General features: G+C 39.6%; 11 protein-coding genes across 22 annotated transcripts in view; 3 read left to right on the forward strand and 8 right to left on the reverse strand.

The window, feature by feature from the left end:
- Nucleotides 1-1,816, reverse strand: part of cttnbp2 (cortactin binding protein 2) — a 92,356-nt gene extending 90,540 nt beyond the window's left edge. Inside the window, exon 1 of the mRNA XM_085462675.1 lies at nt 1,513-1,816. Coding sequence (XP_085318801.1) covers nt 1,513-1,641 — 129 coding nt within the window. The 5' untranslated portion in view covers nt 1,642-1,816. The remainder of the gene's footprint in view (nt 1-1,512) is intronic.
- Nucleotides 1,817-14,813: 12,997 nt separating this feature from the next.
- LOC146705101 (high choriolytic enzyme 1-like) lies at nt 14,814-18,331 on the reverse strand. Of its 2 annotated transcripts, none has more exons than XM_085462678.1 (9): nt 18,252-18,331; nt 18,060-18,141; nt 17,435-17,480; nt 17,094-17,246; nt 16,830-16,947; nt 16,043-16,221; nt 15,491-15,572; nt 15,034-15,170; nt 14,814-14,934 (listed from the first exon to the last, which is right to left on the reverse strand). In XM_085462678.1, the coding sequence occupies exons 2-8, from the start codon at nt 18,126-18,128 to the stop codon at nt 15,044-15,046; spliced, it is 774 nt and encodes a 257-aa protein (XP_085318804.1). In that variant the 5' UTR covers nt 18,129-18,141; nt 18,252-18,331; the 3' UTR covers nt 14,814-14,934; nt 15,034-15,043. The 2 variants fall into 2 exon arrangements, with proteins under 2 accessions (XP_085318804.1, XP_085318803.1); XM_085462677.1 differs by having other exon boundaries at nt 14,814-14,938; nt 18,252-18,330.
- A 2,886-nt stretch (nt 18,332-21,217) lies between these two features.
- LOC146705102 (high choriolytic enzyme 1-like) lies at nt 21,218-27,812 on the reverse strand. The gene is made up of 8 exons (XM_085462676.1): nt 27,715-27,812; nt 25,796-25,841; nt 25,118-25,270; nt 23,497-23,614; nt 22,812-22,990; nt 22,372-22,453; nt 21,889-22,018; nt 21,218-21,337 (listed from the first exon to the last, which is right to left on the reverse strand). The coding sequence occupies exons 1-7, from the start codon at nt 27,787-27,789 to the stop codon at nt 21,892-21,894; spliced, it is 780 nt and encodes a 259-aa protein (XP_085318802.1). The 5' UTR covers nt 27,790-27,812; the 3' UTR covers nt 21,218-21,337; nt 21,889-21,891.
- Nucleotides 27,813-30,608: 2,796 nt separating this feature from the next.
- Nucleotides 30,609-36,852, reverse strand: LOC146705103 (uncharacterized). Of its 2 annotated transcripts, none has more exons than XM_085462680.1 (4): nt 36,647-36,852; nt 32,732-32,972; nt 31,731-31,868; nt 30,609-31,032 (listed from the first exon to the last, which is right to left on the reverse strand). In XM_085462680.1, the coding sequence occupies exons 1-4, from the start codon at nt 36,829-36,831 to the stop codon at nt 30,763-30,765; spliced, it is 834 nt and encodes a 277-aa protein (XP_085318806.1). In that variant the 5' UTR covers nt 36,832-36,852; the 3' UTR covers nt 30,609-30,762. The 2 variants fall into 2 exon arrangements, with proteins under 2 accessions (XP_085318806.1, XP_085318805.1); XM_085462679.1 differs by lacking the exon at nt 36,647-36,852 and adding an exon at nt 33,514-33,741.
- Nucleotides 36,853-37,572: 720 nt separating this feature from the next.
- On the reverse strand, nt 37,573-48,738 carry gtse1 (G-2 and S-phase expressed 1). Of its 8 annotated transcripts, none has more exons than XM_085462687.1 (12): nt 48,642-48,738; nt 48,331-48,370; nt 48,159-48,186; nt 46,560-47,208; nt 45,440-45,607; nt 42,127-42,253; nt 40,872-41,237; nt 40,298-40,352; nt 39,963-40,160; nt 39,622-39,847; nt 38,627-38,743; nt 37,573-37,915 (listed from the first exon to the last, which is right to left on the reverse strand). In XM_085462687.1, exons 2-12 carry the CDS (start codon nt 48,350-48,352, stop codon nt 37,829-37,831), a joined length of 2,043 nt encoding a protein of 680 aa, XP_085318813.1. In that variant the 5' UTR covers nt 48,353-48,370; nt 48,642-48,738; the 3' UTR covers nt 37,573-37,828. The 8 variants fall into 8 exon arrangements, with proteins under 8 accessions (XP_085318813.1, XP_085318814.1, XP_085318812.1 ...); XM_085462688.1 differs by lacking the exon at nt 48,159-48,186 and adding an exon at nt 48,187-48,244 and having other exon boundaries at nt 42,127-42,250; nt 45,446-45,607; XM_085462686.1 differs by lacking the exon at nt 48,159-48,186 and adding an exon at nt 48,187-48,244 and having other exon boundaries at nt 45,446-45,607.
- Nucleotides 48,739-50,866: 2,128 nt separating this feature from the next.
- LOC146705105 (GRAM domain-containing protein 4-like) lies at nt 50,867-71,420 on the reverse strand. 2 transcript variants are annotated; one of them, XM_085462689.1, is made up of 19 exons: nt 71,192-71,420; nt 62,916-63,157; nt 62,732-62,831; nt 62,069-62,189; nt 61,512-61,573; nt 61,248-61,380; nt 60,836-60,861; nt 60,048-60,139; nt 59,758-59,849; nt 59,078-59,126; nt 58,856-58,927; nt 58,728-58,771; nt 58,474-58,583; nt 57,305-57,459; nt 55,312-55,459; nt 54,876-54,969; nt 54,073-54,163; nt 53,578-53,646; nt 50,867-53,329 (listed from the first exon to the last, which is right to left on the reverse strand). In XM_085462689.1, the coding sequence occupies exons 2-19, from the start codon at nt 63,096-63,098 to the stop codon at nt 53,222-53,224; spliced, it is 1,749 nt and encodes a 582-aa protein (XP_085318815.1). In that variant the 5' UTR covers nt 63,099-63,157; nt 71,192-71,420; the 3' UTR covers nt 50,867-53,221. The 2 variants fall into 2 exon arrangements, with proteins under 2 accessions (XP_085318815.1, XP_085318816.1); XM_085462690.1 differs by lacking the exon at nt 71,192-71,420 and adding an exon at nt 65,883-65,917.
- Nucleotides 71,421-71,513: 93 nt separating this feature from the next.
- On the forward strand, nt 71,514-77,081 carry LOC146705106 (cytosolic 5'-nucleotidase 1B). The gene is made up of 6 exons (XM_085462691.1): nt 71,514-71,655; nt 74,729-74,845; nt 75,613-75,748; nt 75,837-75,959; nt 76,331-76,461; nt 76,555-77,081. The coding sequence occupies exons 1-6, from the start codon at nt 71,620-71,622 to the stop codon at nt 76,792-76,794; spliced, it is 783 nt and encodes a 260-aa protein (XP_085318817.1). The 5' UTR covers nt 71,514-71,619; the 3' UTR covers nt 76,795-77,081.
- Nucleotides 77,082-87,007: 9,926 nt separating this feature from the next.
- Nucleotides 87,008-96,929, forward strand: LOC146705107 (D(4) dopamine receptor-like). Its single transcript, XM_085462692.1, has 4 exons — nt 87,008-87,307; nt 88,727-88,839; nt 92,188-92,777; nt 96,456-96,929. The coding sequence occupies exons 1-4, from the start codon at nt 87,008-87,010 to the stop codon at nt 96,659-96,661; spliced, it is 1,209 nt and encodes a 402-aa protein (XP_085318818.1). The 3' UTR covers nt 96,662-96,929.
- A 3,453-nt stretch (nt 96,930-100,382) lies between these two features.
- deaf1 (DEAF1 transcription factor) lies at nt 100,383-116,532 on the reverse strand. Of its 2 annotated transcripts, none has more exons than XM_085462694.1 (13): nt 116,264-116,532; nt 113,654-113,751; nt 113,197-113,323; nt 112,863-113,012; nt 108,390-108,529; nt 107,805-107,870; nt 107,620-107,664; nt 106,421-106,544; nt 106,034-106,165; nt 103,833-104,125; nt 103,557-103,655; nt 102,685-102,771; nt 100,383-101,603 (listed from the first exon to the last, which is right to left on the reverse strand). In XM_085462694.1, the coding sequence occupies exons 1-13, from the start codon at nt 116,460-116,462 to the stop codon at nt 101,502-101,504; spliced, it is 1,662 nt and encodes a 553-aa protein (XP_085318820.1). In that variant the 5' UTR covers nt 116,463-116,532; the 3' UTR covers nt 100,383-101,501. The 2 variants fall into 2 exon arrangements, with proteins under 2 accessions (XP_085318820.1, XP_085318819.1); XM_085462693.1 differs by having other exon boundaries at nt 102,685-102,774.
- A 732-nt stretch (nt 116,533-117,264) lies between these two features.
- Nucleotides 117,265-121,522, reverse strand: bet1l (Bet1 golgi vesicular membrane trafficking protein-like). The gene is made up of 4 exons (XM_085462696.1): nt 121,439-121,522; nt 120,687-120,772; nt 119,054-119,110; nt 117,265-118,651 (listed from the first exon to the last, which is right to left on the reverse strand). Exons 1-4 carry the CDS (start codon nt 121,455-121,457, stop codon nt 118,484-118,486), a joined length of 330 nt encoding a protein of 109 aa, XP_085318822.1. The 5' UTR covers nt 121,458-121,522; the 3' UTR covers nt 117,265-118,483.
- Nucleotides 121,523-127,942: 6,420 nt separating this feature from the next.
- Nucleotides 127,943-141,906, forward strand: part of LOC146705110 (plasma membrane calcium-transporting ATPase 1-like) — a 37,877-nt gene continuing 23,913 nt past the window's right edge. The window contains exons 1-5 of the mRNA XM_085462697.1: nt 127,943-128,138; nt 130,435-130,632; nt 139,790-140,047; nt 140,363-140,488; nt 141,050-141,220. Coding sequence (XP_085318823.1) covers nt 127,943-128,138; nt 130,435-130,632; nt 139,790-140,047; nt 140,363-140,488; nt 141,050-141,220 — 949 coding nt within the window. The remainder of the gene's footprint in view (nt 128,139-130,434; nt 130,633-139,789; nt 140,048-140,362; nt 140,489-141,049; nt 141,221-141,906) is intronic.

The raw sequence follows: 141,906 nt of genomic DNA on the forward strand, positions 1-141,906 counted from the left end.
TATTTAACCACTGCAGGCATGGTGTTGGTGTTGGTGGTGAGAAGGGGGGAGTGGGAGGCCATCAAGGCGGAAGCCCCCTGGAACCTGGAAAAGGGAGAGTGCACTGGTACTGAAGAGGTGAGGTGGCTGCCTGACTCCCATGTCTCCGCCGCACCTGTTCGCCTCAACGCTAAATGTAAAGCAGCTTCCAGGCAGTACTGAGCACGCTCAAGAGGGGGTGGGGGCTGGCTGACACAGTACTCCCAGCTATGCCAGCTGAGTCACTGAAATTAAGACCAATTTAGAAAGGTGTATGGTGAACGGGGCCAGCACCCCCTCCTCTTCCTTTTCACTGGCTCTGCCCTCCACTCACCCCCACAGCTCTTCTCCCACCATCTCCTCAACACCCACACTACCACCCACCCACCTCAGGGACTGTGGCTGCTGTTCTATTATTGCAACACCACACATTTCCACTAGCCTACCTCTTCAAACTCTCATCCAAAGAGGTATTTTTTTTTTCTTCTAAACTTGCTGTATGTGTAACAAAGTTGAAACAAGGACAAACTAAAAAGAGTGTCACTGCTCATCCTGCCTCAGGGTTCCAGTCAATAACAGCAGTCAGACAGGTTATATCATGGAACAAGCAAAAGGACGGGAAGGTTTCATGGCCTACTGCCGGATGGGGCAACAGACCGATCCATTTGCACATAGGGGGTGCTGAGCTGCTGTGACCTGAGAAAGGGCACAGAGAAATCACAACTAGGTGCTTGTACACATGTGAAACCCAAAACCAGCTGGTGATAACAAAGGACTGCTTGAAGAAAAAAAAGAAAAAGAAAAAAAGCTTAAGCCTTGAGTCCTCAGGTCTGACAGTCTGAATCTATGGAAGCCTGTGAGGTCTCTAAGGACTGCCAATTTAAATAAACCACTTTCACACCACACTTAGCTCCACATGCCAAGTGTTCATCGTTTGCGGAAAAATTTAGACAAAATCAAGATGGAATGAAAAAGATTTCACCTCTAGCGGCGGAGCTTTGGGGGAGCAAACGACAGCTTTAATAAATCTATACTCAGTTTTAAGTCTCCTGCAGCCAGGCGAACAGCTCGCTCCAAGTCTCTACGCATTAACTCATTTACTGCAATGTAATACTGTATATCAACCTGTACAGCCACCGACGCTTTCTCTTCCATCAAGCACACGATTACATTACAACTGAGGGATGCCTGCCTTTAAAGCAGCCGCTAGAGGAGAACAAAAGAATTCACTGCTGGGGGGAAAACCAACACTGTTCTGGCTTTTACGGAGGCTACTGAGAGTAATTATGGGTTATTCATCAGCCCAAGCAGAGACGAAGCCCTTGTTTTTCCCCAGACATTGTCGCGAGGCTCGCGCTGGCCACCGCTGTTGCTTCACGAGCCCGTGCGAAAATAGATGCGCGCGACATTTCGCCCTCTTTCCTGGGTGACTGATAAAGGAACACGCCGATAAAAACACACGTGTGGCTTTCGCTTTTTCCCAAAGCTTCCTACCGTGTCAACGCTGCCCAGCACGGTGGTTGCCAGTGTTTGTACCGGGGGAGGCTGCTCTCCGCTGGCTCCCTCCGACGCCATCTTCGTACTGTAGCGGTCTGCTGGAGTGAGGGCGCATCCGGCACTCATTAACTATTGCACTGCTGAACGCAAATCTCAGCACGCGCGGCCATGGAAGAGGAAAGACAAACGAGATTTGACAATCTGAAGTGAGGGGAAAAGATGACAAGTGTCCGTCGTTAAAAGCCTACAACTGAATGCGTGCGGGGTGCTGCAGCTGGGAGGGGGTGGGCAATGTGGGCGTGGACCGAGCTACGCGTAAAATCCAGATGAGAAGACCCGGTGCGCTCCCAACTGGAAAGGAGGTGCTTTCTGACAGGCTGATTGACAACAGCATTTGTTGACCACTGTAGCTATAAAATCAACAAATGAGTGCTTTTCAAACTTTGATCAGAAGCCTTTTGTAACTATAATAAACATTAAGATGTTAAAAATGTCTTTATTTAAAAATTGCCTTATTTCCAAGACATGCATTACAATGATATCACCTGACAGTCATAAAGAGCTGGGTGTTCATGTAACACCACAAACTAATGCAGTGAGTCAACAATCATTAAAGTACAGTAGTTTTTTTTTTTATTAGATTCTTTAATACAAAAATAGAATGTTGTATTAATAAATATAGTTTCATTAGTATGTAAATACATCTTTCATCAGCTAATGCATTCTCATTAACTTATAATTAATCCATTAAAAATACATAGAAGCGGTGCTAGTTTGTGGAAGCCCCCATGTTACCCTACGATCTTGAATATAGCGCTGGACACTGGCTAAATACTGGCCAGATACGAGGCACACAGAGGCCACCATAGATGGAATTATGTACTTGAATTGGGAGGGGTAAGAAAACATATTCCAGCTGACTGAAAAATGTAATCTACTGAATCTATCTAGCAGTAAGGTTTTACACTCGGTACATTTAACTTAGAGTGCAAGTCCAAGTTAAAGGTTTTTCCATATTTTTGCAAATAAATAAAGTTTGACTGAAATATATCCAAAATTTAAAGGTTTAAAGTCAAGGTCACTGAAATCACAAAACGTACATTAAAAATTCTTATAGTTAGTCTACTTATGGTGTGCAGTCTTTATAAATAATCAACTTCACTTTGACATCATAATTTTCACTTAATGAAAAGCCTTCTCAATCTCATAACGTCCAAACAGAATTTCAGGTTATTATATGCTGAAAGGCTACTGCTTAAGAGATTCACAGATCAGTGAAAGTCTCATTCTAATTTGTAATAACTCTACAGTGTTACACTATAGAAAAGCTTCATAAAGAAAAAACATGAATAAAACATAAACAGCTTTCAGTGAAATTATCATTATTAACAATTTGTATATGTATTTCAATAATGTAATTCATTCATTTCTTTACTTAAACCTAGCAATGATGTTGCCTTGATGCTTGCTCAATCATCCAGGTAAGGAAATCCCCAAAAAGTTGATTCTCTTCATCTGGTTGTAGCGTAACAGCAGTTTGAAACACAAAAATACAAATGTGGAAGCAGAGCAACTGAGGATCAAAGGTTTATCCTTTCTCAGCAATGTAAAGCCCCTATCATCCAACATCAGCATGGAGGAGAGGAAGACTCTCACATCACTTTGTAATGACAATAACATTAACATTAATGTCCTTCTGGCAGACAAGGGTGGGTGCACAGTTTAGCAAAACCAGAAAGACTATCATGAGAAAAATATTTCACTGCTCAGTGACAAAAATACTTATAAACCCCTGAAATGAGACCCATGTCCATCAGTTATTGGGACATTTAAAAGCTGATGTGTACCGTAAACCAGCGCATACAACTCAGTATCTAAGGTTTGACTCATCATCTACTAGAGCACAAACTGGATGTCATCAGGACACTACAACACAGAGCGAACACCATCCCCACAGTCTGAGCGGCCAAGAAGGCAGAAGAACGCCATATCAAGAAGGCCCTGAGTAAATCTGGTCATTCCAGGTGGACATTTGTCAAAGCTGGGAAGACACCTAAAGAAAGCTCCAGGCGATCATAGAGAGAAGAAGGACAACTGCTGCCTAAGTGAAAACCCTCAGCGATCAATTATGTGTCAGGAGTATCGGAACAGTTAGGACACATTTTTTCTAAACACTGAGTCTCTGTGGCTTTGAAACCCCAAAACCCACTCTGCCAAAAAATTGGTCCTCCCCAAGGATCAGGTCCCCTGACACAAAACAAAGTAATATAGTGTACGCTGTTAAGTGCCAGGAGGATTCCCTTGATTTATACATCGGGGAAACCAAACAACCTCTGTGACGTGGATGGCACAACACAGAGGAGTTAACCCTCTGTGTTGGCCAGTGGACACTCTTTCAATGATGAGGATGTACACATCCTGGACAGGGAGGAACGCTGGTTTGAGCGCGGCGTCAAGGAGGCCATTTATGTGAAAAAGGAAAGACCATCTCTGAATCAAGGAGGGGGCCTAAGGCCACAATGCTGTTATTGCAGCCATTCCCCAACTCTCTGTGAATGGTACTCATGGCAGTGACCATAGATTAATGGTTTTTGATCAGTGGTTGTTGATCAGTGGTCATGGCAATTTGCATATTAATGATCAAGAAACTGACCTCACAGTCCATTGTTCATCAGTGGTGCTAGTTTCAGTCAATGTGCAAAGGTAGTGTTTATAAGAGTGGGGAAACCTACAGTCAGCTGAGACTGAAGAAGTCACTTGGATGAGTGACGAAACATTTGTCCTCCTAAAAACGCTACGTTATACCAGTTGACAACTTTTACTGTCAGTGTAAATGGAGAACTAATGGAAAGAACTCTAGTACAACTACTTAAAAATTGTACTTTAGCACAGTGCACTCCTTCATTAAATTAGTACAGTGACTCTTCATCCGTCCTCTTCTGCCCTTTACAAACCATCAAAACCTCACATGCTCATTCGTTCCTGCGAATACTTGCATGACAAGTGGTTTGCAGCACTGAACAAGCTTTTAGTTGTTTTTTCTTAAGTAAACTGCACTTTTAATGACTTCTTGCTCAAAACTTAAAAAGCACCCATATTTAGCACACTACACACAAATAAGTGCCAATGTACATTTGACAAATGTTTCAATAGCTGAATGTAGCTGCAAACTTGAGCAAAAAAAACCTACAAAAATGAGCCTTAAACAGACAATCAGGCTTGTATTCAATAGCCACGAGAATACACACCAACAACAGCCAAAAAGCAAAGAATTTCAAATTATAAGCCCCACTGTTAATCTTACACAAGTTGATGCTCGGAGTTCAAATCTCTCAGTTCTGATTCTGTTTATCCCAGAAAAACAGAGGATAGAGGATGGGGCTCTCCCAGCTCCCAGATGTGGCGTTTAGGATTAACTGATGCTGATCCAGCCTGGACTTCTGGAATGATGTTATTAAATCTCCATTTAGGTCACATGTTGCATGATTGACGTTTCCTGGTTTCATTGAGGGCTTGACTGTGTGTTGATTAATGAGGTATATTTTGGTTTCACCAGAAGTGTGATAATGTGCTTAATTTGCAAGTAGTTTTAAGGAAAATCTGGGAATTGTTAAATGTTGAAAAATAATTCAATTCAGTTGCAAAACTATGGAAAGAGAGCCAAATTTCAATAACTACAGATGATTAAATAAAGCAGTGACATATAAACACACAGAGTGGAAGGAGATGAGAGAAGAAGAAATACTTACATCGAACCCTGTGGTAAGCTGTGACTAACTTTTGTGTGTGAAGGAGACTCCCCATTTACACAATGGATGGGATCATTTCTATCAGATAGATATGATTCAAACAACTGCAGTGCAGTTTCTTTATTACCAATGTTTTTTTCTAATCTCTGCCGCAAAATATTGTGGTGAGTGACATTGAGTGCTGCACATAACATGTCGGTCTAGCAGGATCTGTCCACTGTAGGGGACATAAGATCATTTGGAACTTTTACTGGTGCTGTTTCTGGGCTGTTGCACTCTAAACCGTTTCCTCTATTCCTTCGCAAAGGAATAGAGGAAACAATAAAGGAATTAAAGAAACAATAAAGGAATTAAAGAAACAATAAAGGAATTCGAGAATTCCTGAAATAAAATGAAAGTTAAGAATTGGTTTATAAGACAAATCGATCAATTATTGACTTTTTTTAAGTAGTGATTTGATTACTGCTACCTTAAAAGCCTTTGTGTAGGCTGTTAATAAACATAGATTCCTGATATTTAAAGTCGAAGCATAAAACTTCTTTAAGCAATCTTTTAGAAATGGGAGAAATGTCAACAGTTCACCTCAGAACTTTAAAAATCAGATTCATTCAACTATGATTTAATTTTTTTCTTTGATCTGACACGCCTACAATTTACACCACACGTTTCCCACTTTTCTGTTATCCTCAGGGAAATTTACACATAAAATTCTCCCTTTCCTGCTGAGATTTTTTTCCTCTTTTTCTTACTCTATCTTGATATGTCAAATGCCAAACTCGTGTTTCACTCTGATGTAGAGCAGCACACATGGAGCTCTCATGACTACTCTGGAGATGTTATTGAAAGTTAATTGTGACCATTTAAAGAAATGGTTACATTTAAACCATGGTTCCATGTGCTGTGGATTCAAAGTATGCTCTTCTCCATACCTTGGATTTAATATGTGGTTATTTGAATTACTGATGCTTTCCCATCAACTCAAAGCAGTCTGACAATTCTCCTTAGGCTATGATCACTGGCATTAGATATCAGGGGAGAATGGCTGAGTCCCAGTGAGTGTAGACAACTGACAGAACTTGAAAAACATTAAAGGAATGTGAAGATTTTGCTTGTTTCCATAGATTACATATCTGTTGCAACATCACCTGTTACTTTGTGGACTCCGGATTGTGAAGCCTTGATTTTAGATTTATGGCTGGTGCCATGTTGGCTTTTTTGGAGCCAGAAGCAAGTGCATTTGGAAATGTGTAGGGTCCAATTTGCTAATCATATAAAAGAGAAGAGAAACAAAACCTAGTTGACCAGTGTATTATACTGAAAAAACCAATGTATAGCTACTTTTTTGGTCATTTTTAACATCGAGCAACAGTACCTTAATGTGAAGTACTGCATGTTATCTGTTAAGTTACATGTTAATAAAATAAAGATAATACATTTAACATTTAGTAACATTTAGTATTTCTGGCACTGACTATCTAAGCCAGCAAAATTTAAATGTCTGGTTTACTAGTTGCCAGCATAACAGTCTATAGATCCATTTTGAACACTGATTTCCATGATAGCATTATGGTTGCATTAATGTAGTGTAAGCTCAGAGCCAAAAGATCATGGGCATCCAGTACTGATTTTTAGCCTTGTCCCCGAAGACATTTTTCCACATTCTCAGAAACTTATAATGACATTATGTACTGCAGATGATGAGATATTCAAGGCCAAATTTATCCTTGAATTGTTCCACAAATATGCAGAAACTTTGTCTCCATAAGATTTTTCTTTTGTATTGAATAATGTTTCTGACCTGCTGCCAATTAACCAAATTAGTTACAAAATATCCCTCCAGCTGTAAGTACCATTTATTTATCGAAATTTTATCCTAACTTTTTTGAGACGTGTTGCCATCAAATTCAGCATGATATATTTTTCGTGAAAATATTAAAATGGCTTTGTTAATCATTTTATGTTTTCTATGTTCTATTGCGAATAAAATATATGTTTATACGATTTGGAAAACATTGCATTCTGTTTTTTATTTATATTTTACACAACGTCCTGACCTTTTTGGAATTGGGGTTGTAGAATTCGAAGAAATAGAAGACGTAGAAATAGCAGTGGAGGAATCTTATTATATTTTGGAGTATCAAGCAATTGGCAGCTCACTCAAAGAAAACCTGCAAAGAACATGGAGAAAAAAGCTCAGCAGAAGACTTCAACCCCAAAACTTTTTGTTGTGAGGGAATAGCATTAACCATTGTACTACTTTGCCTCCACTGAAACAGAATGAAACTTTAATTACAGACTGTAAAACCTTGAAATGGGAGCATAAAATAATACTTATTTTATAACATCAGTTCCCGGTATCATAGTATGAATGTATACCTTTTTGTATCTCAGAAAGGTAACACAGTTATCTTTAGGTCCAGTAACTGGCTCTAGGCACCACAGTTGTGTGGACTGTACCTATAGGGACAGAAATTGACCCATATTCCTAAAAATAAGTAATATGTGTGTGTTTTTCTCCTGGTAATAATTAATTCCTACCTTTTTTATTTATCTATTTAGTTTAAATTTCACTCACATAGTTCCAAGTACTTTAAGTGCTGCTATTCAGGACCCTGCATGTGCAAGGTCATGTGCAGACTTTATCATCTACAAGCAGCTGAAGGCAGCTCAGTTAGTTTGCTCACTATATCTAACAGAACACTGACTCAGTGCCAGCTTGGTCTAATTATATTTTCTGTAATTGGCCTGACTGGAGCGTAGAAGGGAGGCCTGCACCATCACGGGGGAAGTCACTGATATGAGGTATGAAGTATATGGATAACATTGCCTCCAGTTCAGCCTCTGTAATGATGTTAGGACCTGAATAACATCAGTAGCATATGAAAACATGTGAATACTAATGCATGAAAGTCTCTTCAATGTGAGGAGCATGCAAGTCAACAAAGTACAAATTTTTACATGTGAGTAGAAAGAGGGTGGAGTAACATTTAGTCCTATTTTAGGGGCTATTTTTATTTCAAATAGTTGCCTTGGCTGCCTGATTATAATTCACATTTAATGTGAGTACAGTGTCATATTATAGGTTAACTGAGTACATTTTTTAGCCTCAGCCATACATGATCATTTGTAAATGTATTGTGTATTTACTGGAAAACTACCTAGTAATGGGGAAGAGGCTGTGTTTCAATGCTTCTTCTGTGCTGGATGTGGCAGCAGCCTCATTACTTACGTGTCAATTTGACCCATAAACAAGGTCCAAGGGTTCTATTACAGGAAGGGAGATCATGGATGAGAAGACAGTGCAGCAGCCTTGAGCGTAAATGATGATCATCAGAATCCCTGCGGGAATACATGGCTCATATTAACTTGCTTATTGTTGGGGCACACAGTAAGTACAATGACTCCCTTTTTGTTGATGATAGAGTAATGGACTTACAGGCCAGGCCATCACCGGAGCCTGTGTGCTCTGAGGCATTGGTCGGCCAGCAGGGAGACAGGAAAGAAAACAAGAAGACGGGATACAACGAGCCCTGGATCCCATATCCTGGCCATCGCTTCAAACAGGAGGACATGGAAGGTTTAGATAGTGACTCTACAGTCTGCGAGAGGAAATGGAAGGAGGAGGAGGTGGGCATGAAGCTCTGGGATCTAGGCCACATCTCTGTCTGATTGTCCCTGAGGGGCTGCCAGTAGCTGAACCAGACCTCTGTTCAGTCACCATTCTGGCTGAACTGTTTTTCTTCTCTCTCTGAGCTCCAGTCTCTCCATTCACCTTGCATCTTCCCTTCATTTTCTCCCTCACACTGTCTCCCTCTGTTTAATCTCTAGCCCATGGCTCATGAGTGGATGGAGCAGGTGCTTGTACTAAATAGTGAAAGGCTCTATTCTCTGTGGGTTTTTTCCCCCAATTTTATTTTAAAGACTCACTCAGCAAAACTAGCCAGAGAGGAAAGGTATAAATGAATTTAAATCTGAAGGAGAAGAGTGTCCTTGTAAGGGTAATATCCTTAAAGGCCTCTTTCACTAAAAATGGATGAACTTGTGCTCTGATGTTTGTTCGTCATTGTCTACAATGAGCTATTTCGTACAATAAAACTGACGAGGACTGTAACTAAAAGGGTAAAATGATGATAAAACATGGGAGCGGGTGCAGGAGCATCAGTAGCTACAGAAGTTTAAAACAGTTGCAACACTGGTTATGAGGTACCTGAAGCTCTATGGCCAATAATGACAGATAAAGATGATAAGATGAAATTTAAACGTCTTTTTGGGCATTAGCTTTACCCATATAGAATATATATATACAAATCTTATAACGTTTGTATCTGTCTTGTGTGAAACTTGTACGAAAAGCATACAAGAGTGAAAACAGATATAAGATTGCTTGAAGAATCATATAAATGAAACTTGTATGTTCATGAGAAAATCATATAAGCCTTATATGATTCACTATATGAAGGAGGGCACATCAGATGCAAGTTTTTTCTATTTCTTTTCCATATGGGTAGAATGACCACAGTACGTGCACAGGGGTAAGAAGGCTGATAGGAGTGTGGATTTAGCATTGGTTCAATGATGTGTACCCTCCCCAAATACTATAGATAAACAGGAGAAGACTTTTCACGCTGTAACAGTTGCACTAGAAATAGATGGATTTTCATTCAGCAAAGCAACTTTGGATGATTTTAATAAAATCATTCCAGCAAAGACAAACTGCAAAGAAGGTCTGTGATGAATGGCCGAGAATATCTTCACATATATGTAACAGATTGGTTTGAGTACTCTCCTTAATATGATGACCGCTGAAACCGAATCCAACTTAAAAAACAATGATTATAAGACGATTTAAAATTTTGAAAAATGTAACATTATATTTGTATCACATCTGTGTACTCTGTGTTCAATGGAGACTTATGTCAGATTTATCTGATAAATAAGTTACCATGTCTTCATTAAAAGGTTTGAGTTTAACACTAGAAACATATGAATGTGTTTTGTGATAGCTTCTTTGGTGCTATCATGTAAATGTGTAAAACCACAAATATACTGGATCACATTTTGTCTTTAATAATTAACACCACAAGATCAGATTATGATAAATAAAACTTAAAAAAAGTAAAACCTCAAAATCTAAGAGTAAAAACAATAATTTGTGTAATTCGTTTTTTCTATTTGGTGAAATTCAGGCCGTTTCCTGCACCTAATGCACATTGGAAACATTGGAATTAATATTGCATATATTACGCTATATGAGGTTTTCAATCCTTATAAAGGTGCAGTTACTCTGAGGACCAAAAAATAGACCTAAGGAGTACCTTTGTGGAGATCTAGATGTACTGACACACTTTCCCTGAATCCCTCTGAGAATGCGCTGCAGCTACATACATATGTGAAAGACTCACATAACGATATTTGCATGCATAGCTTATAATATTCAAACACAGACATTTCGTCTTACTCACTTTATATCTTTTCAGTGTTCAATATTTGGGCTGAAATCTATGACTGATCTATATTTTTATTTTATCGTTACAGTTGTCGGCAGTAAAGAATTTAAATCCAAGTTTTCCAACTTGAGTGTGATAAAGAGTTATAGCTAATGTTAAGATGTCCTGTTATTAGACATCGTAAGTACTATGGTTAAATGTAAAAAAAATAAATAAAAGGGCAACACTGGTAAATGCGCAATTTTTGCAGTACAGACATGTAAATAAATATCATGCAGAACTGCCAACAGGACCATCTTACTTAATATATTTTTCTTTGTATTTTTTGCATTGAGATCATGGCAGAAACATTTTTTGCCTTCGCAGCAAGTATATTTATTGTTTACATTGTTTACATATTCAGATGCAAAAAAGAGATTAAACTGAGACTCTAACAAATTCCTCAATGTGAGAATGTGTCGCCCTCTGCTGGAGTATAAATAGGTTTCAGTGTATTTTCAGCCATACATATCACACAAGCGCCTCTAAACTCTAATAAATTATGATATCATAATTAGAAAGTGTCGCCCCCTTTCTGATTCCACTCAAAGTATCAAGAAATTGTTTTTTCTTCTTCCTTTTAATTTTTAAAATTCTTTGTGCAACAGCTTACAATCATTCAGCCACACACCCTGCTCAGTGGCCTTTCCCACTGTTTGGGGAACAGGGTCATAAAAGAAAGCAGCATAGCTGCCTCAGAGAAGGAAGTTGACAGATTTTTATTTATTTATTTATTTTAGCTTTTAAGTCTTTGAGCTTTCTGTGAGGTGTTTTGAACTCCAGTTTCTCCCATAGTCCGAAGACATATACCTCAATTGGAAATACAAAACAGGTACCTTAGAAAAGCATAAAATGATCTTTAGAGTTGTTTCACTGAATTTGTGATTTCTAATTAAATGTGATAATCAATACACCCATCCATCCACCCATTAGCTTCCGCTTATCCTTTTCAGGGTCGTGGGGGGGCACTGGACCCTATCCCAGCTGGCATAGGGCGAGAGGCGGGGTACACCCTGGACAGGTCGCCAGTCTGTCGCAGGGCCAACACACAGAGACAGACAACCATTCGCACTCACATTCACTCCCGCATTCACACCTATGGGCAATTTGGATTAATCAATTAACCTATACCCACAAACTGCGTGTCAATACCTTACTGGAAAATTGACACAAATTTGGGTTCTAAGATGATGAAGATTTTAAGGGGAGTGACAAAAAAAGGAAATGCAATGTACAGGAGACAGACTATCAAAATAAGACAGGTAGAAACCTAACTCAGAAATACCTACGACAGTCACAAAGATTTGATAGCAAACATGCTAAGAAGGCCAGACTAATTAAAACCAGAACACGAGTGAACTCCAAACAGAATAATGAATCTAACAGAACTCAGAATGTGAGAGTCATTATTGAAACAATAACCAAAGTCGACTATAGTCATTGAGACTTGGACCTAGGTAGTGTATGCTTTGAGGACACACACACTGGGTTGAAGTTGAGGGTAACCCTGAACATGTTATGGGACATTATTCAGACCCTTGTTCTAAAGTAATTGGGGTTATTTTTGTGTCCACTAATATCCCAAAGATGCTTTTTGTCATTATTTTGGGTTTAAGGAGTCACCTTTTAGATAGATTTGATTTTAATTTCTTACTTGCTATACAATTAGGGTGCAATGTCATGATGCCAGCTTTGATTGGCAGCTGCTGCTACTGAGAAACTTGTGCATCTCTGTTCATGAACTGCAGATAGAGTCATGCATAATTTTTCCACTGAAGGATTTTTCAGCACTGGCTTATTATACATATTTTTTTAATTTATTTTTTATTGAGCGTTTGTTACAAATATTCAGATTAAAAAGCTATTTGAATTATTCTTAGTGACATATTGTTCACAAAGAAACATCAACAACTTCAAGGTAAAATATTATAATGGACAATCGGTTAGGATGTAAAGCTTTGTGTTTTTCTAAAAAACAAAAAAACAACAACAAATGAACAAACAAAACGCCACACTCGTCTTAAATCAGTATTTTCCAGGTTTTGAAATGTCTTTGAAATGCAGTTTTAGTGCTGTCCTTTGTCCCACACCGCTCTGCCACCTCGCTGTAAATCCTAAGCTGCCTTGTTAAGGCATAGAAAAAGCCAGTTTTATTTCAAAATTGTCCCAAATGTCTCCGTCACTGAAAATTATGGGTTTAACTTTAAAACTGAACATCAAATGTCATTTTAAACCAACGAAAGTCTTTAGAGAAGAACTAGAGTTAATCTCAGGCAAAAAACAAACGCTATCAGCTCACACTTACACCACATGTGCTGAATAAGTTAGGTCAGTGATTCTCTGCAGCTCCGTAAACAGTTCCTGTGAATGATATGAGGTATAAACACACCTGCAACAAGCGATAAGATTGCTTTACCTTGAACCAACGTGCTTGTTCCCAAAGGAAGCAGCAGATGGGTTTAGCTTTCTCTGAGGTTAGTGCCACCATTTAAAAAGTAAAATTGTCCATAAACCAGTTTACCTATGAATGGTCAAATTAACCAGTGGCTGCTTTTTGCATTTACCTGTTATCCCTGTAATATTCATTTATGTCCTGTTTGTCATTCAGATGAATTATTTGCTAACAGACCAGGCAGCTTAAATGCTGCTTAATGTTTCTTTAAGTCAAAGGGGGAAAAGGTGTTATTGTCAGATATAGATTTTACTATATTTGTCTGTGTCGGAAAACATTTCATTTCATTTTTCTGGGGTTTTTTTTTGTACCTTTCATAGTTTTATTTTGATAGTTTTTAGTGCCATTATGTTATACTGATCAGGAAACATGTGAAGTTTCACAGGAGAGAAAACCTATATGCAGAAAATGGTCTAAAGAAAAAAAGCTGAACCTTTAATGGTTTATAAAAATAACAGAGATACAAATGGTCTAAAGTACTAGAAAAAAAAAAAGAACCGGAATCCAGGCAAGATACAAAAGTCATGACAGAGCCAACAGTGACATGAAGTGCAACAAGTACAAGTACCTCGGGCTGTGGGTGGACAATAAACTGGACTGGTCATGCAACACAGAGCACCTGTATAAAAAAGCCCAAAGCCGACTGTACTTCCTCAGGAGGCTGAGGTCTTTTAACATCTGCAGGAAGCTCCTGAGGATGTTTTACCAGTCAGTGGTTGCTGGAGTACTTTTCTATGCTGTGGTGTGCTGGGGGAGCAGCACAGCAAAGAAGGACTCATCCAGGCTGGAGAAACTGATCAGGAAGGCTGGCTCTGTGGTCGGCATGAAGCTGGACACTCTGGTGACAGTGGCAGAGAAAAGGACACTAAAGAAACTGATGGACATTATGAACAATGCTGGGCATCCTCTGCACACGGCCATAAACAATCAGAAGAGTCTGTTCAGTGACAGGTTGCTTCTCCCCAAGACAAGAACTAAAAGACTTCAAAACTCCTTTGTCCCACGCGCCATCAGACTGTTTAACTCCTCTCTGGAGGGGAGAGGGAGGGGAAACAGGAGGACAAAGGAGGGGGAACAACTAAGCTGTAGTGCCTCTTCACCTCACTGTACAATACCTTGTGCAATACTTTTTGTAAATAGTCAACAGTGCAATAGACTCAATACTTGAAATGTGCAATTCACTTGTATTTTTATTTTTTATTCCTATTTATTCTATTTATCCCCTTTGTATATTTTATTTATATTGTCTCTGTATTTATATATATGTGTGTGTGTGTGTGTGTGTGTGTGTATATATACTATTCTGTAACTCTGTAACTTCTGTCGGTGCTGTGCTTTTTTGGAAATCGAATTTCCCAGAGGAACCCACCCGAGGGATTAATAAAGTTCTATCTAATCTAATCTAAGTGACAGCTGAAAAGGGGAGAAGTGAGGCCATATCCACACAGACTGATCAGACCAGTAAAAACCAATGAAACAAGTGAAACAAATATGAACGGGCTAGACGGTCACAAAGGAAGGAAAGTAACTAGAGTCACAAAGAACGCAATGACAAAATAAAATGTCATGATTTAAACAATCACTCTTAAAGATAAAACACACACACAGAGGTGCTTTATTGGAGGTTTATTGAATTATTTTAAAATGTTTATTTTGTTGATCAAGTGACTGTTCAATGATGATGATGATATTTTTCAAAGAAGAGTTGGATTGTTTGCATCATGCTGCTCATCTGTCTGATAGAAAAACATTAAGATTTATTATGAGAAATTCACTCCATTTTCAACAATGCAGTGTGGGGAATAGTATACGATGAACTTAGGATAATAACCTGAGATTGTTCAGCATCCATACAGCCTGTTGAGCCTGAGGATGTCCATCTGACTCATCTCAGTGGCATATCCAAACTCCACATTGGAATTAGGGATAGCCACCAAAGTGGGCTGGTTGTTCTTGGAGAAGGCGTACCTGAAAACACAGGGTGTGTTTTTTTCCCAAGGGAAGTTACTGAAAGCTATTACGCCTACTGTACAATAAGTATTTGCCAAATTGACTATGAAATTTTACCAAGCCAGAATAAACCACAAAATATCAAATAGAGAGTACAAAAATATTTAAGAAATACACAATTTCGAAGAAAAAAACAAGAGAGAACAATACGAAAAATTCTGATTCACATTCACTCAGTTTTCATTGCACTTTAACACCTGTTTGAACATCTTTCATAATTTCCAACATGATGACGGCAGCCACAGCTGTAACACGGAGCTGCTGGTATTGATACCTACTTGTGGTAATGCATAACAGAGCCATAGTCATAGGGGGTTCCCTGGTTCAAAGTGTTGATTTTGTCAAAGTTGTGCTCCATTCCTAGAGACAGAAATACCATGAGCTCCATTATTCATTCTTTTTCTTGTTTCTGTGGCTTTAGTCCACTCTACATTTCTATGAGTGTTCAGATAGTTCGGCATTTTATGATGTATTGCATTTTGCTTTCTTATAACGCACTATGAAGGTTTGTGTGCTCGTCGATTCCAATACTGGTTTTTGCTCACGTGAAATAAGTGGGTTATAATGGGTTATAATGATGATCGACAGACATATTGGTATTATGAATTTGCTTCTTGTCCGTCGACATTGTTTGTGCAAAGCTAAGCAAAGCCTGAAGTACAGAATAGCTGTGACAGCTGTAGCTGTCTTTGGATTCAACCTTTGGTTAAACAAAAAGCCAATCAGCACATTTTTCAAAATGCCCAAGTAATCCTATATTTTGTGCCAGTAATTATTTTCTTTCTGTATTCTATTTATATTGCTGTCATGGATAGTGAAAACAGACAAACCCGGAGTGATGTTCTCCCACAAAACGCGGATGTGTTCGTCGCGGTCAGAACGTGTCTGCTCGTGATTGAAACCCAGAGCGTGGAGCACCTCGTGCTGGACAGTGTCGTAGTAAACACAGCCTGATTGCTGCAGGGACAGTTCCTGCGCATAGTAAAGACGGCCGATGTAGGAGTAGCACCTACAAAGGTACAAAATAAATCTTGTTACAAAAGCTGCAAAAATGTCTTCTTTTTTTTCAAATCTGTAACTGCACAAACTTTTTTGAAATATGTTTCATGTTAACACAACAGGGAATAGTTAACCAATCCTGCAAGTATTAAATATGTTGCTAAAACCTGTTCTATGTGAGATTTCTTTGCTTTGTTTTTTCACCATCCAGTGCAACTACCATTTCTGGAGTTCTACCAACTCCAGAAATGTGGTGCTTCATTAATTCATACACAGAAAAGTGTGGTTGCACAGCCATTTTTAAACAATAGGAAACATTTTGTATGGATGGAAATGGAATTTTGGGGGACTGCAGTAAACTTTGCCATTATGAATATTTTCTTTTTTACTCGTTCTGATTGGTTGAGAAAGTGAAAAACTTTGGCCTGGATTAATCGAACAAAAGTCTCCGCTGCATGATTTAGTAGTTACATTTAGTGTTTATACACCTACAGTCTGAAATCCTTAACTAATCCTTAAACGAACAAAAAATAGTGACGTTAGTGAACATATTAAAATTAAATACAGGTTTTCTTGGACAGATTGGGCAAAGAAAGAACGTGCTTTGCTCATGTTTACCCATTAAGACTCTGGATATTCAAGTAGTCTCTCTCGTTTGTGCGTCTGATTAAACGGATACAAGAAAAAGAACCGAAGGACTGCAGAGCACGCTCGATGACTGCCACCTCACGAGAGGCTGGAAAAATGGAAAACACATTTTAATCCACCACTAGACCAACAGGATCCTGTGATATTTTGCAGGAAAAATGTCTGCAGTGCAACACACCATGTTCCTGGTGATAAGTGCAGAGAATAGCATTCATAGATGAGTTTACTCCTTACTGTACACGCTGGAAAGGGTGTAGGGCACGTAGACATGTCCATCAGCGGACTTGGGCCACATGCAGCCAGAAGCGGTGCAGGGGTCAGCGTTTCTCTCCGCCTCTGAGCCGTATGCAATATCATCCACTATGTAGGGTTCATCAGGAGAACGGACTGCAGCAAACACATTGATCAGTTCAATTGTCTGATTCACTCTTACATCATTCTCCCTTTTTACTGAGATCTAAAATATTTGTGATAGTCCAAAGGATCCGAGTACCACAAAAGACACTGAGATTCTCAGAAAAGGCCAGGGAGGAGAAAAGAGGGTTAAACTTTTTTATGGCTTTAAAAATTCTCACCAATATCTCTGTTGGCTCTCTCAATTCGCTCTGAAGTTGACAGAACCTTAGCATCCTGCACAAAAAGGAATGAAGAAGTGCTGTTGGCATACTGATGATCTACCAGCAAGGATCATAGAAGTAAATAATTATTTGATAAACGTTTTTATACTTTATTTTTAAAAAGAATATTTTACAATTAAAGGATGGATTCACTGTCAGTAAATTTGTCAGATGCAAGCAATTATTCCTCCTTTTCATACTGGCCAAACGATGTGATCTTAATGAGCTCTTAATGGAAGTGACTGAAAACCACAGTTGTCAGTTGTGATACATTGTATTGTGATACATGTGACTCTAATATATTGCATCACCAGTCTTAAAAATATAGCAAACATGTTCCAAAATTAGCTTTTTGTGCAAAACAAAGTCAGGAAAGCACTTCAGAGGAGAAGCACATCAAGTGGGAATCTGCAATATTGTCTGAAAGTAGAAAACTAAAGAACAATGGTAAACTTACAGATTCCAGAATTTTCCAGGAGTTATTGACAGACAAAAGGGAGAGAGAAAGAGAGAAAAATGACATTTGTTCCACATTTATTCCACCAAATCAGTCAAGATGTGCTAGAAAAGGAGAATTCCTTACCTCACTTTCAGCCCAGACAGAGATTGCCAAAAGGGCCACAAGGCCTAGAACACACCTAACCCCAACCATGTCAACAAAATATCTGCAATAATGATACAAAACATATTTACCCAGTTATTCCAGTTCTTCAAAATTCAGCTTAGACGAGGATTCTTAAAGCAGAACAAAGGAGAATTTATTGGTGATACTTACAGCGATCCCTGAAGTGACAGAAACGCATCATAATGCAATGTGGTTGAACATCACTTTATAAAGCCAACTGCACCGGAACAAAAAAGTCCTTTTATGGACATTTTGGAGGAGAAGAGGGGAGTGAAAAGCCCAAGATAAATACATGTCACCTTGATGCCATGTTGCATATCCCCACGATCCCTTGATAAGAGCAGTTCATCGTAAACTTGTACAAAGGTTGTTTCTTAACCAGTCTTGTGTCGCCTTTCTTCTTTTCAGTCAACACAGCTGAAATGAAATCATTGTAGATATGTGGGATTTATTGGGAATAGCCACAAAATTTTGAACATGAGCAGAAATCTTGCACATCGGAACTATGAAAGTCCAGGGATGCACACTTAGGTAGCCAACGTCCCCAAACACAAGTTGGAAAATTATTCTGATATCAGACAAATTCATCATCATCATCATCATCATCACTTTACATTCTGACTCTCACATCTGTATCCATGCAAACTCAAAAGAGGAAAGAAGAGTAATGTCATGATTTGCTGGCGAGAGAACCCAAATGCACGAGACAAACCACAGCAGCTTTATTGGGGTGATAGAAAACCTAAAGCAGCATGATACAGAATCTCTGAGAATTTCTTTGCATTGTACTCCAGACACTTTCTCAAAGAGAGTGTGAACAAATTGTTTCTGAAAATCTTCAGGAGGATGCCCAAATCTGCGACTTTACATGCCCCTCACAGTGCTCAAATAAAATAAAATAAACAAAATACCTGGAAATGCAACAGATCATTTCACCAAAACTTGCATAGTCTGTATTATAAAATCAAGGTTACTGCAAGACTGCAATAGCAACATAAGTAATAGATTGTGATGCACCATTTTCATTTAAACTGGATGGTTTTTAGAGAAAAACACCTTTTTTTCTTTTTTTTTCTTTCTTTTTTATAAATTTCTTCTGGAACCTGCGAGTACAGACAACAACTTAAAAAATAATTCTGAATTTTTAAAATGTACAAGACATTTATATGACCCGAGATGTCAGTTTCATCTTTAATTTATTTTTCCTGGAGTGGAAAAGGTGTCTAAAATTTAACAAATGAAGCAGATTTGTAATGGAAAAAAATTGTAATTGTTATAAAAACTTTTCACCCATTTTTTAAAAGCATTTTTCTTTATACATTTTTGGAGCGGTATTTGTGTATAGACTGGAACACATTTGTGAGTAGTCAAAATTTGTGAAGTCTTTAATATACATTTTTCAACCTCTTGAGACAAACTCCTCTCCATAGTGAACCATCTGGAATGGCGTTTCCAGATGTTACAGACATTTCCACAAATTACATGCTTTAAGCGGCAGCTAATTTTAACATGTGTCTAACAGCTCAACAAATATCTGCAAGCAAACAGTTTTTGTTCAGTGTGTCACAAAATGTGTGTGCTACCTAGAGTTTCAGCTGCTTGATTTCCCAGGGAGGGTACAAAAACACTCATCGGTGACAGAACTCATCAGTGATATTTTAAGGGGAAATGTAAAAATGAAATATATAGTTAGGTGCATGTATATATTTGAATACTGACACAAGTTGTTTTTTTAACCCATTTACTTAAACATATTCCAATTATAGTTACATAGTGGACATGGGCATAATGTGTAGACTATCAGCTTTCATTTGAGGGTGGCACATTCAAATTGGATGAATGTGCCACCCCCTTTTTAAAGAAACCTAAAGTAATTGGACTATTAACTCAAAGGCTATTTCATGGGCAGGTGTTGGTAATTCCTTCATTGTGTGATTATCAGTTAAGTAGATAAAAGGCTTGGAGTTGGCCTGAGGTGTGGTGCTTGCATCTGAGTGATTGTGCTGTGAAGACAACATGCAGTTAATTGATCTCTAAATGCAAGTGAAACAAGCCATCCTTAAGCTGTGAAAACAGAAAAAAAAAACATCAGAGAAATTGCTACAATATCAGGAGTGGCAAAATGTACAGTTTGGTACATCACGAGAAAGAAAGAAAGCATTGGAGAACCCAGCAACACACAAACGAAACCCTGGACCTACACAGAAGATGGCAGTGGTGGATGATTGCAAAAGAAGAGTATTGTGTAAGTGGAGATTGGACTAGATTGGACTTTGGTGAAAATCAAAGAATGGAAAAACATTCTTTGTAGAGATGAAAGCAAGATCAACCTCTACCAGAATGACAGCAAGAGTATGGAGAAGGTGCAGAACAGCTCATGATCCAAAGCAAACCACATCATCTGTAAAACACGGCACTGTGATGGCTTGAGCGTCCACAGCTGCCAGTGGCACTGGGATGCTTGTTATTATTGATGATGTGACACAAGACAGAAGCAGCTGAAGGAATTCTGAGGTATTCAGAGACCTATTATCTGCTCAAACTGAGCTGAATGAAGTTAAATAATTGTGCCGTGTTTCATAACAGAGATGGACAATGACCCAAAACATACAGGCAAAACAACCCAGGAGTTTATTAAAGCAAAGACAGTGTCACTGTTGCCTCACAGCAAGAAGGTTCTGGGTTCATATCTCACCTGTGGCTGCTCTGTGTTGAGTTTGCATGTTTGCCGTGCAAGTAGCCCTTAAATCAATTCAATAAGCAGATTTGGGGTTTAAAAAGTCAAACTTGCTTCTACAAGATTAATTTTTCCTTTTTTTTTAAAGTTTCTTCAGATGATTGTATATTTTGTGCTTGTTGGGTCAAAAAAAGTTAACTGCTTCTGGGAGAGGATGATGATTTATGTAAATTTGCTCAAAAGCTCTCTTCCATTTCACCCAGCTCATGTTTGAAAATTCACTGCAGGACGCTCTTTACACTGTAAGTTGTCATTTAATGTCATTTATACAACTTCTGCCATTTAACAACTTTATTTTTTATCAGCAGATTTCAGAAAGAAATTCTTAGTTCATGAACCGCTGGCATAGTACATAAAAAGTAAAGATTCTGTGAACGGGTCAATGAAGATTTATTTTTAATTCAATGTGTTAAATTGTACGAAAGAGTGACAAAACAGTCTTGGAAACAACTGCTCTGATGTCTGAACGGCACCACATTTCCAGGACTGCTATTAGCACCTGTGAAAACAAAAGAAAGAAAGTGTGAAACTAAGGTTTAATATGTGTTGCCCAACACACAAGTTATATTTAGCAGCATTAGCTGCTAAAAAACACCTTTTTATGACACCTTTGTGATGCTTTATAATGTGAATGTGTGTGAATAAATTGCAAGTTATTTAAATGTCACCATCTTGCAACAGTGATAAAAAGCTTACGATGGTTTCCTTCCTTCATATTCAAAGCACACTGCCTTCTGGTGCTAGTCAGGTAGCATAGTTAAAGAGTTAAAAAGTCGGTAGTTGAAATATAAATGGCTGTTGCAACTTTTTCCCCCCATTATTTTTATTCATCACCTAAATGCAGTTTATATTACTGTAACCATAGTGATGAAGCTCCTCTACCTCAAAGTACAGATTTATACAGAAACCCAGATCTTTCATCAAGATTTGTGCATAAATGTAACCAAATCATTGCCTTAGCATTGTATTACAATGAAAATCTCAGTTATTCATTTACTTAAATTTAATTATAACATGTTGCACATTCAAAACTCATGTTGCATTTCTTACTGTTTAACACTTGTACAGCCTGTTCAGTCTGGTGATGTCATTCTGGCTCATCTGAGTTCCTGTGCCAAATTCAACATTGGGATTGGGAATGGGCTCCATGGTGGGCTTGTTGTTGCCAGAGAAGGCATACCTGGAATAATGTACAGCGGGTTTGTTTGTATTCAAGAAAAAATGAGAAACTATTGCTTTATAATTGAAATGGTCTCTGTGGCTCTCATTGGAAAAACAAAAAGAAAAGAGCAAGTAAAAGTTTGTCAGTTGGCTCTCATTAAGAGGATGATGTCTTCATATTTTCTATATTCAGAATCACTACGTGCTGGTAAGAGGTGCTTACATTTTTTTCAGCGTGCAGAAAAACCCTTGATTAATTTTGCATAAACAGCAAAAAAGAAAGTTATCAAAAAACAATAATAATAATAAAAAAAAACCCTGAACTAAAACTTAAAACTGAATGAACAGATGTCTGATGAAAGTGATCCAGACCTGTGGTACTGCATGACTGAGTTGTAGTCATAGGGGGTGTTCTGGTTCAATGTGTTGATCTTGTCAAAGGCATACGCCCAACCTGAGAGAGAGAAAGTGTCATATGCATCAGAAAAGGCTGATGAGAGTTAATGTTTGCATTTAGAGCCTCAAACTCTGTTTGCTCTATAGTTAAAAGGTTAGTTTTATAATTTTACACATTTGAGTTTATAATATATTTAATGACTTTATTGTCACTTACCTCACTTTATAATTTAAAGTATGACATTTAAGTTATTTCTTATCGAATTTTGTAAAATCACTTCGATCCCTAGTTGAGTGCATCCTGTCCTGCTGTGTTGCTGTTCATTATGGAAGATCATTTTAAAGCTAAACTGTAACCCGAAACACACCAACAGCCCAAAGAGACCAGAGAGTGCCACCAAAAACAGAAATCAGACCGGATGCGATGTTCTCCCACAGGATTCGGATGTGCTGGTCCCTGTCAGAGCGACACTGCTCATGGTTGAAACCGAGGGCGTGGAGCAGCTCGTGCTGGACGGTGTTATGGTAGAGACAACCCTGACGGTCCAGAGACACTGCCTGGCCATAACCAAGGCGACCGACATAGGAGTAACACCTGCATTCACACAATAAGAAAAAAGAAAGGAAAAAAAGAAAAATGTATTGTTATCATCCCTTACAAAGCAAAGCAAATTATCTAAACGAAACTATAATAAGGTTCTACAAACAAAATGTTTTCTTTTAACTAATAAAAGACTATCACAGTCATTTAAAATGATAAAATATAATGGCTATGTCTGTCAAGTAAATTATTATTTATTAATTAATGTAATTAATTAATAAATAATTGTGATTAAAAGTCATACCAAAGAAGATTTTAAATTCTTGCTGAAATTGGAAACTGAAATTAACTCTGATATTTAACTCTGTAGAATAAAACAAATGACTAGGAAGCACAGAGTGTGGGCCATCACAGTATGATTTTAAAAATGCATAAACAGTTTAAGAACCTCCAAGGACTGCACAGTTTCCACACACACACACACACACACACACACACACACACACACACACACACACACACACACACACAGAGAGAACAGCAAGAACACAGATTATCACCCATTGATGGACTGGATGTTCAGGTAGTCTCTCTGGTTGGCTCTTGGGACGAAGCGAATGCAGGAGACGTCTTGGAATGACAGCAAACCTCGCTCAATGATGGAGCGCTCACGAGAAGCTGAGAAGCAGAGGGAAGAATATATTTCCACCTACTGTCATCTGCTCAGTATCTGTAATTACAGAAATACTTTGAAATCTACACTGATTACAGTTTTTTACAGACGCTAGGACACATTTCTCAATACTTAGGTCACGTTTGCAAAACTCCTCACACAGTGAGCACAACAGAAGTCTATGTGGGCTAAACTGAGGACCAGTTATCATTGTTTTGGCACAAAATGCATTCAATGACTACATCTCTCAAATTTCATGAATTATCTTCTCACTCAGACACAATAACTGCCAAAAATCTTTGTACGTACAGGACATTTTGCATGTGCTTACATACTGTTTTCAAAACTGTTAAACTTATGGCCAAAACAATAACACAATGCAAACTGAATAAGACAGCAAAATCCAACGGCAATATTTTATTGAAACATATTTCCAATCTAAAAATGCAGTTTAACCAGCCACAGCTGATTCTCATTGTAGATGAACATCTACACAGATGTTACTCCTTCAATTTCATTACAAAAGGAGACAACTGCTGAATAGGTTTTTTTGTGATGTAAAATGGCCAGCCAGAAATGGAGTAGATTAGCATTACTATTGTATGTGTATCAGTGGATGGTGTGTATACAAATTCTTGTATTTTGGGATTACTTAGTGCAAAAAAATAAAAATACATAAACAAATTAACGAATTCTGCATGATGTCTGATTCATTCCAGTAACATATATTGAAATTATAAACAGAGATGTGTCCTTGTTTTACACAAGAAAACACTGTGTAATGCTACATGTTGTTAGTGTTTTTTAGGTCATTGTTTTGTGGGTGACAAAGTGTGTTTGTCGGCTGTCAACCTTTGCTAGTGTTCTGGAAGAATGAGGTTATTTGAGACCTGAATGAAGTGTTTTGGTAGTTGTAGTGCATTTTGAATGTGAAATGAACTGCTTTGCCAAGCTGATGGTCAGTTAGGAGGATTGTGTGAAGTGTTTTGCAAAAGTGACCTAAGTATTGGGAAATGTGTCCTAGCGTCTGTAAAAAACTGTAACATGGAAAATGCAATAAGGATTCATCAAAATCAAATGTTTTTTAGCATTTTTGTCGTTTAAACTTTGAGCTCCATTGTCAGTTTGTAGTTATTGCAAAATAAAGTCTTTAGTTTTTATGTAGAATTTAAAGTAGTTGTTGCTGTTTTTTTTAAGTGTTAAGCCAAAAATTGTGGCAAAGCATTAAATAAAGATGTACAAATCGCAGGTTTATTCCTTTTTCATTCTCCAACGGAGTATAACTACAACACAAAGTTTAACTTGTGAAACAAGACCGGACACAGAAAAATCACAGTTGATTTATTAAGCTATTCACTTCATTTCATTCAGATTTGTTTTCTGTGCTGTTTTGGGATTTTTTTTGTTTTATGAGCTTGTTTCACTTTGATTTTACAGTCCATTAGTTCATTTGATCAGCTGCTTTATTCCAATTTTAAAACTGCCTTAATAATTCTTGAGTTACTTACAGTAATGAGAGGCGATGACGTAGGGGACATAGACGTTTCCATCGCTGGATTTTCCCCACATGCAGCCAGAGGAGGTGCAAGGATCAGCATTCCTTTGATTCTCATTTTCATAAGCAATGTCATCAATGATAAAGGGCTCCTCTGCTGTGTGCACTGTGAAATGAGAGCACTGAGTGATTTGATGATATATCAGTGTATGGTAAAGTATATCAAAGTACTGTTGTGCAAATGAGCAAAATACCTTCTTGCTCTGAGGCGACAGTACTAACCACTGCACCGCCATATGGAAAATAATCAATGTATCTAATGATAATTTTGCTTCATTTTAATCTCAGTGAATGGACTACAACAGGATCTTATTTCTTTTACAAAATGTATGCTCCAAATTTATGTAACATTGAAGGTCAGCAGTTTTGTCATCTTAAGCTCAGTGGTTTCATAAAATATTATTATTGATATATCATTAATCTCAAAAAATCTGGAAGAACCTTGAGTCTGGATTTTAACAACAAATCTGTAATATTTTCCTGAGATATTTCACAATAGAAATACAGGATTCACACAAGCAATGTTCAATCTCAGAACGAAGAGTGGAGCAAAAATAAATCTGGAACCATAAAGGCCGGAAGTAATATGTATATGTATAAGTAATATGTAAATGAAGTATAAATATCTTACCTACATCCTTGTTGGCCCTCCACAGGAGCTCAGCGACAGACAGATCCTAGCTCAATCAGATGGCATCATTCATTAGTGAGGATTTACATGGAAAATCTTCGGTTTTCAATTGAAATTTGTTTCCAGAAAGATGAAATAAAGTCTTTACATGTTTTACAAACTCATGTGTGAATGTGGTTATCTGAGGAATGATTCTTGGCAGATGTCAGTTCAGCAAATTCATTGCATTCATTGCTTGTCAGTATTTTTCTTGGATCATTCACTCAGTCACGGCCAGAGATAGGCAGTAACTGTAATCCGATTACTTTTATCAAGTAACGAGTAAAGTAAGGGATTACTATTGCAAAAACGGTAATTAGATTACCGTTACTTTCCCGTAGGAACGCTGCGTTACTGCGTTACTAAAGCCGTGATTTTTCTTGCAGAATGTCTCATGATGGTGACGTAAACGAGTGCGACGTTTGTGGCAACCGCTGTGTGCAGATCAACAATGGATAATATATCGAGTGCGGGAAAGAGTATGAGCGTGCAGCGTTTAAAGCGTGGAAGTACTGACCTTACTTTGAGTTTGATTCCATAAAAAGTGACAAAAACATCAGCGTCCGTTGTGCGTGGGAAGAAAACTTCTTTTTACAGCGAAAAAAACCCCTAAACTTCCAAACAAGCACCGAGTGCGCAACGACGTAATGGAAAACTCACAGAGAAACTCGCGGATTCTTCCACTGACCGCGGCACACCTGCACCAGGGTAAACCTCCGCCTACCCTACTCCTGCTTTACAGATGAAAATAGAGCAACAGGACCGCTGAGTCTTTGACTTAATTTATTTTCTGCTGTTTTACTTGCATCTATTTGAAAGACTGAGTGTAAACACAAAAAATATTTTATTTTATGTGCTGGAATGTGCAGAAAATAGGTTTAAATATTAAACAAATTTCTTCCAGTCAGAGAATGTTGCATATAATTAAAATTTTGCTTGATGCATAAAGTTAAAAGATTAAAACTAATAAAACAAGTTTTAAAAAGGGACCTTTCCATTTGATTACATTTTGTATGATGGATTATGTAGAAAAAGTAGAATTGGGCTGAAAGATCTATCACTTTATCACCTATTCAGGTTGTAAATCGTGTTTTTAAAAAGTAACTAAGTAACTAAGTAATTAATTAATTTTGCAAATAAGTAATCAGTAAGGTAACGGGATTACTTTTTTGGGGAAGTAATCAGTAATTAGTTACTGATTACTTTTTTCAAGTAACTTGACCAACACTGGTCACGGCTACCCAACATGAGGTTTTCCTGCTTTGGTGAGTGACTTTTGAGTATTTTGTAGGTCTGTTATTTAGTATCAATTAGCAGGTATTTGTGTCTGTATAGTCTATGACTGCAGCTTGAAAACCAGCAATCTAGAAGGCCTGACAATCCACCACCTCTTCTGGCTCCGAGACTTAAGAAGGTCTTAAGAGCTTGGAAACAAAAGTGACTGGACTTTTTTAAGTTTCTTGAAGATGTTTCATCTCTCATCTGAGAAGCTTCTTCAGCTCTACAACCAATCGATGGAGATTCCCGGATAATTAAACCCTAGTTGGGGTTATTCTCATTGACCCACTATTAATCACGTGACTCATCACATGAGTCAAAGCGCAAAAAAATGAATGGTTCGTTATCACCAGAGGTTTCAAGTGATATCAAATTCGCCTCTTAAGGTACCATTGGATCAATTCTTTTCTTCTCTTGTATGCACAGTGTAATGTTGCATAATTTAACCTAACACAATCATGTCTTGGAAAAATTTGAATCTGGAATTTAAACAAAGCTGTCAGATAAATGTAGTGAATTAAGAGAGCAATATTCTCTTAATGAAATGGAGTAAATGTAGCATTAAGTGGGATTTGTAAGTTCGATATTTAGGATATCCTCACCTTCTCATCAGCCCAGCAGAGGACAGAGGCTCCGAGGAGAATCAATAAACTGAGTGTGCATTTCATGAAAGCCATGTCACACAGTGTTAACACCTGGATCCTGCTGCAGCTCCTGTTTATACCCTTCAGTATATCTGCTGACTCGCAAAAAAACTCATTGACATTGCTTTACTTGGAGATAAGGAGGAAGTTGCCTTGAAAACATCCTGTCCTTTCCCACCAGCATCAAAACTATACCCATAATGCTGTGTGAGAATGCTGCCCCAGAACACCTGATCAATGTTTTTGGGGAGTTTGAATATTTTAGCAGCTGTAAGTGGTTTGGTTTGTCTGTTTGTTTATGAGAGCAGGCATGATTGTTTATGTATGTCATACATACATAAAGAAATTATGGGCAGATTTGGATGAAAACTTTACTACAGTTGGAGCTTGGCCTGCCTGACAGATTATGTCTTGGAGACAATTCAAAGCCAAATCGGGCAAATTTGCACCTTTTTCAACAAATTGTTTTGAATACATAACAGACAAAATGAATACAGGAGAGTGACATCCTCTGTGTTAATTCAGCATGTGGCTTAAATGTAAATGTATCTTAAGTTCTACCTCTGGGTGATTTTCTGATAGATGGACATTACAGCATCAAGTATTTTGCACAGATTACAAATGGACATTTTGTCAAGGTTTTACATTTCGTGTGACCTTACATGCTCTTCTTGACCTCTTTCAACAGATGCCATGAGGACAAATTGCCTGCAGTGTCCTGTGGTGTTTCACTCTTTTAATCTTAAAACAGTAAATCTGTCCTCTCTAGGGAAACTGGTTGGGATATTCAACAGCCATTGAAAGATAGGGCCTGGATTACAATTATACATTTTTATATATATACACGTGTGTGTGTGTGTGTGTGTGTGTAACTAAGCAGTATATATATATATATATGTGTGCAGTAAGCAGTTTTTAAAGCTTTTACATATTTTTGAGCTTGACTTGAAAGGCAGACTCTGTTTCACTATCTGGCTTTCTGACTTTCTCTTTTGATAAGTAGTGCTGAATGTTATGACTGACTGCATCTGGTAGTTTCTCAGGATAAAATTGATTTGTTTGACAGCACTCAGTGGACTGACCAATACTTGGAACAGAGGGAAAATCCAAGGAACTGAGTGAAGATCTAAAAAGGAGCATTACAGAATCACACAGGTTGACCAGGTCCCTTAGAGCAAATTGTAAACAACTGCAGATTTCAAGATTAGTTCAAACAGTTGTATGAAATTATGAGTTATTCAGCTGTATCACCACTTTGCTATGACATTAATAAAAAGAAAAAAGAAAAAAAAAAGAAAAAAAAATGATGGTTAGGATTTTCAGTTAATGCCCAAGACCCACCAAGGTTAGAGCCTGCCATGAACTGGAAAATGCCAGAACACTAGTGTCAATGTCCACAAAGACACAAGTTTTACATCACCATGGATTGAGAGAGTGCTGACAAAGTAAGAAAACCCCTGCTCCAGATTCCACACCATCATGCTCAACTGAAACTTGAAATTACTGACATGAACAAGCCAAATTTCTTCAGGAGACACAATGACAAATGAAAAGAGGCATGTTCGGAGAAGTAAAGGTGACGTTTTAAGCAAGGTGGTGGGACTGTCATACTCTGGCTTGTTTTGCTGCTAGTGGTACCAGTATATTGCACAAAGTGGGTGGAATAATGAAGAAAGGACTACCTCCAAATTCTTCAACTCTGTATCAAAGAAAGTGGCAAGTGAAACTTGAGCACAGTTGGGCTTTCCAACTCGACAAAGATCCAAAAATAACACATTAAAACTGGTTTTTGGAATGGATAAAAATGCTAACATTAGCCTCCTGGAATAGTTTTCCCAAAGCCCTGACCTCAAACCTACGGAGCTCCGCAGGGGACATGGGAGAAAAAAAAATTAAGACGGACTAACTCGGGATCTCGCAAAAGTTTCATCTCCAAAAACGTTGCAGCACTTTTGCAAATATGTGATGTCTTGTAAACTGAGCAGATATCTGACGTTTACACAACTACATTCACGCCTCAAAATATCTTAAAAGTGTATTTTGTGACCCAGAAAGAGTAATATTACAACTAAGTAGCTGCTGACGTTGTTGGAATTCAACTTTTGCACAACTTTTGCGAGATCCCGAGTTTTTTTCCCCCATGTCCCTTCGTACAAACCTATCCCTATTGCCCTATTGAATATTGTGGGCCATGCTGGAAAGCTGGGTCCCCTCCAGGAACTTATCCGATGTAAATGAACCTAACAGCAATAGAATATCTAACCAGAATCATTTCAAAAGCTTGTTGATGTCAAAGGTCACCTCAATGCCCTTTTTCTTGTAAGGTTTTTGTTGTATTGTAAACAGGGGGGTCCAGCTCCAGGCCTCGAGTGCCGGTGTCCTGAGGGTTTTTGATCTCACCCTGGTTCAACACACCTGAATCAAATGATGAGTTCATTACCAGGCTTCTGGAGAACTTCAAGACATGTTGAGGAGGTCATTTAGCAATTTGAATCAGCTGTGTCGGATCAAGAACACATCTAAAACCTGCAGGACACCGACACTCAAAGCCTGGAGCTGCCTACCCCTGCCCTATAAGCAGGCACCTGGCGAAGAAAGAAAAATTCCCCTTTAACGGGAAGAAACCTCTAAAGAAAATCTATTAAGTGGAAACCTTTTCAGCAGAGGAAAAGAAATAACCCATCACCCTTCAATATGCATTCTGAAAGGTCTGAATGCTTTTTTCAACTATAGTCTAAAAAGTAATGAAAATATAGCAGGTTTAGTCATAACTGAATGCAACATTGAACACTGAAAAATGAACAAGAAAAATAGTTTTCAGTTCAAGCAATTCACAGACGCAGATGTTTGAAGCAGTTTGTTTAATCTTTTCATACACATGCAAACAGCAGTGATATCATTTTCCCACATTCATCTTCACATTTAATCTGACATCAACAGGTTGTGCTTCTAGTTGATGTGCTTCAGGTCAAGTTTGCAGGTTTTTGGGGGACCTTTCTTGCTCTTTTAGACCTCCTTCAACAGAAGACCATAAGGGCGGATGGCCTGTTCTACTATCGCCTGCTCTTCTTGAGCTGAGAACACAGACGGGATGGGAACCAGCCAGTACTTATCGTTGTTGTGTTTCTGCCTGTACTCTGGGTTGATCCGATTTTGCAGAATCACTTTGTATTGCTTGCCATTCTTTTGACAAGTGAAGGTTTTGGCATAAGAGACAGCTTCATTGACGTAAGGGGTAGAGTAAATCCCTCTGCCATAGACCTGACCTGGACCTGGCTGTTAAATAAAAGTAAGATATATATATGTTATATTATTAAATACTGATACATTAAATACAGGCCTAATATGGAAATAGGACAAAAAGAGCACTGAAGTGGCTTAAAGGGTGAGCAGCTCTTGTGTGGCATAAATACGTTTATGTGCCATAACAATGGACATGCTATGGAAAAATATTCTGACAGAGATAAATAACAATAAATAAATAAATATACAAAAACCTGCAGCTTACAGGTTTTTGACATTATTCATAGGAAAAAGCCTTCTCAACACTTTTGCTCAACAATGCTCAACAAGTACAAGTACAGCTACAGTTTGCTCCTGAGGTCCTAGACATGCAGGCGTCCTCTCACAGTCACATAACTGCTATTTACTGCATTTCCTTTTCTTTGTGTTGTGCTGAGATTTTCATAGCTTGTGACTTGACATGTGACAAAACCATTCAACTCTCTTTTTGACTCTTTTCTCAACCCTGGGATAAAATCCAGACTTTAGAAAACTGAAGTGCTGCATGGGACACAGTCTCAGCATCTCAGCATGTGGAATAAGAGACCAGGAATATACATAAAGTGGGACAGTTGGTGGCATTCCATGCAATTTCAAAATATTAAATATCACAATTATACATCATATAAAATGTTACTGTAAAGCAATTGTACTGGGTAAAATAATGGGTTGTGATGATAACATAATCAAACCTTGTAGAATCCTTCGATGATGCCCGCAGCTCCTTCCTTAGATGTCCCATGGTAGGACACAGGCCACTCCCCTGGCACTGACGCAGTGCTTCGGTACCGAGTTCCCAGCCATGTATTTCCATCATACTTATTCAGGACCTGTGACAAAATATGAGGTGATGCAGGTGTATCTGGACCTGTATTTGTTTCAGACAGTCCATAGTTCATCTCTGCAAACTGTATCTTCAATTAAAGTCTGAGCTTCTGCATGTTGTACATATAGCATTTAAAAGTGCTTTACCTTTGGGACAAACTATTCTATTGATCTTACTTTGAATGGGGAGAGTCAGATATTTGGCTGTCTTTTATTTTCTACAACTTAAGAGCATCATGATGTACCAGTTATGCTTATAACACACATATGATATGTAATATGCTAAATAACTGTTTAACTATTCTTTTTCAAACCCAGTTCTAGTTCCATTGACACTGTTCACCTCTCTACATTTTTATTTTGAGGTCAATTCATTTCCAGTGCACTACCTGGAAAGCACTCTGGAAGTAACAGACTGCATACAGTTAATTCAATCAGGTCAAATTAGTTTTTTAAGGTGTGAGTTGAGACCAAATCTTTGCAGAAAATTCTTTACAGATGATTTGTTATATTGTTTTCTTATAATTCTATTTCTGTAGTTTAAAAAAAAAAGGCCTAGTATTTGACATAAAAGAGAGGACTAAATGCAGTTATTGATTTCCAAGAAACTGATGAAGAAGAATATTGTTGAGAACACTAATAAACTTCTAGTTTAGTTTCAAAAATGAGCTGGAAGGAAATTCAGGGAACCAGAAGTTTCAACTTTCTAATGATTGCAAATATCTGAAGCCCAAAAAGTATTTTACTGGGATGTCATTGAATTTGTGCTCTACAGCCCGGCTTAAAGATCAATTAAAGCAGCTTAGACTCTAAGTAATGAGCATGAATAAAATGGTTGATGCTGATCTCAATTCAAAGACAAATTTACCTTGAGGGCAAAACGGTACCAACCACTTGGTCGTTCATACACCTCTCCGCCTCTGTAATAGGTCTCTGTGTCTTGGAGACCAGAGAAATCGTAGTCAAATGTTGGATCAAAGAATTCGCTCTCATCGATGATGAAACACCTTTCTTGTGGTGCAGTTCGAAAACAGGTGTCAGAGCCTGAACATTGCCCTCCATCTTGCAGAACACGTTGAATTCTGGCAAAGTTGTTTCTTGACACTGGGCTGCAAGTTGAGAAAGACAGCTGAGATTAGGGTCTGAATAAACCTGACCATCAACAAAAGAAAAGAAATGCTGCTCTTTCACTGGATGTTTTCTCACTCTCTGCAAACCAAACTGCAACATTGTTGTCAAAATTCTTTGAGCTTTAGAAACTACATCCTGACTGTGAATCTCAATATAATATCCCATCCATCCTCTTATCCTTTTCAGTGTTTTGTGGAGGGGGGTGCTGGAGCCTATCCCAGCTGCCTTAGGGCAATTTAGAGTTTCCAGTTAACCTATGCCCACTAACTGCAGGTCTTTGGATAGTGGGAGGAAGCCAAAGTAGAACATGGGGAGAACATGCACACAGAAGGACCCCAAATGGTGGAATTGACCTTCTTGCTGTGAGGCAACAGTGCTAACCACTGTGCCACCATGTTGCACCATTACTCCAATATAATATACTGCTACAAAAAAAATTTGAGAACTCTTCCCGTTCCCTTTTTGAGGAATGACATCAGCGCAAGTCTTAAGAATAGTTTATAATATTACAATATTTACCAGGTTTGATCTCCATCTGCGATTGCACAAATGAGACCGTTTATAGACAGCGTTGGTGCTGCTGAGCCAGGAAAGCTTGCTCTTTGGAAAACTCCAGCGTGACCTCCTGCTCTTTGGTTTTGAACAGAAATGATCTGGGCATTGCAAACTGCACCCAAAGCTTCAAGTGCAATTTCTCTGTCCATCTTGATGTTGTCTTGATGTTGTAGTCCTTTGCTCTGCTCACTTCTACCTGCAAGTGTTGTGGCTCGTGCAGAATTGGGCTTATATGTTACACTGTTTATGACGTAAACCCAGTTTGCATAATTTCTTAGATAAATCAACTTTTGACTTTTTGACCTTCCAATAGGTGTGTTTTCATTGGAACTTTCTGTTCTTCTCTTTTTTCCAGTTGCAAAATTATTCATCATCTCTTAGACTTTCACAACTGCATCCACACCCTGAATCTTAGTACAGTCACAGTTTACCATTTTAAAAACAAAATACCATTATTACAATTATTCAGTAACCTCGGTTTCATTTGCAGAAGTTGGATTCAGCAAGCCTGCAAGAATTAGCTCTTGTTTATTTATTTTTTTAAAAAGGAGGAAACTTGTTTTTTTGGAGTGGATGATAAATGATAAGAGGGCAGGGGGATAAAATAAAGGTCCAAGCGTCCCTTGGCTTTTGCCTACTTCTCGTGCTCTGACTTTTCTTGACTTTTTGACCTTCACAAAAAGAAAAGGACAGTTGAACTTCTTCTGGAATTTTTTGCTCTGTACAAACTGAATTAAAGTGAAAAAGGATGTACATATTTTTCTCACCCTGTGGCCAAACTTCCCCCTTCCTGTGGTCTGTTGACACTACTTCTTGCAATTGCAGATTTATGTTCAACAAAAATTCAGTGGCATCAATTACAGCCTGCAACTTCTGGAGTACTTTCCATGGTATTTTACTTAAATTACAGTGCTTTGAGTTCCCCAAATATAGTTACCAATGGAAACAGTAGAAGAAAGATGTCACATTTGTAAGTGTGCGCCCAGAACAGGTAGAATCCTTTGTTCATGTGTGTCTCACTTCCCTATGTCAACATCTGTGGCCCCACATCACTAGATGAATTACATGGTAGGGTGTCCTCTCATGTACACACTCTCATTTAATGTTTTTTCTTTATTTTTACTACTTTCTACATTGTAGATACAAACTGAAGACATTAAATGTACAAAACTAGATATATGGAATTATGGAGCAAAGAAAAAAAAAGGATAAATAACTCTAAATATGTTTTATGTTTTTTTGTCTCAGATTCCTGAAAGTAGTCACCCTTAGCTTTGTTGACAGCGCTGCAAACCCTTGGCCATCTCTCAATAAGCTTCATGATGTATGACAACTGTTAGAATTCATATAATGGCAAGAACCAATCAGCTAAGTAAAGACAAACAACAGTGCATCAATATTTTAAGAACTGAAGGTCATCTGTCCCCAAGTTCAGCTGCAAAAACCATCATGCGCTATGATGAAACTGGCTCACATGAGGACCACCCCAGGAAAGGACGACCTCTGTGCTGAGGATAAATTCATGTGAGTCACCAGCCTCAGAAATCACAAGTTAGCAGCACCTCAGATTAGAGCCCAGATAAATGTCACAGAGTTCCAGTAGCAGACTCATCTCTACATCAACTGTTCAGAGAAGACTGTGTGAATCAGGCATTTATGGACAAATAGATCCTGCAGCGACATGCCATTTTTTAAACTGTATTTTAAATATAAGATCTTGGATGGCAGAAAACTTTTTACAGCTTAACCAGGACAAAACTGAAGTTTTAATCGTCGGTCCCGAGGCTCAGAGAGAGAAACTCTTGTCTAAATTAGAGGCATTTTCACTATGTCCTTTGCTACAAGTGAAAAACCTGGGTGTTATTTTTGACTCTGAGCTTGGTTTTATCCCACATATTAAACATGTAACCAAAATTGGATTTTATCATCTAAAAAATATAGCCAGAGTCCGCCCTATTCTCTCTCGGGCCAACACAGAGATGCTGATGCATGCTTTTATTACCAGTCGCATTGATTACTGTAACGCCCTGCTCTCTGGTCTTCCTAAGAAGAATATTTCAACTTTACAACTTTTGCAAAACTCGGCAGCTCGTGTGCTGACGAAGACCAGAGGGCGGGCCCACATTACACCGGTTTTAGAATCGCTGCATTGGCTCCCCGTGTGTTTCAGGATCGATTTTAAGGTTCTTTTATTGGTTTTTAAATGTCTTAATGGTCTTGGGCCTTGTTTACAACATCATTAACAAGATTTATTCCAACAATAAGCAGCAAAATCAAGAGAAATAAAAGTACAATTAGTTGTAGAGACACCTGAGCAATTTCAGAATATTTCATGTAAAACATTTATGTTTGTGTACTCCACTGTAGGAAAGACTCCACTGATTAAAAACTCAGAATCAGTTGGATTATTAGAGTTTCTGAAGACGGAGAGGTGGTGGTTCAGTAATGTGCACAGATCCAGTACTTAAGGAGGATGACGATCAGAAGGACAGGTTGATGAGGGGAGCATTGTTCTCAGTCTTGTCCTCAGGACTCCACTTGATAAGCGGAGAGCTCAAATCAATCAGCTGAAAACAACAAATGCACAGTTACAGAGCTGCTTTGGGTACAAGGTTACTGAAATCTGAAGCACCAAACGAACAAACTGCATCACAGTGAAACAAATCTGTTAAAATACTACATATTCAAAAAACCCTCATCTAAAATATTTTTGAGGGTCTTGAAAGGAAGATGTAGCCGTTACGTTTCTGTTTGACTTCATCTTGCACAACATGTTGAATTCTGGCAAAGTTGTTTCTTGACATCGGGCTGCAAGTTGAGAAAGACAGCTGAGATTAGGGTCAGAATAAACCTTCTGACCATCAACAAAAGAAGAAAAGAAATGCTGCTCTTTCACTGGATGTTTTCTCGCTCTCTGCAAACCAAACTGCAACATTGTTGTCAAAATTGTTTGAGCTTTGGAATCTACATCCTGACTGTGAGTCTGTAGTCTTATACTCAAATATACTGCTACAAAAAAACTGAAAAACTCACGTTACCTTTTTGGAGGAATGACATCAGCACAAGTCTTAAGAATAGTTTATATTACAATATTTACCAGGTTTGATTTCCATCTGCAACTGTATGAATGAGAGTTTTGACAGACAGCGTTGGTGCAGCGGAGCAGGAAAAGCTTGCTCTTTGGAAAGCTCCATCGTGAGCATCTGCTCTTTGTTTTTGAACAGAAGTGATTTGGGCATTGCAAATTGCACCCAAAGCTTCAAGTGCAATTTCTCTGTCCATCTTGACGTTGTAGTCCTTTGCTCTGCTCACTTCTACCTGCAAGTGTTGTGATTCATGTAGAATTCGGCTTATAGGTTAAACTGCATCGTGACACCTCCTGAGACACGCTGCAGTTTACATCATTTCTTAGATAAATCAACTTTTGACTTTCCAATAGATGTTTTCATTGGAACTTCCTGTTCTTTTTTCTTGTGAAATTATTCATCACATCTTAGATTTTCACAACTACCCTGAATCTTGATACAGTCGCAGTTCTCCATAAACTACAATTACTGCCTTGCAATTGTTGCAAAAACTCTTCAGAAGCCTGCATTTCATCACTGCAAAGATGAGTGAGATTCATTCGTTTCTCATACACAAACACATTTTAGCCTAAATCAAACATTGTCTGATTTTTACATAAAACACCAGGTAACTCCAGTGACTTTTGATAGTGTATGAATATTGAAGCGACTTATTCCCTGCATTGCAGATATGTTATGTTTATATACCTCCCTTTCATAGGTCTCCAGGTCTCAGTCGAGTGACACCTTTGTCACTTCAAGGAATTCCTCCTCATTGATAATGAAACTGTCCTGTTTTTATATCTAAAACCATGTTCTGCCAGTCAGCTGACAAGTCCTTTTTCTGCAGTGCAACTCTGACTTTGAACACATAGTAAAGTTGATCTATATTATTATCTATGCATATTATATAAATATTTCTTCTTCAAGTGAACTTCAGGAAGCCAGGATCACTGGAGTGTTTACAACATCATTAACAAGATTTATTCCAACAATAAGCAGCAAAATCAAGAGAAATAAAAGTACAATTAGTTGTAGAGACACCTGAGCAATTTCAGAATATTTTATGTAAAACATTTATGTTTGTGTACTCCACTGTAGGAAAGACTCCACTGATTAAAAACTCAGAATCAGTTGGATTATTAGAGTTTCTGAAGACGGAGAGGTGGTGGTTCAGTAATGTGCACAGATCCAGTACTTAAGGAGGATGACGATCAGAAGGACAGGTTGATGAGGGGAGCATTGTTCTCAGTCTTGTCCTCAGGACTCCACTTGATAAGCGGAGAGCTCAAATCAATCAGCTGAAAACAACAAATGCACAGTTACAGAGCTGCTTTGGGTACAAGGTTACTGAAATCTGAAGCACCAAATGAACAAACTGCATCACAGTGAAACAAATCTGTTGAAATACTACATATTCAAAAACTAAAAATCTAGTGGAGTTTGTCTTTCCTGGATATTGGACTGAAGGCATGGCTGCTTTGATCGATAAATAGTCTTAAAAGGCAGCTGTAGCCATTACATTTCTTCACCTTCGCCAGCTGTAGTCACTCAACTGGGCCTCTCTTAATTTATCTTTGTGTTTTGGAGCATTATTGCTGAGACATCCAGTGGTGTAGTTAACCGTGGTTAACAGTGTCACTTGACAGGTGAAGTTAAGGGCAGGTGAAAGTAGCCATTACAGGAATTCTCTCAAAAATTATTGAGTCTACTATGTGGTACAGGTCATAAATGTGTTCTTCAGTTAAGGTGAGAAAATTTGGTGACAAACAAATGATTCTGTATTTCACTTTACAGGTGTGTGGCATATCACTGATCACAGGTTAAAAAATTAATAATAGTCGGTGGGAAAAGTGAGCATTCAAACAATAACTGAAAGCACCATTAACTACTCTCTTAAAATTCCAATTAAAATATCCCAATAATTCTTAATGGGTATATGAACAAATTTAAATAGACTGATAGATTCTAAAAAGGACTTGGGTGTTATCCCCAGATGAGGTGAAAGTTACCTGAGCTGCACTGCAAGTCTTATTATTGGTCCGGATGAAGTCAGGGGTGTTGGTCAAGTCAATGAGCAGCTTCTCTTGAGGAGGCAGGGTGGGTGGTGGAAGATCCAAAAGGAGAACCTGAGCAAAAAAACTGAGTGTGAGATGATCATCTCTGAAGTTGCTCTGCAGCTCCAGCAGATCAGACTGAACAAGTGAAGATGCAAGAGATGCAATGAACTTTGAGTGTGTGGCAACAATTCATTATAATTTTTGTTGTTTTCTAAACCATTATGAAGCAACTTATACAGCTACAGAGCATCTGAATCATCTGGTCATCTGTCAGGCTCCAAATCATTTTAACCTCAAAGGAGTCGATAATAGAAGAACCTGGTATTAAAGCAAAAAAGGAGACTTGTGTAGTTTAACCCTTTGATCTCATATGGTGATATAACCAGAGTACCAGTGCTTGTTCCTGTTATGCGCTGGAACCTGAACATGTGGAGGAAACTTTGGCTAAAGAAGAAGCGTGTTAAGGTCTTGGAGTGGCCTAGTCAGTCCCCAGGTCTTACTCCCACAGAAAATCTATGGAGGGAGCTGAAGGTTCCAGTTGCCAAACATCAGCCACGAAACATTAATGACTTTGAGAGGATCTGCAGAGAGGAGTGGGACAAAATCCCCCCTGAGATGTGTGCAAAACTTGTGGCCAACTACAAAACAGGTCTGACCCATGTGCTTTACAACAAAGGTTCTGCCATCAAGTACTAAAGTGTGTTTTGCAAAAATCAAATACTTATGTCCTTCATGAAAATGCTAATTCTTTTTTTGGAAATGCACTTTTCTGGATTTTTGTTGTTATTGTTCTTTCTCTCACTGTTCAAATAAACCTACCATTGAAATTATAGAAGGATCATTTCTTTGCTAGTGGGGAAAATCACAAAAACAGCTGGGGTTCAAATAATTTTTTTCCCTGATTATAACTGTTGTATTATGATGGTGTATACTGTGTGACCTCTGACCTCCTGTGTCTTGCTGTTGCTGTCCTCTTTAAACTCCAGTTCAATCAGGTTTTCATTGGGCACTGATTCATCCAGAATCAGTGCTCCAGGATCCATGGGCTCTGATTGGTCAGTCTGTTGGTTGTTTGAGGGTGTGGTGGTAGGGGGATCATCCTCTAGACAGAAGGGCTGAATTTCAGGTGCATCAATAAGCTCCTCCTCCTCCTGTGCATTGGTGAGGGTGGGGCTGTGCACACACAAATATAGACACAAATAAAGAATGACACACCTGCATGTGAAGTCAAAGGAGCAACCAGGTGATCTGCAAAGGACCAGTTAGAAGGCAGCCTCTAGCATCTTACCTACAGCTGTGCTGCTTGGTATATGAGGTGGGGACAGAGTCAGAGAGGGCTGGAGGTTTGGGCGTTGGAGAGGGAATGAGTGAAGCCTTGCGTCTAACTGGAGTGGGGAGGGCAGAGGGGCGTCGTGGCTTCATCTGCAGTGACTTGCATGTGATACCAGAAGGTGTTAGCGGACCAGCAGATGGCTTTTGAGGAAGACTAAAAGAGAAGGAGTTTACAGTATCACTGATCTGTCAGGTAACATTCAGCTCCAACATCTCGATCAAACACTGAAGGAACATAGAACCCAGCAGAGATTTAACAGTGTCAGGAATTATATGTGTACTGCCATCTACCTGTCCATGCCGTTAAGTGACATCAGCCTCTTTGGCTTCAACACCTTTGAGACATCTAAAGACAAAACAAAGACAGTGAGACAGACATGTCAGAGTGTGAAAAACTGAAGCTGAAAATCTTGCTTTGAACTCAAATCAAATTAACAGTTTTCTCAATGCATGTTATTACTGCAAGGCAAACACCTGACAAAATTAAAGAGAAAACCCCATCAATCAGTAAATCCCCTACAAGTAGCACTTGGAAAGGAAGAAGCCCTTTCAAAGCCTGGTTTATAGTCACTACACTGGTTGTTGCAAAAAAACTAACATCACCAAAGCCATGTAACTATTTATACTGCCACTGAGAGCACGCTGATCCATCAGTGTCACCAGTGAAGAAAAAAAGCCCACATTAACAATGGTAACTCAGCAAAAGCCATCAAAAAGGGAAGGAAAAAAAAAACTAAACAAAACAAAAACTGGATTTTTTTTTTAACCCCGAGACAGAAGGTCAGTTTCACTCAATTTATGAGTTAGATGTTAGTCCATTATTTGTCATGTCCAAATATCTCAGAGTTAATCATCACTTTCTCACCATTTGCATGGTGAACACCTTTGCCTCCTGTGCTTGGTGTAGGTAGGACCACCGCCTCAGGTTTAGATTTGGCCTTCGGTCCGCTCTGCAGCCGACTTGTGGAGGTGGTGAGGTTGGAGGCAGGTCTTTTGGGGGGCGTGGCTTCAGCGCTCTTGTGAGGAGTGGATTTGGCATCATTGCCACTCTCCGCCTCAGACAGCTTCTTGGCCTGTGTCGATATTGAGCGGCGGCCAGCGGCAGTGGAGGACACCGACTCTGCAGCACTGTAGATGGTGGACCTGCGTGGCCTGCTGAGGCTGTTCACTTTGCGGGGTGCTGGGCCAGTGGAGCTGCTCAGATTCCCGTTAAGAGTAGACTTCACCTTGCCTGAGAGCAGCAACAGATGGTGAAACAGGGTAGATATTTAACCATTTAGCTGTACAGTAAATCTTTAAACGATCATCCAAATAAAACCTTCGCACGTACTCATCCAGGACAGAGATCAAATCATTTTCAAGCTACCAACCAGAACCAATCTAAGCTAGTTGGAGAGAACACCTTATTGTGTTTACATTCCAATTTACTCTGACCTAGAGGACCTCCCTCCACAAGCCTATTTATAGCACTCATCCTACTTCAAATGCTGCATTCAGATGTACCCACCACATGTAAACTCAGAGTGCAAGTTGTCTGAAATCAAATGTTAACCTTTTGCAGTCTCTCTGTTTTAGTGTTGTTGCACTGTGTTCTAGTGACTACAATATCAATTCAGGGGATTTTAGAGTAATTCATGCTTCCATCTGATAAAAAGCTTTACGGAGATATTCTTTCCAGCAGGACCTACATACAGTGCCAAAACCACCAACAGATGGAGCCTGAACTTCCTTGCGACAATACCTCAGACTGTCTATGAGATATTTAAGAGGATGAGAAACAGTCTGCCCAAAAATTCAGACAAGCTTAAAGCTGCTACAATAAAAAAAAACCTGGGCTTCACCAAAGCCTCCACATCACAGACTGATTCAAAATCTTTTTTCCCCAATTAAGTTTATTATTATTAATAATAATAATAATAATAATAATAATAAACGTCTAATAATTTTTGACGATTTCAGATTTTCATGAGCTAATGATAATAATTAAAACATAAATTTTAAAGCTTAGCCTTTTGAATTAAACTAGAGGAAAAATGAGATCTCACAGTATTCCCTTTTTATTTAAAAAAAACAAAACATACTAGCATGTAGCTCCTGTTACCATTGTGCAGTGAGCATACCTTTAGCCGGGGAAAGAGAGATGCTGGAGTTGAAGCTGGATACAGAGGAGGATGATGAGGACGTGTTCTTTCTCCTGGTCTGAAGACGCTGTGCTTTCCCACCTGACAGGTTCCTCACTCCACTCTGCTGGAAGGAAACACAATCATGACCAAAACAAATGAGTGATTTTACATATTTATCTATGTTTATCTTTTATATGTAGTCTATGGGTCAGACGTAACCTTTGTTTACCTTCTACAGACATTGCAGTGAGTTTGTATTTTAAAGGTCTTTCCTTTGAATTGTTAAAAATGACCTACGATAATTCTCAAACATAAAAACGTCCTGTTAATAATAGAGATGGCACAATATCACTTTATGTCCGATACCGATATCTTAACTTTGCATATCTGCCGATAACGATATGAAGCCGATATAGTGTATTTTTTTTAATCAATAAAACTGTTTTTTATAAATATGTTGTTGCATTTTGTACAAGTTCATATTGAAGTTTTAAAAAACAACAACACTAAAGCTATTCTGTTATACTTGTATGCAAGAAACACACTGCACCCAAAATATTTTATAGTTCAGCAAAACTGATCAATCTAATAAACTTAAAGCTGCACCATCCTCCCTATTCTGGTATATTAAAGAGTACTTAGCAGAAATATTAAACAACCTAATTAATAGGGTTGCCAACTCCCAGCAAAAATATTAGAGAACCACCCCCCCACCCTCCACCTCACAATGCTTAATCAACTTTAATTTAATGCACATGTAAAACAAATGCACAGAAATCAATTATTTTTCTACAATATTTATATAGATTCAACATCTTTCTTCAACAGAAGAAAGATGTACTATAGCTTAGTAGGATGTATATTAGATTTAATAGTTACTATATACAATAATGGATTTCTATACATTTAATCATATGACCACTTTGGTCAGATAATTATTTATTAAAAGTTAGTCATTTTAAATGAAATAACAAAGAAAAGTATTTCTTTGTACCCCCCCTTTCCTTGTTAATGCCCCACCTGGCCCCCCTGGCAAAACTTTGCTAGACCCACCCCTGCAGTCACCAGCTGTCAGCTACGTAAAAAAGGATCCTGGTGTTATTTGTCTCTCAGAAACAATTCATAACTTCCCTTCAACTCATTCATGTCACCTAAAAGGTAAACCTGTTTCTCCATCACCTGTTCAGCTCTGATGATTCAGTAAGGACATCTCCTGGTTTCACCTTCATGTTTCCCTCTCACCACATATCCAAACCGATATCATGACCAGCAGCTTTTACAGCTGTGGCTCCAGCAAACATCATCTGATACTAGAAAGTAATATTAAATCAAGTTTAACAACAGCTGATCAAGCTTAAATGTGCAGCTGTTGTTTATCCACTGGTTTCCTCTTTCTGGTGCAAAGTGGGTGATAAATAAACAAGTAAGACGGGACTTGCGACAGAAAAGCCGATCAGCTGATCATTGATCAGTTTCATGATTGAAGTAGCAACAGGAGAGAGAGGGGAGAGAATGAGAGAAGAAGAGGCAGCTGTGCAGCAAAGACAGAATAACTCCTGCCTTTTTTTGTGCCTTTCCCCCCCCCATTCTAGCTGAAGTACGGGACAAATTGCTTCCTTTTCGCCTCAATATGGAACTTCGATGGCCAGTCCAGCTGTGGCTCCATATATCAGTTGTTAAGCTTAATGTGGAAATACTATGCAAACATTCAGAGATGCACTTACACACTTTACTTCTCTGGGATAGTTTTCTCTGAGATGAAATGCTGCGGTTTGGAAGCATGTAGCGAGGCGCCAAATGCTCCACCAGACCACCGACAGGTCTCGCAGACAACAGCCGCTCTATCACGTGACACATACTGCTCCAATGCGCTGAGCTGGGTTACGCCAAGCAGCGTGTTTTGTGAGGTGATTTTGTGATACTTTGGATCGGATTACTTTTTTTTTTTTTTTTTTAAATCTCTCTCCGATATCCAATCCAGTAATTTAGGTCAGTATCAGACCGATACGATATGTAATATCGGATCAGTCCATCTCTAGTTAATAATACAGCAATGTTATTTTAATTCATCCATCCATTCGCTTCCGCTTCTCCTTTTCAGGGTCGCGGGGGGCGCTGGAGCCTATCCCGGCTGTCATAGGGCTAGAGGCGGGGTACACCCTGGACAGGTCGCCACTGTCGCAGGGCCATCACACAGGGACAGACAACCATTCACACTCACATTCACTCGCACATTCACACCTAGTGGCAATTTGGATTATCCAATTAACCTATCCCCACAAGCTGCATGTCTTTGGACGGTGGGAGGAAGCCGGAGTACCCGGAGGGAACCCACGCAAACACGGGGAAAACATGCAAACTCCACACAGAAAGACCCCGGCCTGATGTTGGAATTGAACTCAGGATCTTCTTGCTGTGCGGCAACAGTGCTAACCACCGTGCCGCCCATTATTTTAATTAAGTTTTCAAAAAAATTGATGTGTTCATAGTAAAATGCATTAAAAATATAGAGGAGTGGGCACTGGTTTGTGGAAGCTGCTATGTTGATCATGACTACAGTGGGCGAGGTGGACATCTGTTCCTCCTAATCGTGTTTTATGTATGTGGCTATAGACTGGCCACACCCCTTATAAGTTACTTTTAATTTAAAAATCCTGAATGGCTCTTTCACGATATCTGACAATTTAACATTTGTACATGTGGATAATCACTTTCTCCTCCTCCTCCCCTGCTCTCTTCTCCTCCCTCATCTCCACCTCATCCCCTTTTCCTAAACTGAAGTCAAAGCTTAAAAATATCCTCAAAAACTCACCTCAGTATTGCTGAGGTGTTGCAGTATTGCTATACTATTTATGGCCTCCTCCAGGGTAAACAGACATGGAAACATTGACAGCAGAGGTAAGCTGATAGCCTACTCACTACATCTGAATGGCAATGACAGTTGCTTGTCATACAGAGGCCACCATAGCTAGGATTATGCATTTGAATTGGTAGGGGTAAGAAAACAAAATTCATTTGAATGCAATCTACTGACATCTAGTGATGAGATTTCACACATTATTCTTTTAATGATTCATAGTTAAAAAGGCTATGCTATAAAAAAAAAAAGGGGGAAATATAAAAAGCTTGACTCAGATGCTTCTACATGACTCCTATCAAAGCGCTTCAGCTCCATAATTATTGTTTTTTGTTAACCTCATTTACAAAGTGAGAAATAAAGTCAGCAGGTAAATATCACTCAAAGTAAACGTAAATGTTTTTCCCAATCCGAAAACACTGCACTGAACTATTTGAACATGCAGACAGTTACCTTTACCTTGGTTGGCCGAGGAAGTGCGCGTTTTCCCAACAGACTGGAGTTGAGGGAGCTATCACTGATGTCAGAGGCCACGCTCGCTGAATCTGAGAGCAAATCCTCAGACGACTCCGCCCTTTTAGGGGGACAAGAAGACGGGCTTTGCCTCCAACTGCCCACTGCCTGAAACAGGTAATAGGTAACAGATCATCTGTAATCTGTTGATAGGGCGCTTTTAAGCCAACAACTTCTTACTAAACTATCTACACACAAAATAAAAATTTTAATAAAAGGAGAAAAGCTCATATAAAGTCAGTTCTGGTTGTGTTTCTGTTTATTTTATTACATTTGCTTCCTGGTTAGGAATCTGTTTCATCTATTTATTTTTGCTACTTTAATAAGTCTTAAGAAGATTGTAAGTTTTTCTAGGAAGGATCACGTTATGAACTGGTTTAATACAAATTTATTAATCTGTTATGTAACAGTAACATCACACTTGCATCTATTGAATGGTTTCTTTAAAACAAAAGGTAATGTATAAATATAGCAACAAGCTTTTTAAAACAGGAACAGGAGTGTTCAGTTCGTATCTTTAAGTATTAAAGGTGTCAAGTACTTATTCGAAAATGCACCTTATCCATTTTAAAGAAATTCATTGGAAATGTTTACAATCTTTTGTTTTTTTTAAATGTTGCTTTTTAAAAGCATGTTCAACAAAGAAATCAATCATAAACATTTTCCATGCAAGGAATAAAGCAGAAAATAAATACTGCTTGTATTCTTCGGGCATTAAAAATACCCCAAATACCCACGATTCTGTCATGGAAACTGCACGGGCTCAGGAACACTTCCAGAAATTATGGAACCATTTGCTGTCCCAAATCCAAAGTTACATTATGCAAGGAGGAATACATATGAAGACATGATCCAGAAACGGCGCTCTCTTCTCAGAGCCAAAGGTATACAGAGAAGCCTTTAATGTGACACGCTTCCACACCGCCATGAAAATGTAGTGGAAGTGTGGGAGGAGAGGCGGGTTCGGAGAAGACTGATTCAGAGAAAGCCTATTAGGTATCTGTCAAAGGCTGCTTCCAGAAAACAGCGATACTGGGTGAATTAAAAACTCAAATCTTACTCTGTTGGGTGGTTGCAGTTTGGTCTTTTCCACTCTGCTCTTGTTGGTTGAACAGGAAGTCACTGGAATGGTTGGTTTGCTCGGCAGCACAACAGCAACACCTAGTGCAGATTTCCCTCGAAGTGCAGTTCTGGGCTGAGCTTTGGCTTGGATCACAGGGCTGCAGACGCTGAGTCTGCTTTTTGAAGTAGGGCGGGTAGACGAAGCTGGGGTGATAGTGGGGCGGATAGATGAAGTGATGCTGGAGCCGCTGCCTCTCTGCAGTTGGCGCTGGATGACGGGCGGCAGCTGCTTCAGTGGACTGTCCTGCACACAGAAGGTCTGTCGTTTGTTTGGGCTGACTCCACTGGTGGTCTGAGCAAGGAGACCAAGTCTGGTCTCAGCATCCTCGACAAACTCCTCTTGCTCAGTCATGGTGTCCATGGTCACACTGGTGGCGTCTCTGTTCTCATCGTGTGACACAGTGCTCTGCAGCTGACTTGCTAGTCTGTGGGCTTCCTGACACACAGCCTCCAGCTGTTCTCCCGTCAGCGGGCTCCAGGTTATGCTATGGTTCTCGAGGGGAGACGCCACATTAACGGAAACACACTTCTCTTTATGACTGACTGGACCAACAAACACCTCATCTTCAGCTTCATCACCCCTAGAGCTGTAGAGCACAAGGACATTAGTGCATAAGTCACAGCAAGAGTAACAAACAGTTCACAGCAATTAAACTTTAAACATCAAGGAGCTGACTACACACAGTTTTAAAAAAATAAAGCATTTTTTAAAATAAAGCAAGAGTGATGTGGAGCAATCGTGTCATGCCGACATAACAAAAGAAGAGAAAAAGAGTTCAAGTTATTACTAAAATTAAATTTGGAGCTATAAAGGCAAAACCAAAGTAAACTTATTTTGCTTTAAATTATTAAGATATATTATGCACTTAAGTAGTTTGAATTAGAAATCACACGCCCAAACAAACTTTAGAGGGATTTTTTTTTAAACCAATAACTCAAGGTCTAATATGATACATTACAGAGCTTACATCTAAAATGGGTGATGGTATTGAGGGTATCCTTAGAGAAACTTGCATGTCCACGTCAACTGCCATCCTGCCCGGCCAGCAGGGTGATGACAATACCCATCCGCATTTTACAGTTGAGGGTTAAAATGCGGAGTTCCTTGATGGTTTTTACTCAGTTAAAACTGACTTTTAAGATACCTCAGGATGTTCAGAGTTTTGCAAAAGTTGTTGACATTCACTTAAACTTATTTACAGTTGAAGACAACAGAACTATTGGGACACATGTTGTTTTACTAATTTTATACTGTTCATTAGTTTTAATGGTTGTTTTATATTCTTGTTAATAGTTTATTACTTTGTCAATTTGACTTTTTGTGTGGGTTTGCTCATTTCAGTTTAGTTTTCATTAGCTTACATATTGTCCGTTATTATACTGTGCTGCAGATCAAATCCTGCATGTAAACCTTATTAGTGCAAGATCACATGTCAAACACGTCTTCTGGATGTTGGCAGCCGGACAATCAGAGGACGTTGTGGGAATTTAAATGCGGAAATAAAAGGAAAGTGCGTGACTGAACTCCTGGCAGTACCTCGATAGAAACTCTCTTTGATTTTTACCTGGCAGGCGACAGAGAAACATCAAAGTCAAACTTCTCATCAGGCAGAAAGAACACATCTACTGAGACACAATCAAAGTGATTAGTGATGAAACGCTTAAAAACACACGGTACGATATCTGACGGTCACTGAATGCTTACTCACCGCTGTTAGCTCGACAGTCCATCCGTAAGCTTGTTCGTCTCTGAAAACAGATCAGACGTGAAGATTTACTATCACAATAGCCTAAAAACATTCAACTTTACACCAACACTGACAAACAGTGAAACCAGCGAATTTAGAAACGACCATTTTGACTATCATGCTAACTTTAACGTTAGCTCTTTAGCAATCCACCTATGTCAAACAATAACGGACAAGAGCGTAAAACTCACAATTTAAAGATTCAGTTTCGATAATTTTATGGTCCAACAATTTCCATGGAGAAAATGTTTTATTCAAGTTAAAATACAAACCTCTATTTCCTCCGAAACCTCAAAAATCTTTTTTGCTTCGCATTCAAACAGCGACGTGGAAGCAGAGAATTTCACAAATAATTCAAATCTGCTGCGCTGCGTGTCACGTGACTCACAGATGCGCCACTATTGGTTTAAAGACTATGACGTAGTCTCCGGTGGCGTCCTGGGGATTGTAGTCAAAAGCTAGCTAAAACTTGTGCCTGAACAATTTCCATTTACCATTTATGATTTTGCTTGATTTAAATTCGATTTTAAAAATTAGTATCCCAACAAAACAGCTCATATGAAAGTAATACAAATGTAATAAAAGTTTAAAAAAATGACTCTTAGCAGTTAAATTCGTTCATCTTTGTATATTTTTAAATTAAAGATGTGCATGCATTGAATAAAATGTAGATTAAAAATGCAATTCTTTTACAGTTCTTTCATTACAAGTTCTACGGTATTCATTGGACTGCTACATAACATGTAATGGTACTCTACTGCTTTTTAAATAGAATAATAGATTACAATAATAAAATCTGTGGATGAAGACTCTCTCTTCTAAATTTGGTCTGCCTGCTAGAACCACTCATATATAGACCACAGTGATTCAAATAACCACTGCTTACAACCAAGGTGTCCAAAAGAACATCTCTGAACACAACACACACAGAAACTTGGAGCAGATGGGCTACAGCATCAAAGCACCATAGGGACCGCTCCTTTCACTTAGAACAGGAAAGTGAGGCTCATACACATGGGCTTGCCAAAAGATAAGATAAGATAAGACTTTATTGATCCCACAATGGGGAAATTTTTGCGTCACCTCAGCTCAGGTACAGATATATGAAGGAAATACAAAAATACAATTAAGTACAATCAATGAAAAAAAGTAAGATAATATACTATATACAATGGTAGCATACACAGTATGTGATTATGGATATAGTTGGAAATATGGAAGACATAAACTATATAGCTTGGAAGGTCATGGAAGGTCCATTATGCATGTCTGGTGAGTGTCAATTTCTGTGGTGACAGAAGGTGCTAGTGTAAGAACCACAACATGAAAGCATAGATCCATCCTGGCTTGTATAAATGATTCTTGTTGGTCATGTAATGGTGTGAGGGAAATTTTCCTGGCACACTTTGGGCTCCTTAATGAGCCTCGTTTAAAAACCACAGCCAGCATCCAGCCTCAAGCAGGACTGACCGGATCTGCAAAGAGTGGTGCGCTCAGCTGAACGCATCATTCTATCAGAGCTTCCTGACCTGCTGTCCATCTACACCAAGTGGTGAAAGACTAAAGCCAGGAAGATTATGATGGACCTCTCGCATCCCAACAATGGACTCTTCTCAGTGTTGAGGTCTGGGAAGTGCTTTTGCTCCCTTAAGGCCAAAACAGAGAGAATGAGGAGGAGCTTCTTTCCCCAGGTTATTCGGGTCCTGAACCAGGTGTAGGACTGGACTCTCTCACACACATCACATCATCAAACGCACTGTTTGTTTGTTTGTTTTTTTGCACACTTCTTAAAATTTATAATTTATTTTTATTCATAATTTCTTTGGTAAACTGTTATTTGCATATTTTTACTGTAAATTACTAAGAATTTACTGTAAGTTAAAATCTGTAAATTTTGTAGTAATCTGTAAATCTTACTGTCAGTTCTTACTGTCATTTACTGGTTGGGCATTGGACAGCAATAAGCATTTCTCCACATGTCATACTGTGTATGGTTGTGTGTGTGACCAATAAAATTTGAATTTGAACAGCCTACCTGAGTTTTGTTGCTGACATACTGAAGCCCACATTTTCCTGACAAATGTAGCACCATGTAAGGGGAATATAGGGGAGGGGAGTATAAAACCATACAGAATTATTATCTCTGTAAAATTGTTTTATTTTTAGGCCATCTTTTCTTTTACAGTGAAAGTCTAGAGTTATGCATCTGATCAATATACTTTAAAGTTAAATTAAATGAAAAGTGACTGGTATCGGACTATTATGTACACTTGTGGCCTTTTAAAAAAAACATCTGTGGTAAGCCAATATATTAGAGCAAAACATTTCTGGCACAACTTCACCTACTTCCAAGGTGGAGGGAGATAAAAGTTGTATCAGTTGTTCATCTTCCCTTAAGTGTTGCTGGAGTTCCTACATTGTGAAGCCGATATATTAGGCACAAATGTGATGCCACCTAAAGCATGATGCAGGTACTGCACTAAAAAGCCACACACTGTTAAGGTACCATATTTGATTTTACTTAAACACATGTACATCACATTTCAACAATAGAAATTACACAATTTAAAAAACATTACACCTATCCATACAAGAAACCATTTTATAAAAACCTCAAATCCAAAAGACACAAAAGGAGGAGAGAAAAATGTTCACAGTGACGTCAACAAGGCAAAAATCAAACCCGAGCAAAAACAGGACACACTGAAAGAAAGTCAGGAAACTATTTTTAAAGAGTACTTGGCTGAGGCATGATGGTATTAGCAAGTGGCATCCAAAAAAAAAAAAAAAAAAAACCCACAAAAGAAAAAACATTTGGAAATTAAAGTGAGATCAAACTAAAGTAAGTGAAGCTGTCTACTTCATGTGCAATTTTATTTTTTAAAATTTGTCATAATTTATATTTAAAAGAACATCTTATTTTGGAGAGTTTATTTTTTGCCAATGAATTATTTCAGATTAAAGTTTTTTTTTAATAAGACATAAAAAAAACGAAACAAAAACACCACAATCAAAAGCCATAAATCTGAATATTAAATAAAATGGAGATCAATTTGGGATTCAAACTTTTAATTGAACATGTAAAATACAAAACAAAAAAATAAAAAACAAAACATTCAACCCAGAATTAAACAAAAATACAAAATGTTAGTCTGAAGTTTTAAGTCACTTACAAAAAACAGACATTCTCAACCCCCCCCCCCCCAAAATAAAGTTATCAGATAATAGAAATGAAAGAAAAAAGTGCTTTTTTTAGTGCTTTAGTTGATTCTTCTTTAAGCTTGATGGAAATCGAATGACAAACAAATACAAAAATGTAGCATTTGTAGTTCCCTGTGGGATTTTGTTTCGTGGCTCATTAATTGTAAAACAGAAAGCATAAACTGCTAAACTGGCATTAGCTTTAGCCATTTAGCTTCTGGCTAAGTCAAACAAAGCTTAAGAAAAAGACTAACTCTGTGGTTTACACTAAATTCCATGTGTCAAAGACTGCTCACATAACTGCTGAACATTGATACAGAATACAAACACTTTACACCAACATATTAACTGTAAGGCTTAGTTGCAATAGTACAATACAGAGTCATATGATGATACTGTTTACAAATCCCTGAAGACACCAATGTATAATAATGAGGTTTAAACACATTTGTTTGCCAGTGGTTTAATACACAGTCATGAAACCCTCCACCTAAGTTTGCATCGCAAGCTATAAAGACACTATTTAACAATAGTATCAGTTTCTCTTAACATTTGAAGATTTGAACTGTCAGCAAGAGACTTGATGGACCTTTTGCTGTTCTTTTATACAATTAGACAATATTGAGTCAGAATCAGAACAAGATTAAAAACTACTTTTTTAATTTTCTGTTTCCTCCCTTCATAATTTGCCTGCAGACAGACTAACATCAGTCAGTGTTTATAAGTCAGATTAATATGTTTGGTTGTGAGTAAAGGCCAAATTAAGTCTACCACTAAGATTAACTGTATAGTCATTAGAAAACAGTAAAATACATCCAGTCCAGTTTCTCAAGAGTGCACAGTGTCATTTTTTTTAAACATTGTGTTTTGTCTGATTAACAGTTCAAAGCCTGAAAATGTTCAGATTACATCGATAAAGACACAGAAAAGCAAGAAATTAATATATTGGGAAAGCTGCAGGCAGAGAATAACTGTTCTTATTAATTGACTAGCGAATTAAATTATTATTCAATTTTCTTTAGCACAAAAACAAAATGTAGTTAAGTTTCCAGTTTAATTTGCTGCTACTAAAGTAAACTAAAGCCTGCAATCGGTCATGTGACAAACCTGAACCAATAAACTGCAGGTAAAAGTAGCTGTGGGAGTAAAAGTAAGCTTTATAAAACTTCTTCTTCTACGGGCTTTTACTATGTGAACCAAAAACGTCCAGTAGATTTTTCACAATAAAAGCCTAAAAACTATGGGAGGGATTGAACCCTTTGAGCTATCAAGAGGCTTTTAATTTAATATCAAGTCTGCGCACGTGAAATGCTGAGATGTTTATCAGAGATGAAAAAACAGAGACGCAATTCTTGTAAATGTTTTTTTCAGTAAACTAACCCTTAGAGAGGATGTAAAGTGCTCTCATTTGTGGATGGTATTGTTAATTTGTTATCAGAAACAGTGATTAATAACAGACTGTCTGATTCTGACAAAAAAAAAATCAGTGATTAGTTGGAATCAGCTGATTTAAAATCAATCACTAAAATACTATCACTGAATTACTTTCATGGGTGACTGATGGGGGAAGACCAGCAGCTCAAACTGAAGTCAGCAGCCATCTAAGAACCTTCAGGTGCTTGTGTTTAAGGCAGCCATCGCAAAGGTCTTACTATGTCTCAGGGTTGATAGCTGTAGCCTTAGTAATGATCTTCGTGTACTGAGTGTAGATGGCTTCAAATGCCTCATCTCTGTGCATCATTGCGCCGAAGACCATAGGCTGCAAGAGAACAGAGGAACATTAGAACCAGGCTCAACACAAAAAGAAAACAGAGCCACACTTGTTACACATCAGTGTAACAAATGCATACTGTATAGAAATCTGTTAAAGTATTTAGAGTACATCACTTCTCATACTTATTAGTGGTACTTTTACTTGTCAGAGTGTATTCTTACATCTGTGAAATGCTTCTTCTAAATGAGTAAAAACAATTTTAGTTTCTTTGCTATTCTGAACTGAGCTCTTACTTTTTGGGTGGATGGTGTCGCAATGGAGATCCCCATCCCAGACCCAGGCAGCACTGACAAAACTTTGTACTGTGAGAAACAACAGAGCAGATCAGAGCAAATTCAGACCAATGCAAGGGAAACACATGTGCAAGAAGAGCAGACACGTTAGAAAGGTTTTAAATATCTGATGTTAGAAAGTAAAAGACTGTTTCCTGAATAAATGAAAACAAAAGCAGCTTCAGTACCTGCAGCACTTTTTGTTTCAGGTTTTTACTCCATTAAGACTTTTCTAAGAACTAACACTGCAGTGTAGTGAAATGACATGTCTGCTTTCTTTTTTTTTAAATTAATTAATTAACAATTTAATCTAATCAAAGACACTCAAATGTTTACACAGGCTAGTTACAGTGGCTTCAAAAACACAAGCTAATCAGGAAATGACATCACAAAGTAATCTAACTGAATATTATAAACCTGGGAAGCATCAACAATATTTCTAAAGTGAACACTTACCTTCTGGATGTCAGTAATGTCGAGCAGTTTGATGACTTTGTTCCTCTTTGAGGACCCGGACCTGGAGCTGGAGCTCTCGAAACACAGGTAACTGTAAAGACAGCAGAGACTCTGTTACCTCCCGCTCCTACAACGCTCTGCAATGGTGATTATAAGAGATTATAAGCACTCAGAACATTTATGGCACCCATCCACCGAGGATCAGCAACACACCCTAATGGAAACTTGCATACCCGATAAGCCAAACATAAGAATAGCCCAGCTCTTTCATCAGACACCCTGGCAGTTTATTTTCTTCTCAGAAGTCTGAAGTAACTACTGTTCATTATTTATGGTCTTTATTATCCTGCATCTCTCACACCAAACCGTAGTTGTTCGGGGAGAGACCCTTCAGTGTTGGTACTCCTACACTCTGAAGCCCTTTCCCCTGAGATCATTTTCAAACAGAAGTTTACTTGTCACCTATTTACCGAAGCCTTTGGCTAATAATCTTTTTAACCTTTAACTTTTCAGGTAAAGCAACCTTAGGCTTTCAAACTTTATGTATAAATGTAAAAGTGTCATATGAAATACTTTAGTAAACGCAAGTTTACTGTTTGAATGTTCATACAAAGACAGAACCAAAAATGCTGCAGAGGCTGCGCGATGTCAGAAAACAAATGCGGGACAAATAAATGACGTACTCAACATGTTATCGCTCGCTCTGCTTATTACTACAGGTGCCAAACTTATAGGAGGAAACATTCTGTGTGATGAACAGATGTGACACAGTGTCTCTCTGCTCATTCTGTCAGATGACTTACTTCTCGGTGACATAAAGCACTCCGTTGCGGATGTAGTCTGTTGGTGTCTTCCTGTCTCTGTTGATGAGGCAGCAGCGCCAGCCAGTCTCACACACTGAAACAATCATTACAATTAAAATATTACTGGTAAGAAAACAGTCGACATCTAAAGTCCTTTCTATTAAACTGCATTAGCAAATAGATAATTCAGTTTTAGATTCTTTTATGCATCTGTAAAACAATTTTTTTGTCCTTTTCAAGTAGAGTGTACATAAACGTCAAATTTATCTGTTTAAATTTACAATAAAATAATAATATGTGCAAAAAATGAAGGGTGTGAATCCTTTCTGAATCTACTGCATATTATAAGACCCACAAAGAATGATGGGCCAACACTTCAGACTGAGTTGGAAGGATTCATCTATTAATTCATTTTCTCCTGTAGTTCCTTTCTCACCTGTCAGAGGGCGCTCACTCTCTGGCAGGTTAAACACCTCATGAAAAGCTCCTCTCTTGGTGCTGTAGTATCGCCCTCCATCCTCATCCCGACTGACACCCACAGGAGCTGCTGCGGTGAGGCTGCCTCGGCCCCCAGCAGCTATCACCTGAGCAGGTAGACAGAAGCAGGTACACAATTTGCTAATCACTACAAGTAGCAGTGTCTGAAGCATCCCCGCAGTCAGATGTATAATCCAGTGCAAAATCATTCCTTACTTTACATTTTTCTTCTAGTAAGACAGACTTTCTTGTAGCTTTTAAATTGGTCTTGAGCAACAGTTCTTTTCAGATTTTTCTTTGGACACTGCCTGCTTTTTACTCAGTCTCAGAGCAGTCCTGGTACACGATCTTTTTCACTGGAATGTGTTTCAGCTCACCTGATGCGGTCCTCCAATACTGCTACAAATTTTTTATAAGGATACTTCAGTTCAGCCTGGAGGTAAAACGAGCACGTTTCCACTCAAAAACAGAAAATTGAAGGCTCTGAATTGAATCTGAATGAAAATTCTGCCAAATCGAAGAACTTAACCATAAATTGTCCAGTTAGATATTAGCTTCTCGCAGAGGTATCAGTATCTTTGACATGCAAGCATAAATATCTAATCTGCTGTTCTTTACAGCAGGAAACCTTCCACTGACCTTTACTGTAATCATCACACAGGACCAGAGCTTTTAAATGTTTTAAGCTGCTGCATCACCCATACTCCCCCCAAAAATGTACTCAGGTATGCTGGAAGGTAGGCTGAAACTCAGTGTACGTGCAGCTCAAGACATTAGTTGGGAACAAACATTAACTGTGTCTGTTAACACTGGGTAGGATACATCCGTCAGCAACATTAAAAACCCCTGTCTAACATTTTTAGGATCTAGTTAAAAAACCCCAGCTGTGATAAGTTGGAGCATGAGATGCTGCCAGAGGATTTGGTCGTGTCAGAAGCGTAAGCAGAGCGCCCATGGGAAGGTCACAACTCAGCTGAACAGCACATTTTAACCTCTTAACATCTACCAGGTCATCCACAGCCTGTCTGGGGTTAAATTTTGGGGGGTGGAATATTTACCTAATTTGTTTTGCCAAGTAGAAATGCTCTAACAGAGGATCTATAACAGTTTAAATACTCTGGATTTGAAATGTAACATCTTCAACTTTCTTTAGCACGTGGCTTAAATACTCCAAAATGCTAACCCTCCCCCAGTGAGCTTTGCTGGTGACTTGGTGTTTGTTAAGCAGTTAACAAGATGATCAATCATTATTTCACCTGCCACTGCTTTTAATATTGAGGCTGGTTGACATACATTGTTTTCTGATTTAGGTTTAAATCTAATCTCTCATTTTATGGGATGTAGTAACTATTTTACTCTTAGAAAAAGAAGACAACAAAACTTTATTCATTCTTACCTGAACTTTGGCATTAGATCTTACTTGGAGGTAAATCACAACATTTGTGCCAGATCTACATTTGTTAAAAGGGTGAAGCTAAAGGAAAGGTCACAGGGTCATCTGAATATAAAGTGGGAAAATCTGACTAGTACGCCAGGTGTAGTGTTACGATTCGGGACGTCCCACCCTAAGAGGATTTTAACCAGATAGACCAACACTTCAGCAGCTGATTGGTTACAGCCAGTGATGTCAGTCAAAATATCTGATCACAACTCTCACCACAGCACACACTATGGGCCTCTACACTGTGATTGTAAATATAACACACACACACACACACACACTCAGCGCACAATCCTACCTGTTCAGATTCAGACAGCTGGGAGAGAAAAATACAACCAGACCAGTAAGAACCAGTAACAAGCTGATCCAGTGTGTGCTGGTTTTTCCAGCCTATGATCTCACTACTGCAGGGTTTGTTCCTTTACGTCATGTAACTGACACAGACTAACATCAGCCCGGTGCTGAGGTCTCTGAGCTCCGTGTGTAGATGTATGCAGGAGTTTGGACTCACTCGTCGGCCCAGCATAGTGTTGCTGCGCTCTTTCAGCTGCAGGTCGGTGGGTAAATTTGTCCAGATGATGTAGGGGGTGTCATAGCGCTGCCTCAGCTTGGGACAACTCTTAAAGATGAAGTCAATGATGAAGAACTTGATACCTGCGTATACACCTGAGGATTAAAGAGTAAAAATCTTTTATAGTGCATATACTGGACAAAAAAAAGTTGAATATGAAGCTGCTAAGCAAGATGCAAAGAGGAAGAAGAAGAAGATTCATGGATGTATTGAAGGAGGAAATGCAGAATGGTGCTGTGGCTAAAAAGGATGCTAGAGACAGGAGAGGACAGAGGCACACAATCTGCTGTGATGACCCCTAAAGGGACTCACCACAGCCATCCCACCCATCCCCAGCAGAAACGTTCATTTCCATCAAAACTATAAGGTTCCTTCAAAATGAGCATTCATCTACATTGTTGGACTTAATAGACACTTGTTTGAAATCTTTATCACAGGTCTGCATGCCTTTTTAACAGGCAGTAATCAAGAAGATTCACAGGAACATCTGGCCTGTTATATATAGCTGTTTTCACAAGTGTACTGGATTCCTCACCTTTTATAGTGCACATGTGAACACAGATATCTGATGCACCCTTACACCCTTTGTGTGATGTTGGATTGTGCTGATGTGTGAATAGCACAGCTAATATTTCAGTGTATTCTCTGCTAGTGAGTGGGCACCATATGTGTTGCCTACTGCACACCATCTCCTAACCACACTCAGTGTTTCCAATTGTGTCATGATCTTTGAAGGGGACTATTTGCTGTTGTAATTATATATCGTTAGATTATGAAAGTTCTGAACTTTCAAATAATGTCACCTTGTCCCCAAGGAGCTCATCAAAAAGCAATCAAAAAAGCTTAATATTAGCTGCAGCCCTATATTCAGTGAATTTATGAAGGTATGACTGGAGCCAAACTTTGGACATAACATTAATGTTCAGCGCTCACATAGCTGTCGTGTTTTTAGACATGTGCATAGACAGAATATCTTTTCTCATCCATTCCTTTAGTGGATGATATATATTCTTTCATTCTGATATTTACTGAGAACAAGTGATTTAAATTTCAATAAGGGGGGAAATCGAGTGAGAGAAGGTGATCAACTTTTTACTTATTTATTTTACCTATGATGAATCCCAGCAGTTTGTACGGGAGCAGGCATGAGGAGATGAAGGCCAACCACAGACCAACGTACAGCTTTTGAGTCAGCTCCGGCTGAACCCACATGAACAGACTGCACACACACACACACACACACACACACACACACACACACACACACACACACACACACACATACACATTATAAAGAAGCATTGTAAATGGAACACCGGTTCTTTCTGAGCTGAAACATGAAACTGTGTGTAGAAAAGCTTACTTCTTTATTTTCTCCAGGATGTTGGCCATCCTTCCAAACAGATTCTGTAAGGACATAACAATAATAATTAAATATGTCAAAAAGAACCACTTGTGACCTTAGACCTCTCACTGTCCATCACATTTCACCTGAGCTTTCTGAGCGACATCCAGGACCAGCTGGAACTTCTCAGACACAGTCAGGTCTTCCTTAGGAGGCTCCTGAAAAAACAAAATGAGAATCCCGAATATCTGTTTTAAAGAACTTAACAGTTTCCATTTGGGACATCAGAACAGTTTTATGCGAGTCATTTCATAATAAAATATTTAGTAATGAATATGAGGAGGCCAGAATAAAGAGAGATTTCTCACCACTGGCTCTGAAACTTCAGGTACAATGCTCCACTGGATCCTCCAGCCTCTAAGAGCAGGAATCATGAGAAAATATGAGCTATATAATAAATATAATGAACTTCATTGCCTTGTATGCCCTTAAATGTGTCTTGTTGTATCAAGACACATTTAAGGGTCCCTCATCGGACCACTGTAATCAGATATTCAACAAAATTCTGCAGTAAACTTTTGCTCATATTGAACAGCTCTGATCCAGTCATCTGATCATCAAGCGACTGGCACTTTAACGATTTCAGATTCTTACAATGGTCAGTCTGTTGACTTTAAGAGCCAACTGTTCACTTAACACATAATTCATGACCCTGACATATGAATACACTGATAAGATAAGAAAAAAAAAGTATGTAAAAAGATGCTAACTACTGAATTTGCACTAGATTTGCCACGGCACGAATACATGCGTCTTAAATTGGAGAATCTACTGAAGCCATTTTTTTAGTAACTCTAAAAGTAAATAACATATTTGTCCAACAAGTTAAAAAAACAAAAACACCACAGACAAGGGAACAAGTATTCCTGATAAACCTTACCTACACTGACTTGGTACTGAACCTTGACCTGGTTTAAAACTGTTGCCTTTTCTCTGGTTCTGATAAAAGCGGTGTGACTAACTTAGAGAGAGCAAAGGTTACACTAACTTGGCAATGAGGTAATTCAAGGACAGGCGGAGAATGGCGAGGAACAGGAACATGGGGATGACCCATCCATTCCACGCCACATACACGTAGACCTGTGGAGATCACATAGGTGTAAACACATTTAGTTTTGAATCAGTCTGTCTACTTGTGTTATATCTGTTGTGACTGGTGGATCCAATCCATGTTTAAAAGAATTGACTGTTGACCACCTGAACTGTGTGTGTGTGTGTGTGTGTGTGTGTGTGTGTGTGTGTGTGTGTGTGTGTGTGTGTGTGTGTGTGTGAACTCACAATGAAGGCAATGGCTGATGTATAGATGGAGTACCAGCTGGATAAGGCAGAAAGGTTCCTCATGAAATTGGTAACGGGTCTAAATCCTCGTTCTGGAAAGTAGACAAACTGACATCAGCTGACTTAATCATGACAAAGAAAACATCAGCTCTATAAATGCATAAACTTATTTGAATGTTTATGCATTTGGCTTGGGTTTAGTATATCTGATGTCCAGGAGATGTGAATGGGATGCGTGGCTAACAAGGAGATGCAGTCTGTCTCAAACCCAAACTCATTAATGACTATCACATACTAAATGTCCCCTTCTGTTTCCTTATTTGCTCTGTGGAGCACATTTTGAGAATTCCCTTGAATTTAAACGTTTTAACTTCTTACATAGTTATGAAATAACAACAGGGTATATCTATGCAAATGTTCCATTATCCTCGAGCTACTGAAAATGAAATGACTCTATCAATGACTACACTGCTGCCTAATCAGTTAATGCAATAGTTTTAACCCCTTGAATCTAATCTCTTCAGTTAAATTTTTATATTTAACGTAATGATGTTCTGTGGGACGTACAATATTGTCTACTTATTGCATATGATCTAATGAACTATTTTACCGTATCCCACAACGATCTATTCTTGGCCCTTCACTGTTTCACTTGCTCATGCTTCTGTTTATAGCAAATACATGACCTGTTACTGTAGTACTATTGCACACTATACCCAGCAGTGCAGCTCACTGTCTTCAAACAATGTTGCATATTACATTTGGTAAAAAAAAACAAGCAAACTTACTGAGCCGTCTCATGTTTTCAGTCAACCTGTGATTATAAAAAAGATAACACGATAAAGAACACAGTGAAAACCCATGTGGCTATAATAACTCCACAGCAGACCTGATCCGATTTTCATACTTTTCAGTAGCTTTATTGTTACGGTTGCAGTTTTACAATTACAAATATAAAATGCTTCAGATGTGTTTGCATGGCTGGAAAAACTGTGTGGATTAGGTGATAAGTTCTTGAAAAGCTCAGCACTGCAGTGTGTGTGTGTGTGTGTGTCTGTGTGAGTGTTTAAAGATGTAATTTTTTAAGTTAATATATAATAAAAATGTCAGTTCAAACAATGTCAGTTTTCAGTTTTCTACCGTTACAGTTCTGCTAACACACAGAAGTCTGTCACAGACAGTTTCAGAATGTTTTCTGACCTTTTGGCACTCAGTGGTTCCTCCGTCTCCACTGTCGTCTCCTCTGGTTGGAAGCGGAAGTCTTCGATATAAACACCAAATCGATCATAAAGCCATTTCAATAAGGTGTCAACCAGAGTCTCCTTCTGTTTGTCTGAGGGGGGAAACAAGGCAATTGTGATAATAATTAAAGGACCATTCAATTAATTCTGTTTCTTTTCACGTCAAACAAAGGTGAAAAGATGGAACATCTGCAAAAAGTGAAAGAGCATAGATCAGCCATACCACTGCCAGCAGCTGAAGGAGCAGACGGAGCTTTAGGTGTCTGAGATGGTGAGTCTTCAAGTCTGCAAGAGGTAGAAACTGTGTCGTGTCAGTCCAGCATAAAGCATAGGAGCAAGCCGCTTTGAGTCCAGCTCAGCAAATTGAATTAGTCTCAAATTTTACATACTTTATAAATAGAAATATGTTTCAAATAATGATTTTTGGTACATGAGCCGAAAGCTCAGGGTTCAGACCGTTTTCTTCTTCTACATGTGGGTTTGTATTGTACCAAAAAGACCAGACCTATCTGACATGTTCATCACAGCTCTGGCTGTGAGGACAGCAGCCCCACCCAAGTGATGTTTAAACACTGACATCCAATCAGGGGAAAATGTCTTAAAAGTTGGTTTTAAATGGGAAATATTACAATGGCTTGTTTTAGACAGAAGAAGACGTGAGGGACGCAGTGCAAGATAAAAACTGATTATGAAACACTAAAATCACCTTTAGTGGACTCAAAGTGCATATACGGGCTCCCTTTATATATGAAAATCTGAAAATATATATATACAACTAGCCTGGATCTCAGGGCATCGTTGATTTTCTGTTCCAGCTCGATGCGTCTGCAGCGCTCCTTTTCTAACTCCTGTTTCAGCGAATCCACATTGGACTCCTCTTTAAGTTTTCTCAGCTCCTCCTCTGAAACAGACAAACACTGGAAGTTAAAAGTGCTAAACTTATAATAGTGAAACTGGAGCATGACAACGTAGGTGACAAACTTTATTTTATTCCTATTAATACGATTAGTATTTTTTGAGGATGCGGGCACAAATGGCTTATTCACCAAAATCTCTCTGCATGCGTGTCAAATGCGGTCAGCAGGGTTATTAATAGCTCTGTGTGTGTGTTACATAAAAGGCCAAATATTGACTGATTACAGAGCGCTATCGGGACTGTACTGGGGGATGTTTGACGCTTACAATGAACTGACAACTGAAGCTGTGATGTCGACTCATCAGTTTCTACAAAGCTTATGGATGAAAGACTTGAATGACACTTGTTTGAATGCGATTCTGACAAAATAATTTTAACTGATTTGAGTGAGAAGAAAGAGACCTGACAAAAAACCTGGCACCTGGTCTGCTTCGTCTACGTAAATCTGACCTTGCTGAGCTAAAGTTCATTGGTTATCTTTCAAAATAAAACTTGACATATGAAGATAAAATTCACGGAATACTCACGCAAATAGTGCTTCTCCAACAAGGCAATTTCTAAGTGACCTTTAACCTCATTTAAATCTGTCCTGTCATCCAGAGCTGCAGAAAAAGATCCTGGACCAGCCTTAGAAAGAGCAGAAGAAAACATAATAAGCAACATAACATTAAAAAAAGTAAAAATACTGATTTTCTCTGTGTGCTTCTGCACCTGAGCATCACCCTGCGGCTCCACCTCTGCCTCCCTCACCTCCTCTGTCTCTCTGACAGAGGCGCGAGGTTTAATCACAATCTCCTCGCTGCATTCTGTGTCGGATGTGTTGGGCGACTCAGCCAGATCCAGGAACTCATCCCGCCGTCCCCTGAACCGGATCCTGTCCAAACGCTTCAACATGGTGGGCACCACAGAGTCGAGTGTTTACCTGAACATGACTAGCCCCCCAGCTGCAAAGACTAGAACAAAAAAGAACCAATTTGCAAATGCTGCACCACTTATCTGTGGATTTTTTACTGGTCCACAGTGGCAAAAGAGAGAACTGAGTATGAAAGTGAAGCTACCAGTCAATCTACATCCCCACCCTCACCTATGGTCACAATTGGAAAACAAGCTTCCTTCCCAGGATGTCTGGGCTCCCCGTTAGATATAAGGTGAGGAGTTTGATCATTCAGGGCTCAGAGTAGAGCCACTACTTTTCCACGTCAAAAGAAACAGGTTGATATGGTGTGGATATCTGAATAGGATTCCTATTCAGATAGCCGATGTCTGTGGGTTTGTGAGGTGCTTCACAAATCCAGGAGACATGGGCCTCTTGATAATAATAGCAACTTCATTTACATAGTACTTTTCAAACAGTTACAAAGTGCTTCACATGTTACAACATACAGACATATAAGCGCATAATCAGCCATACCAACCAGACAGCGGTCAGAGTTATATCTTTCACACAGGCCTCTGGACAGCAAAAGCTACAGCCACCACACACTGCCACGCGATAAACCATTGAGATGCCAACAACGGGCACTGTAGGTAGACGCGGCCTTGAAAAGGTGGAAGATGATGGGCAGCTCTGAGGCATGACTGCATGTGAGCGCCAAAATGCAGCTTTGGGGGCAGTAGTAGCAGCAGCAGCAGCAGTAGCAGTAACTGGCAGAGTTAAACGCAGATGCCCGGCTTCTGGACGAGGGAGATGACTTAGGGTCTGTGCTCAAGCCAGGCAGCCAGGAGGAGTGGTGGCGAGGAAGCCCAGGTGGGGACACACCTGTGACAGCCAGTCAGTGAAAGAGCAGCATCCCCATTGGGCAGCAATCCCATCTGCTGAGTCCAAACAGTCCCCAGTGTCGCCGGTCTGAGGGACATCTCCGGTAGCTGGGAGGCAGAAGCATTATCCCACTCTGGACCAGATGGCCACTCAGGCCGTCCCGCACTTGAAAGCATGGTGCATCCACATTTTCCAGTGTGTAAAATTTGTTCACCAGTTGAATAGCCTCTGGGTATAGATGGAATGGGTGTCACCAGATACCCTTGTTACCCTTTACTAAAACCCATGGCTCTGAGTTGCAGGACATAGAGCAAACTTGGGATTTTGGCATCGTCCTGAGGATAAGCCACATCTCATCAGCCAGAGCCAGGAGATCTGCTGAGATGGCTGGCTCTTCTCCAGAGTTGGCCGAACTGGACCAGGGGTGTGTGTCAACACAATGAGCTGCTGGGACCGAGCACTGCAGAGTAGCTGCCAATTTCCCACTGCAGAAGACGTGTAGGGAAACCAGGTGCTTTCCTTGAAAACTCCATGATAAGCTCCTCCCTCTACCTAAGAGCCTATTTCAGTCGCTGGATAGCCTCTTGTAACCGTGAGCATGCCGGTAGGCAATGACAGACAGCCATGGCTTGAGGGCAGCAAACAGCTGACAGACAGGCTAAAAACAAGGCTACCCAGGCTAGGCTTGGTAGCAGACGAACCAAGTCAGGAGGCTTCAGGGTGTGTTGGTTAGCAGCGGTTGTACCATTAGAGTTGAAAAGGGTGTCAAGCAGGAATTACAAATTTCAAAAACCACTTAAGATTTAGTAAATCGAGAAAAACCTTAGAAGTCGCCAAGATACACCGAGAGTGGTTTGAAAGACGGTGGTCCGGAAGTGACATCAATTGATGGATGGATGGAGACAGCTGTTTATCACCATTTGTCACCATAATCAGTGATTTAGCAAAGCAGAGCCTTCCCTCCATGACAGCAGTACTGCAGTGCACGAGCATTTAAAATGCCATTTAAAACCAGCTGTGATGTCGACTCTGAATGGGTCATGTTTGTACAGTAATGTTTATGTTAGCCTTCCTGTGATTAATAACAGGTTTTTATAATTCTGTTTTGTTCTTTTTTACTAGCATTAAGCAAAGGTGTTTGTCCCGAAAAGAGGCTTGTGCACCTCTCAAACTGCTGAAGTCATGACAACGAGCGAAGTACTGCAGCTTAGAACAGGAGGTTTATAATGGATTGGATTTATATAGCGCTTTTCAAGGCACCCAAAGTGCTTTACAATGCCACTATTCATTCACTCTCACATTCACACACTGGTGGAGGCAAGCTACGGTTGTAGCCACAGCTGCCCTGGGGCAGACTGACAGAAGCGAGGCCAACACCAGTAGGCAAGTAGGGTAAAGTGTCCTGCCCAGGGACACAACGACCAGGACAGAGAGCCCAGGGATTGAACCAGCGACCTTCCGGTTACAGATGCGGTTCCCAACCCCCTGAGCCACGGTCGCCCACAGGAAGCAGAGATAAGGGCTAGTCGTTGACTAATAGACTAATCGAAGAAAATTAGCAGATTAGACGACTACTAAAGTAATCATTAGTTGCAGCCTATTTATAATTAGGAACAGCAGTTTACAATATTCAACATATCTGTTTCAGCATGCTCACACTTGTTGAATCAAACAACATCAAAGTGGATTGTTTAATTTAAAAATAATAAATAATAGAAACAATCACATTTGTATTTATTTTTTAAATCTAAACAGCAAAGAACTCTTTAGTCATGTCTGGCATGGAAAACCCAAGTAACTCTAAACTCACAGCAGGGCTGCAAATTAAATTAAACCAAGTACAACGAAACATAGAGACACACATTTGACACACACTGAACATGTTCGCTTCCGCTCTACTATTAACTCTGATAACTGACCTGTGTGTGAAGCTCCTACAGCACTTAAGTCATCACAGTCTACTGCATGTTTATAAAGGGAGAGTCCACTTCATGCTACTGACATGAAGTCACAAAGTTAAATGTTTGTTTTGGGAGGAGGAGGAACTGTTTCATCATCTGCTCTTTAAAAACAGAACTGGCTGCAGATTTTGTGCCATCTCTTGTAAAACTTGGACTCTTGGTTTATGCTCACCACCAGCTCAGTCAGATTAAAAACTGGGATTTAATTCCATGTGACTCATATTAATTATACAAATGTACACCAACATTATGACCAACCGACTCAGTATTCTAACGTTGTGTCTGGACAGTGTAAGAACCGTACTGATCCAGAACTCAGCTTTTAATCAGCCCATCATTTTCTTGATTAATCATTTAACTTCTATACCTATTACACGTCATAAAACACATCATTTAAACATGAAGACTTCAAGTTTACTACCGGTACCTACTAATTGATAAACCGACTAATCATTTTGCCTGGCTCAACACTGACTGTCTTATCTAAGCCATAGACATGTTTCTGTAAATGTTTAAGCCGCTAATTATGATCTGGGTCCATTTGTTACTTTTGAAGCCAAAGAAGATTGTCGATATGCTTTTAAAGAGAAATCTAATTTGATATTTACCTGTAGTGAAAATATGTGTCCATCAAAATATGTCTGCTATGCAGGAAGAAAACACAATTAACTGGGACTTTGTTGTTTCTATAAGAAGGAAGCCCAAGAACATCCATCCATCCAACCTCTTCCACTTTTTAATTAATATAAAAAGGGAAGACTGGAGCTTATTCCAGCTGTTCCAGGGCAACCGCACAGAGACAGACATCTGCACACTGACATTCACAATCTAGACTCCCGATTTCACTTCACATGCATGTCTTTGGAGAGTGGGAGGAAGGCAGAGAGAAGCCACCCTACCACAGAAAAACATGCAAGCTCCAAACAGAAAGTTGAGAGAGTAATCCTTCAGAGTTTTTCTACTCTGAGCACTAACTGCACTCTCTTCACACACATATTCATATAAGCACTTTTATCGATATCTAAGCACTCTGACTAACATTAACACACAAGGATGCACTGGGGGTAACTCGGGGTTCAGTATCTTGCCAAGGATTGAACATGCAGACTGGAAGAGCCAGGAAGTGAACCACCAACTTTCCAGTTGGTAGACAATGCACTATATTTTTCATGTTTGTTATTTATTCCTGCTGTCTTACTATTCATATATTATTCCTGGCCAGTTGGTGTGGAGCACCCACAATTTCACTGCACATATAGAACGACAATAAAGGGCTATTCTTTGCTATTTTCCACTGAGTGATGTGATTGGTAAAAGCTATTAAATAATCCAGTGAACCAAAGACATAAGAAAATGTGGTCCTAAGTCTGACTGGTTGTAAATCACTGCTTGAAAATCTCAATGTAGCCAAAATCAAACTAAAATTTACTCCTTTTTTGAAGTGGTAAGGTACAAACACACATCAGCCTCTTTTCCATTTCAGGGTCCCAGAGCAGCTGGAGTATATCATTGCTGTCAGAGGATCAGAGGCACCCTGGACAAGTCACTAATGGGCCAACAAAGTATCAGCCATCCACATTCAGAATGTTCCAATCAGAATCTCCAGTTTTCCTAACATGCCTTTCTTTGGACTGTGTGAGGAACTCAAGCAGACATCAAGGAAGTATCAGCAACAGAAGAATAATCTAGGCTTTACTGTGAGGCAACAGTGGTAACCACCACACCACTCTGCCACCAAGGAGTAACACAGTTAAATCCCACACAGCTTTACTTCAGCTGATTTTTTCTCTTTTAAAATGCAAACATCTAATAAAAAGTTTTAAACTTAATAACAACAATTTTAAAGCATATTATTCTACATGTAATATTAAAATATAATATAATAATATTCTAAATCACCTGCAATAATGCCAAAGCTCAGCCCATGATGTGAAGCGCTACCCTCACAGAAATCTAAACTGAAACCAGAACCTCCTGTGTGTGATCACAACACACGAACGTCCTCAGCAGAAGTTACAGCCCTGCTCTAAACTACAGCAATGGCTGAAGGTGTGTTCAGCCTGAAGATCACCGAGCAGTCCGACTGGTCTGCCTGCTTCTGTTGGTTACTGTCTGAACAGGCAGTACTGACTGCATAATAACTGACAGACAAAGGCACTGACTGCTGTCTGGGAGCCTCTAATTATTACCGCACAGATTAGCACCTAACAGAAAGCAGGAGCAGAAACAGACTTTTTCTGACCTTTTGTAGGTAACACAGAGATACATTTAACACCTTTAATGCTATCCAAAAGATGAGATTATAAAGGAAATCTGTTTGGAGTGATAAAGCCTAGATTTATTTATTATGACATCACATTTTTCAGTACTTCTAATCAACGTGACCTGACCTGGATAAGCAGTAGAAAAATTAATGGATCAACCCATAATTCCTATTCACTTCAACCTAGTGTTTCCCATGGATGTGGTTATTTTGTCTCTGGGGGACACTTTGCTAACTATGTACTCTGCACTTTCTTTATAGATTTTCACAGGAAAAAGTAAAGGTGTGACCAGAAGATTTCATGTGCTCATAATAGGCATGAAAGTCATGTAATTCGTGGCTTTTGATGATTTCTTTGAAATGTCCTTTTTGCGTAATGGAATGATAATGCAGCATTCATCTTTAATTACTTTAAACAAAATTAGGTGCACAAATTTACATTTATTTTGGAGCTTCTGTAATCTACACAGGATCAAAAGTATGCATGAAGGCTCAAGTAGACAGCTACTCTTTTGGAAGTCAACAGAAAATACAATGAGCCCTCTTTATGTGTTATTTTTATTATCTTATTGCCCCGTGACCCGGGAAAGGATAAGCAGAAGCAAATGGATGGATGGATGATATTTCATTATCTTATATATTAGATTATTTTGTTGAAATGTAACAGTAATGTAAAATGAATTCATTATTATTTTTGAATTCTGCCAACAGAGATATAATCAAATCCTGAGAAAATGATTTCCTTCCTAATCTTCCTGTTAAATTCATCTCATGCAGCACTTACAGTGTAAGTATTGTTTGTTAATAACCACCATCCAACTCTGTAAAAGAAATCTACTTCCAGCTTCCCCTAATGTGAATTGATTTCTTTAATGTGCTTATCGGCACCAAGTCTTATGTTCAGCGATAACAATGCAAACTTTTTTTAAGCTCCTGATGGAAAAGGATTTCCCCATTACCATGCAAATAGATTACATATTATCTTGTTAATAATATTTTACACATATATCGAAATGTATAGAAATGTTTTGATGATGAAAACAAATCAGGAATTTATTTTTCCATTATCCTACATTATATCCACTCACTTGTGGCCTGAGATTAAAGTTAAAGGGTATGAATCATGAAATCTAAATGGAGGCGTCGTGACACGGTGTAATCTAGTCCTCAGTTCATTCTGTGCTTCATAGGCAACTGAGTTGGCCATCATGTGCTAATCAACTGGACAGCGCACGATATTGTCTGGTTGTCGCAGATTGCTTGGATGGGTGGCGTTTTGTTTTGTCAAGCTTTTGAATTGTATGGCCCTCTATTAAACCCACTTCACTGTGGACAGTGACACTGGTGTTCCAGCAGTTTCCAGTACATGCCAGGCATGAGACCTGGTATTTCCGGGCTGATCCCTGAACATCCAAACCAATTTCCTGCATTCTGAGAGTAACAGACAGAACAGGCTGCCCTCCCAGAACTTTGCAAATAATCGATAGATTTTCAAAACCATGAGGAAGATTTTGACTCGTAGTAATGGTGATGAAGTCATATCTCGAAAAGTTAACTTGATCATTTTCAACTAATTTTCCTAATCAAAAATTTGATTTAAGAAAATAAGTATTTAACATCAAGTTTAGAGATTTCATTCATTTTTCAAATTATTTAGAGCATTTGATTAATTTCACTTTACTGATCATGAAGGTAAATATATTTTAGAGCCCATTAAAAAACAAAGGGTACAACAAACTACACAATACCTAACATGTAAATCGTTTTATTTTTGTAGAAGAATAAAATGTGCTCCTCCTCAGTCTGCAGCAGTTTGATCTGGCAAGTACTGTAAGTGCCCATTAACAGAGTCTTCTCCTCTTCTAAAATTGTGTGGTCCTTTCAGCCTGACTGAAGTCAACCTTAACAACATTCCCATCCCAACGCTCAAAGAGATCTTTGAACTGATGAAAGGAAACTCTCACGTGGAGTTTCCCAGTTTGGGGTCAAGAGCCAGACACACTCTCCACTTTTAAAATTAGTCTTAAAACTTGTTTTTTTTTTTTGATAAAGCTTATAGTTAGAACTGGATCAGGTCACCCTCAACCATTCTTTAGTTCTCCTTCTAAAGGCCAAGCTTGCTGATAGAGCTCCATTTCTTTTCCACAAACTTTTTTTCACTCCCCTGGTGTTTATATACTACTGCTCTGTGTCATTAAATTGCATCTTCTGTCTACCATAGTGTGTTTCATCTCTCTTCTCCTTCTATTCATGCCACAGCTAGTCACAGCAGTTGGCTACTCCTCCCTGAGCCTGGTTCTGATAGAAATTTCTTCCTGTTAAAAGGGAGTTTCTTTACTACTATCGCCAAGAATAAGTTCAAGGGTTAAAAAGCTACAAATTACTTCTATCTAATAAAGTATTTTTTATATCATCATCAAGTTTCATTCCAGTCTTAAAATGACATTCTTATACCCTTTAAGACAAGTTTCAAGGAAAATTAAATAACTCCTTTACTACATTGAAGGGTCTAAGTAACAATCATGTAATTATTAATTGGACTGTTGATTATTTTCTCTGTTAATGATTTTTTATATCATATACAGGGATAAAAACAAACAAACAAACAGCCCCAAAGAGGTGCAGTCCAAAACCAAAACCAAATATTCATGTTACTATCTGTATAACAAAGGAATATGACAGATTTGCACATTAGAAAGTTTAAAACAAGTGCTTTGTGCAAATGACTACAACAATAATTTAATAAGAAAAAATAGCTGCCTGGTAGTTTAGTACCCATGTAGTATATTAAATTACTAACTCGCTGTCTAATTAAGTTTTTTAAGACTTCCCATTACCCTCCCACCTTAATGTGTGACAGCCAATTAGCTGCAGTCTACAGAAAGCGCACCGGTCGGTCCGCGGAGCACAGGTTGGGCACACCTGGACACTCCAGAGAAGATGTAAAGAGAATCCTAACAGTGAAGTGCGAAGAAAAGAAGCAAAGGGCGAAGAAGCGTCTCACCATGAGAGCAAAGATGAAGCAAACTTTCCCTTCTTTCTGTTTTTCCCGGCGATCCAAGCCCACTGGAAACCGGGTCAAACCCGCTCCTGAGCCGATGTAAATCGGACCAGAATCCACTGAGACACGCTCCACGCCTGTCTCTCTCCTCCGTCCTCACAATTAATCCAGATGTGGGGGCCTGTGAGGGTGTTTAACCGGACCGCGTTGCTCCATCGGACACAATAATCACTTCTGTGGGCGGGGTGAGCAAGCGGCACCCTAAGAAGGAAGTGACGCCATCACGCTGTCCTCGTTAAACCTACGTCGAGGCGGAACCAAAACTCTGTTCTTCGTTTCTGGGGGAATTTAAACTATATTCATTTGAGTTTTTGCTGTAGTGACGGCGAGCAGGTTGGGGCATTCAAGTTAAAAAACACAAAACAATCGAGATGGTCTCCACAGACCAGAAGACCGACGTGAAAGAGGTAAGACTCACTCGAGGAAGTATATTTAACATTTGCATGTCCAGACAGGTAATGGCACAAATTCACCTCCCACCCAACTGCAGCACTAGAAATATCTCATTGTACTGTATTATATCTGTTTCTTCTAAAAGTGTTTTCCACCGGTCAAATGAACACGTATTTTAGTGCAATCTCTGACCTTTAAAGCGTTGAGGTAAATGTATATGTCGTTTGATATACAAAGGTGTTCTAGGATTTCCTGGCTTCTGAGTGGCTGGTGAAGTGTCAGTAGGGCTGTACACGGGAAGTGTTGGTGAAATTGCGAAGAGTAAAGGTGTTGCTAAGAAAGTTGTCCGCCTGCATCTTGCTGTTTCTAATAGTTCAGAGATCCAGAACCACATTACGAACCCTTACGTTACATATAAATGCACCACATAAATGTACTTCGTTAAAATCGAGTTTGAAACTTGGGATTCAAGTCATGTTTTTCATTGTTATTTATTTTTTGTAATTTGTGAGTGAATGAATAAACGAATGCCGGACCACCTTATAAAAATGGAACATATGCACTCTGTCATTATTGTTGTTGTTATTATTTATTTTACTTATTGTTCAAAATTTCTACGTCTTGTAATAAAGGCTTAAATCACAGATCAAATTAATAACCATATAAAAAAAAAAAAAAATTAAATTAATTCTGCAGAGACAGTGAGGAAACGTTAGCATGGTGCTTCCCTACATACATTTATCTGTGTGTATATATATAAAAAACACCCAGCGCGCCCCTGCGGGCGGTTTATCCTTCAAGCTCGGGTCCTCTACCAGAGGCCTGGGAGCTTGAGGGTCCTGCGCAGTATCTTAGCTGTTCCCAGGACTGCGCTCTTCTGGACAGAGATCTCCGATGTTATTCCCGGGATCTGCTGGAGCCACTTGCCTAGCTTGGGAGTCACCGCACCTAGTGCTCCGATTACCACGGGGACCACCGTTACCTTCACCCTCCACATCCTCTCGAGCTCTTCTCTGAGCCCTTGGTATTTCTCCAGCTTCTCGTGTTCCTTCTTCCTGATATTGCTGTCATTCGGAACCGCTACATCGATCACTACGGCCGTCTTCTTCTGTTTGTCTACCACCACTATGTCCGGTTGGTTAGCCACCACCATTTTGTCCGTCTGTATCTGGAAGTCCCACAGGATCTTAGCTCGGTCATTCTCCACCACCCTTGGGGGCATCTCCCATTTTGACCTCGGGACTTCTAGGTTATACTCGGCACAGATGTTCCTGTACACTATGCCGGCCACTTGGTTATGGCGTTCCATGTATGCCTTGCCTGCTAGCATCTTGCACCCTGCTGTTATGTGCTGGATTGTCTCTGGGGCATCTTTACACAGCCTGCACCTGGGGTCTTGCCTGGTGTGATAGACCCCAGCCTCTATGGATCTTGTACTCAGAGCTTGTTCTTGTGCTGCCATGATTAGTGCCTCTGTGCTGTCTTTCAGTCCAGCTTTGTCCAGCCACTGGTAGGATTTCTGGATATCAGCCACCTCCTCTATCTGCCGGTGGTACATACCGTGCAGGGGCCTGTCCTTCCATGATGGTTCCTCGTCTCCCTCCTCTTTCTTGGGTTTCTGCTGCCTGAGGTATTCACTGAGCACTCGGTCAGTTGGGGCCATCTTCCCAATGTATTCTTGGATGTTCCTTGTCTCATCCTGGACTGTGGTGCTGACACTCACCAGTCCCCGGCCCCCTTCCTTCCGCTTAGCGTACAGCCTCAGGGTGCTGGACTTGGGGTGAAACCCTCCATGCATGGTAAGGAGCTTTCTTGTCTTTATGTCAGTGGCTTCTATCTCCTCCTTTGGCCAGCCTATTACCCCAGCAGGGTACCTGATCACGGGCAGGGCGTACGTGTTGATGGCCCGGATCTTGTTCTTACCATTCAGCTGACTCCTCAGGACTTGCCTGACCCTCTGCAGGTACTTGGTGGTTGCAGCCTTTCTAGCGGCCTCTTCATGGTTCCCATTTGCCTGCGGGATCCCCAGGTACTTGTAACTGTCCTCTATGTCTGCAATGTTGCCTTCTGGTAGTTCAATCCCCTCAGTTCTGACTACCTTCCCTCTCTTTGTTACCATCCGACTACACTTCTCCAGTCCGAACGACATTCCAATGTCATTGCTGTATAGCCTGGTAGTGTGGATCAGTGAATCGATGTCTCGTTCACTCTTGGCATACAGCTTGATGTCATCCATGTACAGGAGGTGGCTGACAACTGCTCCGTTCCGTAGTCGGTATCCGTAGCCAGTCTTGTTAATGATCTCACTGAGGGGGTTCAGGCCTATGCAGAACAGCAGTGGGGACAGAGCATCTCCTTGGTAGATCCCGCACTTGATGGTAACTTGTGCTATGGGCTTGGAGTTGGCCTCTAGTGTTGTACGCCACATCCCCATTGAGTTCCTGATGAAGGCTCTTAGGGTCCCATTGATCTTGTACAATTCTAGGCATTCCAGTATCCAGCTGTGGGGCATTGAGTCATAGGCCTTCTTGTAATCAATCCAGGCAGTGCACAGGTTGGTCAGTCTGGTCTTGCAGTCTCGGCTGATTGTTCTGTCTACCAGTAGCTGGTGTTTTGCACCTCTGGTATTCTTGCCAATTCCTTTCTGTGTCCCGCTCATGTATTGACCCATGTGCCTGTTCATCTTAGCCGATATGATGCCTGACAGGAGCTTCCATGTAGTACTGAGGCAGGTTATTGGTCGGTAGTGTGTGTGTGTATATATATATATATATATATATATATAAATAATTATTATTTTTATTTTTTTTTAATGGAAAAAGTCATAATCATATTTTCTCACATTCTTGTGTCAGTCTTCTGGTAACTTCATATTGCTTTTTTGTCAGTTAGTTCTATGTTTATTAAAGTGTTGAAAAGCAATATAGTGAAACAGTTTCGAGGTACTTTTGTTTCCATGGTATTTACACTATCTGTTACCTCATAATTCACGAGTTTTACTTCCAGTGTGAAAAACACAAGCCACCCTAGCTTATTTAAATGTGAATTAAAAAAGATAAAGGTAAACATTCTGTCTCTCCTCTGCAGAAAGAGGCTGACTGCCCAGTGGTTGTTGCAGTGACGTCCCATGCAGTGTTTGAATCAGGAGGAGCTGAGGACCCCGATGGCTTGTACGTTGGGGGCATAGCTTTTCCTCTGCTGCAGGTCGGAATCCAGCAACCCACATTCATTTATGTTTTTTTTTTCTAATTAGTTATTATAGGAATTATAAATTATTATAGGAATAGGTGCAAAAGTATACTTAGAGGTTCAGCTATACACATACATGCAGCTAATATTTGGTTAAATATCCCTCAGCTAGTTGCACCTCGACCAGATAGTTTTGGTATCAACAAGCTTCTGCTTTCTGTCTAGATATTTAACCAGTTTTCTCAGCAGACTTGGTAGAGTTCATTGGTAAAGTAGAGTCTAAACTAGGAAACCAACCAAACTGTCTGCATCCTCTCAGTCCAGGGTGTTATAAAACTCTACTGTGGACAGTGACGGTGGTGTTTCAATAATGCAGTCCATGGCAGGCTTGAGCCTTATTGGTTTGTGGGTTGTTCCTAAACATCCTAACCAATTTTCTATATTCTAAGAGTCACAGTTTGGGCCTTCGCACAGACCCTGGCAAAGTGATGACATAGAAAAGTGACTTGCACATGCATACAGTTATTTAAACTGGCCTTATCACATACTTTTGATCCTTTGTGGATTACAGAAAATCCGTTACGTAAAGGTAAACGTAAAGTTCTGACCACAACTTTACTTATGAGGACTTTTATGTACTTTGTCTTCAGTAAAAATTCATGTGATTGGAGCTGAGACTCACCATTCAAAAGTGTTAAAAGATGTAATTTATATAGAATATGAATAAAGTGGCACTTTAAAGTCGACTCTCAGATCAGTTTATGCTTATGTTGGCGCTACAGGCACTACAGAAAGTGAATGAACGTCTGCTGAAGGAAAATCCTGCCGAGTCGCTCTTGTTTGATGTCATTCTGATCACCACTGAGAGCCAGCAGCAGCAGCAGAGCTCCCGCATCACAGAGAGCATCAGACATCATGGTAAACGCACTTCAACCTTCAGGAGAGAGATCTCAGTCTGATCTGTAGTGGAGTTTTGCTCATACTTTCTCTTGGTATTATCCTGCAGGTCTCAAGGTCAGCAGGTTCTGTTTTTCCAACGAGGAGGATTTTATGGAGAATCTGCTGAACAATAACGTGCATCTCTTTCTGACAACGAACAGAAACGAGGCATTGCAGGGTTCACAGAAAGGTCAGTACATTTTTTTTCACTTACCCCTTTTCAGCTAAATAGGTTTGGAGTCAGTGCTTTAAGCTCCACGGCTGCACAAGTAATGTGCTACTTGGAACTTTCCAGAAATGCAGTAATGCATGTAAATATTTGAGTCTCTTTGAACTGTTATTTTGCTGTTTTCTGCATATCTATTCAGCCTGCCAGAAGCAATGAAGAAATATTTCAATTTCATCTTGAAATTTTTCCAGCCTTTACCTTCAGCTTTTTCTTTTTTCTTGCAATTTTGCCAACTTTATGTTTTTAGGACACCGTTGTTCTGTTCCAAGCTCATATTTTTCTGATTTATCTGACAGTAGATAAAGAGTATGTGTGTGCTGTGATTGGTCCAGGTGTTCTCTCTGTGCTGCTGGATGAGCACACAGCTTCCTGTCCAACAGAGCAGCTCAGAGTTTTATTCTGCGGGGATGCCGTGGTCCAGTCGGAAGCTGGACCAGCACTGGCAAGCAAACAAGCTGCTCAGGTACAAACAGTGGCAACCACTCATGTGTCCCCTGCACCTTTTGTTGTGTATTGGTGAGATTTTAAAAGGATAATTCATATTCTTGCCCTGCAGAGCTTCTCGGCTCAGATCGGCAAGATGCGGGGGAGGTTTGGTCTATTTGACAGCCCCATCAGCATTGCCCTGGTGACATCGCGGGGAGGCAGGGAAAGCTGTGGAGATGCTCTGCGGACGCTACGCTCCCTCGGTGTGAATGCAGATGAAGCATACTGCCTGGCTGGGGTCCCACGTGGTCCCATTAAGCGCCTCCTCCGACCTCACTTCCTGCTCAGCGAGTGTTTTAGCAGTAACTGAGAAGACCAGACTGATGATGACTTGGAATTTCAGAAAAAACAAAACAAACTTCACTGTGTTTTGAAATAAGCTGCTAAGCTTTCAGACTGATCTCAGAGTTAGCAGCTTGAACATGTCAGTCTCATTCAGCCTTAAAAAGCCAGCGAGGGAGCGAATGTGAAGCCCTGCTTATCACCAGAAGTCTTATAGTTCTGGGGAAAAAGTAGCAAACAGTTTGTTTAAACTCAGCTAAAAGAGCTCTGAATAACTTACGGTGTTACTCAGGGCTTACAGGTCTTTTATTTAAATATATATATATATATATATATATATATATATATATATATATATATATATATATATATATATATATATATATATATATATATATATATATATATATATATATATATATATATATATGCTGCCAGAGTAACACTTTGACATACCTAAGAAATAAGAAGAAAATGAACCTTTAAGTCTGTTACCCAATTTTTTTGACATGACTGACAGTCATACTGTTATAGCGTTTTCAGAATCCATCATGTCCCTGATTACTGTTACTGTTTTTGGGTTGTGTTTCTAAGGTGCAGGGAGGTCTGCTCTTTGTTCTGTGACTGATTGGGATGCTGGGCATGCTACGTCTCTTATTTGTGTTCATGCAGGGACAACAAAAATTTCTTTAGTTTGTTCTGTTTGCTCTTTTTTTTTTTTTTTTTAAATAAAAGAGTGAAATCAATGTTTTCTGATGTTATGAAAATATTTTTAATTCAAATCAGCCTCAGATGTTCCACTAGACTTCTGATATTTGTGGAAATCATTTGGAAAATGATTTGAATCACGGTGTGGTACACAGTACTCGAGTAGTTATTTAAACAATGCTTCGTTGGTACTAAAGAGCCCAAATTATGCGAAGAAAATATCCCCCACACCACACCAACACAAGACAGGATGGCTTCATGATTTCATGTTGTTTACACCAAATTCTGACCTGCCATCCAGAAATCAAGGCTCATTAGACCAACCAAATTTTTTCTACTCTTCTTGTGTCTAGTTTTGGTGAGCCTGTGTGAGTTTCCTGTTCTTAGCTGACAGAAGAGGCACATGGTGTGGTTCTCAGCTCCTACAAGGTTTGACGTGATGTGTATTCAGAGGTGTTCTGCATCTATGAATACACTATTTTCTCTTTTTTGGACCCATCTCTATAAACCCTACTGTGGGGGGAAAATCCCAGCAGAACAGTAGTTTCTGAAATGCTCAGTTGTCTGGCAACAAAAACCATTAAATGTCAAAAAAGTGCGTTAAATCCCCTTTCTTCTTCATCCTGATGCTTGAACTTACTCAGTGCAAACCAGATGACCTGCTTAACTGCCGTGTAATTCACTGATTGGATATTTGGGTTCATTAGTTGAACACATGTATCTAATAAAGTGGCCAGTGAGTCAAATTCTTAACATGTAAAAATCTCTGCAATAGACACAGACCTAATGTGTGCTGTGTTCCAGGCATTTTTTGATGTCTTATTGCTGCTGAAATGTAATATAACAATTTGACTTCCTACAAATATTTTTTTTAGAACCTCAAAACTGTAAAAACAGAGTCTGTTGTAAAGGTTGTTATTTGTCACACCCCTGAAAGTATTAGTCAACACTAATAAGTATATTTATACAATTAAAATAATTACAGTTGGACTTTAACTGGAAAATACAACTTAAGCAAAGTGGATTATTCTTCAACCTGTCAACTCAATACAGGAAGTCATGTTAAATAAAGCTCAGATAATGTTATCCAGCTTTTCTTAGCTACTAATAAATCATCACTTCCACCAGTAATGTTTCTAAAAATCCTAAAAATTGAGCAAGATCCTGAAGACAACTGAATTATTATTATTATTTTAATTGTTTATTGCATAATTTCCCCCTGTGGGTGGAAGTTGATGCTATAATACAATTGCTAAATAGTGGAGGAAGATGTCTTTGTGTGTATGTGGCTTTCTGTAAAAGTCGCCACACGCCACTGCATGGCTTATAGTGAGTCTGAAGACTAAGGAAGGACCAAAGGGCTTGTACCTATTAGCTAGGCAGAGAGATCAAGCTGGAGTGCAGCAGGTTATTCTGATTAAGGTGGATGGTGATGGACAGGCCGACAGATGAGGTCAGGCAGGAGTCTCCATGGAGTGTGATGTTTGCAGATGGCATTGTGATCTGTACTCGGAGTAGGGAGCAGGCGGAAGTGAGCCTGGAGAGAAGAAGAACGAAAGTCAGTAGAAGCAAGACAGAATGCATGTGTGTGTGAATGAGAGGACGACAGGTGTAAGAGTGAAGCTGTTAAAGTGAAGGTCGACGAGTTTAAATGTCTGGAATTACCACTCAAAGCAACACAAGAACATTTTCTGTCCGACTGTCAGAGCTGATTTATGAGAGAAGGATAGCAGCAAAACTGAAAGAGAAGATTTACAAGCTGTTAATGAGACCTGTTATAATATATGGGTTGGAGACTGGCACAGACAAAAAGAACACTGACCTGAAGAGATGAAGCTTTTGATTAGATGTAACCAGTTAGTTGTGATAAGGTTTAATTGGACAAAAGATTTTGAACACGGAACTGCCAGACAGGAGGAAACAAGGTGTAGGAGAGTCGTGACTGTAATGCAGGAAGACAGAGGGTTGTGTGACAGAGGAGAATGCTAGGGATAGGGTGAGATGGTTCCACCTTTGCAACCCCTAAAGCAGGCGTGTCCAACTCCAGGCCTCGAGGGCCGGTGTCCTGCAGGCTTTAGATGTGTCCTTGAGTCAACACAGCTGATTTAAATGGCTAAATTACCTCCTCAACATGTCCTGAAGTTGTCCAGAGGCCTGGTGGCACTTCATTTGATTCAGGTGTGTTGATCTATGACCTGCTGGACACTGGCCCTCGTGGCCTGGAGTTGCCCACCCCTGCCCCAAAGGGAGAAGCTGAAAGAAGAGGAACCTGTAATGTTTAATTTTGATCAACAGGTGGCAGCAGACAGATTAAGAAGAGCTGATGTTGAGGCTGATTGCAGGGAAAGAAACTGACATGATACCCACATTCAGGGAAGCACCAGGAAGGTGGTCTTTGAATTGAGGAATCAGCTTATTTACAACAAACAAACAAACAAAAAGTTCTTGGAAACTTAATAGCACTATATCTTTTTTGAATGTCTCTATACCAAAATAAAAGTGTAATTTCAGTGTGTGGTCAGGCAGACTTATTATGAGCCTGCTGTTAGCTGACTTTCTCCTTGGTGTAGTCCTGGTCACTGGGCGTTGCTGCAGTCTGACTCTCAAAGCGGAGCCAATGAGAACCCAAATGAGAATCGATAACTTATCCTGATCATGGAATTGGAAACCTTAAATTCTTAAGATTCGTATCAATCTCCATCTGTGCTCATATGTGCCCTTTTCCATGATGGTCATGGAAGAAGTGATAAAAGTAAGGTGCTTAGTGATTTCCTCTTTCACTGGTTTTGAAGCTCCTAATTTTGATTTTTGCTCTTTTTTTAGACTTAGTATTTGAACACAACATATGTAGATAAGTGAATGGAGCCGATCAGCGATTGGTAAGGCTAGCTAGTAATAATAACTATGATGCTAGTTTAGATGAACGAATAGGGTTAAGGCAAGACATATTAAACAGCTGACTCCCTAAAGTGTCTTTAAGTACAATTGAACACTAGTCAATTAAGAGATGGATCCGACTGAGAAAGCACATTTACTGAATGTATCGATTGAGAATTAAAACCAGTAATTTAGACCATTTACGCACCAGGAAAGTGTTTACTGAGGTCACAAATGAAGTGATAAGTGTTTCAGTGTGCTTCAATAAAAGCAGATGTGTTTTTGAACCAGCAGATTTCCCCTCTGATGGCCATTAGAGAGAATGCAGTTTATTGAACTTCCATGTTGGCTTCCTTTTCAGATTTGGACACGTCACCCATCTTTTATGTACAATTCATTTTCCTGGTCATGTCACGTCTGTTGCTTGTCTGGAAAGTGAAAAATGTCATTCAGTTTTTACCAATTACATGAAACAATAACTGCTTTTTTGTCTATTATAAATGCTGATTAGGGAAAAATCACTCACAAATTTTGAATATAATTGTAAGAATTATATGATTTTCTTCTAAAATAGCCCAAATATATTTTTGGCATGTCACCTAGAATTTTTTTTTCTGGTATTTTGTATGATTTTACATGTGGTTTGAAAGTTGCATTGTCTTACTCCATTTCTGCTTGTTGTAACAGGAAGCAGAGGGAGTCCTGGTGGTCTCAGCCTTACCAGCCACACATCTGTATACAGACCTGTGAGCATGCTCAGGTTTTCTGGCAATGACTAAAAGAAAAGATTAATAATTAAAGACACTGCTGTGTAGCTTCACAGATGAGTTTTCTTTGTGGTCTGCCCCACGATGATTGAAGTGAGCACTGTAGAGTAAGATAAGAAGAGACAACATTAAGCAGAAGTTTATAGCAGATCTGGCTTTAATAAACTGTTTTTCACCCACAGAGGAAGACTTGGTAGCTATTGATGACAAATGTGTGGAAGCAGATTCCTGTAGTTCCATTGATTTTTATTCATCGTTTACATGCATCTGTCCTTGTGTCTCTTTGTAGTTCCTGCTTCCTATTTTATCCGAGTCCTTCAGGTTTTCCTTCACAGCGATTGATTCTTATATGGCGCTTTTCTACTCTGAGCACTTGAAGCATTTTACACAATTTGCACGCAAGTGCTTTCTATCACACACAAACACATTCAGTGGATGCATTGGTGGTTGGTATCTTGCCCAAGGATATGTGGCACATAGACTTGAGCAGACAGGGATCGAACCACTAACCTTCCGATTAGTAGGTGCCCCGCTCTTGAGCCACAGCCACTCACTGGTCCATTATCCTGGCTAGGGCCTACCAGGGGCAAATTGCCCTGGACAACATAGCTCCTGGAATGCAGGAACCTCTCCACTGTGATAATGCTGGGATTCACAGAGGGGTAAAGAAACCTAAGTGCAGTTTTAGTCAAAAGACTGGTGGTTTTATGTTGTGTTATTTTTTATCTGACTTTTGTTCATTTGTCTGTGTACTGGGCGTGTGCTTGCTTGATTATGAATGTTTGATTTTCTCAGGTCTCTGGAAAAGGGACCCGAGTAAGACTGGCTGAATAAATAATTTGGTGGTCCCAATGAGACTCAGTAATAATGAGTTCAAGGTTCAAGGTTCTTTATTTGACACATGCATAGTTATACAAGTATAACACACAGTGAAATGTAGCCTGACACGCTCCTCGACATGTGCAAAAAAATTGGGGGGGGGGGTGTAGAGGAAGAACATTATATATATATATATATATATATATATATATATATATATTAGTATATACATTGGGTGAATGTGCAGTAGTAGCAGCAAGCAGGTGAATTCTGTACATTAATATGAATAGATATCTGACTATTTTACAGGATAGACAATATAAACATATTTAAAATTAAAGGAATTGAAATGTACATTGTGCCTTGGTTTAGAGTGTCTGGAAGAGTCCTGTCTCAGTCAATTATAGATGATGTGAGAGGGCGGGTGTGTGTGTTTAGGTGTGTGTTTAGGGCCCGGATGGCTTGGGGATAGAAGCTCCTCTTGAGTCTCTCTGTCCTTGCCCGGAAGATGCGGAACCTTCTACCAGATTGCAGAAGTTGGAACAGTTTGTTGCCAGGATGGGACGGGTCCTTCAGTATCTGCGCTGCTCTAGTCAGGCATCTCCTGGTGTAGGTGTCCTGAAGCGGGGGGAGAGCAATCCTGCAGCAGCGTTCTGCTGTACGGATCACTCTCTGGAGAGCTTTTTGGTCCTTCACACAGCTGTTCCCGAACCACGATGTCATGTTCTGTGTGAGGATGCTCTCCACAGCGCCTGTATAGAAAATCCTGAGGATCTTTGGAGAGACCCTGAACTTCCTCAGTTGTCGTAGGTGATACAGGCGCTGCCTAGCCTTTTTGGTCTGGACCTGAATGTGGGCAGCCCATGTCAGGTCTGAGGAGATGTGGAGACCGAGATACTTGAAGGACTGCACCCTCTCCACTGGAGCTCCATTGATGATAATGGGCTTGTAGTCTCTGTGCTGACCCCTTCTGAAGTCCACCACCAGCTCCTTGGTCTTGCTGACGTTCAGCTGGAGGTGGTTGTCCTGGCACCACGATGCCAGATTCTTCACTTCATCCATGTAGGCCGCCTCATCGTTGTTGGAGATGGCACCCAACACCACTGTGTCGTCAGCAAACTTCACAATGGTGTTGGAGCCATGGGTGGCCACACAGTCTGAAGTGTAGAGGGAGTAGAGCAGTGGCGAGAGGACACATCCCTGAGGTGCTCCTGTGTTGATGGTGATGCTGTTGGAGAAGCACCTGCCCACCCTCACCACCTGAGTTCTGCCAGTGAGGAAGTCCAACACCCATGCACACAGACGGCTGTTAAGTCCCAGATCCCTCAGCTTTGTGAACAGTCTGCAGGGCACTATTGTGTTAAACGCTGAACTGTAATCAACAAACAGCATTCGCACATAGTTACCCTGTTTCTTGTCCACGTGGCTGAGAGTGGTGTGTAGGACGTGGGCGATGGCATCCTCTGTGGATCTGTTGGATCTGTTCCACAGCCTCATGTGATTGCCTTAAGTGATCAGAGGACGAAAAACAAATGGTGGCTGGACTGATCATCTGTGCTGCATATTAAAACATATTCAGAGAAATAAAGCTGCTTCGTACTTTCCTGGATGAGAACAGAAAACATTTTGTCTTCATTATTCTGAGGACGGCTTCTGATGAGCACTGATTTCATCATCTCCACCTCCTGAACACAAACACATCTTTAATTAAAAAACAACAACAACAACAAAAAAAAAAAAACGCTGAATGTTCAGGAACCTGGTTTTATGTTCTTAGTAGAGCTTTCCATCTAATGAACACTCATCAAACCAAAGTCTTGATATTCTATTTAAAAGACAAAAACGAGAGCTGGATACATTTTGTGACAATTTTTAATTCTTCCTTGCACTTGAGTATATTCAGGTTTTCTGCTCTACCGACCTTAGGGCCATGAGAAGACATCATTGGTTCTCGAGCAGGTCCCAGAAGTCCTGGATGTTCTGCCTCATATAATATGGTTCTTTGAAACAGCAGGTGGCTGTCTTTATTCTTAGCCAGACCTTTGTGCCTAAGATCACTATATTAAGAATATCTATTTTTACTGACATCACACCCCCAAGGATTAACTCTACAGACACCGACTTCATTATTTGAAACCTGAAATTTATATTTAATGTGAGCATCAGTCAGTGGTGCATACACTCCCCAGCTACGTCACTGGGAACAACTTTGTGTGGCTGTGTATGTGTCTGTGCCATAATCCTAGTCTTGTGTTTCAGGGCCAGAGTCTGTTACTGGGCTTCCATCCTCTGTTTCATATCGCTTGTCATCTGCTGCCTGATTGTTGAACTGATCTGTTAGTGAAAGTCGCCTCCGAATGCACTGCATTTTACCTCTTCTGTTTGCTCTTTGTCTTTTGTACTTACGCATCTCTCTTCTGTGCAGAAACTCTGGTGAGAAAGTTGGAGAGATTGTTTGAGGGAGTGAAAATGTGAATCTGCCTGATTGCCTGGGTTTGGTCCTCACTGCATGAAAGCCTTGTTTCCTTGGATTCATTTATTGTAAACCTGTGAACTTTGATCTCAGAATCCTGCATTTAAGTCTATCCAAGTCCACTGGTTTTGACAGATTCAGCTAAAGAAATGGGGAAAAATGTGTTTTTGTGACAGGCTACCAACAACAAAGTGTCTAAAGGTACAATTTAAAATTGGTTCTTTGCTGAGATGTCTTTTATGAGTAGACACAAAACTTTTATATCCATTGAGTTAATTGCCCTTTTTATAATAGAATGATTTATAGGTCCGTGTTACGTAGCTTACCAAGGAAGACATTCCTCAGAAAATGGTCAGGTACAAGGACTGGTCTGAAAAAGAGAGAAGAAAATATTTGAAGGTTATTGCTCAAGACCTCAAGAAATTGCAAGAAACTCAAGTTCCTTGTATGCAAAATAAAAAGAAATGATGGGTGGATCAAGACTTTTGCATGGTACAGTATGGGAAAGATGCCTTTTTGCAAGCTGGAGTTAAAAATCAGCAACAAACTGGGTCACAGCTGCTGGTCAGCTGATCTAAACTACATTAAAAATTGACATTTCTGAAGTCTTTCCAGAGACAGACAGGAGGTGTGTTCACTGCTCCCCCATCATCTTCCCCCGAGTGTTGGATGGCGTCAGTGCTCAGCTGATCCATCATCACTGTAGACAGCAAGACCTCTAATTAAAATTCACCTTATCACCTCCAGACCCAAGTGACATGAGAAGAGATTCTAGGCAGTCATTAGTGTTGGTAGAGAACAAAACGGTTCTCAGAAAAGCATCACAGACTATAAACAGTGCAGGAAAAACTAAAGGGAGCAAATTAAATTAAGAAAAACAATAGATTACAACGCTGTAATGGTGCAAATTGAAAACCATGAAGCTTTCTTAACCATTTACCTGCATTAGGACATCTGTTTTTCAGTACTTAATTTTTGTCAAATTGCACAAAGGAATTTTTGAACCACTAGTGATAACTCTGTCATCTGTTCTTGCACCTGTTCCAGGCACAGTGACACAGTAACAACTTTTAAAATGCATGGTTGCAGGTGATCAACTTCAGCTATTGTGAAGCATTCCCACTTTTTAATGCCAACACACTAATACACCAGTGATCACATAACACCTCATCAGTCTGTTAGCAAAAACAAGCAAGCCACAGCAACCAGTGGCTGAGTGTTTGTGGGGGTTTCATATCTCCACTAAATGAAAGCTGCAACCAACCCATAAATGTATGGGGCCCTTGTACCCACAACACAATACTGAGCGTGTATCAGCGCCATTTTACTCAATATGAACCCCCCTGTGTAGCAACACCAAAACAGTAAAGTTTAAGTACTGAATTGAACCTGAATAAAATTGTTAATAATAAAATGCCTTCACTGATCAATTATTTTGATTGAACTGAATCCAGATGCTGAACAGCAGCAGATGATTCCTGTAGTTTTCTGTCACCCTCTGGGCCCCTGTTGCACAGCTGAACCTTGTTCATTCACTTAACACTGCAAGAAATGTTCCCCCAACGTTCAAAACACTTCAAGGCTTTAATGTGAAAGTGGCCTCTTGTGGTATAAAACTGCAAACTGTATATAAAAAGATGGAGGAGAGGTGACTCTTACCCTAGGCATTATCACTGTTGTCCCAATGTGATTCTCTCTCTCTCTCTCTCTCTCTCTCTCTCTCCCCCTCTGTGTGTCTTTTAGATACAGACTGATCAGATTAGTTATCAGATAAGGCCAGCAATCCTAAATATCAAGGAGTATCCAAAAGGTGTATGAGCTAATTAATGCTGAGTGATAAACTAATGCTACAACTGTACTGATCAGAAACAAAAGAATATTTTTTTTCCACTTAATTTAATCAAAACTTGCTCCAAAATGCACCAACAGCACAAATAGAGGTAGAGAGGTCAAATTCAGTGGATATTTTTATTTAATTAATTAATTAATATATTTTTTTTTTGCAGTGGCCACTCCTGTCTCCCCCCGTCTCCGTGATACGCATGCACGCAGATGAACAGACAGATGGACAAACTTCTGCTGGAGCTCAAGGGCTGAAGGACACCGTAAAGCGCAGGTGATAAGCGGCTTTAATCGGTTAATTTGGCCTCGGTGGCCTTTGTGCTAGCGGGCTGCAGGCAAACACTCGGGAGCTGGAAACATCCACGGCACGACACTTTCTCTGCTGTCTGACCCCAGAGTCCTTCGGCTATCTTCCCACCGTTAAAGAAAGAAGCAGTTTTCTATTGATATGAAGATTTTAATGAAAGATTTTAAAGAACTGCATCTGTATTCTTCTGGATTTTTTTTCATCACTAAATATTCTTTGTGACAAAAATCTGACTTCATCACCATATTTTTAATATTTAAATAAAAGTTTAACTTTGTAAATACCAACTTGTGTTTTTGTCCATCTGCTTTTACGCAGAGGATTTTTGCGTAAAAGGCGCAACGGTGCGCACTGGAGCTCGTCACTGCAGTCTGCTACAGTCTAAGTGGAGTCTGTGTGACAGCATGATAAGGCTACAGTGTGGCAGTCGGACTCCAACCCGGCCTTCATGAGCCCGTTGGCCGCGCTGCTGTGGCTCGGACGGGATCAGACCGACGCGGCGCAGATGGTGGCAAACCTGAGCGCAGCGCAGGAGGCGGGGACAGCGACCGCGGCACTGCACAACCTGCCTGCCCTGGTTTTCGGGGTGCTGCTGATCGTCGTCATCATCTGCGGCAACTTGATGGTGTGTCTGAGTGTGTTCGTCGAAAAGGCACTGAAAACCACCACCAACTACTTCATCGTGAGTCTGGCAGTGGCGGATCTGATGTTGGCGGTGCTCGTGCTGCCGCTCTTCGTCTATTCGGAGGTGAGATGCGACGGAACATACCGTCTTTGGAGATGTTAATTAACTGAGAAGGACCCATAACTGAGAGACACAGCTTCCAGTTATGTCTTAGGCTGCTAATCTCACAGGAGTATTTAGATTCAGGGACCCTAAAAACTGTTGGATCTCTTTCTGAGTCTTTGGGCACCAGATGGCAGGTCATTGCAGTAGCAGTTCTGGATGGCGTTCAACCAACAAATTATTTGAAAAGGCATTAAAAAGTTCATTAAATGTGCAGAATAAACCCTAATAATAGCAGAATCCATTACCTCTTTAAAGCCCATGTCAAACAGAAATTCACAGGAGCTGGTTGACTTGAGATATTTAATTCCAAAGTAAACCAAAAACATTTTGCTGCTACATAAAAGGTCAATTTTCACAATAGAAATTCCGTGTTTACATTTTCTGATCTTTGAGTTTTATTTCTGTAAAAGATTATATAGATTTTGCATAAAATATTAAACAGCAACAAACCAAAAAAACTAACAAACTAGGCAGTCGATGTTATTAAAATTGGTGAAAAACAGTAAGACCCATGCAGAAACCAGGAGACAGTTTGTGTAATCCACAAATTGATCTTCAGCTATGAAAATCACGATCACCCCAAATCTGCTTTTGTCAGCAAAGATATTCTCTAATGACTACATATCACCACCTTTCATTGTTCCTTATTGATCTTCAGAGTTCAGAGTGATGTTTTTCAATGCTCTGCAGGTTTGAAGCAAAGGTCAGTGGTGGTTTGACAGGGTCATGACCTGGTAAAGAAGCTGGACAGGACAGTTCAGTCCAGGTCAAACTTCCTGTTTACTCAGTAAACTCAGCACGTTACTCTGCACGAACATACAGTGACTTGAAGGTAATAAAACAAAATAAAGAAAAAAACATTTTTTGAAATATCAAAGGCTGCCAGCAACCTTTAGCTGGTGGAGTGCAGTTCCTTTATAAAAAAATCTCAAATCACCAAAGTTTCAGACCTTTTTATGCTCAACCATCTCTGATTTGCATACAAATTTTATGGTCCAAAGTTTGGACAGGCAGGATAATTGCTGTGAAATTTTAGCTTCATATGTCAAATACTTATTAGAGAACAATTACAGCTCCGGATTCATTTTTATGATAAGAAGGGGAAGTGAAATGTTCAGGTTTTTATCTTTAATAGTTTTCAACTTCCTGTTCAACAATTGACTCTGATTTCAATGTGTGGAAAAAATGGTCTGAAAATACAGCCTGAAAAGTATTTGATATATGAAGGTAAAATATCATAGGAATCATTGCATACATTCAAACTTTGTATCATAAAGAAACTGTAGAGTAGAAGGCCCGTTTTGATTTCAGATTGTGTGTCAAGGTAATTTTTGGTACGAGTAAACATTAAACAACAAGCATTTGTCTGCCTCTCAGTTCCAGGATGGTGTATGGACCCTCAACACTACCATCTGTGATGGTCTCATGACGATGGATGTTATGTTGTGTACTGCCTCCATCTTCAATCTCTGTGCTATCAGCATTGACAGGTCAGTACTCACCTGTACAGGTACACACAGCAGGATCTTGTGTTGTTCCCTTACATTGAAGCCGCACGGCAAGAGAACAGCAGACAATCAGCAGTTCGCTTGATGGACGGTATTTAACAAAAATCTCATCCTGGTGGTGATGATACAGGAAGTGCCAGTAGGTCAGTGATCTTGACAATAGGAATATTAGCTGAATTTCTTGGAACAAAATTTTAAGAACAATTACAAATTGTTCTTGAACAGTTGGGTCTCATTGAAAGTTATATTGCTTTCAAGAAGACCATACATCTGCAGCCTCTTCCCTTGAAGTTCACATATTGCTGTTTTGAACAGCAGTTAACACCAGCCTGTTTAAATGCTCTGGACCAGTAGCTGTGTAAAAGATTTTGTTTTGCTATGTTTATGGCTTTCAGCATATACTGAACATAAAGAGGTGTCACTTCAGTCATTGGTTAGCACGGGAATTTGAAACCTGCCACAGCTTTCCACTTGGAGCCAGGTCCTTCCAAAAGAGGAAGGTTAGGCTTTTTACACTCTAAAAACTCTTCACTCTTGTTACACTCCCATGACAACACAAAAAAGAATTCAGAAACCACAGGGGTCCTAAAGCCTTTTAAAGTATTACTGATGTCAAAATAATGCAAAAAGTACCTAAGAATACCTGCAGCATTTACTACAATGTAGTAATGTATACTTTTTAGTGGAGTGAATACTGTAATATGTTTTACAGCAGTAGGTTCTGTGAAAGATGCAAGAATGCCGCTCAGATTAGGATTGAACTTTCCACAGAGCACTGTGGCTGTTCTGTGTCTGTTGTCCTATTACAGCTGATGTTCCACACCTTACAAACCATCGACGTCTGACACTTTAAACCCTTTGTATTTCGTTCATTTAGTAACAGTATGGATCTGAATTATTCCCCCTCTTTAAGCTGTTAAAATGCCTAACAGCTTTTCTTCAACACTCTAACTAAAAAGTAGACCTTAGAATAAATGGAGACAGCTGGAACCAGAGATCTTTTTAGTCTGATCTGCATGATTGAACTTTAAGATGGGTTTCAGGGAGCTGCCATGTTGCTCATAACGATGGTGCTGTCAGGCTATTAGAAGATGCTCTCCATATTAGCTTACAGACATTTCGTCTGTTAAAGAAGTGCTAAGTTCAGTTCATTAACTTCGCAGTTATTCAGTTATTAAACGTGACATTAGTAAATGTACAAACCACCAAGGTAAGTGGAAGGTCATCCTGTGGGAAACAAGATGTTAGTTTTTGTAAAGCTTTTCATTTAAATCCACACATTCTAACCTTGTGGTGAAATTAAAAGTTAAAAGATCATCAGATATATTTTAGTACTCTCCATTCTCTCGGAACTCAGGAATGTATCTATACAAACATACATCTTGAGATACATCACAGGAAACACTTTGAAATGCTACTGGCCAGTTTAAATGACTTTCATGTCAAGTTGATCCATCCTCTCTACAAAAAAATTAAAAGATCATGACTGAGAAAATGAGTGAGTATGACTCATCATCTGGGTGTTATGAATGTCCCGACTAGATTTTGTGCAAAACTATAAAGTAGATGTTGAGATAAATATCAAGAAAACAACTAGAAAATTCAAACAGACGTCACAAGACTCCGTATCCCATCAAAATATTTTTGTGTAGATAGTACATCGATAGATACTAATGAATGATACGTGATCTTATATTTATCTTATATATTCTACTCTACTGAAGGGCTCAAAGCATTTTATACAACATTCCTCATTCACACAAACACTATTCTATGTTTAAGTGCTTAAGCGTTAACTGAGAGTCACACACATTCATATAATGAACGCATCAGAGACCAACTTGGGGTTCAGTATCTTGCTGAAGTATGCTTTGGCATGCAGACTGGAATAGCCATCAAACCACCAACCTTCCGATTAGTAGATGATCTGCTTTGTCTCCTGAACTATAGCCACTCCGTTGTAGCTTGGACCACAATACTGGAAAAACAGATACAGGCTTAAACTCCACGTGTTCATTCCCGGAGTGGACTCCTAGAGAAAATATGAGGAAAAACTGTACAGTTGATGAAAAGAATGAGGTAAAGATTCACAACTAATGTAGAGACTCAAGACTCAAGAGTTTTAACTGGCCTCTCATGATTCAGGAACATTCAGGGACACCATCAGATCCAAAGCTTGTCAGGGTCCGATGGTTCTGATATGTCGGCGACCTTTTGTCTGACTCCTGTAAAAGCGCCAAAAGAAAACCCCCCAGAAAAGGCAAAAGAATTTAAATCCCCAAATGAGGGATGAGCCAACTGCTGATGAACTGCCAGGTTCGCTCGGCGCTTGTTAGTATGTCTCATGAGATTATCCGAACTCTCAGCCGATGTTGAGGGATGACAAAAATTCAGGATGCTCTTCAAATCTGATGTCCTGACTCCAGAAAATATGATTACATCAAAGACTGATGGGGAGCAGTGAAGTTAACGTGGACTGATGATGATGATCTGAAGCTTTTTGAAGTAGCCAGCAGCGTTTAGAGGTTTAACTGGATGACAGTCTGAATAATTCAAGAGGCAGGTCAGGAGGCAGAATCTGAAGGTCTGCACAGAGTCCACCTGCTGTTAATGTTCAGGTCTGAAGAAGGAACTCTTCTAGTTTTTAAAAAGCTGCCTGATAAGCAGCCGGTTTGACAGAGTCACTTTAGAGGGCTAGGGGCTTCTTTCAGAGTTTTATTTATTTACACAGTAAAAACAAAACAGAAAAAAAGATTAAGATGAAACTGGAAACATCCTACAGCTACAGCATCTTTCAGTCCCAACTGTAACTAATCACATAGTTACTGGCTGCAGTGTTTGAAGAGTACTTAAATTCTGCACTAGTGTGAAGATTCAGGTTAGTTTGATTTTATTTCCATAAAAAGATAAAATTGCCTTCAGTCTTAAAGAATTGTTAAGATGGCAGTGGAATTGGTACATGCCAATTTTAGGTGTTCTCAGCAGCAGACAGCCTTCCTGTGGTGAGCACTCTGAGTGTGGAGAACTACAATGTACAGTGCATTCTGATACCAGAGGATAAATCCTTCAAGCCCACCTTGAGACATTTTAAAAATCGTTTTAGTTCTTCTGCTATAGGGTTTGCAAAACAAATAAATCCTCTGGATGGGTTTTGTTCTTTTGTGGCTGTAAGACCACTGCATGCTTTTGGACATACTGGGACAAGAAATAAGGATAATAACACAAAACACCATCAGTACCAACTTAGAACCATATATCATAAACAAAACCTAAACCTAGTGTAGCAGCTCTAAGCTGGCTGTGATGCCATATTTCTGGCCCCTCTTGCAGGTTCATCGCTGTGTCAATCCCGCTCAACTACAACAGGAAGCATGTGGACCTGCGGCAAGTTGTTTTGCTGTCGGCCACCTGGATCCTGGCCTTGGCTGTAGCCTCGCCAATCATCTTTGGCATCAACAATGTCCCAGGCCGCGATCCGAGGGAATGTAAACTAGAGAATGATGACTATGTTCTGTATTCTTCCGTCTGCTCCTTCTTCATCCCCTGCCCCATCATGCTGCTGCTGTACTGTGGCATGTTCCGCGGCCTGCGACGATGGGAGGAGGCACGTAAAGCCAAGCTGAAGGACAGCATCCAGGCGTGCCGCAAGCTGCAGGAGGCCACAGCCACGTTGCCTCCTCTGGCTTCGCTGCCACCTCTGCTGCCTCCCATTATAGAGCGAGACCCAGCAGATACTCTCGATGAAGCATCCACCTTGCAGTCCCCAGACCTGCCCCCGAACTCAACAGAGAACAAAGACGGCCCTGTGCCAGCGGTCAGTTTTGCAGAGATTAAGTTCAACCACGACCCGCGCAGAAGAAAAAGGGCCAAGATCAACAGCCGCGAGAGGAAGGCTATGAAGGTGCTTCCTGTCGTTGTGGGTGAGTTCACTTCCTTCAGTAGCATTGAGGAGACATTTTAACTGAAAACGTTATAATCTAAAACCAAGCTGCCTTTGTAGTGGAAATTGGTTCGCTGTTGTTATTGGCCCTGTCGCTGCTGTGGCATTGGTTGGACTCTGAATGCTGAGGAGGCAGGCCAACGGAAAACAAGGAATTGAACACTTTAACTTTTCCTTGATGTTCTGCAGATATATATATATATTTTAGAGCAATATTTGATAGAAGTCCTGTTATAGAAATCCACATCATTGGGCTTGTTTTCAGTAACATCCTAACCACATAAGGCTGAATTAGGAACGTGCCCTGGGCTTACAAAAGCCCAAAGTGCAGCAAATCTTGTTGTACTAAGAACAACACTGATGTAACACAAACAAATGGCACAATTTAAGTGTCACACATTAAAGGTGGGCCCTGCGGCTGGTGTAGAGTCTGGATTTCAGGGATAATTTTACCCACTTTGAAGATATAAATGGTGTTGAAAGGTCAAAACACCATAACATAAAATAAATACAATAAAAGAAAACATGAAATCAAACAAATACAATATCATGTGACAAAAACAAACTAAAACACAGGCACCACAACATAAAAAACACGATGGGACTCAAACTGAGCTTGAATTAACAGCAATGGTATAAAAGTGAATTTTAAGACGGGATGTAAAAGACTGGAGGGACCCTGCAGTATGAATATCAAGTGGCAGGATATTCCAGAGTCTAGGAGCCTGATCCTGACATGAAAGCCTGATCCCCTCTAAATGAGGTCATTGAAGAAGGTATGCATACTTACTGATATTCAAAATATATATTGTCATTTGAAAAACAATCAACCATCATTATTTTTCTTCTTGTCCTTCTTGCTAAAACTGTTGCTGTTGATTTGATTGTCGGCGAACCTTTAAAGTGAATGTTGTTATGTCAGACATCTCTGCTCTGCGGCTACCTGAACTCTTCACCGCCACCTCTGATGCCTATCCCGAGGCACTAACAGATCAATTAGAAAGGGGTCAGTCTATTAATAGCAGCCAGCTTTGCTCCCTAATGCGAACAAGTGCTTTCCTTTAGCACACAGCAGCCAATCCTTACAGCTCCTTAAGCTCAAATCCAATTATTGGTTAAGGCCATGTCAGGTGCATGTTTAAGTGTGCAGGTAAGGCTCATGTTTAAGTGACAGTCTGAGCAATATAATCCAAATATATTAGGTGGTTTATACAGTACTAGTCAAGGAAAAAATACTTTTAGAAAGCTCGTTGCGAGCACTGTTTTATCAATAGGTATAAATTGTGTTTGGGTCAGGTGCTCTCCGTTATCAATGGGATCAATGAGAGAAAATATGAGAGAAAGAAACTCTAAGTTACAATGTCCTAAGTGGATTTTTACCAAATTAAAAAAATGAATTTTTGGTACAGGTAGCCTGAGAAAGATGTATACTGAGTTAGTTAATCAGAGAGGCTCAGTGGACAAAAGCGAGTGTTGGTATAGTCTTTTTGTGACCAGAGGTTATAGTGATGCACAGTAATTAGTTTTTTCTACTTTGATGCAATGGTTCCATAATGTGGTGGTTTAAACATTTATTTAACAAGACAAAGATCCAAAACATGCAGAACAACACAAATACTGGGAATAAATCCAAAAATCATAACATGAGACTTAGTGTTCAATCCCAGTTGGTAGATATGAAGGGCACTTAGTGGGTTAAAGTAACCAGGTGTCCCACTTTAAACCAGACTGTACAGCATTTTCAGTCTTCAGTATCTCCATCTTCATCTACTGCTGTGGTGACTCGTCATCAACATTTAGATTCCAGGAGATTCTGTCCTAAATCCTGTCACGACTGAGATCTGTTCTGCTTTGATGGTTAATTGCCATATAGCGGGGGAGATACTCCTCTACTTGAACAAGCTTGATTATCTACATTTTTGTTCAGAAATTGACATACAGACATCATGGGCATGCATGCCATGGTCATTTTGGTCCATCATTTGAGCTATTCTTTTTCCAGGGTGGGATGATTGTACAGCATATATCTTTCATGACTTAAAAACAGATTTGGGTGCACAAATTTGAATGTATTCAGGATTTTCTTTAATTGACACATGGTCAAAATAATATATACAGGCTCAAATATATACACAGATTCTCTTAAATATAATACAAGTGGTCATGAAGGTTCTATAATTTGCTAACTTGACAAAATCATGGCCTAATTTCTTGTTAGTGATTGTGATTGAATAAAACCAGTAGTTTCTCTTTGCCAGCATAAAAAGGATTTATTTGAAAGCACTCATTGGACTAACTAATACTCAGAACAGTGTGAAAGTCCATAAAACTTAGTGTAGATCAAACAAGGAGAACTGTAGATTTACATAATTTGGGAAGGTCTCTTGAATGAATCAATTTCCAAACAACTGCAAATTCCAAAATCATCAGTTTAAAAAATTGTATGCAAGTACAAGTTATTCAGATGTGTCACCACTTTGCCAAAGTCTCGAAGGAGACCCAATCTTTCACCCTCAAAAGATAGGAAAAGGATGTTCAGGAACAATCCAGGAATCACCAACACCCAATCCTGTCATGAATTGGAAACTGCTGGAACACTACCATCAGTGTCCACAAGGAAGTGAGTTTTGCTTTGCGATGAATTGAGACCGTGCTGACCAAGAAAGAAGCTGTGCTCCAAAATTGGGACTTTCAAGCTTGACTGAAATTTGCAACTGCCCACATAGACAAGCCAAATGCCTCCTGGAGAAATGTTTTATGGTTAGACAAGACAAATATTGAGCTATTAGCCAGTGAAAGAGGGAGTAATGGTGAGACCTTAAAACCTAAGAACACTATAACGATTGTCAAGAGTGGTAGTGGTAACATCATGCCCCAAGGCTGTTTTGCTGCTAGTGGCACTGGTACATACACAAAGTGGATAGAGTAATGAAGAAGAACTGCCTCCAAATTCTTCAACTTCACCTCAAGTTGGAAACTTGTAGATGGTTAAAACTTGGACACAACTGAGTATTCCAACAGGACAGTGGTCCACATTAAGTCCAAACATTAAGTTTCACTCATCTTCTTGCTTTCTTGAGTGTGCAAAGAATCTATTCTTATCATTACTTCGACTTTCCCATACCACCAAACTCAATGCTGACACCATTGCTGTAATCCAGTCGTCGCCTTTGAATCCTATCACCAGTGAGATCTGTTCTGCTATCATGGGTCAGTGTGGTCAAATAACTGAAGTGAATTCTGTATCTCAAAAAATCCTGTTTAATTCTTCCAAACAATCTCTCTTATTGAAATATCAGTGGGGACGAATGCATATATTTTTATCCCTGGATGTATACTCTTGACTCTGTGTGGATTCAAATTTCTGGACCCTGAATTCTTGTTTTTCCACCCTGGAAGAAGACCAGTCCAATCAAATCACTAGTCCAATTTTACCATGACATTCATGTGCATGACAAATGTATGTAAACCTCTGTCCACAACTAAATATATTAATACTATGTTAATATGCATAATATGTGAATGATATCTGTTTTGCTTAACTTTAAAATGAAATGTATTTTCTCTGTAAACGCTGACTTTTTGCTCTTTAGGATCAGAAGTATTGATTTCACAGAGACGAAGCATTCATCTCCTGATTCCTGTTTCTCTCCCAAAGGTGCCTTCCTATTCTGCTGGACTCCTTTCTTTGTCCTCCACACAATGCGAGCACGCTGTCAAGAGTGCCACATCCCGCCAGCCCTAATGAGCGTGGTGACGTGGCTGGGCTATGTCAACAGCGCCCTGAACCCCGTCATATACACTGTCTTCAACACTGAGTTCAGGAACTTCTTCAAAAAAGTCCTCCAGCGCTGTTGCTCATAGAACTACCGGAGTGGACGCTGCTCCGTGGACCATTCTTAAACGCACAACAGCTGCAAGAGATGCTGCTGACTGTTTATATACTGTCTTTAGTCTGTTTATGTTGCCATGGTTTCCTTCCTCTGTGAGGTTTTTATTTTTCTACATTTGATGACAGCAAAGTGTGTTTGAGCTTCATGTTTCATGTGAAGAAGCTATTCTCTTAGTCTATAAGGTGGATCAATAGCATTTTTGCCATACACAACTTATTTTATATGTTGAAACTCATCTTTTCAGAATAAATGTTTTTGCTGAAAATACACATTAATAAGAATAGTCTCTTTCAGAGTTTGAGGCCCGCTTGAGAAAATGTTGACGAGTGCACAGATGAATCCAAGATGTAGGTGGAAGCAGACGGGTGTTGTGGAAGTTTTCCATTTAAATAAAGCCTGCAGACGAGCGGTGAGCGGTAGCTAACGTTCTTTAATCCAAACACACAAAGAACAGAACACCAAGCTTGTGGAGAGCCCACATGACCGCGGGGCAGGGTCAACAGAGTCTCACTGAGTCTAACGTGGCTCTCAGTTAAATACCTTCTCCAGGAACAAAAGGCAGTACACACTTGTTTCACACCTTAAGGTTCACACTCCCTTGCTACCTCCCAGAGTCCTCGAAGAGACAAAAGACTCTTCCTGTGGAGCTGTCTGCTTCCCCCCAACTTCCTTACTACACCCCCACCATTTGTCTTACTGTATGAGTGTCAGACATGTTAAAATCCAGCGGCACCAAGGCATTATACAATAAAATAATGTGATTAATACATAAGTAAAAGAAATTCCTATACACGGGCAATCATTACGTCGTCATAAAATCATTTGTAAGCCCTTTTGCCAGGAAAGTAGTTGAAAATGTAGTCATCAAATGCCACTGAAAGGTTTTAATCTGCCATGGTGGAGTGTGATGTAGGACCCAAATGCAGATAGAGTGAGCTGGAGTACGAACAAAAAGCCAGCTGTTTATTTAGGCTGGTAACCCAATAGCAAAACCAAACAGAAATCAGCATGATCAAAACTGGAGCACTAGGGATTCTAGGGAATACATGGGATTTAGGGATTTTTACACACAAAAATAATCTCATTAATAACTGAAAACACCATAAATACAAGAATCTAAAAATAAATCCAACACTTGAGCAGAAACCCAGGGTCCATGGCAATAATCCTCTTAACCTCCCAAGGCTAAGTTGTTTTTGTTTTTGTGTTGTTCTTGAGTGTTAAACTGTTCACACCACACATTACACATCTATTCCATTAAAGTCATAACAACAGACTTTATGATTCAAGTCATCAGGTAGCAGGTAATTCCCACTAGGCTGAATGAGCTAATCCAGTCAATGCCTTTACATTCAAATGAGTTCCCTCTGCTCGAGACTTGTTCTATTACTGACTAACTTTTTTAAGACTGAAAGCTGGGGGCGTGGCCACTTCGATCAATATGTGGACACTGTGTGTTGCACTTCACTTCTTGTTGGATTCACTTAATTGGACTTCTGCTGTGTTTGTGTTGCTGATGCCTTTTGGAGTTTTTTGTTTGTTTCTTTGTTTTTTTTATGGAATTATCTGATATATAACATGATGATATATAACATTATTCTTCAGATTTTAAGAATGAAATTCATGTTGCAAACACATGTGGTGTTTGTAGATGAAGATCAGATCCCCAGCAGCTAGAACACTAACCCCACGGCTTTAAAATGAGTGCACAATCCAAATGGTGATGCCAGGGTGGCTATGTCTATCTCATATATACAGTCTATGGTTATTGTGAGTGGAAATGGCCACATGTAGGTTAATATTACTGTCATGACCCAAGAAAACAATTTCTAAGCAACCATATTCAGACATGGTAAAAAGTAACAAGTACACTTTCAATTCTTAAGTTTTACACAGTAGGACATGAAAAACAAACAAACAATCATAACCTGAACATGACATATTACTCCACAATGTCATTATGTATTTAAGAATTAATTGAGGTTTGTGGTTTTATGTACAACTCTCACTTTGGGCCAAGCTTTCGCTGTCAGAGAGATGGTCACACATTTGACTCTGTAATACTTTAGGAGTTTATGACTGGATCAAATCATTGCCCTTCCACAACCCTGCTTGACAGTTGGTGTGAGATGTATGTGGTACTGGGCATTATGAGAAAAAATCATTACTTTTGGTCTCATTGCCCAAAAGGACGTTGTTCCAGAAGTCTTGTCTGTTTAGATGCAGCTTTGCAAAAATAAACTGTGCTGCCATGTTCTTTTCTTTTTTTCCTGGCAAACCTTCCAACCTTCCACAAGCCATACTTGTTCAGTCTTTTTCAAACTGTACTGCCATGAACTTGTCTGCTTTTATAGAGGTGGACACACATGTTGGTGATTCGTTAGTCAAGTGCATTTGATTAGCAGCACCTGGCTGCTATATAACCTCTTAATTCCTATGGAAGCAGTATGGCTGTACTTAGGTTTTCTCATTGTTTTTGCATTTTTCTTAAATAAATAATGATACTGAGTGTTTCTTTTCCAGCCACCTTTTTCACTCACTATGTGTTTATACACCAAACTGCATTTAATTATTAGTTATTATTAACCTCTGGCTCTCTTCTACAGCACGTCTTTGTCCTGTCCTCCTCCCCCCTGCCCCCAACCGGTCGCAGCAGATGGGCGCCCCTCATTGAGCATGGTTTTGCTGGAGGTTTCTTCCTGTTAAGTGCTTGCTCATAGGGGGTCATATGATTGTCTTGATTTTCTCTGTTTTCTCTGAATTATTGTAGGGTCTTTACCTTACAATATAAAGCGCCTTGAGGCAACTGTTGTTGTGATTTGGTGCTATATAAATTAAACTGAATTGATATGAAATACAGTCTCATGTGTTGTTCATCTGAGATTGCATTTCCTAATGTTAATATCTGATAAGGACCAGATTATCTTTATTATGTGTTATACACTCCTTAGGGTTGAAATAGGGCATTCTTACTTTTTGCTATCGCTCTATCTTGATTTCGCAATTTAGGTGTTTTCAAATCATATTTTTTCATTATGGATAATTAGATCATCCATAATGATTACCAAAAAGAATTTCACTGCGGCACCACCATGTAATTTATAACACTGCTACATCACTGCAGCAAAGGGAGATTGTAAGCCATAATGTCAGCAGAAGTAAGCTTTATAACTAGTGTTTAAGTTGCTCCTAACATCAGTCCTGACTGAATGGGGTCCCTACAGAACCTTGAACACACAAAAGAACATTATCATTATTTGATAGTGAAAAGTCAAGAAGGCCAACAGATTACATCAATCAAAACAGGCCAGGCCAACAGGGAAGGCGATTTTTTAAATCCCTCAACTCTACATTTACAGATGTGAATTTTGGCATTAAGTCAATAAAATTGCCTCGCTGTGGTTAGGCTAAGCAGTAAGTGCCAGAAACGGCTCGTTCCGTCACTATCAGTGATCAGCAGCAGACACCTGAGTGCTGCTGGGCCTGAGACCCAGCAGAATCAAATGTCATGTCCAAAATGATTAATAAGGAGTCACTCTAATATAGCAGGTAGGCTACCAACTTGTTATTAAAAAGCAAAACTCTATTTAGCTGCACATCAGGGAAATTAAAAAAGCTAAATGTGCAAAAAGAAGAGAAATGGCCTTAATGTATAAAATAACAACCAAAAAAAACCAAACAAATAACACTAGTAGTTTGCTGAACTCTTTTTATTAATCAGTGAAACACAAAGAAAAACGATCTTTACCTTTATATTTACAATTGCTTATAATACCTGTACATTCTTTCTGGACTTCAAGGGCTCTGTAGCAACAGAATAACACACATATACAAATGTAAGAAAATAATAATTTACATACATAGTTTTTGCCAGAAAAAAATCAAAACATTCAGGACAGCAGTTTTGTTTGTTTCATGTTCAAGTCACTTCATCATCCTGAATTAAAGATAGATCCTCAACTTTAAATTCTCTAAATCCTCATCAGTGATAACCAACTTTGATTCTTTAATATCAAAATATGTCATTTCTGTCTGCTGAAAAATGTTCTGCAAAGTTTTGGCATGAGGGGACTGAAACTGAAAAATTTTCCCCAAAACACATTGTTATTTAACTCTAAAAATAATTGTCTTGCGTTTCATCATCAAAATGTAGACGTCAAAAGATTGACCAACTTTCTTCTGATTGGCTCTCCCTTTCAAACAGAAGGATTCAATAGCAGGTTGCAGCAGCCAAAGCTGATTTCCTGAGATGACCATATTAGCACTTTGAAGTCTGAACTTTTGACTCACAGGGATTACTTGTACATACACTGAACCCAAAATCTGGCCACTGTGCTCATGCATACATAACAAAAAAGAAGATGTCCTCTTTAATCAGGACTGTTTTTAGAGAATAATGAGGTAAACGAGGTAAAATGGCAACAGCGGAGAGGTAACAGTGGCTGATGGAAGATATAGACCATATGACAACTGATGACACAATGTAATAAAGTCGCTAAAATATGATAGAATTAGGGACAAGATAAATTTATGATGAAAATATTAGTTAGAACCACCACTTCATTGGATACTGCTGCAATAAGACTCCTTAATACTTTTCATAAATGCTAAGTCAGTCTAGTCTAACTTCAGCTCTCACTCCATCAGTGACCTTTTTTTACATGTCAGCCTGAGAAAAAACCTTCACACTAAACTCTCTAAATACTGCTATTTTCAAGCAGGTGTGTTCTCCCAGTTTAGGTCATTCAGTCTGCAGCAGCTGTTAACCTCACTGAAACGATGCACACGCTTTTTCCTAAACTGCTACACCTTCACTTCACTTTGTCCATGTCAATGGCTGTGATTGGCTCTTCCTGCTGGACAGCCATGCCCCCTGCTGACTGAGTGCAGGTGTGTTGATGGTCCTTCCAGTCCTGTGGACAAAAGAGACGGACGTGTGAAGTGACTGATTTTGAAAATCAAGTAGCAACCTTTTGGCATGAAAAATGAAAAGAAAAATGTCAAAAACTGCCTGCAAGGCCTCAAACATGTGTTTACATTGTTAGTGCCTTTATGAACATTTTAACTGAATGATCTGACAAATAGTATGGCTTCCTGTGTGGTACAGATCATCTAGAAGTCTGTGCTTCAGTTTTAGTGGGTAAAGTTCTAGTATTGCAGCATAGTCTGACTCCATCCAATCATTTAAATCATGATTAAAAACGCACTTATTTAATCATTCTTTCCCGGTTAGTTAACGCCTGTATTTTATACTTAATTCCAATTTTATCTTTCTTTATATCTTTTTCTACTTAAAACCTGTGTGTTTTTAGCAACTTTGATTTGATATTCATTTTTATTCTTGTGTAATTAGTGCCATTGACCTGTAAGCATATTCAGTACTTTGTTAATGGTCTTATATTATTCATGTTTTAACCTGCTGTTTTATTGTGAAGAACTTTGGTATACCGTTGGTTTTTCAATGTGCTATATAAATAAAGTTGTATTGTATTGTATTGTAGTGTAGTCTATAGTCTGTTACTTTATAAAAATTATAGTGTACCTATGAGGGGATTAGTTTATGAATGCAGCTTGCTGACAATATTTGTTAACTTTAGCTGATAATTTAGGATTACCTCCAAATATGGTCACCTCTGGAAAAAAAACATGGCTGCAGCCAACACACGTATATTAAGGCTTTAAAAACCAAACCAGTAAGTTATAGCTATTTGCAAATATATCAGTAAGAAGAAACAGCAGAAACACTTTACAGGCATGTTATGAGTTTGATTTTGCACAACTCTTCAACACCCCTGTTGGAAACACGTTTGAAACCCACCAAATCCAACTACCAGCTGATTTGAATGTAACAGAGTAATCAACGACTGCTGTAACAATAAATTATTTTTTAAACTGCACTGTCATGAAAAAACATTAGTAAAGACTCATAACAAATGTCAGGGAAATCTGTCTATTTTTTGTGTGTCTGACAGAAAAAAGACAGTTGAGTCTTACCTTCCTCTGGCAAAATGTGGAGCAGTAGTTGACTTTGTGACAGCCTGTGCACTCACTCATCGCCACCCGGCCACAGTTTACGCACATCTGCTGCAGAAACAAAGCAGGAGCCTGTGAACATGATAGCTACAGCATTCAGCTCTGCAGATGATTCATCAAGAACTTTGTCACTGAGAACTCTTGTCTTGATAACTCGTTATATCTATATGTTTCTTTACAGTATATGGTATAATCCAAAAGCTTGATTAAAAAAAGAAAAGAAGACTAAAATTCTCTGCTTCCATGTGTTTTTTTTTTTATATTTACACTGGAGTTTTAGATACATGAGGTGTTCAATGCAGTATTTGTGCCTCAAACTTTTGGGGTAATTTGCAAATCAGAATTTTTTAACAATAAGATGTAAATAATCTTAAAAAATGTATTCATTCCATGACCCAGGAGCTAGTTGCTATAATTACTACATTGCACCTGACCCTTTTGGCACCTCCTGCAGATGATGGGCCCACAGAATGACTGGGCCATGTGACTCATTCGGGCTCAGCCCCATGGGTTAAAGACTTTGATTACTAGGACCCTCAAAACCCTCCAACATGACAAGGTGGCAGCTGCAGGCATGAGAAGTCCATTCCATGTCAGAATAGAAGCAACAAATTAAAGTATCTCAGGGTCTTATTCATGAATGAGGGGAAAGTCGCGTGGGAGACTATTAAAAAAAACAAACAAACACCTAATTGTGAAATGTAGTGTGCTTGGAACTAAAAGTGTGGATGTCTCAGGTCACAATACTTCTTTAAGACTTGTGCTAAATAAGAAATGTAAGGAATTTCAATAATATTTTGGAGCAAGTGAGTGTGTATGTAAGCATGTCATACATTGATGATGATCTCAGTGATTTCAGTGCCCCTCTTAGCTTCAGAGTCATCTGGCTGCTGAAATGAGATCTGGTTCTGAAACGGCTGGGTAAGACCACACTAAACACGCACACACACACACGCACACACACACACACACACACACACACACACACACACACACACACACACACACACACACACACACACACAAAACAAAGATTAAAGTCAAATCCATTTGTTGTTACTGCTGATCTAAATCTCACACCTTTTGTGTATGTGTGTGTGTGTGCTCACCTCCTTCCTGCCGCCATTACTTCTGACCCCTACAGGGTCCCCTGCAGAGTTTTTGGCCTGTTCGATCAGAGCCTTGAGCTGCTGGACATTGTTCAGCAGTGTGTTGGCCATCTCCTCCAGGTATATCCAAGTGTTCTTCTGCCCCTCGCTCACTATTGGCTCTGCTCCCCCAATAGGCCCCACATCAAGCCCAGCCACAAGCCCTGCCGATGGAGACGCCGCTGCAGCTGCCACTGCGACTTTGGCCTGAACTGGCTGATGAGCAACAGCTAACGCTGGCAATGCCGTTAGCACTGAGCGAGAGAAGAAAAGACAGCTGTGGATCTTTTTCTGCTACACTGTCTGAAATTTGCTGTTACAGTTTCATGAAAATCTGGTGTATCCTATTATTAGAATATTTCCTAAGATCAACTAAAAAAATGGATTTACAATAAAGAAATGTCCAACGTCTGAAAAGTATCTTTATGTACAAACTCAGTATTTGGCTGAATGTCTTTGCCACTAACTGCTGATTCAGCATGGTGTGGCATTGAGGTGATCAGCTTTTGGGCCTGCTGAAGTGTTTTTGAAGCCTAGGTTGCTTTGGTATCTCTCATTTGCATTTCTGGGTTGGCTGTTTCTCATCTTCCTCTTGATAATACCCAACAGGTGAGGTTCAGGTGAGGGGGATTGGCTGGCCAATCAAGCACGGCAATAAAATGATCAGAAACCAATTTGATAGCAGTTTCAAAATAAATGCGCTTTGAAATCATTTATCTAAGGCGTTTTTTATGTCTCACTTTGTGAATGTAAAAACCCAACAAGGTACATGAGTTGGAAATTACCCGTAGCGATAAATGTGCTAAAGCAGGCAAGACTCCAGCACCTTGAACTGCAGTTTACAACAGTAGTCTTCTGCTCTGCAGCCTCAGAGAGCTCAGCTTAGGTTGAACCAGCTCTCAAACAGGTTCTGGTTAGAGTGATTGACCAGCTCGCAGACAATAATCAGAGCAGAAAAAGGACCATTGTCACCAGCTGTAGTCCCAGACAATGGATTATGGATTGTCTACAGAACTGGGCAATGAGTCTCCACAAGTAGTCACACATGTGAGCTGTCTGAACTGCTTCTGTGTCCTTCACCACAAGGTTAACGAAGCAACCCAGGCCTCAGTGCTTCTGCTTGTAAGCTTTGTCATCATTTTAAGTCCACAGAATCAAATTTAATTAGATTTTTTGTACCTTTTTCTGTCAGGGTAGTAAGAAAGTAAGAGTCTACTAAAGTGTTATAGTGTAAAACACACCACCATTTACCTGTGAGAGCACTCACACACCTTTTTTGTTTCTCAAGGATGTGTTAAAACACAGTGTGTGATAGATGTCTGGTTATTTTTAGGCTTGGACCTGTCTGTATCTCAGCTGGTGATGGTTTAAAACGGCCACACATTGGAAGTGTTCGAGTGATTCACTGTACTCCTTGCTTTAAGTGCAAACAGACCAAATTGTATTTTGGATGTTGATTAAAATAACCACATTCTTCTTTAATAGCAGCTTTGCACACTTCATAGGCCTGACACCTGGAGGTTTTTCATTAGTCTTGAGGTTCCACATATTCTGAGCATGTTTTGGCTGCTTTTCCTACATTTTGCAGTCAGACTCCTCCCACAGTATCTGAGCTTTTTTGATTATAAGCTTTTAAAATGTCAATGTTTTTGAGTTTTGCTGAGGTCCTTTTTTATTAAGTTAACACACAGACTACTTCAGTAAAAGAGCCACAACGGTGACATTTACTGCCATCAAGACAGTCTCCAGAAAAACAGTCAAAGCAGGCTGAATTCTGAAGGCTATCAAAAGGAAACTTCTTGTTTTTTGGGGTTTTTTTGAAATCCAAAATCAGACTGACTTGATATTGAATAAGTAAAACTGTGAAGGTGTATATTGTCGATCTAGAGTGAAATGACTTTCCATATAATAGGGTTCAAACACAAAAACAAAAATATATACATATCCTGCATGGATGTTGATTAAAACAACTAAATTCAAAACCAAACGGTTTGGTTTTCCATGCAGGATATGTATATATTTTTGTGTTTGTGGAGGTGAATAATTTCAAGGACCAATGGGCTGATTCCCACACTGAGAATTGTGATTGTTTAAGTGCCTACTCAAACAAATGCACTACAATGTACGACTGAATGAATTCTCAGTCACTCAGGGGATGGTACCTGCGGTGCTGGCAAACACCTCGCTCTGTGCCGAGCCCTCTGAGATGATGGCAGCAGCAGCGTCGCCTGTTGGCGTGCGGTCAAAGGTCAAGGTCCCAGAAGTAGTGAACTGCCCAGATGGGGACACTGTGACTGTAAGAAACAAACAGAAGTGTGATTCATGTTTGGACAACAAATAGTTTAAAGGTTGGGCTTACATTTTTTACTTTACAGATCTGATTTTGAGAACTTGAGAATAAACTTTTAATTAATAAAATTTTTCAGGAACACAAATTTAAGTACAGGAAATGATTTGAGAAGGAAGATGAATTCTAGGTCAAAACAACTATCCCTGGCTGTAAGTGCACAAAGTTACCAAATCATGAGCTGTGAGCACATGTGACCTACATGTGGTTCCCGGAGTCAACGTAATGTTCTTGGTAGCAGGAAGTTCCTTCTTGGCAGGAATGATCACAGGCTCAGTGTCCTTCTTTCGTCTCTTGTACGGGACAAAGAGGCGTACGGGGCCGGTCTGAGTCAAGCAGAAAGGGAACAGAGATAAAATCAACGCAACATCTAAGAAATCAAATGAAAGCAGAGACAACAAAATGACTGCTGATACCGATAAACCATTACTGTTTTAAAATCATGTCTGTTTTAAGATAGTCATCACTAAGTACTTACAGTTATATTTAGTTACATTTCTATTAATTTAAGTAACAATGTAAAAAAACAAATAAAAAAAAATATATATATTGTGCAGTAACTAAAATTATTAACTAATAATAATTGCATAAGAAGGTTTTGGTGCAAATGTTGTTGTTACTGGGATGTCTAGTGAAACTAACCTGAACAGAAAACAAAAATTCAAAATGAAGTTATTATTATTATCATACATTACTGTAAAGGGCTAAATGTTAGCGCTCTAATGTGCAGCTGTCATTTCACAAGTAACAGCAGCACAGAGAGTGCACTTGTGCTCCTGCGATGACCAAATCACCAGATTCTGGTGCAGCCTTATTTGATGTCATAGAGCTGTATCAGCTGTTCCTTTGAGTAGCTGGTGCTCAACTGATCCATTTGATTTTGTGGTACAAGATTAGAGCAATGTGTCACATGCTGCCATCTATGTGAGCATGGAGGGAACCCGAGTTAACAAAGAAAACCAATAACCATCGCGCGACACATGTTATATATGTTTAGGTTTTGAGTTTTGTTGAGCCAGTAAGGAAAGCCCAGACTGCTTTAATTTGCTTTGTTGTATATTTTTGATTCGTAGAGACTTAATCAAGAAGCCTCAAAGCTTAAATGATGCCTCAAGAAAAATTACATGTGAAGCCCTTGTGTCGCAGAAGAAGTAGCTCCCTTCTGTGTTTAAACTGGGGACTAGAAGAAGGCCTAAAAAAGAAGCCATCTTGTTTATTAATAGGCACACTGCTCTAATATTCACCCTGAGATGTGATCACAGCACAGACTGAGAGAATCATTATTATTTTGTTTAATGATAATGTATCTCCATATAGATCGCAAGATAAAGCATCTGGAAATGAAGTTATAGTGATGGACATTTACAAAAAACAAAAAAACAAAAAGAAAAAATCATTTACCATGCTGATATTTTCTTCTCCCAGAGAGTCTCCCTCCTTTGGACACTAATGATGCAAAAAATAAGACGAACACAAACAGATATTATTCAGATATTATGTGTAACATCTCAGATTATGATAATTTAAATAATTTCTAATTAACAGGCTGATTTAAAAGCTCATCAGGACTTGTCCACTTCACTCACCGCTATCAGGTCATCACAGCAGGCTGCACAGGTACAGGAGGCAGCATGGGGGTTCAAGATACGCTCCTGCAAACACAGGTTTACTGCATGAGGTTTTGCATGGACTTGGCCCACCTCCTTTTATAAACAAAGGACTAACTAGAAAAAAAGTTTTAGAACAGTAATTGTTTTCTGTGTGACTTTATCAGTCTCTCACATTGTTGTTGAGAAATTTTGGCTCACTCTTCTTTACAACGTTGCTTCAGTTCATTGAGGTTTACAGGGGTTCATTTATGCACATCTCTCTTAATGTCAAAGGCCATTGCAACATCTTGATACTTTTCTTTTTCAGCTATTCTGTTTCATATTTGTTGGTGTTCTTAGGATCATTGTCCAGCTGCATGAGCCAATCAGTCGATTTTTAGCTATCAGACAGATGGTCTCACATTTGACTCTAGAATACTTTGCTAGTTTCGTGGCTCAAGATTAGCTTAGGAAAATCCAAATTCACAAATTGGAAATGCAAATTTCTTTGCATCACACAATACAGTGCAGCACTGCAGTAGTACGATAGTGAGATAGTAGTGAAGCAGTATATTTAATTACCTGTATGAGGCAGAGCAGAGGTCTGCCAGCATATCTGATGCTCCTCTTCCAGTCTTTGCTGCTTGCTCGCCCTGCGAGACCTTCAAACTCAGTGGGAGTGTACCACTGCTGGTTGTGTTTGATGCAGCGACCTTTGCCCCCTGACAAAACACAACACTGTGAGTGTGGGCAGCAATAAAACAAGTAACTCAAAATATACACAGTATAAAAGAGTCTTGACTATAATATTTCACTCTGAATAGAAGTACCTTTGATTTTATCCCAACTACTTCTCAACACATTTTAGTGTTGGGGGCTACACCCTCTTAATGGCACAAAAATTTATTGCTCGTCCCGTCTAGCTCAACTTCATGTTCCAACCTCCCATCAAAACTCTAGCATAAAAAAAAAATTGTCCTATTTTTTTTTTTGGCCACCTGTCCTGTTTGGTTCTTTTGCCATCAGAATTATTGTCTGAAGGCAAAGAGAGAAGCCCAACGGAATTACTTTACCAAGTGGACCATCCCTGCCTTGCCGTATTGGTCCATTTGATTGACTTTTGTTATTATTATTTATTTATTTTATTTTATTTTCAGTTGTTGCAGATGGGACAGACATGACCGGGGGGAGGGAGGTCAAGATTTACAGCGCACAGTGTTCTTTGAGGTAGGAGCCAAAAAGGGTGTAGTTTGTGTCTGTGAGCACCCGTGTGTACACCTGTGAGCATGAGCGCGCTTGTATTTAAAAGGTTCCTTCATGTAATGATCTGCTACGGCATGAAGCAGGTATAGAGGAGATCCAGGCTCCAGACATCCAGAGGCCCCTAGAGCACAAGAGACCAAGGAAGACCAACGGAGGGGCAACTGCGTCACTGTCCCAGAAAGTGCTGAGGAGAGCCCCAGATGAGGGGTCACTCAGCAGCCGCGGAGCAGAAGCCAGGGGGGGTTGCAATGACGTGCCCGTGAGCTCCGCCGGCACCCAGCTGTGCTAGAGTGACCGAGCCCCAGGCCGAGAGGCCTAGGGCACCCCACCCCGAAAGTGGCCCGAGCGAGCCCCAGGCTCCAGGCCCCGATAAGCAGCCACCAAGGAGTGAGCCGGTGTGTACCTGGACGCCCATCCCCGGACACAAAGACCCACCAATGCACCGATGTCTGAGGGCGTCTGCAACTGGCAGGGGGAGTGCTGGGGGGAGATAGGCCTCCATACCTTGGAGGGCCTGAGATGTCCCCAGAGAGGTGGCGTCTGATACCCGACCTGACATATAGACACAAACAAACAGGCACACACAGATACAAACATCCATTCCCACCCTCATGCTCTCATATGCAAATACTCAGCACATACAGAGACACTGTACACACAATCACACTCCCCAAACGTAGTCTATACCCCAGGTCTAGGTACCCTTGCCCCTGGAGGGGGAAACTGCATCCAGACCCAGGTAGTGAATAAAAAATTGTTCTGCACCAGAACTTTAACCCGTCTTGCTACTATAACAACAATATGGTAATAAAGGCAAGTTTCTACATCATTTTGTCTATTGTGCCTCTGTATTAGCAGTGAGACAACAGTGCCATCATGAGGTCAAACAGGCAAAAGGAACACTGTCACTTGTATATAGCAAATTATAAAAAGCAAATATAGCTGAAGGAATATAGAGTGTTGTGAAAATTATTGGTAATTTCTTATTTTTCTTATTTTTAATAACATGTGTCACACATGTTTCAGGTCATCGAAACTAATTTTAATATTAGAAAAGATAAAAACAGTAAATATAAAATGCTGTTTGCAATAATGATCTAATTTATTAAGGGGAGGATATCCAAACCAACCAACATGGCCCTATGTGGAAAAAGTAATTGCCCTTTCTTGTTAAATAATGAATTAACTTTTGTTAACCACTTTTTTGGAGAGCTGAGTAAACTTTCACCAGTCACACCCAAGTATTACCAGGCCAGTTGAATTAAAAAAAAAGTCACTTAAGTAGCACCTGTCTGACAAAAATAGGCTACAAGAAAGAAGAAGTCAGAACATTTATGAATTGCCTCACATGTCTCAATCATGGTCAGTGATGATAATTCAAGAAAAAGAAAGAAACTGGAAAACAATGGTGGAAGAATATTCTGTGAACTGACCTTTAAAAATTGGAATTTTTTTGAATTTCTTTTGGTTTGTGTTCTGCTGTAGAACTAACACAGCATTTCATAAAAATATGTCATAGCAACAGTCAAGCAACGTGGTGGTGGTGCGATCATAGGTTTGCTGCTTAAGGATGGGAACAATTTGGCATAACTGATGGACTCATGAATTCTCCTCTCTACTTGAAAATCCTGAAGGAGAATGTCCAGCCATTAGCTTATGCCCTGAAGCTCAAGTGCACTTGGGTTATGCAGTAGGATAATGATCTGAAACACACCAGCAGGTAGAGCTGGGCCATATTATACTGTTCACGGTAATACCAGTATAATGTTGGGCAATGATAAGAAAATGAAATATCGCGATAGAATATGGGTAAAACCCGCATGCGCAGTGCCTTTGTTTTCATACGCACATGCCGGAAAAAGCATGGCGGTGACGGAGAATGAGAAGGGCGAAAGTGGATCATTGAATGAAACAGATGAACCAGAACTGGTTTGTAAAAATGCTGCAACTTCAGTGGTGTGGAACTGGTTTAGCTTTCGTCCATCAGATACACAACATAGCACTATTTTTGGTAGAGCATGCTAGCGGGCCGTCGTTATTACCGCGTTTTTTTAAAAATACGGCACACTTAAAATCAATCCTTTGATTTTTCTGACAATCGACAGTGCGCCTTATTTTTGAATTCTGGTTGTGTTTACTGACCTCGAAACGATTTTATGTGGTACACGGTAGTGATGTGCGGATCGATACTGAAATATCGATTCTTCCGATACCAGCAATTTATGTTCTAGAATCGATTCTCATATTATAATATCGATATTTTAGTACTGTGGGGTAAATTTGTAGTTTTCCATTAAAATGAACGCAGTAGAAAGAAACTATATCATTCGGATTGTCTAATTTGGAAGGAACTACTTCCTCTTACGCCTTTCATAGTCATGTGCGAAATACGGCTGTATAAATGTGTCGCAGCCCCTAGGGTGCACACTCACAACAATGGCTGAGCGCAAACAGAGTCATGTGTGGATGTATTTTACCTCCACAAACAGCCAAGACGCGGTTTGTGATATATGTGGCAAGACAGTGAGGTGTTGTGGCAACACCACTGACCTTGTCAAACACCTCAGAGTAAATCATATCACAGAATATGATGAGCTTATGTTGAGGCGAACTGAAGAGGAGAGGGGCAGGTGCTGCTAGGGGGAGACAGACGTCTCTCGCGGAGTTCATAGTGCTGCAGGCAGGCAACATGCTCAAATAGCTCACAACTTCAGGGTTGTTGTTTTTTTATTTCTATATGATTATTCTGCATTATTAAGCAATAAAAACAAGTTGTCCTCTAATCATTATGAAGCAATATGGTTATGTTATTATTACAATTACATAATACAATTATATATTGCATTATGCAATACAATGAAACATTAAGTTTTTGTACAGAGTATCGGTATCGGATCAGTATCACCGATACCACCCTGAATTTTACTTGGTATCGGATCGGAAAGGAAATCAGTGATATCGCACATCACTAGTACACGGCGCTCGAACATCTGTTGAATGTTTTAGTACGACTTTGCTAAGCTACGAAGCCGCACCGCTTGATGGATTGTCGGAGCATTAGGGCTATCGTAGGCAGGAGCCTGGCGGAGTGATACGTACTGTGCTTCAACATAATATTACCGTATTGTGCGTGTATAACCTCTTTTTAAGTTTTGTGGATATTATACATGGTTATGCTGAGGATATGTCAGCCAGTTTCCGCTGGAAATGCCTTTTGGTTAAACTGTCAGCAAGGAATTTGCATTTGCACTGTTAAATTTTTATATAACTTTAATGCACATAAAAAAACAGCTGCTTGTTTAAGTGAAAATATGTTGATTTTTTTTTGCACTAATAAAGTTGTGGAGTTGTAAAGTATTTTGTCTAGTGTCGATTATATCGTCAGTTATATCGTTATCACAAATTTTCAAATGTATATTGTGATAAATATTTTTGGTCATATCGCCCTGCTCTACCAGCAAGTCCACCTCTGAACTGCTCATGAGACAAAAGCAGAGTGGCCTACTCAAAGTCTGGTCTTAAATTTGACTGAGATTGTTTGGCATGTCCTTAAATTGGCCCTTCACACTCAACAACGCTATAATGTGGCTGAATTAAAATAATTATACTAAAATAAGATGGGTAAAATTCCACCACAGGGATGTGAAAGACTCGTTGCCAGTTTTTGCAAATGTTTGATCACAGTTCTAACCTACTACAACCAGTTAATCAGGAGTTTTACATCTCCACAGTAACCTGAATAACAAGATCAGCTTGACCATGTGATATAGCATGCATAGGTGTGATAATCACCTGATCCCAGTCTGTTTTTGTACAGAAGTCCGCTGGTATTCCTGCAGCGTACTGGCAGCTCATTGTTGTAAACTGAGGGATCCCAGTTGTACTTGGAGCAGGAGTCTTTGTCCTGGGGTGGAGTCAGAGGAGTGGGTGGAGTCTGTGGACCTGGGAGAAGCACAGGAGAACATAAAAAAATGCACAGATCAGACATTTCAGATTACCAGACACCTGTAGACACCACACACACACACACACACACACACACACACACACACACACACACACACACACACACACACACACACACACACACACACACACACACACACACACACACACACACATCTACCTGATGTGATGGTGGCAGCGGACTTGAGGCCAGCTGCTTCCACGATGCTGCCGTCAGTGTGAACCACAATCAGAGTAGCCTTCTGGGTACTGAGACCTTCACCCAGCTGGAGAGTGGTCCTGCCGCTCTGTGACAGATGTGGAAGGAGTACATACACTCATAATCATGGAGCAGCATAAGAGGTATGAGAATATGCTGATGTTTTAAAACTACTCGAGTAGTCAGCAGGGAAGCCCATGTGATTTTGTGAATTAGGTTCTAATAATTAACGCTACAGTGCTAACGTGCACAAATGAATCAGTTCTGTGCTGAGGACATTTAACATTAATTGGTTTTTATTCAACGTCACCTCAATTTTCTGTAAATAATGTCATAAGATACTGTTTATCATCATCAAAATGTGATAAATGGCAAAAATAGAAGGGGAATGGATCTAGTCAAGTGTGTGTTAATCTACCAGCACGTGTTCAGGGAGACTCCCAGATGTGGCGACTGTTGTGGTGAAAACATTGTCCTCTGTCGCATGAACGCCACCCACTGTAACTGCCGTCACATCTGATCAACAACAAGAAATTTCATCGACACATAAACCTCCAGATTAGCAGGAATACAGTATGAATAAAAATATAACTACAAAGGAGGATTACAATAATAATGACCTAAAGCAGGTAACATAGAAAACAATAAACACTGGTATTACCAGAATCGGAAGACTCTTCTATTATGTGCTTATGAGAATGAATGATTTTCATCTATATCAGTCATGGTACTGGATGTCTTGTTTTGTTTTTTAGTCTTTGTTGCTCCGTTTGCTTCTTGTTTTTCTTTTGCTGCTTGAACTTTTTCTTCACAGTAATTTAGTATTTTGTTGTGTTAGTTTTGCTATCTAGTTTCTGTTCATTACTACAGTTTGCTAGTACTCTATTTCTCTTTTTTCATTCACCCCCCTCCCCATGTTCCCTGTGGTCTGGTTTAGCTTCCGTCTCTGTGCCCAGTGTTCCCATGTTCAACTTTTTCTGTTTTATTTTGATAGTCTCTTGCGCATTGTGTTCTGCTCTACTTCCTCCTCTGACCCATTGTGTGATTGTCTACACCTGTGTTAGCTTAGCTGTCTCTAATCCCCCCATTACCTTGTGTATATACATAGTTTTAGTCTGACTGTATTCACGTTGTACTGTTTTCCTGCCTGCCTCAATCCCTATATTTTCTTGCCATTTGGATTCCATTCTGAGAACTCTGTTTTGATTTACTCATTCTAGCCCAGTAAATAGCTTGTTTTGTTTTTGAATCCTGCCTCCAGGTCCTCACTTTTCACACTCCACACCATAACATTACTCTCAGGCTTTAAATAATAAAGTTTAAGCAGAAGGAAATGAACAGATGGATGAGGGGAAACATTATACTTGGGACAAATACATGATGAGTCATGTCTGTGGTATATGTTACTGATATGTTACAATTTTCGGATGGAATGTGGCATCGCACACAACGGTGTGTCCGTAATCGGAAAATTGCCGGTTCAGTCTCAGTCGTTGTGTCCTTGGACAAGACACTTCACCCGCTGCCTACTGGTGGTGGTCATAGGGCCCGGTGGCGCCAGTGTCCGGCAGCCTCGCCTCTGTCAGTGCGCCCCAGGACAGCTGTGGCTACAATGTAGCTTGCCATCACCAGTGTGTGAATGTGTGTGTGAATGGGTGGATGACTGGATGTGTAAAGCGCTTTGGGGTCCTTAGGGACTAGTAAAGCGCTATACAAATACAGGCCATTTACCATTTACCATAATGAGCTGCCTGACCCATACACTCTCACCAATTCCACTGGACTAGAGTACTGTTAATCTCCCAAATCTCTCATCATGACAGGGAACAAAAGACTGCATCTAAAGAAGAGATTTTGAGTGTCCTTGAATAACTATTCCTGAAGACTATTTAAAGAAGTTAAAAGAAAGCTTCCTTAAAGATATTCATACCAAATATTGACTTTTAAAATCATCAGAATTATAAAGACTTTAGTTTTGCCTTATGTACACAGTATTTCCATGTTTGTTTGTACGTTTCAATAAACTACTGCACCCATTTCCCAAACAAAATATAAAGAAGGGTTGGCTCAAGATTTTGCACAATCCTGTAGCTAACTGGAACTATTAAAGAAGTAGAAGGTAAAAGGACAACTCTTTACTTTTAATCATTGATAACATGGTGAAAAGATCATGTTACATGTTTGCTCATGTACACTTGGCTGAAAATCAAGTATTTTATTGTAGTATCCATCTGAAGCTTTCACATTTTTACTTTTTAACGTTCCGTGGGTTTCACCAGATCAGGGTAACACAGTATTTTCATACTAAACACTAAATATGCTTTTACAGTATCTACTGCTGAATTTAAATGGAATTTAAAATGTGAAATGTGATTGAGATACTACGTTTTATTTGTTTGTTTTTTTGTCTTTAGCATTTGTATAAATATATGTGTATAAATTTTGTATTTTGAGTTTGCATTGCTGCTACATTGGCTGAGTCTCCCTTGTGCAGACTCAGTATATAATGTATATAATTCTAAATAAAGAAACTTTATTAGATCAAGCATGTTTTGATGCTACCACTTAGTTTAGCACTTTGCAATGCAATCTTTCCACAACACAAAGACGTTTAATCTCATTAGCAGGGTTAGTTTCAACAATAACAACATTTGTATGAGGGCAAAAGGATGTACGTGAGATTGAAAATCAGTATTTTCTATACCTGTCTTCCCCACTGCATTTATTATTGGTTTTGCATTGGCCCCTATCCCATGTTTGTGGTTTCCTCGGTGTTTGCCACCTGGGCCACCCGAGTTTTTTTTTTTTTTTTAAACACATCTTCAAGCGTCTCTCTTATGAATCACTAACTTTTCTGAATAATAAATAATGTATTCGGCAGATAACAATGTTCTCCCCGTTTAAAGCAGTGCCCGTACATAAACAGTGTTTGGTTAAGAGGCAGCTGGTGCTAACGTTATTATCTCAGTTTGTGTTTTAGCGCCACCTCGCACAGCAGCGGCCTGCTGCTAACTGTAGCCCGTGTTACCTGCAAAGGCAGCCTCGGCCTCGTCTGGGTTCGGTAGGGACTCGGCTCCTAAGCCGATGTTTCCCGGTTCCGCCATCACAGCCATCGTGGTAACTTCGGCCTCCGACTCGGTATCCGAGCCCACTCCCTCCACCGGCGGCTCGCCGATGGGCGGTTCATCCAGCCCGAGCGCTTTCGTTGCCGAGTCCGCTTCGTCCATTCCTCCCTCGAACGACAAGAGCCGAAAGTCACCGAGAAAGGACGTCGGGCAGAGTGGGTTCGACCTCACCCGAGCCCTGTACGGAGCAGACAGAAATCTCCGCAAACGGAACTGTTTACGGGTAATCTTTAAAATGTTCTCAGAAAAATTCAGGTAACCACAAAGGACTCGACTCAGCTAATACGGAGAGAGGAGGGCTTCCCGTTCTTTGTATTTTCATCAAGTCTGAAGAAGGAGATAACACCGGAAATTGCCGAAAGAACACGAACCAACCCGAAAGGACACAGCACTACAGGCACCCCATACAAATGTTTATATTAGATGTGTTCATTTTCTTGTTTTGCTCAGAAATTCTTTTAAAAATGTACATTTTTTGTTCTTGATGTAATTGTATTTGGTGTACTGTTGTTCGTAGTGTTTACCTGCTGTGTTTGTGTGCTGCTGACTATTTTATGGTAACAAAAAAACTACTTAAAATATTGTGAAGTTGTCTAATGAATGTTTTATTTCTTTTCATTTGATCATCAAATTTTTTTTTTTTTTTACACACTATGGTTCTGAAAATATGCGTATTTAATTAAAATAGTATTATTAATCTGTAGCAGTGCCCATAACTACCAGAACTTAAATAAATTATCCTCAACATTTTCTACAATTTAAATAATTTATTAGATCTGTATTAATGATTTCTTTCACCCATGCTCAACTATAAGAAAATAATATAACTTTCAACTCTTCAAGAATTACAAATATCTGTTTCAGTGACTGAAAGTGGAAGAAAAAAGAAGCAAAGAAAATGATATGAATATTCTTGTAACCCATCAACAGGATAGGATAGGTCCCAACATTTCTTATAATTATAAAAACAGTCTGGATTGCAAACATACTGAAAGGATGGCTAATAACATATGAACATGTCAAAAGTCTTAAGAGCTATCTTTCAAAATGCAGTGACAAGACCAAGACCAGCCAAAAGCAGATGGTACCACTTTTTGTACTAGTGGGGTGGACTGATTAGTTTTAGTGCCCCAAAATAATGAATATATGCATGTTTGACCTTCATATGTTTGCCCTAGCAGTAACAAACACAATTAATTTTGGACAAATTAAAAATTGCTATATTTTCCACATATAAAACTTTTTGACCTCTGCCTCGTCAGTCATTTCCTTCCTTGCACTTCATTGTGAGACAGTAGGAAACACTAAACATAGATAGAGAGAAATGTCAACATTGCAGAGCATTACACTGACTAAAATCGCAGATTATTTCCCAGTTGTTGACTTTAGTACAGTCGGACTCTTGATTCAGTTTCCCTCTTGTTGTGACTCATTTATGCAGGTGAATGTGGTAATATAGCATAAATATAGACCACAAATCACAGGACACTGAACACAAGTCTTATGTTAATGTATTATGCATGTAATTTTAATGTGGTGGCTTACTGGTGTTTGGACTAAACACAGCACCACCATTTCTATATTTTCTGTATTTTCTCCCTCCTGCATGACAAATATGTGCCTAATACTTACAGTGTTGTATGTTTGTGATGCATTTTGGCTGTTAGATGTTTTTGTATGTGACAAGAACTGAAACAAGATGGACTCGGAGGAAGATAAACAAGCTCTAGGTGTGAAAACTCAAACTGATTTTTTGGAAATTTTCTCCTGATTGACAGGTTCATCAATCAATTAAACTCGGATATGGTGAATGACATTCCCACCTCCCGAGCGTCCGGGCTCTGTTGTCTTCCAACCAAATCAGGACTTGCTGCTGCAGGATGGGACGTACTCATAGCCAACTCAAAGATCCCAAAGTTCAGGCGTCTCATTGATGTGACCACGTCCACTACAGTTTCCTCCGGTGGGCTGACTGACACCTCCAACTGGTCAATCCAATTTTGCCTACGTCGTGCTTTCTTTCTTTGGTGCAAAATAAAAAAAGTCTTTATTTAAATCAGTTTTGACATTACAGTCTAAAGTCTCAGCTCCATATCAGAGCCTGGCTGATCTTGTTTTCCCAGTTATTGGTGGATCCTGGACACCAGGTAGTAAAGAACAAGGAAGACCAGGACCATCCCCATGGAGACGTAACACAGGATACGGCGGTTGTCTCGTCCTGATCGGACCATGGTGGAGAAACGTTTCACACTGCCAGTGAGCAGGCCTGTCGCACTCATGAAGTTTGAGTCCTAAAAGAAAGAGGAGATAATTCTTTAATAATTCACAATAAATTGACCTAAGAGAAAAAATAAAACAGCCTATATTTGAGATAGTATTGATTTGTACTTATATAATGTGCACTCTGTTTACCAAATGAATCAATCCACACAGATTCTGACATTCAACACAGTGCTAATTTTTTATACTGGGACTTTATAAAAATGTTTCCTGAATGTTAGGTCCCAGTGAAACCTGTAGATTGAACAATTCACTAAACAGTTCAGAGGAGCCATCGTGAAAATACAACAGGGTGAAACTCAGTGAATATTTAAAACAATATTCTCATTATAGACAAATGGGAGAAATTAAAATGTCAGTTCTTTTTTACTAAAAGCTTAACTATATTTGTGTTTAAGGCAGGAAACGCTCACCATGCCATCCAGGTACTCATTCTGATCGTCCACTTCTCTGTCGATGTCGTAAGCCAACTGCGAGATACAGAGACAAGAAGATGATCAAGTTATTTGTAGAAGTCTGACTGTGGCAGACCAGCAAACTGTCAAAACGTTTACTTTTATGGAGGCCACTTTCACTTTCACCCGGGTGCTACTTACTCTCTTAATTCCTATGACATATGTTCTTGCTCACCTGAGGTTGAATTTAAACCATTTTGAAACCTGTAAGGACTATTACTTTTTATTTTAGATTATTTTTATCATGTCCTAAAATGTGAAATCTCATGCAAAAATGTACTAATAAGCAATCACTTGTAACAAGTGAAGTTTTAAATCATCTCAGGGTTAGACTACAGGCAGAAGAAAGAACATGAGAGCAGATTCTGAAAAGCGAATGGCACAGCAGAGGAAAATGTAGAACAGGAAAGCAAACATCTTCTTGGTTACCCTTTATCCTTTTAGGCTGTTGCTCTGTCACTGAGTACCTAACCAGCTTAGCGCAGATTGGAAGATGTCCAACTAAACAGGACGTTGTAGGGATTTAAAACACAACTCTTTGCTAAAAACAGACAAAGTCTGTGAACATGCATAAAATATTTTCTGGATCCCCAAAGAGGTTTGAATCGGGGACAATTTCTACAAGATTTAAACCAATTATGAGTCATTTATTTAAGCATAACAGAAATTTTGAATCAGTCTAAAAAATAACAGTAATCTTTATAGATGTCTTGTCAGTATAGTAGGCAGACTAATTGTCTTGACTCTATGTAAACAAGTTGTTTTCATTAGTGTACAGTAAATGCCCAGAGGATTGTTCTGAACCAGGAAGAGCCTGAAGCTTGGTGTGAGAAAATCTTAATATCATGTAACTATGTAGAAGTGCCTGATGGTGTCCCATCTTACACTGGAGGCACTGGTTGTACAATTTTCAAATTTTCACAATGCTGTACATTTATTAATAAAAGACAACCATTACACCAGTGATGCATTTGGTTACACATTTGCTGTGTAATGCATTTGCTGCAACAACTTCTACTGTTATAACGGCACATCACTTTTTCTCAGCTAATATATACACTAACTTACTGTAAGTTACATATCTACTTTTTAATGCACAGGTACAATACACAATCAGCACTTTTCTAATTATTCTAAATATTCTTAACTATTTAAACATCTTTCAGTATCCTGCTCTGTTTGCACACTATCTGTATGCTAATTTTAACAACTGTACTGTACTCTGCTCTGGTAACTATTGTCCATGATGTAAATATGTAAATATTGTGTTTTCTGTTCGGCGTCCTGTTCTTTTTGTATATGTATGTTTTTTGCTGCTGATACAACCAAATTTCCCCTTGTGGGACAATTAAAGGATTATTCTATTCTATTCTACACCTGAAATTCTTACAAGCAATAAGCCATGTATCAGTACATTAAATAACAAAACTGGCTGTGTTTGGCATAATTAATAATTCTGATTCTGGGAACTGACAGCTTTACTTATAATTAAAACTAAGTACATTTGACAGCAGTAACCTAGTAACTACAGACCAGCTGATTTATTAATCAGACTGGTCGCTGAAGGGGACGGTTGTTGGTTGTTACCCACAGATTTCAGTCTGGACACTTTGTTGGCCAGGTTCTCTGCCAGCCGTTTGTTTTCAGCATCGAGCACATCATCCACAGAGCCATGGCCTGGACAAGCACAAACACCGTGGATTAGATATGACACACAAGATCTGAATGTTCCTTGAATTGTTATGTTTCTGTTGAAAACCGCAGATAGACCTCATAAGATTTTGCCAAGCACATAGTTCTGAACACATAACTTCTTAAAGAATAGGTAATGTTTCTAATTTTCGGTTTAAATCAACAGGAAACAACACGTTTTCATCAATGATTTTGATATCAGCATGATCTGAGTGTGGAGCAGAGTCTCTGCTGAAGGGATGTTCTTTATAAATCCAACCCTTTAAGCTAAGCACGGAATAACGACGTGAAGTAAACTTACAACACTGCCGAGGAGTATTACTTATCCCATATTTGGGAAACTAATAAGATACTACTACTACTACTAATAATAATAATAATATCACTTTTTATCACCCTTCAGAGAGGCAGATGCTTCTTTAGAGGGCGATAGCAATTGATATGAAACTTACAAGGTAGCCTTGCTTTTTGCTAATATTTAAGTATGTCAGAGCTAGTTAGCTTAGCTCTTGAGATTTGGGTGTTATACGAGCAAATGATACTTAAAAATAACATTTTAAAATGTACCACCCAGCTGTAACATCATCTCTAAGCTGACACAAATAACACACAACTGAATATTTGGAAGTGAATACGTGTCAAAACATTTACCTCTGTTCCACTCCGCCATGTTGCTTGTTGCTGAATGACGTCACAATCAGCTGTTCACGTGGCGGACACGTGACTGCCTTTCTTCTTCGTCGACTACGTTAAGGTTTTTTGTTTTTTTTTCGACAACGTTAAGGTGTCGTTAGTATTACCGCTTCAATGACGACAGAAGACTCCAAAATAGTTCTCGCCTTCTTTGTGTTTATGCATTACACTAGCTGAGTACTGATGCCTTAACAAAGACTTTAAGCATATACCACACAAAAAGGGGAATAAATGAAGAGTGGAAAAACAAACAACAACAATAACATCAACAATAATACCTTTATTTGTGTATCACTTTTTAAAGAATACAGTCCTATCATACAGACTCATTAATAGCCATCCGGTCAGACGTCCATTCTAACATACATACTTAACTTACACACAAATAGATGCAAACTAAGGTCGAATAATGGTAAATGGCCTGTATTTGTATAGCGCTTTACTTAGTCCCTAAGGACCCCAAAGCGCTTTACACTACATTCAGTCATCCACCCATTCACACACTGGTGATGGCAAGCTACATTGTAGCCACAGCTGTCCTGGGGCGCACTGACAGAGGAGAGGCTGCCGGACACTGTTGCCACCGGGGCCACCGTGCCCTCTGACCACCACCAGTAGACAACGGGTGAAGTGTCTTGCCCAAGGACACAACGACCGAGACTGTCGGATGGGGAAATCATTATGAGAACACTAAAATATATATAAAAAATGTTTTCGGCAGTTGTTTAAAACAAATTACGGATTCAGCTGATCAGGTAAAATGTGACCATTATGCTGAAGGTTATTACAAAGTTTGGGCACTATTGCCTCAAAAACGTGATCGTCTCTGATTCTGATTTTAAAGTAAAAGCGTGGGACATTTAGCAGACTTTGATCAGGTGATCTGCAACGATAGGGTCTCAGTAGCTCCGATAATATAAGCAGGGCCCTCCTCATGTGGCTGTTTAAAATCTGCAGAAGTGTCTGTTTTATCCACAAGAGGTCGCTCTTTCTGTCCTGCTTAGGGTAGTTACTTTACTACTTGTGTCTCACAGTACCTGTTTTCAATTTAAAAACAAACAAACAAACAAACAAAAAAACCTGTTTTCAATTTACAAAACGTAGATGTTTGTAATATAAACATGATAAAAACTACATCTAAACAAAGAAAATTATTAATGTATTTTAACAGTTTTATGGTGCAATCCATGCAAAATACCCCAAATTACGTGATTGTAGTTTATCTAAATGTGAAAATTTATAAATATTTAATTTATTATTCACAATTATGAGCTGTATACTGTCAGTTTAACAAAATAAAAGCACTGATGGTGTCACTTTGGGAAACTGTAGAGATAGCCATTCTTCAACACAGCCACTCTCTTAGGCAAGCTTTCTTGTAATTTCTTTAAGTAGTCTTCAGGAATAGCTCTCCAGTTTGCTTGAAGGACAGGCAAAGTTTTAAAAATTGTATTGAAGTGTTAAATAGCTGTCAAGTCTTTACTGTACGGCCTGTACGCCCCGTTTCTGTTCAAACATGAATGCACACTAGTGCACAAAGCAAGGTCCACAAAGGCATGGATGACAGAATCTGATTTGGGAGCACTTGCCTGGCCTGAACAGAGTCCTGACCTCAAAGATAGAACATCTTTGGGATGTTGCTTCCAGGTCAATCATGCTAGGCTCATCAATTGTTTAGGGCAAGGTTTCCTCTTTCAGTAGCCTCTTATGACTCATGTTAAGACTACTGGATGCACTGTCATATTTATTTTCAGTAATCAATTTCGATACGAATAGAAAAAATGTGACCCTGCCCCAAAGTAAGGTTTTAAAAGGCTTTTCCCACTCAAAGTTATTGCTCTGATTCCACAGTGCCCCCTCCCCCCCTCCCTTTTTCATGGTGAGTGTTTCAAGTCACCTTCCTGGTTGGATGGGCTGTGGGAATTTCTGAAATGTTATTTTTAGATCTGCTAAAATGAAATATAGGCATTCTTGAACGCCACCCAAAAAGCTCTAAACCACCCAGTGGTCTACATAAATCTTAGTTATAATTGTTTTAGCAATTAGCTTGACTAGCATAACTTTGAAAATATTATTAAAGGAGATTTAATAAAAAAAAAGTATTCAAATGACATTTTGCTTTATGTTTGTAGCAACAAAAACACAAGTGACAAAACAATATTTGGGCTTTATCTAAATTAACTTTCGTTTCAACAGTCACCAGGGCATAAAAACTTTGTGATAGAATTTCAGTCAAATTTTATTAAACAGTGTCCCCAAATTGTCATGTTGATTGTTACAATGATTTTTTGCTTCTGGTTTTGATTTTTAGTGTTGTTTTAGTACCTTTAACTTTTTGTGGTATCATTGCATTTTTGTTTTTCACATTATTGTTCCAGTCTTTTTAGGGTTTCTACTGTCTCTGTATCATGTAGGATTCTTCTTGCCTCATGTTTTGTTCCTGTCTTATAACAGTTGGTTTTTTTGGTGTTTATTCTCTGGGTTTTGCCTTCTTTCAGTCTGATTGTTGTTTATTTCAGATCTTTCAGATGTTTACATACCTCATCATGGGCATTAGAGTCACAGGCCTTTGTGATTTCTCTGACTGCCTCTTTTTCCAGGATGGATTGATTGTACAGCATACATCTTTAATGACATAGCATACATCACACATCAGAAACTGACGGTACAATTTCACATTTATTTGGGATTTTCTATAGTCCACACATGGTATACATACAGGCTCAAATGTATAAATATACTCAAATATTTCAAAAGACGGAGTTCTAGAGAATAGTTTTATGGTCAGACAAGACAATGGTGAGCTATCTGACTAAGGTACAAGAGGTCAGAGGAGTAAAGGAGTAAATTATGCTCTGACTTTTTTTTCCAAGCTTCCTGTGGTAGTGGTACATTTCACAGTGGATGAAATAATGAAGTGGGAAGACTACCTCCAAATTCTTTAGCTTCACCTCATACTTGTACATTCAGTTCTTCCCTTTTAAATCCCTCAAAGATATATGCTTCCTTCCCCCCAAAAAAACTCAAAAAAAGAAGAAAAAAAAGAAGTTCAAAGAAATAATTAAAACCCCCAAATTACCAAAATTTGGGGGTTTGCTCATGATGGGTAAACTTCTGGCCTGTACCTTCTGCACAGCCCTGGTTTTGCCTTTGTCAAAGTAGTCTTTGATTTCTTTTCTGTGTGTTGTGTTCTGTTTGTTTTTCCTTTCATGGCTCGTCATGGTTGTATGCAGAGAATATAGAAACATTTTGATCAACTGTGGTTTTTGTTAAGCAGTGAATCCAGAGCTTTGGTCTTAGTAGTCCATCACTGATCTGTCGAGCCAATCCTTAAACTACTGCTGTGTAGACCTCTTTAGAGTCTGGGGTCAAAGATCATGTTAGATCAAAACAAAAATACTAGAACGTAAATACGAAAGAGTGATATTATCCTGTGTGTGTGTGTGTGTGTGTGTGTGTGTGCACACTCAGTTAATCCTTCTATGTCATTGTGTACTGTAATCCGTGTGTGTGCGCGTGTGTCACATGACGTCATCATGCATCATTGCTGCTCAGGGTGATGAAGTGTGTGTAACAAAGTGAAAAGACCACAGTAGAGCAAACAGTTGGACTGTTTCATGGAATTCTCCATGAGAAGTCGTGCTGATGGTTATGTACTGAACTACTTTCCTTTGGGGCTGCAGTTGGTTGTCAGGCTGTAACGTCCGACCACTTGCATTCACCTTCACAGTTTGGTCTGTTTAGATCTAATTGGTTCATCTCAGCAGGAGGAGTCTCAGTGCTATATGTGGACTCAATGCGCACCCTTTCTGGAGTATGAAGCACAGCAGCAGCAGGTTTAGATGGGGTGTGTGTGTTGACCTGGTGAGTGTACGCCTACTGTGTGCCTTTCAGTCAGAGGATGCAGCAGGTGTAGACGTAGTTCGTGTGTGGACTTGGCATGTCGCTCTCAGCAGGAGGAGCTGCAGCAGCGGTCTCTCTGGCACTCAGTGAAGCCACAGATTGTCTAATTAGATTAAGCGAGGCTTTCCTCAGATAATCATTCAGCCAGCTCCTGTTTTTTCCTCTGATAAAGAGAGCTGTTTGAAACTGCGAGCTTGCTGAAGGTCACGCTGAAAAAGGATCAGTTTGGGTAGTAAACTGGGGTCTTGGTGCTGTTCTGCAGACTGCCCGCTGAGGAGCTGTCTCCGGGTTATGGGCTGTTTCTGGAGCTGTGAGTGTGTCGCTGCTCACAGTAATCGGACCACCACTAATACCTGCTGCTGCTAACAGGAGGTGATGGGGGAAGTTTCTGTAAGTAAAGCTTTTCTTCTTCTCAGTGCTACAGTAATGGATTGTTGTTGTTTTTTTAATTATTAGAAATGGCTTCAAGTTGTGTTTTTGTCATGAAACCTGGATGTGTTTCTGTTTTTTTGTATTTGTGTGGATGACTTCCCGTGGAATTTATTCATTACTTATGCAGTTTTACTTTGTTTTGCTGTTCTGATGGTTAATTAATTAATAATAGATAATTTGAGATTTCCTCCAATATCCAATTCTAGATCATCCTTTTCAGCTTCTAATGTGAACATTTACAGCTGCACTTAGGTTTATATTTTACAGCATGAAACCATTTGTGGTTCTTAATTGTTGGTTAGAATTCGTAGTAAAGCCATACTAAGGTACAGTGAGCAGCAAAACTTCAATGACTATTTTGACTTCTGTCCATCCTGCTCTTCTCTCAGTAGCTCTTTTCTTCCTCTGCTTCAGCCTTAAACAGATAGGCTGTTTCTCCCTCTCTCAGATTAAGCCCAGGCTGACTGATTGACACAGATTACAGCTAAAGGCACAGAGGTCACAACCTGTGAGGCACAAATATAAAGGGTTTCAGTTCACATAGGAGCAGGGACAAATCTCTACTCCACACACTGTTACATATTCAGTTTGAGCTCCTGTTAACCATTGAGGGGAGAACATTGTGCTTGATTGAAATAAAATTAGCTCTATTGGGTCCTGCTTGGCTGATTTGTGTCTCATGGAGCTGGTTTCTAATGTAAAGGACTTAAGACAATCTCGTAAGCATGCGGTTGAGTAAATACTGGATTGTAATGAGATTTTAATTGTGAAGAAGCTTATAATACTGTTTTCATACTATTGTCCATCGTGTTGTTGCCCACTAGTTTTCATGTCCTTGCCTTTTTCTTTATAAATTACAAAACATTAGAAAGAGCCTTTCCATGAATGGCTGATCAGGTACAGCAGCTTTAGTGGTTGCAGATATTTATGTTAAATGAATGAAATTCTTTTCAGGTGATCCAAAAAGTTTCAGCGAGAGCACTAACAGGGACTACAAACACAGACTATATTGCCATATTGTCTCCTTCACAGCCCCCTAATAAATCCAGGGCTGAATTTCAAATCAATTCCAACTATCATTATATTTGGCATCATAGTATACCAACAGAACACTTTGCTTTCAGACTGCAGGCTTGTGGTTCTAAGAGTATCTAAAAGTAGCACAGAGAGAGTTTTCAGCTACCAGGACCCTCAGTTATGCTGTTGTAGGCTGCTGGAGGACTTCCCATTGTGCACTGAGCATTCCTTATGTACTTGCATGCTACTACTAGATGCCATTAACTTTTCTGCTCTTCTGTGTTTTGTATGTGCTTTTTCTCATAGTTTGTCTATGCCCTCCTTTCCCCTCACACAAATCAGTCATGATAAATGGCTTCCCCTACTTGAACCTTATCCACTGGAGCAGGGGTGCCCAATCCCAGTCCTCGAGAGCTACTATCCTGCAGCTTTTAGATGCATCCCTACTCCAACACAGCTGAATCAAATGAATGGCTTGTTATCAGGCCTTTGCCAAACACGATGGCATGCTGAAGAGGTAATCAAACCATTTGATTCAGCTGTGTTGGAGTAGGGATGCATCTAAAAGCTGCAGGACGGTAGCTCTCGAGGACCGGGATTGGGCACCCCTGCACTGGAGGCTGCTCATCTGATTGTTGGAAGTTCCACCCTGATTTTGTAGAGTTTCTATCTTTTAAAATACCTTGAGGTAGCTGAAATGAAGTGAAGTAAAACTTGTATTGCATGATGACAATGATGATATTTTGAAATGAACTGCTTGGGATTGCAAAAAGTACTTTTTTTTGACATTATTTATTTATAAAAAAACAAATCTGAAGATGTAGAATCATAAGAAGTATACGAATTAAAATTCATCATATGCAATGTGTAGAATGTGCAAACCTTTACTTTCCAAGAAATCATACCAGAGATGTCACCGTCCTGTCCAATCCCATCTTTTTTGTGGTAATAAGTGTATTATTCTTTCTGCAGTACAGCGTATATCCTGATGTTATCAGGACTTATCTTTCTCTCAACAGTCACAGAGTCCCTGTCAGGCTACATCGGTACCTCAGGCCTACCACTGAGTCTATTTGAGAAGGCCTCTGCTGAGTCCCCAAGAAAGGAAAAATGACCAACAACTCTTTTAGTGGGTCCAAATATGTCCGACGTGGCGAGGCCAACCACGATGCAGAGTTCAGCTGCTCAGTCCAGGAGCTGCGCTCCCTCATGGAACTTAGAGGAGAGGAGGCAGTTGCTAGAATCCAGGAATCTTATAGTGAAGTTAATGGACTGTGCGCCCGGCTGAGGACGTCACCTGTCGATGGTAAATATGTTCAGAAATTGTATTTCCTTTGTGTCCCTACAAAACTGACTCCTAGTTGCAGCGTCACAGTATCACAGATGTGAATCTAAGATTAAACTTCAGATTAAATTAAGAGCTCAAACATTTGCACAGGCTACTCAGTTTGCTTCATTTTTAAAAAATCATTTAAGGAAAGTAACAGTGCATTAAATGTGAAGCAAGCACAGGGTGTGCAAACTTCTGCATACACCTCAAAGTTATGATTTTGAATAAATTTAGAACTCTTCACTACTGACTCACTGACCTCCCCTCCCGGCGTGGGCATCATTAAAACAGCAGAGGACATACTAGGTTCATTAGTCTTCAGGGACTGTTGACTGTGTGATGGTCAAAGTCATCTGTGACCTGCAGCTCCTGTTGCTCTGCTCTCTGTCAGTTTCTGGGCAGAGAAAAGCACATTGCGTTCAAAAATATTCAAGTAGAGGATTCGTTGCAGTGGGGATAAAAGTGTTTTTTTCTTCTATTTTTTCTGTAGCTGTAAAGATCAGAATCAGAATCACGTTTATTGGCCATGTATATGCACGGACACATACAAGGAATTTGGTCCTGGTAGATGGTGACTCTCAAGCACATGTGGATATATACAGCTACACATGCATACACAAACATACACAAGTTGTGTAAACCAACCATAAATGTATGTTGTTGGAGGTGAGGGCAACTCCAGTGTAGCTCGGACAAATGGGGAGAAATGTCTCTGGAAGGGCATCTGGCAATAAATCTCTGCCAAATCAAACATGTGGCTCATCAAGAAGAAGAAGAGGAAATAACAGTGTGTCTTAAACAGGGATTGGTTTACTTGCTCACAGTGAGGGTAGCTCAAATTATTTATTTGTGGATCGGATGTCAACAATCTATTTTACATGTGTGTTTTTTCTTCTTAATGTAATCGTGAAATTTCTTTCTTCTGTGAACAAGTATATTAGACTGTTCACTGGAAAAATCACACTCCTTGCCAGTCCACTTTTACCAGTTAGTTAGTGTTCAGGTGTGTTTAGTAGTTTTATCTTTCACTTTTATTTTCCTTTTCTTAAAGCACCCACAAGTCAAATCTGCTCATTTACTCAAAATATTTGCTGACTTTGTTCTGAAATGAGAAGCTTGTCTCCTCTGGAGCTTTCTCTCAAGTCAGCGTTTCTTGTTTATAATGCCTCTGCTTCTTTTGCTTTTTTGTGCCTAAGTTGGACTTTAACTTAAGGTTTCCTATTAAACTTTATCTGAATACTGACCCACACAGGGTGTCTTATAGTGACCTACAGACAACGCATTAGGTTTGTCTTTGCTGAGCTTGTCTCATACGTCTGCCCTTTGACATTTCCCCCCCATTATTAATTCATTCAGTCTGTCCGTCTTCCACGCGCTCGGTAAACACTTTCAGTGCTTCGACTCCTGCTGAGAGTAAAATGTCAGCAGCAGGTTGAATTGACTGGAAAATCCATTCCGCTGCTTTATTTCTCTTTGTATTGACAGCTGGGGACAGATGACATAAACTCTTAGTGTAATCCCACTTACCTAAACATTCGGAGAATGCACAGCACTCTGCTCACTGTGTTTCATTTTCAGACAACATGAAGAGAAATGTTGGGTTAAAAACCAGTTACAACTGACGGAGCCAGCTGCAGCCACGCAGCAGCTGCAGTGTCTCTTAGGGGATCGGAGTGTGTCCTGACATGTTGTTCTACTCCACAGAGGGGAAACCGCTCTGCTCTTTGCTCCCGCACAACACAATATTACTGAAGAGACACAAACACCAAGTGTGATAACCGATGTGTTACATTTAGAACAAGAGCCATCTGAGACTATAGCTTCTCCAAGGAAGAAAATTTCCTTCCACGACATACATTAGCTGAGGCTCTGGATCCAGAGGGAGATGCAAATCTGTATCAGTTTATGATACTTTCTTAAGACATCAAGGCAATACCATCACTGTATATTTCATCGTTGTTTTTTTATTTTTATTTGATTTTTGGATGCATTCTCATCGAGCACATCATAGGCCACAGTGTTGCCTTATTACATCTTTGGCTACCTAGATCAAATTCATCTTGAGCGTGCATTTAAAAGATCAATCTGAAAATGTGATATTGATGACACATTTGAACAAGTAATACACTGTGAACTAACAGTTGTGTTTCACCCCTCGTAAAACAGACAGCAAACAGATCAATTAGTTCTAAATACATGTCAGGTTGAAGGTGTGATCCATGTTCAGCTGAACGAATATGGAGTCATTTTATCTTTGTGTCTCCTACTGCAGGCTTAGATGGAAAATCGGAAGATATCGACAGAAGGAAAGAGGTGTTTGGACTTAACATCATCCCTCCAAAGAAGCCAAAAACCTTTTTGCAGTTAGTGTGGGAAGCCCTGCAAGATGTCACACTCATCATCCTGGAGGTGGCAGCCATCATTTCACTAGGCCTTTCTTTCTATCATCCACCAGATGCTGAGAGACAGAGTGAGTAGTTTTCGTTACTTGAAAAGCAAACTAGTCTATGAGTATGCCTCAACATTTTTAGTAGTAGAGCTGTGACGGGTCAATATCTGATCATTAGAAAAGTTAGAGTCCATCATGTGATCAGTGTAATGAGCTTGTATGAAGGTGAACTGGTTTCCACACCAACATTTCAGCAAAGTAGTCTTCCTGGTACTGGTGTTAGGCCAGTTCCCATTTTGGCTGTAATTTGTCATGAAGTAGATTCAACAAGGTCCTGGAAACAATTCTCAAAGATTTCAGTCTATATTGACATGATGGCATCACACATTTTCCCCAGAGTTGTGAAATGCTTCTTTACTCTGCTGGAAGCAGCTATCAGATGTTGGCTACACAATGGGCATAAAGGGATGGAGATTATCAGCAGCGAGTCTCAGGAAGGCTGTGGGCTTTAAATGATACTCTGTTTGTGCCAAAGTGTACCAAGAAAATATCCCCCACACCATTACATACCCTTTCTATTATTTATGCAAAGTCTGACCCTACCGTCAGAACGTCTCACCGGGAACTGAGACTCATTAGATCAGGAAATATTTTTTACAGTCTTTATTTGACCACCTTTGATGAGCGTATGCACATATAGTCCCAGCTGTATTATCTTCTGCAGCTGTAGCACATCTGCTTCAGGGTTCAATGTGTTGTGCATTAACAGATGCTCCTCTGCATACCTTTGGTTGTACCTTGGTAGTTATTTGAGTTACTGTTTCTATCACTCCCTCCAGTTAATACACGACACCACGGTTCTTCATTCACAGATGGATTTATTCTTCTGTCACACTTCTCCTCAGAAACACCATAAAATCCACCGTCAAACTGTTATTACATAAAAGTACAGAATGACCAACATAAATATTACAAATAAACATTTAAACCCAAGTTAACAAATACGCGATAAACAAACACAGTTAACGTACCTCGCTGGCTGCACGTAACCGTGAGGGAATGAGTCCGCTTCAGGAACAAAACTTAACAAAAATAATTCCCAATTTCTTCTTCTTTGCAGCTTTCTTTTACTTTAAACTGCTTATTTATTCCTTCTTCTGCCTTAGTTAACTTATTAACTTAGCTTCTTGCACATGCCTTTTACTACCCTTTACGTCACTTAAAAAGGCCTGTGTGCAACACAGAATGAACCTTAGTTCCTACCCCAAAAGGAACAATAAATAAAGAAAATAAATAACATAAATGAACACAATAAATTAAACAAACTGACATAATTTACATTTATGGCAGTTAAACTCCCACCAAATCTCAACTTGAGATTTCTTCACAGATTTGCATCTTCAAGTTATAAGCATTTAGTTTAACACATGCTTATTCTGCTTCAACAAGTAGTACTATTTTTTGCACTGGCCTTTCAAGATAAACTGGCCTAGTTGTGCGTTTTCCCTGTTTGTCCAAAGTTGAGTCACTAACCAACAGCTTTACCTTTCTGACCCTTCCATCAGAGCTGGGGTACACCTCCGTGACTCTTGCTAGTCTCCAGTGATTTCGCGGAGCACTGTCCTCTTGAAGAATAACAATGTCATTGACATTGGTGTTCCTTTTATCCCCATGCCATATCTGTCTTTGCTGGAGATTAAGAAGGTACTCCCTCCTCCACCTTGTCCAAAACTCATTCGCCAAGAACTGCACCTGACGCCATCTCTTACGCAGGTATAAATCTTGACTCACGAACTGACCCGGAGGTGGCAATATGATGTTAGACTTCATCAGAAGAATGTGATTTGGTGTGAGCGGTTCAAGACTTGTTGGATCATTCAGGTGCTCTGTTGTCAGCGGTCTGCTATTTATAATAGCCATCACTTCATACAAAAAAGTCCTAAGTGAGGCGGTGTCAAGTCTTTTAGCAGACTGATCAAGAATTGCTGTTAGAACACTTCTGATTGTCCTTATTTGCCTCTCCCAAATTCCTCCCATATGGCTTGATGATGGGGGATTCATTACAAACTCACAGCCATATTCCTTCACCTGCTCATGATCCCAGTTCTTCATTGAGTCCATGAACTCTCTTTTTGCACCCACAAAGTTGGTACCTTGATCACATCTCAACTGCCTTACATTCCCACGTATTGCAATGAATACGCGCAATGCATTGATGAAGGCATCTGAACTGAGGTCATCAAGCATTTCGATATGTACAGCTCTGCAACACATACAAGTGAAGAGAAGACCATACTTCTTCAGTTCCTTTCTTGCATCCCTCACATAGAATGGTCCAAAGCAATCCATGCCACAATATGTGAATGGAGGGGTCATTTCCATTCTGTCCTCTGGCAAGTCTGCCATTTTTGGATCTTGTGTGTTCCTTCTATACTTTCTGCATGTGACGCACTTAAAGATATGTGAGGCAACTGCACTGCTGCATCCAATGACCCATATCCCATTAGATCGCAACTCATTTACAGTCATACCTCTTCCTTGATGCTGTACTTTCTCATGATAATGCTTGATCAATAAAGAAGACACGTGACTTGTTTTTGGCAGAATAGCAGGATGTTTAACATGTGTATGAAGATCACTTCTTGTTAAGCGTCCGCCTACTCTCAGCACACCCTGCTCATCCAAAAATGGACTTAATTTGCATAGCTTGTTTGCTTTGTCTTTGGATTTTACGTCCTTGGATTGCTGTAAATTCTTGATTTCACTGCTGAATACTTCTGTTTGGACCAATCTGATTAGGAAAAGTTCAGCTTGTTGTCTTTCCTCAACACTTGTACTTCCATTGAGTTTGGGACTAAGACCCTTAACTTGCTTAGCATGACGTTTAAGACAAGCAATAGCCTTAACAACTCTTTTCCAGTCAGAAAACTTAGTCAGGCGGTCCAACAATGTTCTATTTATCCTTGCGCTGGTGTTGAGCACCTGAGCCCTTCGAAGTTCTGGATCAGTATCACTAACCTCTCCCACCTTAGCATCTCTTGTGGGTAGCTCCCTTTCCCACAGAAAGTCTGGGCCAGTGAACCAATTTGAAGCAACGAGCCGATCTGCCGATAACCCTCTCGAAGCATGGTCCGCCGGATTGTCTTCGGACTGCACATGATACCACTGGTTGACATCTGTGGTGGCTTTGATTCTCTGGATCCTATTTGCCACGAAAACATGAAAGCGTCTGGCATCATTATTAATGTACCCGAGAACAACCTTTGAATCAGTCCAATAATATTCCTTAAGGTTGTCTATTTCGAGCTCATGTTTTAAGATGGCACCCATCTTCGCAGCAACCACTGCTGCAGACAACTCAAGCCTTGGAACTGTTGTGACCTTAGTGGGGGCAACACGTGCTTTCCCCATGACAAGTGAGCAGTGTACGCTGCCATTAGAGTCCACTGCTCTTAGATAAGTGCACTCCCCATAACCTGTGAAGCTAGCATCTGAGAAGTGATGTAACTCGTACTGCTTGACATCTATGAAGCTTGCTGGTATGTAGCACCTCTTAATCTTTACTTGACACAAGTTATGGAGATCTTGTAACCATGACTGCCACTGTGATCTGCACTCCTCTGAAAGTGGTTCATCCCAACTAGCTTTCTCTCGACTCAACTGTTGCAAGATCAACTTCCCACGCAAAACAAACGGTGCTACGAAACCCAAAGGATCGTAGATGGAAGCTACTGTGGATAGCACTCCCCTTCTCGTCATTGGGTGTTTCTTGACAGTTACTCTGAACTGAAAGTCATCAGAGGATACGCACCATTGCACGCCCAGTGCTCTTTCTAGGAGTGGCTCCCCTAAATCTATGTCCAGTTCTTTGACACTGTCTGCACACTCTTCCTTTGGTATTGACTCCAATACCTTCTTGCTGTTGGAAATGAACTTGTGTAGTCTAAGCTTGCCTGTGCTGCAAAGCTCTCTTGCTTCCTTGATCAGCTTGATTGCCTCAGCATCAGACCTTACACTCACCAGTCCATCATCAACATAAAAATTTCTTCGGATGAACTTGACAGTGCTTTGGTTAAATCGATCTTGACCTTCTGTGGCTAGATGTTTAAGTCCAAAATTGGCACAGCCAGGTGAGGAAGCTGCTCCAAACAAATGGACTTTCATCCGAAAAACTGATGGCGGAGACTCAAGATCACCATTCTCCCACCATAAGAACCTCAAGTAGTCTTGGTCTTCAGGCTTTACATGGAATTGATGAAACATTCGTTCCACATCACACATAATAGCGACTGGGCCCTTTCGAAATCTACAAAGAACTCCCACCAAGGTGTTTGTGAGCTCTGGCCCTGTAAGAAGGTAGTCATTCAATGACATGTCTTGAAATCTTGCCGAGCAATCAAAGACCACTCGCAGTTTCTCTGGCTTTTGAGGGTGGTATACGCCATGGTGGGGAATATACCAAGCTGATCGTTTATCAAGCTCTTTTTCTGGGACCTTTTCTGCTTCATCACGACTGATAATGTCTTCCATGAAGTTCATGTAGTCTCTCCGATATTTCTGGTCTCTCTTGAGCTTCTTTTCCAAGCACATGAGGCGTTGAACAGCACTTGGCTTGTTATTTGGTAGCTCTGGCCTGCTCTGTTTAAAAGGCAGAGGCATTTCAAGATGTCCGTCTTCTTTGTGCTTAATTTCTTCTTTCATTTTAGTCAAAAACCGGAGATCTTCTTGCGAGAGATTTGTCTCTTCTCCAAGCCTTTCACTGAAGTCAGATTCCAGCACCTTAAGTATGTCTTCTGGAGCAGTCATCTCCTTAATTCTTGTTTTGCAAACATAATGAACTTCGCTCTTCAACTTACTTGTTACTTTGGGTTCAGGGGTCACTTGCTTTACAATGATGCGGTGACTTACTCCTATTGCATCACTGTAGTGTTCACCTGGATCACCATAGCTCACTATGCTCCAGCCTACGTCAGTTTTCTGTGCGAAGGGCTGGTTGTCCTCACCACATACAACTTCTCTAGGCATTAGTGCTTGTGGACAGTTATACCCGATAAGAAGACCGATTTCACATTTCTTCGGCGGGGCAATGTGTTCCGCAAGATGCTCTAAATGAGGCCATGCCTTTGCAGTCTCTGGTGTTGGAATGTGTGTACGATTGGCAGGTATGAATTCACGAGTGTAGACCGTTGGCACTGTGATCTTCTTAGAAGAAGATAACCCTCTTATTTGTAGACCTTTGAGTCTTTTGCATGGTACAATTGTCTCCTTGGAAGACATTGTAGACAGCTTCAACTTGACTGGCTCTGCATTAACATCAAGAGCATCTACCACTTCTTCAAGAATGAATGAAGAATCACTTTGTGAATCTAACAGAGCATAGACAAGGACTTCTTTGTTTGAATCACTTGGCATTGATGCATAAACAGGAACTATTGCTGAAGTCTGAGCACTGTTACCATCATGCACAACTCTATTGGATGTGGTTTCGTGAGTGGTGTCTTGTGGCGATTGTGGCTTTCTTTCTTTACTGCAACTTGTCTCGTCATTTTCCTTTTGCTTTGAGCGACCCTCATGTAAGCATGTGGGGTGGCGCTTTGAGCAGGTGTCGCAGACCATCCGGTTGCTGCAATGCTTGGATTGATGGCCAGGACTCAAACAGCCAAAGCACAGTTTCTCACCTTGTATGAACTTCACTCTGTCAGCAACTGGCCTTGCAGTTAGTCTACGGCACTTGTGCAAGACATGCCCTGTTTTCTTACAAAACATACATGTGCTTATGCTCTTCTCAGTGGTGTTAGTTGTAAAAATCCTTGCATTTGCTGCTTGGTTCTTAGAGGTCACTACATTCTGAGGTTTAGATCTTGTCCTTTCTGGCTCCCCTTGCCGCAAAGCATAGTAAGATGTAACAGGGTTACAAGCAATACTAGCCTCCAAAGTCAGGAAAGTTACGAAATACTTGAAATCTGGGAACCTTCCATGCTCCAGCTGATACTGTGTGGCTTTTCGGTTCCATCTGCTGCTTAACCAATCAGGCAACTTGGCTGTCAGTTTTTGGTTTTCAATGCCATCATCAAGAATACGCAGACTCTCATTGTGAGCCATGGCACATTCACAACTGCGTAAAAAGTCCACAAATTTCCTTAAGTCAGCGCTCTCTCTTGATGCTATCTTTGGCCAGGCATGTAATTTGTCTCGGCAGGCTTTGGCAATCATAAAAGGCTGGCCGTATCGCTCATTGAGGAGTTCCCATGCAGCAACATATGCAGTATCTGAACCAATCAGAAAATAACCTTCTAATGCCTCTCTAGCTGCTCCTCCAACATATTTCTGGAGGAAGAATATTTTCTCCGAGCTTGGAATGTTTTTCTTTTCAATAAGAGTTTGGAAGGATGACTTCCAATGATTAAACTTGAGTGGATCACCACTAAAAACTGTGGGCTCTGGAATGGGTAGCCTATTTGCTGATATAGCCTCAGCTAAGACCTTCACGAGCTCTCCTGTGCTATCGTGGAGCACATGTGTTAGCACTGCATCCTTTGGTGGTTGTGAGTGCTGGTCCTCAGTCTTCACCTGATTGAGTGGCTGCATAACCTTATGTAGATCCAGGCTCTGTGCAGCATTCCCTTGGGCTGGACTGAGCTCACTCTCATCATATACTTGAAGCCTTGCTTTGGCTGCATTCAGCCTTTTCAAATTTTCCAAACGCTCAAGTTCTCTCTTTAGGTTTTCTACAGACCTTCTTCTTGCAGCATTCTCTTCTTGCTGTTTCTTTAAGAGAGCAGCCTCTTGTTTCTCTCTTTCTAGCCTACGTTCAGTTTCTTCCCTTTCTCCTTCAAGACGACGAGCTAATGCTGCTGCTTCTTGGTCTGCAATGATCAACCTCTCTTCAGCTTCAAGGTTTTGCAGTTTCTCTTCGTGGCCCTCTTGTTCAGCCATAATCTGCAGTACAGCCTGTGTAGCTGCATACTCGGCAGCAGCTTCTTGTCTTCTAAGTGAAGATACGTTTGAGTGAATAGAAGAAGCTTTAGAACCATTAGAGGCAGGAAGTGAAACACTGGAGGCTGACGATGAGAATACAGAACTATTATCTGGCCAAATCAACTCCTCCGCTGTTCCCTGCATTTCAGATTGAGCATTTTGTACTACAGTCTTTGTGATCGAGATGCAGTTATCCATCTTGCGACGCATGTCATGGGCTGGTTGATCAATTCTTCTGTAATCATCATAAGCAATGTTCAACTCAGATAATTCCCTTTGAATACTGGTGATGTGTTCTTGTAGGATGTCACTAGGATCCTGTTTTAATACAGATCTTTTAGCTACCTTAATCAGAGCTTTCCATCGTTCATATTTGCTGTCAAAGCGAAGCAATAGCCCTTTGATTTGCTCTTTCTGAAACTCTTTTCCTTTTTCTGTTAATGTTCGGGCTCTTTCACTTCTACGAGGCTCTTCAGGTGGTGCTATATTTTGCCCGATATTTGATTCACCTGTCTGTTCTAACTCAGTCTCTTCTTCCGGAGCAGCTACTGCACCCTGAGCTTCTTTACTTGTATGTGACATTCTGATTATTTAGACACAGACATACACAGGCAGCACAGAAGAGCAAGCTGCAACAACATTTGTGAATACTGAAAGAATGAGCTTAACTAAATGAAGTCACTCTCATTCAAATTAGCCCATACATGTAGAATATTACAGAGGAAGTACACTTAACAGAGTTCTTAAAAGACACTGAACCATAAATACAAACTGAATTTCTGTCAAAATGTACAAAGTTTACTTCTGCCCTTTCAGAGCCAACTATAATTATTCAGCTGAACATGAATTTACATCTCTTACGTAAATGCACATTCATATACGTGAAACAGCGTGGCTGCCAGGCTATACACAGTTCCTTTTAGTTTCCAACTCTTGTGTTACTTTTCAGACCAAAAACTTTAGAGTCTGACTTATAGACTTCTTCATGAAAACCTTATGAACCTGTGTGTCCTAAACAGTGGCTTATCTGTGTTCCCGTCTTGATGAGCTATCGAATTTGCGCTGATAGGGCGAGTCTGGGCAGGTCCGAGTTTGACTATCACTCCCTCCAGTTAATACACGACACCACGGTTCTTCATTCACAGATGGATTTATTCTTCTGTCACACTTCTCCTCAGAAACACCATAAAATCCACCGTCAAACTGTTATTACATAAAAGTACAGAATGACCAACATAAATATTACAAATAAACATTTAAACCCAAGTTAACAAATACGCGATAAACAAACACAGTTAACGTACCTCGCTGGCTGCACGTAACCGTGAGGGAATGAGTCCGCTTCAGGAACAAAACTTAACAAAAATAATTCCCAATTTCTTCTTCTTTGCAGCTTTCTTTTACTTTAAACTGCTTATTTATTCCTTCTTCTGCCTTAGTTAACTTATTAACTTAGCTTCTTGCACATGCCTTTTACTACCCTTTACGTCACTTAAAAAGGCCTGTGTGCAACACAGAATGAACCTTAGTTCCTACCCCAAAAGGAACAATAAATAAAGAAAATAAATAACATAAATGAACACAATAAATTAAACAAACTGACATAATTTACATTTATGGCAGTTAAAGTTTCCTTTTTATCAGCTTTAAGGAGTCTGGAAATTTTCTCCATTCTATGTGAGCCCTAGAAATGGTTGTGTGGGAAAATCACAGTAGATCCAGCTAAAGTCATTGAGCTGTTGCCAATCTGCTTGGTTAAATATTTGCGTTAATCAGCAGTTCAGTGGATATACCTAATAAAATGTCCTGTATTGTATATGAAAGCTCAGCTTGACTTTATTGTGCAGAGGGACAAACACACATATGCATTTCAAATGATATACCTGGTTCATCTGTCATTGTCACTGTAATTATAATAATAATAATAATGCTGTAATAATTAACATCAACTTCATCTAACAAGCTGCAGCTTCTCCAAACTAGCTCTGAGCTTCAGTTCTAATAAAACCCTGAAAGCTCCTGACAAGTCCATCCTACGATGCATCTCCAGACAATGTTAAGTGCTGGTCCTTCCTGGCATTTCTGTTATGGCTACTTTCACTGTGCACTCTGCGATTTCACCATGGTGCACCCAACAGTTGAGTAAACGTCAACTTGTGTTTGAAACTGGCATGTGAGGCACTGTTAACAGACAGAAGGTCATGTAAGACTGAAACTGAAAAATGTTCATAAAAGTTCTAGCTGATGTGTCTCTGTTTAGACTGTGGCAGTGCAGCTGGCGGCGTGGATGATGAGAGCGAGGCAGAGGCTGGATGGATCGAAGGCGCTGCCATCCTCTTGTCTGTGGTGTGTGTGGTGCTCGTGACGGCCTTCAATGACTGGAGCAAAGAGAAGCAGTTCCGTGGCCTCCAGAACCGCATCGAGCAGGAGCAGAAGTTCACGGTGGTTCGAGGGGGGCAGGTGATCCAGATCAAAGTGTCCGAGATTGTGGTTGGTGACATTGCACAAGTCAAATATGGTGAGGAAGCAAAATCATGTGTGTAATAATTCACTTTACTAACATTTGGTGACATTTAGTTTGGTATTACTAACAAATAAACAGCTGATACTATTAAATCTTGACTTCTGCAGTCAAATATAAAAATGATTGTATCCTTCTACACAATATCCCCATGTTGTCTTTGTGATGGTCGAAGGTTTAAACCCAACAACAGCGTTATTAGTTTTTTTAAATGGTTATTTTCAAATAATAACTAACCATTGTATGACTGCATGTGGCAAGCAGATGACATAACAGTGATGTAACATAATGACCTGAGTGTTTGTGTTCCAGGTGACCTCCTCCCTGCTGACGGTGTCCTGATTCAGGGCAACGATCTGAAGATTGATGAGAGTTCTCTAACCGGAGAGTCAGATCATGTCAAGAAGAACCTTGACAAAGACCCCATGCTGCTGTCAGGTGCATCACTCTACACTATTTCACATTAAATTACAGCCAAGACCATTGTGACCTGTGCTGTCATTGTTGGAGACGATTACGGCTGATGATTTTCCAGATGATTTTAATTCTGACTACCCTCTCTCGTTTTCTCACCTAAATTGGGAACATCAAATCTGTTCTTACAGCCTCAATCCAATACATATAACAAACTATTATTATTATTATTATTATTATTATTAATATTATTATTATTATTATTATTATTATTATTTTAGTCCTTATAGTGAATAAAAACTACAATTTGAAAGCAAACGAACTAGACCAGAATTCTCTGTGGTACATACTGGGCTTCATATGCCCACAGAGGCTGATGGATATAACATTTCAAATGCAGTCTAATTGTTGATTACTAGTCAATTGAGCTATATAATGGGGTACCAGTTGGCTAATAAAATCATCTTCTCTCTCCATCTAGACACGTAGGCCATTAAAAAATGCACTTAATTTTAAAGAGCGAGATACAACGTGACTTGTGTTTTTTTTTTTTTTTGGTGAAATATTTCATTTTCACTTTCTCAGGTACCCATGTGATGGAAGGCTCTGGCAAGATGGTGGTCACTGCTGTGGGTGTGAACTCTCAGAGTGGAATAATCTTCACCCTGCTTGGTGCTGGTGATGAAGGTGACAACGAGGACAAGAAAGACAAGAAAAAAGAGGAACACAAAAGGAAAGATTCAAAGGGGAAGAAAAGTAAGTTCAGTAGAATTGAATCCTATTTGACATGCCAGTGTGGTTCTACTTATATCTAAAACATGTTGTCCACATGTGGAGTGTTATTGCTCAAACCCACAGCAAAAGATTCCTCTCCTGCTCAGGTACTACTCCTTTGTTTATGTGTGCAAAACTGCTAACACCAATCAACACCTAACAATGATAACAGTTGACTTTGGAGGTTTTAATAATTTATTAATCATTCTTTATGTATGAGTATGTGGGTTAGTCATGTATGTGTGTAGGCATGGCTTTAATAAGAGCAGCAGAGACGCAGAACAATGCATGGTCTTCTCACAGAAAAAGTGTTAATTTCCTGCATTCCCATGAATTTATTTGCATCAATTTGTGCTGCTTCCTCATATTTACACAAAAATTTATATATGGCCTGCAGATCGAAATTAGCTAGTAGCTAAACGTGGTACAATGCATATTTTCTCTTAGAAGATTCATTTTTTCTGTTCATACATGGTCCCTGAAAAATAAAGTGGAAATGGAAGATGAAAATGAAATTCATGCCAGTGATAAATGAATTATGTGGTTTTTGATTAATTGATTAATCGATTAAGTAATTTATTTAAGAACACCTTGGTCTTTAATAACTACGTGGGTGTATAAATTGGGGATTATGTAGACTACAGCTCACCTGCTGAAAAGAGAATACC

The sequence above is a fragment of the Copadichromis virginalis genome, linkage group LG7, assembly GCF_057382275.1.
Source record: "Copadichromis virginalis isolate Kocher_CV1m ecotype Utaka linkage group LG7, C_Virginalis_male_GT1.1, whole genome shotgun sequence".
In the NCBI taxonomy this organism is placed as follows: domain Eukaryota; kingdom Metazoa; phylum Chordata; class Actinopteri; order Cichliformes; family Cichlidae; genus Copadichromis; species Copadichromis virginalis.

What these genes read in the sequence shown, in the direction of transcription:
- LOC146705101 (XM_085462678.1), bottom strand. Translation starts at nt 18,128, where the DNA reads ATGGTTGGGGTTAGGTGTGTTCTAGGCCTTGTGGCCCTTTTGGCAATC. An exon ending in GAGAGCCAACAGAGATATTG is followed by an intron (nt 17,247 to 17,434) that starts GTGAGAATTTTT and finishes TGTTTGCTGCAG; the next exon opens with TCCGTTCTCCTGATGAACCC. An exon ending in CACCCTTTCCAGCGTGTACA is followed by an intron (nt 16,948 to 17,093) that starts GTAAGGAGTAAA and finishes CCATTTTTCCAG; the next exon opens with CCTCTCGTGAGGTGGCAGTC.
- LOC146705102 (XM_085462676.1), bottom strand. Translation starts at nt 27,789, where the DNA reads ATGGCTTTCATGAAATGCACACTCAGTTTATTGATTCTCCTCGGAGCC. An exon ending in CGTCATCGCCTCTCATTACT is followed by an intron (nt 23,615 to 25,117) that starts GTAAGTAACTCA and finishes TCTGCTTCTCAG; the next exon opens with CTTCTCGTGAGCGCTCCATC. An exon ending in TCAGTCATGCAGTACCACAG is followed by an intron (nt 22,019 to 22,371) that starts GTCTGGATCACT and finishes ACATTATTCCAG; the next exon opens with GTATGCCTTCTCTGGCAACA.
- LOC146705103 (XM_085462680.1), bottom strand. Translation starts at nt 36,831, where the DNA reads ATGGACAGAGAAATTGCACTTGAAGCTTTGGGTGCAATTTGCAATGCC. An exon ending in GCAGATGGAAATCAAACCTG is followed by an intron (nt 32,973 to 36,646) that starts GTAAATATTGTA and finishes CTCAACTTGCAG; the next exon opens with CCCAGTGTCAAGAAACAACT. An exon ending in GGTACCGTTTTGCCCTCAAG is followed by an intron (nt 31,869 to 32,731) that starts GTAAATTTGTCT and finishes ATTTTGTCACAG; the next exon opens with GTCCTGAATAAGTATGATGG.
- gtse1 (XM_085462681.1), bottom strand. Translation starts at nt 48,244, where the DNA reads ATGTGTTCTTTCTGCCTGATGAGAAGTTTGACTTTGATGTTTCTCTGT. An exon ending in AGGTGTTCACCATGCAAATG is followed by an intron (nt 40,353 to 40,871) that starts GTGAGAAAGTGA and finishes TTTTGTCTTTAG; the next exon opens with ATGTCTCAAAGGTGTTGAAG. An exon ending in GCAACAGCAAGACACAGGAG is followed by an intron (nt 38,744 to 39,621) that starts GTCAGAGGTCAC and finishes TTTTTTGCTCAG; the next exon opens with GTTCTCCTTTTGGATCTTCC.
- LOC146705105 (XM_085462689.1), bottom strand. Translation starts at nt 63,098, where the DNA reads ATGTTGAAGCGTTTGGACAGGATCCGGTTCAGGGGACGGCGGGATGAG. An exon ending in ACTGCTGGGATTCATCATAG is followed by an intron (nt 57,460 to 58,473) that starts GTAAAATAAATA and finishes TTTAATCCTCAG; the next exon opens with GTGTATACGCAGGTATCAAG. An exon ending in ACATTACTGACATCCAGAAG is followed by an intron (nt 53,647 to 54,072) that starts GTAAGTGTTCAC and finishes TGTTTCTCACAG; the next exon opens with TACAAAGTTTTGTCAGTGCT.
- LOC146705106 (XM_085462691.1), top strand. Translation starts at nt 71,620, where the DNA reads ATGGTCTCCACAGACCAGAAGACCGACGTGAAAGAG. An exon ending in AGAAGACCGACGTGAAAGAG is followed by an intron (nt 71,656 to 74,728) that starts GTAAGACTCACT and finishes TCTCCTCTGCAG; the next exon opens with AAAGAGGCTGACTGCCCAGT. An exon ending in TAGCTTTTCCTCTGCTGCAG is followed by an intron (nt 74,846 to 75,612) that starts GTCGGAATCCAG and finishes TTGGCGCTACAG; the next exon opens with GCACTACAGAAAGTGAATGA.
- LOC146705107 (XM_085462692.1), top strand. Translation starts at nt 87,008, where the DNA reads ATGAGCCCGTTGGCCGCGCTGCTGTGGCTCGGACGGGATCAGACCGAC. An exon ending in CGCTCTTCGTCTATTCGGAG is followed by an intron (nt 87,308 to 88,726) that starts GTGAGATGCGAC and finishes TCTGCCTCTCAG; the next exon opens with TTCCAGGATGGTGTATGGAC. An exon ending in TGTGCTATCAGCATTGACAG is followed by an intron (nt 88,840 to 92,187) that starts GTCAGTACTCAC and finishes CCCCTCTTGCAG; the next exon opens with GTTCATCGCTGTGTCAATCC.
- deaf1 (XM_085462693.1), bottom strand. Translation starts at nt 116,462, where the DNA reads ATGGACGAAGCGGACTCGGCAACGAAAGCGCTCGGGCTGGATGAACCG. An exon ending in CGCTGCCACCATCACATCAG is followed by an intron (nt 113,013 to 113,196) that starts GTAGATGTGTGT and finishes TGCTTCTCCCAG; the next exon opens with GTCCACAGACTCCACCCACT. An exon ending in CCACATTTTGCCAGAGGAAG is followed by an intron (nt 101,604 to 102,684) that starts GTAAGACTCAAC and finishes TTTTGTCCACAG; the next exon opens with GACTGGAAGGACCATCAACA.
- bet1l (XM_085462696.1), bottom strand. An exon ending in AAGTGTCCAGACTGAAATCT is followed by an intron (nt 119,111 to 120,686) that starts GTGGGTAACAAC and finishes TGTATCTCGCAG; the next exon opens with TTGGCTTACGACATCGACAG. An exon ending in ATGAGTACCTGGATGGCATG is followed by an intron (nt 118,652 to 119,053) that starts GTGAGCGTTTCC and finishes TCTTTCTTTTAG; the next exon opens with GACTCAAACTTCATGAGTGC.